Source organism: Schistocerca piceifrons, chromosome 9 (genome assembly GCF_021461385.2).
Source record: "Schistocerca piceifrons isolate TAMUIC-IGC-003096 chromosome 9, iqSchPice1.1, whole genome shotgun sequence".
NCBI classification, from domain to species: domain Eukaryota; kingdom Metazoa; phylum Arthropoda; class Insecta; order Orthoptera; family Acrididae; genus Schistocerca; species Schistocerca piceifrons.
This window is the reverse complement of record NC_060146.1, coordinates 108425783-108569961: the sequence shown is the minus strand read 5'-3', so window position 1 is coordinate 108569961 and position 144179 is coordinate 108425783.

Sequence of the window (144179 nt, the reverse complement as noted above, 5' to 3'; positions counted from 1 at the left end):
AGATTGTTTGGGCCTTCAGCCTCATTTGAAATATTATTTAAGTATAAAACCTTGAGCTTCCTTCCTCTTGGAAATTTATTGTATTGTGTTTTAAATCGTGGGCTTTCAGCCTTTTAAAAATTAAAGAGGTTGTGCCCTTAAGCCATAAGATTGTGTGACATATTCAGTCCATAGTTAAGCTCGAAAATGTGCGCTGTAATGCTTGCGCAACTAAATAAAGTTATATGTGTTCGAGTGTAACTGGCAGCAGATCATTTTTTGACTCCTTTCCACAATTCTAACTACTTGTTCTGGCCTGCGGATTTAACCAGGAGTTTCATCTCTAAGGGAGGGAAGTCGCTCTGAGATTGTAACATGACGTTTCGACATGTGTAATATTTGCTTCCCGTAAAGTTTTCTTCCAAGTATAACACGTGAAAATCGTTGCATTTTCTCTCATAATCGTTCTTGGCTTCCCAAAAGATGGAAGAAAATCAGAAAACAATTTCTTGATAACGGATTTGGTTTACTGGTGGCTGATCGAATTGGGTACAACATTACGTATTTAGAAAACGTATCCAAAAATCCAACTATGTATTTACTAACTCCTCTTGCCCTCGAAACAGGCTCATAAATGTCCACAGAGACTATATCTAAGATTTTATGTGCAGTGATTGAGTGCATCTCATCTTGTGTACCTTTGTCACAAGGCTTAGTCAGTTGACAAACTTCGCATTTCTTCAAAACCTACTGAACTCTTCTCCTGATATTCGAAAAGTAAGAGTAGCTATCTATTTTGCTTGCACATTTAAGTACGCCAAAATGTCCCCAAACACAATGAGTGTGCAACATGAGCTTTTCCACGTAATCTTCTGGCATACATACATACCACTTATCTGAAGTATTAGACCTTCTGTAGAACAAAATATTATCAATTACTTTGATAAATCTTCAGAGCTGCCTTGACTCAGTTTATTCAGAATTATATACCAATGACCATCTTGTTGCTGGAGGACAGATGGGTTACTACACACGTAGAAACAATACCTACTGGATTCATGAACAAGATCCTATGTTACTTGTCCTCATCTTCCACAGTGCTAATGTTCTCCAAACCTTCAGATAGTCTAAATAAATCATCTGCAGTCTGTTTAAGTTGTCCCTTTACGTATAAACTCTGAAATTGTATTCTTGTAAAGTCAGGTCCAGCGTGATAGACGAGCGTGAAGTAGTTTCCATTGTTCCAAAGAATGTGAGAGCTTGATGACCGCAGTACACGATAGTGCGTGCTTCAAACAAGTAATAGTGGAATTTTCGAAACGCCCACACAACCACCAAAGCTATCAATTCTGTGGTTGTGTAGGAGCACTCGCAACGTGATAACACGCGACTTGCGTAAGCTATGGGACAGAACGTTGGCTCATTATTGATTTCCTTGATTTCAAACAAACAGAAACTATACCAACGCTCGTTGAATCAGTCATCAAACCAAAGTCCAAAGTCGTATCTGGATGGCGTAACAATTTTGCATCCGCAACAGCGTCTTTGATAAGTTGGAATGCAGTTTCACAGTCATTTGTCTGCCTCCATGGTTCGTTGTTTAGTAAAAGCTGGCGTAGGGACTCTGCATTCATCACCTGTTTGTTTAAAAAATACCTATAGAAGATCGTCATTCTTATGGAAGGTTTTAAGTGCTTTTTGTTTGATCGTGTTGGAAAATTCTTGATAGCACTCACCTTTGCGGAATCCGGAATTATTCCCTTATTGTCTATTAAATGCCCGAGGAAACGGATCCGTTCGAGTGAAAAATAAGATTTTTGCTTGTAAGCTGTGACGCCTGATTTACTAAATGCATTTATGATTCTGGCCAAGAGGTTAATGTGCTCTTCCCAAGAATATGTAGCAATGAGAATATCGTCGACAAAGAGCGTAAGCTGACTACACAGTTCAAGTCCTGAAACAGCATCCAATGCCTGCATGAACATATCAGAGCTAACATTTAGGCCAAATGGAAGAACCTTAAATTGATAGTTTCTCCCTGCTTGAACAAATGCTGTGTATTTCCTCGATTCAAGACTTAGCATAATCTGTCAGCAACAACGTCTGAGATCACAAGTTGAAAAGAATTTCTTGCCATGACACTTCTGTATAAGCTCATCGATATTTTCTGGATGAGTGTGGGTAGGAACTATAAACTTATTTTTCTGTCTTACGTACGAAACTGGTCGTACTTTGCCCTGTGGTTTAGGGACAACCAATAAAAGTCTACAGTACGGGCTTGCAGATGGTTCAGTCAACTTCCAATCCAATATTCGTTGCAGTTCTTCATAGGCAGATCGTAGAAGGAGCCAAGGAATAGGATAAAAACTTTGGCAATATGTACTATGTGGGTACACTTCTAAATTACACACATAGTGTTGTGTACATAGTTCTGCGTAGTCCGCGCGTACACAACTTTCCCCATAGAGAGCGCCCCGCTAAGCACAACAGTGCAGGCGCAGCGCTCGTCCATCTGCGCACTACGAGATGGCGCTGCCATAGAGACGGACCAAATTCTGCTTCCGCCGATCCTCGTATTAATATGTAACGCAGCCGATGAGATTGCTGCTAACGTAGAACCTTTTCTCCTCGCGGATCACACTCACGCAGTGATACATGAACGCGCAAGGTATTATAACGAGTGTACAGACCTCTGATTAACCAGTCTCCATTAGTGTGCATTTGTCTGTACCATTCAATAGTCAAGTTACAGTCTGCGCCTAATAAGATTATCATTGCACATAGCCATGAAGAGAAATGTATAGACACTTTGTCAAGTATCAGAGATGTGTGAGAATAAGATTAACGTACCAAGACCAAAGGAACTTCAGATTGTCAATTGTAAATAGCATCCAGAATCAAGTTAAGTAAGGTTTATGACTGTTATTATTTTAATAAATGTGTGTGAAAATTAATCAAGTTCTGTTTAAAGTTGGTCACCGTCAATCTATTACTCTAAGTGTGCAAGTGGCATTTCTATTGTCTGACCTAACGGCAGAAGATAAACACGCCACGATAAGACCGCGAGACATATTGCTGAGACTCGCCTACTTCGTTAGAGCCACAAGTCAAATAATCTGATGATGTGTGTACCGAAGGTCTTACAGTACGCACACCACATATAGCCTTTCAGTATACCCGGTTTTTCACTAAAGACATCGATATTCTGCTGCAATAGGCCTGCCAACTGTTTTCGCTGCCGATCGTCCAAACAGTTAGATTTAGACGTCTTTTGAGATATAACATCGGTTAATATACATACTTGATAAACCTCTTCTGCATTTCATCTCCGATTCTTCTCGAAACACTTTGCAAGCTTAATTGTTGAACCCTGACAATTTATTCTGTGGCTACAGTCTTCTCTGATCGGCTCCACGCACACACATTCTCATCATCAGTCTTAACAGAGGCACAGCAAGCAGAGAAGTCCAATTTTACGTCCTTCTCCCGAATACTCTCAGTACCCAAATTACAGTTCCCTATTAATTGCCGGCCGAGGTGGCCGAGCGGTTCTAGGCGCTACTGTCTGGAACCGCGCGACCGCTACGGTCGCAGGTTCGAAACCTGATTCGGAAATGGATGTGAGTGACGTCCTTAGGTTAGTTAGGTTTAAGTAGTTCTAAGTTCTATGGGACTGATGACCTAAGAAGTTAAGTTCCATAGTGCTCAGAACCATTTTTGAACCCTATTAATTTATTTTCCCCGAATGCTCTCAGTACCCAAACTTCAGTTCCCTATTCATTTATTTATCACTAGGAACGTGCATTAAGTCGCTGCATTTCCTATTGTTAATTCAATAAGAGTCTGTACCTTTACCTTCTGAGGCCTGGTACCGATTGCACCTACAACTTCACAATTACTCACAGGAAAGACTGGTAGATTCCGGTGTTGTGTCAAGCTCTCAAACAGGGCTGCAGAGATTGCATTCACATTTACACCTGTACCAAGAATTACTTTAGTGTTATGGCCATAGACTTCTGCATATATCGCCGGGTTAGGAATGGTCATACGCTTGGCTGTACAATGCTGGACATCATGCGTAAAAGTTCACCTACTAGTCTCTGGCTGCTTGCACATTACACGATTTCGCCCGTACGAGAAAAAACCGTAAGGGGAAACTTTCGTAGTCGACTGTTGAAGAGCATGAGACCTTTCACATTTTTCTGCTGCCATTGATTCTTGTGCGGAGGCTAATAGATTGCACTTTAGCAGACATCGATTGTTGAATTGCGGTTAACGTCTGCACCGCTTGGGATTTACCAACAAATAGACCTTTAATGGTAAACTCCTCAGTCCTAGCTGTCAGTGGAAGGGACTTCCTCAACTGACTGAATATTGTCCGTTGTAGTCTGTTCCCGTTTCATTCTCGGCTGGGCGCGAGTCCCGACCATAAATCACTAAACAAAAATCTTCACAAGACCCACGTAGTTTCAAAATACACACATAAAATAAGTACTTGAAATTTTTAAAAAATATATAGCTATAACTAATAGAAATAGGAAAACTCTATAGAAAAGGACAGTATTAGATTCCAAACGGGTGTACTTGTTGTTGCTTGCCTGCAGCCTGCACATTCAGATGATGTTTTGAGATGAACCATACAACATCAGTCTGCCCGCACCTCTATCCCCGTTGTGATCTCGAACAAGTGCAGGGCCCGCAACACAAAAACAAACGTTATAGTACACTTCTTATTAATATCATACGTACATGGATATAATACAAAATCCTAACAAGTTCCCTAACTTTGCAAGCTGTCCTGTCAATTGGTCGTCACTCTGAAAGGAAACTGTTACGCAAAAGCAAAAATTATTAATTTATTGAATTGCTCTTTGACCTTTGTCTTTGACAAAGATACGACATATACTGCATTAAAAAACTCTCTTCTGAATTTTATTTTTGCCTAGATGCACACATTATAAAATTTTTACTTGTCTAATACAAACAATCTGTGAAAAAATTTGACTATAGATGAACGTGTCTTTGTGGTGTCACCGCCAGACACCACACTTGCTAGGTGGTAGCCTTTAAATCGACCGCGGTCTGTTACTATACGTCGGACCCGCGTGTCGCCACTATCAGTGATTGCAGACCGAGCGCCGCCACACGGCAGGTCTAGTCTAGAGAGACTTCCTAGCACTCGCCCCAGTTGTACAGCCGACTTTGCTAGCTGCGGTTCACTGTATACAAACGCTCTCAATTGCAGAGACGACAGTTTAGAATAGCTTTCAGCTACGTCATATTCAGTTACTAGCAAGGCGCCTTATTCAGTTACTACGAATATATTCTGAACAGATAATATTGTGAATCATGTACCGTCAAGAGCGACGTTCATCATTAATGGATTAAAGTTAAGTATCACACTAAGTACGTCCGCTTTCTGAATTGCAATTCCTTGTCATGTTCCAGACCTCACGTCAGTATAGTTCTTGCCTCCTCACGCCAGCATGAGTGAGCTAAAACGCGTGCATTTCGGCCTCCACTGGTAACACGGTGTTGGCTCTTCTGCCAACACAACAGTTTTCTTCTTGGCTGTTGTAAAGACAGAACGAGTTAGGTACAGGATGAGTTGGCCGTCGGAGGTTTTTACTTCTCCGGTTCTCAGAAAACGCCGAGCAAAGTCGGAGAACTGCTAAAAGTCTGCGATGAAGATGCCGTCTCCCTTAGCAGCTACAATTTTCACAGTCGCCGTAAGATTTTCTTTTCTGGAAAAACTTTCAGAATTATAAGGTTGAACAACAGTTGCAGTATGGTATCTTCTGGCTAACAAACTAGTCGCTTAGGAAACGTCTTGAACATACAAGCGGACGGCGAAATATTGCGCGTCGTTCGGACCGTGATAGTAGCATATTCACCCAGTACTGCCGGCCACTTTGGCCGAGCGGTTCTAGGCGCTTCAGCCCGGAACCAGGCTGCTGCTACGGTCGCAGGTTCGAATCCTGCCTAGGGCATGGATGTGTGTGATGTCCTTAGCTTAGTTAGGTTTAAGTAGTTCTAAGTCTGGAGGACTGATGACCTCAGATGTTAAGTCCCGTAGTGCTTAGAGTCATTTGAACCATCACCCAGTATTGTTAATTCGCGAAGAAATCACTATTCACTGTTTTTATGAAGGTCTGAGGATCCAGCATCGAATAAAGGTTCGTAAAGATATTTACCTTCTTTTTTTTCACAAATTCAATTTTTATTCTTGATAATCGCGGTTACATGTTGACCTTTGCGCTTCACATTACTTTTATATGCAAAACTTATCTGACCTCAGAAAGGCTCAAAGTCCAATCGACATTTCTTATATCCAACAATTACAAGGAAATATAGGTGCTTCTCTTTTTTTTTTTTTTTTTTTTTCAGCGAAGAACGTTGTCAGCGCAAAGAGCGTTGTATCAAATTACGGTTCGCATCATCGCTGGTACTTGCAGCCGGAATATGACAATCATATTACAATATGTATGGACATTACATTATGGCAGAAACGTGGAGTATTGAAAGCCTTGTTGAACATGAAACGACGGTAAAATTAAACTAAATCGAGTAAACCTCTGATTTGACGTTTGGAAGTGAGTGCAATGATATCACGCACCCCTCGCTACCCATAAACAGTTACGACGTGACCCAAAATTTACATGTTAGATTTGCCGAATACATATTTGCTCAAGTTGACTGTAACACCGTGGTCAGAAAAGACTTGTAATAAAGATTTCAAGGTATCATTGCTCTCATCCCAGATCTTTTCGGATATGAGAATATCATCGACATAAGTGGTAAGCTTATTTTTTAAATACTGATGAATACTGCAGACGAACAATTTAATCCAAAATGAAGTTTACGGAACTGATAGCGTATGGCAAAACAGAGAAAGGCGGTTTATTTGCGGCAATGAGGGTGCAGTTCAATCTGCTAGAAACTATATTTTAAATCAAGGGAGGAGAAAACTGTGACGCTATGAAATTTCTGAAGAATTTCTTCCAAGGTTTGCGGTTTATCGGTTTCCCGAATAATAATGTTGTTAATTTGTCTCGAATCGAGAACAAGCATCAGTTAACCATCTTTTTTCCGCACAATATGGAGCGGGTTGTTAGAATGGGTGGCTGCCGGCTCAATAACACCCTGTTGAAGCACGGCATTAATTTCTTCTTTAATTTTCTGACGATAAACAAAAGGAATGTTGTAGTTTCGTTCAAGAAACTTGAAATTCATAAATAAAACCACGAATAGTGCCAGGTACATTATCAAAAACGTGAGTATTAGTTGGTAAAATTTCCCGTAATTGTTGTTTATGAAAATCAGAGGTGGCTTTGCAGTTGTCAACTGTGTTCTGAATCGTGTCGAAGATGTCAATCACAGTGTCGTCATCGTTGTGCTCGCAGTTCAGGTCACCAGAATCAAAATGTGTAGTGTACCAGTCGATATTTCTATTTGTTTCTAATTGAAGAAAGTAAATGCAGACGGTTGATATCTTGTTCCTCGATAGATAGCCTCTGATCAAAATTGAAAGATATCATATCATCGTCGTTTTGCAACGAAATACAAGAATTATTAAAATCCAGCACTGCTTTATGTCTGTTTAAGAAATCTATGCCCAGAATGACTGCAGTTGTTAATAGTGGTACGATAAGAAAGTTGGCAATAATGTATGACCTTGAGTAGAAAATTGTAAATGAGATTTAACATCAATGCTTTTTCCATGTACAGCACCACTTCTTTTGATTTTATTAAGAGGTAACATCGGACAGAAATCATCAGAATTACAGTAACGGGAGAACCAGAAACCAGAACTGCCTTTAATACGTGATTGCCTACTTGAATGGTAATAACAGGATGATAAAAAATGCTTCAGTGGCTGTTCAGTTTCACGTAACAGTGAGCCCCTGATCTCTTCTAGGCGGATCATATGCTCTATAATCTGTGCACAGTGCGATGTACCCTGCGTTGGCGCATCGTCCGCATCATCTGACGCCTGGTCCGCTAGTCATTGTTGCGTAGCGTCTGCACCGTTCTGTACGTCGGCATCTGAACAGTGCGCTGGGGTTCTGAATGATTCTGATAATCTTGACGCCGATGAAAACGTGAACCTGGTTCATTTAAGCATAAAGATAGGTTGTTATCAAAGTGCCCATATTCCAGAAATCATGATTAAAATTCTACTTCCCTGCTTATTCCCATTGTGACCCTGAAAATGCTGGGCATTGCCATAAGAGTTTTGCTTGTATGGCTGTTCTCTGTAATTGCAAAAAGTGTCCTTGTGTATAAAATTATTACTAGAATCATTTTCCGAAAATGATCGCTGCTGTGACAGCTGTTGCGGCAAAGACTGATTTATGTGCTGTCCGGAATTAATATGTTGCTGACTAGACTTGAAAATTGTGATTTTACTGTTGGTAGTTATTAGAAACACGTCGGTTCTGCTGAAAATGTCACTTCTGATTACCATTAAAATTCTGGTTGTTGTTGTCAAAATTCTTGTTACGTCTTTCATTCTTAAAATAGTCACTCTTATTGTGATTGAGAAACGTACCAAAATGACCACCGTTGTGATAGTAGTGAAAACTGTGATTGTTGTTAGAAAAGTTATTATTATTCTCTGCTGAGGAAACGACTGATTAGTCCCAAGTAATTGTAAAACGTCACGAAAAGCATGTATGTTAGACGCCTGTTGACCTGCTCTTAACGCAAGTTTCAAATTTCCTGGAAGTTTTGAAATACAAAGGTGGATCAACCTGTGGTGTCACCGCCAGACACCACACTTGCTAGGTGGTAGCCTTTAAATCGGCCGCGGTCCGTTAGTATACGTCGGACCTGCGTGTCGCCACTGTCAGTGATTGCAGGCCGAGCGCCGCCACACGGCAGGTCTAGAGAGACGTCCTAGCACTCGCCCCAGTTGTACAGACGACTTTGCTAGCGATGGTTCACTGACAAATAACGCTCTCATTTTCCGAGACGATATTTAGCATAGCCTTCAGCTACGTCATTTGCTACGACCTAGCAAGGCGCCATTATCAACTGCTATTTATCTTGTGATGCATGTACTGTCAGACCGATGTTCACCAATTATGGATTAAAGTTAAGTATTCTACCAGTTACCTCCTGTTTTGCTAGTCTTATTTCTCTGACCTGTTCCAGACCTCTGCGTGTAATTAAACGCGTGCATTTCGGCCTCCTCTAGCAACACGGTGTTGGCTCTTCTGCCAACACAGCACAAACTTGACGGCCTGAATGGCTGCAGAAATGCTGGTTTTGTTGTACCATGTATTCAAAGTATTGTGTTGACGTTTCAAAATTCGAGTTGTTGAAGCTGAGCCAATTCATCAGTTTATCTTTTACAGCACGCTGTGTCGTCTCAGAACAGTACACTGCGAGGAAAGCGCTTTGAAATTCTTCAACTTAAAGACATTGGCATGCAATAGGTTGCATTCTCGTTGACTGTTCCCCTTTCGAAAGGTAAAATAATTTCTAATTTATGAGAGACAGGCCAATTTGGCGGCAAGGAAAAGGTAAATTGCTAAATACAATCCAAGGGGTGCAGGACACTTTGAATTTTGTTCTTAAATTATCAAAAGAATGTTGTCGACTGATAAAAGTGTCACGTGATTGCAAAAAGTTTCTTTCTCTGTTCGGTTGAGTAAGCTGAGGTTGCGAACAATGTTCTGTATTCTGATCGATACAACTCGTGGCAAAGTTGTGTGAGCACTCCTGATAAATAGTGTTGTGTACATACAGGGTGTTTCAGAAATGACCGGTATATTTGAAACGGCAATAAAAACTAAACGAGCAGCGATAGAAATACACCGTTTGTTGCAATATGCTTGGGACAACAGTACATTTTCAGGCAGACAAACTTTCGAAATTACAGTAGTCACAATTTTCAACAACAGATGGCGCTGCGGTCTGGGAAACTCTATAGTACGATATTTTCCACATATCCACCATGCGTAGCAATAACATGGCGTAGTCTCTGAATGAAATTACCCGAAACCTTTGACAACGTGTCTGGCGGAATGGCTTCACATGCAGATGAGATGTACTGCTTCAGCTGTTCAATTGTTTCTGGATTCTGGCGGTACACCTGGTCTTTCAAGTGTCCCCACAGAAAGAAGTCACCGGGGTTCATGTCTGGCGAATAGGGAGGACAATCCACGCCGCCTCCTGTATGTTTCGGATAGCCCAAAGCAATCACACGATCATCGAAATATTCATTCAGGAAATTAAAGACGTCGGCCGTGCGATGTGGCCGGGCACCATCTTGCATAAACCACGAGGTGTTCGCAGTGTCGTCTAAGGCACTTTGTACCGCCACAAATTCACGAAGAATGTCCAGATAGCGTGATGCAGTAATCGTTTCGGATCTGAAAAATAGGCCAATGATTCCTTTGGAAGAAATGGCGGCCCAGACCAGTACTTTTTGAGGATGCAGGGACGATGGGACTGCAACATGGGGCTTTTCGGTTCCCCATATGCGCCAGTTCTGTTTATTCACGAAGCCGTCCAGGTAAAAATAAGCTTCGTCAGTAAACCAAATGCTGCCCACATGCATATCGCCGTCATCAATCCTGTGCACTATATCGTTAGCGAATGTCGCTCGTGCAGCAATGGTAGCGGCGCTGAGGGGTTGCCGCGTTTGAATTTTGTATGGATAGAGGTGTAAACTCTGGCGCATGAGACGACACGTGGACGTTGGCGTCATTTGGACCGCAGCTGCAACACGGCGAACGGAAACCCGAGGCCGCTGTTGGATCACCTGCTGCACTAGCTGCGCGTTGCCTCTGTGGTTGCCGTACGCGGTCGCCCTACCTTTCCAGGACGTTCATCCGTCACGTTCCCAGTCCGTTGAAATTGTTCAAACAGATCCTTTATTGTATCGCTTTTCGGTCCTTTGGTTACATTAAACCTCCGTTGAAAACTTCGTCTTGTTGCAACAACACTGTGTTCTAGGCGGTGGAATTCCAACACCAGAAAAATCCTCTGTTCTAAGGAATAAACCATGTTGTCTACAGCACACTTGCACGTTGTGAACAGCACACGCTTACAGCAGAAAGACGACGTACAGAATGGCGCACCCACAGACTGCGTTGTCTTCTATATCTTTCACATCACTTGCAGCGCCATCTGTTGTTGAAAATTGTAACTACTGTAATTTCGAAATTTTGTCTGCCTGAAAATGTACTGTTGTCCCAAGCATATTGCAACAAACGGTGTATTTCTACCGCTGCTCGTTTAGTTTTTATTGCCGTTTCAAATATACCGGTCATTTTTGAAACACCCTGTAGTTCCGCGTAGTCAGCGCGCACATAATTTTCCCACTAGAGCGCGCCCCGCTAAGCACAACAGCGCAGGCACAGCGCTCGTCCGTCTCTGCACTACGAGATGGCGCTGTCTTAGAGACGAACCAAATTCTGCTTCCGCCGATCTGCATATTAATATGTAACGCAGCCAATGAGGTTGCTGCTAACGTAGAACCTTTTCTCCTCGCGGATCACACTCGCGCAGTGATACCTGAACGGTCGAGGTATTATAACGAGTGTACAGACCTCCAGTTAGTCAGTCTGCATTAGTCTGCACCAGTCTGCATTAGTCTGCATTTGTCTGTATCAGTCTATAGCCAAGTTTCAGTCTGCGCCTATTCCAGTACATAGCCATGAAGATAAATGTTTAGACACTTTTCTCAAGCATCAGAGATATGTGAGAATAAGATTAACGTACCAATACCAAGGGAACTTCAGATTGTCAATTGTAAATAGCATCCAGAACCAAGTTAAGTAATTTTATGCTTGTTATTATTTTAATAAATGTGTGTGAAAGTTAATCAAGTTCTGCTTAAAGTTGGTCACCATCAATCTGCTACTCTAAGCGTACAAGCTTCCTGTCTGATCATATTGCATCCATTCATGTCCATTGTGCGTTCCGATGGACTTGGACAGTCCCAGCAGGACAATGCGGCACCCCACACGTTCAGAATTGCTACAGAGTGGCTCCAGGAAAACTCTTCTGAGTTTCAATACTTCCGATGGTCACCAAACCCCCAGACATGAACATTATTGAGCATATCTGGTATGCATCGCAACGTGCTGTTCAGGAGGAATACCGAGCGATGTGGCGCAGTGGTTAGACACTGGACTCGCATTCGGGAGGACGACGGTTCAATCCCGCGTCCGGCCATCCTGATTTAGGTTTTCCGTGATTTCCCTAAACCACTCCAGGCAAATGCCGGGATGGTTCCTCTGAAAGGGCACGGCCGACTTCCTTCCCCATCCTTCCCTAATCCGATGAAACCGATGACCACGCTGTCTGGTCTCCTTCCCCAAAACAACCAACCAACCAATCAGGAGGAATCTCTGTCTCCTCTTACGGATTTGGATAGGTGTCATGTATAATTTTGGTATGTTAATTTTTGGTATCTGAATCGATTGTGAGCGAGCAGCGATGTTGTAAGCTGTATCGCAGAAGTTAAGATAACTTCTTTGAGTAGCGCGAGGGCACAGTGAGGGCAGACTGTTTAGCTCTGGTAGCGATGGGGGTCGAAATTCTACTGTTTTTGAGTTAAACTGATAATTTTAAGCAGTGTTAGTGAGGAACCTATGGCAATTTTATGATTCAGATTAAAAGTTATATTTTGTTCAATTAACATTATTACGAAACTGATTTGTGAGGGAAGAAATCTAATAGAATGTAAGGTAAATACAATAATGATGTTATTTTTTTTCAGTGTTACTGTGCCATCGAACGAATTTGGTTAATGTACTGAAAGTTGACAGATTTGAGAGATAGGAAAGTTTATCGTTAAGATGTTGGGAAGTTAATTAAATTTAAAATTTACCTTGGGCACTTTTTCTCAATATACAAAGAAAACAGAGTGTTGTCAATTATTTGCATATTTCATTTTCTTACCAACCTTCCTCTTACAGTTCTTTTTAATGGATGATCCCACCCAATATATTCGATTTGCAATTACCAGAGAACTCATTGCAACTCTGGAATGTCTCTGCAGATACAGTAATTTGAATAGCGGCACACAAGACAGAGCAGTACGGTATCGCGTTATCCAGATTTGCGCAGATTAGAGGTAAGGATTTTGATTATTTTATTAATTCAGTCAAGTTCAATTTACATTATTCAGAGACAGTTTTTTGTGATCAAATTTTGCAAAGCCAGTTGCTCCAAATTTCATGTCCAAGTCAATTATTCAGGCAGTTTATTATGTTCAAAATTCTTTCAATCTGATTTTAACTTTTACTGTATGAGAGACTTTTGATTATGACAATTTATTACATTTATAGTACAGCTTTGCTTTCACAATACGACAGTTAATTTATCATCACAGCTCTGGCTTACAACCAGAAACAGAGTAAGTACTTCAGCTATATTTTAATTTATTCAGATAACTTTCATTTTTATTGTTATTTATTTAGATAACTTTCAGTTGGGGATGTCCTTATACAGTACGGGCGACGTAGGAGTTTTTGAGAAATCGTCAGAAATTATACACTGCTCTGTCTTACTTTAGTTAATATTGTACTTTAGTACAACCCCTATTTTGCTAATACTGCCTTTCATTTTTGACATTATTGTCTTCGACAGTGTCTCTTACATTTGTGATTTTGTGATTTGTTTTATATTTATCTATTATCATGCTGCGTAGTACATTCATCGGCAAATCACACATCCGCAAAAATCTGATTTGCAAAATGCAATCGATAGCAACAATATCTTGGCTGATCATACTGTTGATACTAATACTAACCATATTTCTGACACAATAATCCAAGATGCTGTGTCTTTGCAACCGGATAGTCAAGTCACGAACATTGTAGACACTCTTGATACTGACAGAACTCTGCATTCCGGTAATAATTCTGATATCTCATGTTCTGATATTTTATGTTCTGAGGCAAGTAATATCACACACAGAATTATGAAAGCTTCTCAAGCCTGGCCAAAATCCGACACCCAACCTTCACGAAATTTTTCCGACAGAACTGTCACACAACAGCATCATATGACTTCAGACAATATGAATTTCTGGCAGCAAGCTCTCTTCGACCATTTGCTTCAGTTCTTAGGTGAAATGCAAAAGCAAAATAATGAGCACTTTGAGGAAATATCCACTCGTATTGCTGAGCAACTCAAAGATAACAACACACTTTACGAAACGTTTTGATGAACAATCCACTCGTTTTGATGAACAGTCCTCTCGTTTCGACACCCATCTTGACGAACTTAAAAACAGCAACGATACCCTTACAAAGCAATTTGGAGAACTTAACGATAAATGTTCTAAAAATCGTGAATCTCTTACAGAACGTTTTCATGCGCAGGCTACTCATTTGGAAGAGCTTAATCACAAATTCGAAGAGCATAAAAATTCTTTAGATGAGCTTCGTGACAATCAGAAAGCACTCTCTGGTGAATTAAAGACAGTCACAAATCTTTAACAGATCTCGTAAATGATATTTCAACAGATGTTACCAGTGTCACATCTCGTATAAACGAACTAACTACAGTTCATGACAACTTAATCAGCTTGTGTCAGAGGGAGAAGCAGCCGTTGATGAACAACTCAATACTACTTCAGAAACTCAGCGGCAAGACAAAGCCCTGCTTACTGCCAAAATTAGAAAGTCAGTACCCTGTGAAATTGTTGATACTCTGCAAAAGAAAACGCCTAGCCATGCTGTACAGTTACAGTCACTTAAAGATGACACTACGAAAATTCACGACCAATACGACAATCCGAAAGCCGAATATGATGAACACGCCGACACGTAGCACTATTAAAATTAAATCATAACAGTCACTCCGAAGGTACACAACCGGCACACTTCACTGACACAAAAGAATTTCAATCACTTGATAACTATCGCCAGGGACAGATGCAAATTAATCATCAAATCAAACAGGAACTTCACAAACTTAATGCTCGCTTGTCTGACAATAAGAGCGATACTATTTATGGTGCGCGTACTGTAAGACCTTCGGTACACCCACCATCAGATTATTTGACTTGTCGCTCTAACGAAGTAGGCGAGTGTCAGCAATATGTCTCGTGGTCTTATCGTGGCGTGTTTATCTTCTGGCGTTAGGTCAGACGATAGAAATGCCACTTGCACGCTTTGAGTACCACATTGACGGTGACCAACTTTAAACAGAACTTCATTAATTTTCACACACATTTATTAAAATAATAACAAGCATAAAAATTACTTAACTTGGTTCTGGATGCAATTTACAATTGACAATCTGAAGTTCCTTTGGTATTGGTACGTTAATCTTATTGTCATGTATATCTCTGATACTTGACAAAAGTGTTTATACAGTTTTGTGTGTGAACTGAAGGTCTTACAGTACGAACACCACAAATTGTTTCCTGGTAATGCATTATGTATGCGCAGAGTCGTGTGGAAATGACTTCAGTCGTTCCAGAACCACGCTGTCACACAGTCACGCACCCACACGTACACGTACACAACACACACACACACACACACACACACACACACACACACACACATATAGATCTACTTGTAAAAATTAAGACTTGTCAGGAAGAAGGAAGTTGTCATGATCGTGTTAGCTGAAGTAGCGAGTACTAATGTTACAAGTTCTCATACCTGCTTTAAGTTTCAAAACACATAATCAAATTACGTTGAAAACTAAGGAAACGGTTCGGCGGCGTCTGACACGGAATGTAAACCGACGTGAGACAGAGAGACAGAGAGAAGAAGAGGACGACAGGAAGTTGATGAATCCGGCAAGAGCGGGCAAGAAGCGGAGAACCGGCGCGTGACTGGGGAGACGGGAAGAGCGCTCGAGGCAAATTGACCCACATTAGCGCGAGGCGGCGGCGACTTAAGGCGGGGGGCGGGACCTCTCCCTGTCGTTATGCGAATGAATTCCCGGCCCCGAGGAACGAGCCAACAAATCGGGGGTAAATGCAAATGCTCGGGGTAATTCCGGCGCCGGAGCAGCTAACAAATCCAGTTAGCCGGCGGGGGTAGGAAGCGCAGGGATGGGTGGTTATTGGGGGGCGGGACGCAGAAGCAGGGAGAAAATGTTGTCGGTACGAGGGCATCAGCGAACAGAGGGAGAGAGACGAATGGGACGAGTAGAACAGGTGGCTGATTAGCGCGATAACGAGCCGGCGGTCCTCCGCGCTTTATAACACCGCCCGTAATAGCGGGCCGAGCTGAATCCGTGATACAGAGCAACACTTCAGCGGGGAAAAGCGTACAACAGAGGTGCTGGGCATGAAACCTTAAACACCTAAACTCTGTGAGGCGGGTGTTTCGATTAATCAAGGAAAACCCCCAGTTGGGAAACGGGGCCTAAATTAGTAGGTTACTGTCGAGTTGCAATTTACAATTTCTCTATTGATTACTTCAACCATTAAAAAGTCATTTCTTTGTCAGTTGACCAGGAACAGATCCAAAACAGCTAGTAGGCGTGAGTTGTTGTTGCTGTGGTCTTCAGTCCTGAGACTGGTTTCATGCAGCTCTCCATGATACTCTATCCTGCGCAAGCTTCTTCATCTCCCAGTACTTACTGCAACCTACATCCTTCTGAATCTGCTTAGTGTATTCATCTCTTGGTCTCCCTCTATGATTTTTACCCTCCACACTGCCCTCCAATGCCAAATTTGTGATCCCTTGATGCCTCAGAACATGTCCTACCAACCAGTCCCTTCTTCTTGTCAAGTTGTGCCACAAACTCCTCTTCTCCCCAATTCTATTCAATACCTCCTCATTAGTTATGTGATCTACCCATCTAATCTTCAGCATTCTTCTGTAGCACCACATTTCGAAAGCTTCTATTCTCTTCTCGTCCAAACTATTTGTCGTCCATGTTTCACTTCCATGCGTGGCTACACTCCATACAAATACTTTCAGAAACGACTTCCTGACACTTAAATCTATACTCGATGTTAACAAATTTCTCTTCTTCAGAAACGATTTTCTTGCATTGCCAGTCTACATTTTATATCCTCTCTACTTCGACCATCATCAGTTATTTTGCTCCCCAAATAGCAAAACTCCTTTACTACTTTGTCTCATTTCCTAATCTTATTCCCTCAGCATCATCCGACTTAACTCGACTACATTCCATTATCCTCGTTTTGCTTTTGTTGATGTTCATCTTATATCCTCCTTTCAAGACACTGACCATTCCATTCAACTGCTCTTCCAAGTCCTTTGCTGTCTCTGACAGAATTACAATGTCATCAGCGCACCTGAAAGTTTTTATCTCTTCTCCATGGATTTTAATACCTACTCCGAATTTTTCTTTTGTTTTCTTTACTGATTGCTCAATATACAGGTTGAATAACATCGGGGAGAGGCTACAACCCTGTTACTTTACAGTTAACGGCCAAGCCATTTTACTTAACACCGTCTTTCATAAAACATTTGATAGCAAATCAAAATTTTCCAAGTAATGAAATTTAAAAGTTTACCTTACCGTTAACAGCCAAGCCATTTTACTTAAAACAGACTTTGATAAAGTATTTAATAAGAAAACTAAATCTTTCCAAGTAATGAAACAAAAAAACCGCCAAATTGCATACAATTTCGCTACCGAACATGTAGGGAGCCAACTTCTTTTAAACTTTGGCGCAACAACATATTAAATTGGAAGGGCTCGCTAACAGGGAGGGAGAACTAGCATTTTCAAAGGATGCCAAATAGATTAAAACAATCAAAGTAAAGATACATTCACCTTTTACATTAACTAACAATTTTAAAGCCACGTAATTTTAAAAACGCACCAATGAAAGGCAAACTTAACCTTTTTAAACCATGGCCAAAAACAATCAGAGTAAAATACAACCATTTAACATTTTACAATAATTCCATGTCCTGCCACCAAAATGTCCTGGGATAGAAATAATTAACCCACCGGGTGTAAGGGCGGCCACAATTGTCTCCCGAAGAATGCTCAGGCTAGAAGCGGACTAACAGACCCACAACGCCTCATATTCAGCAATCACATCGACGTCACGCGAGGCCAGGGGAGGAGGAGGAATCAAATCAGGGACCATAATCCCTGCCCAAAAATACACTTCCTCCTAGGCAGTACTAATAAGAAACCAAAAGATCACTGTCTATAATTACACCGGCCGACAGGGACAAGAAATCCGAACGCAGGAGCCCACAAGGCAGAAAAAATGTAATCTAAAACAATAATCACTGCCAAAAAATACACTTCCTACCGGGCAGTACTAATCAGAAGCGGAAAATACACCGGTGACAGGGACAGGAAACCCAACGCAGGAGGCCACAAGGCAGAAAAGACGCTGGTTGCACAAACCAAAATTCTTCAGTTAACAGGTAAGCCTTTAACCAACTTAACTTGCAGTTTATCAGAGAAACAGCAGGTGATCTCCGATGCAAAGTTTCCTCACACCCGACCGTGTACACGTCGCCAGCGTACTCAACTGGACACAGTCACGCAGCCACGCGCTCTGTCACCGGAGCCCTCGTCTTCTCTGCACCCACGGCGGCGAAACACCACTCCTCAGGTTAGGCGAGTTACTAGTCCATCATTCCCGCCTCCAGACGGACAATTTGAAGACATCGTTGCCGCTCCCGCCAAGTAGTGACGGAACCACAGCCGTGGAACCCGGGTGCTCACAGCAAGAGCTTACAGCCTTGTCCAGTCAACTCGGCCCACTCGTCTCACACCGCCAGGATAGACCACGCGGCTTCTCGGGACAACAGTCAACTCCTCACCTCTACGCCACGCCGCGGTCTCATCGTACGACATTCTCTAACTCCCGATTTTAAAAACCGACCGACCGACTCGTCACCGCTAGGCAACCAACCGGCCATCCCCCCTTAGATCTTATTCCCTTGCACAAGGCTAACAGGAAGTAACGGCTCGAAGATCGGTAAGACCAGACACGCCGCCAGAGGGGAATCTCAACAGAATCGTACGCAGCATAACGATAAATATGAAAGAATCAATTCACGATGGAGTGGAAGGACTCAGGGCAATCTTAACAGCGCGATATATGTTGAGAGCCGACACACGGTTCACTCTGAAAGGCCACATTATCGTGCGAGATGTATGGGAAAGAATGAATGTGCGTCAAAGTTTGGCACAGTCCAGTACAACACGCTGATTCTAACTAATATGCAGGGTTTTCATAAAGTCAACAGAACATTTCAAAAATTCGTTTCAGATAAATACGAAGTGAAGGCGTAACAGATGTTACAGGGCGTGAAATAAAGACTCTCAACTTTTTTAACGTGTGTAGACGTTCTATTTGTCCGCCTTTCGCCACACGCCACACACCACCCTAAATAGCACATCAGAAATGACGATAAGAACAGCTGCTGCAATGCTCTGTCGCAAGTCACCGCGGTTTTGGCGCAGAGGTGGAACATGGCAGCTATCTTTGATATAACCCCACAAGAAGAGATCGCCAAGACGTGTGGCCCTGTGACTGATCATAACTCCACCAGCGCCAGGTCAGCGGCCGAAACACGACCAGTCCAGCGACATGGCAAGTCTAACTTAGCTGGTCACAGATGAGGAAATGTGCTATCAGTTTCAAGTTCTGACGTGAACCACAATTGCAGCATATCGTGGTACTTGATAGCATTGATCACATACAATTAGTGAAAACGGAGACTCATACATTCTATTGTTGCCCACGGCACAAAACACGCCAAATCTCTTGGAATCGCAGACGAGTTAAACCATTGCATTTGGATTCCCTGTCCCTAATTTGTGTGTGTTGTGACGGCTGATGTTTCCCAAAGGCTGAAAAGCAGCTGCATCACTGAAGACTAACTGTAACAAAATTAGTTGCGTCTACCCTTTACAAAGACAGACGAAGAACAGGAATATGACTCCATAATCTTTTTAGCTCTTGATTCGTTATACATATAAAGGAAGTATATACACTACTGGCCATTAAAATTGTTACACCACGAAGATGACGTGCTACAGACGCGAAATTTAACCGACAGGAAGAAGATGCTGTGATATGCAAATGATTAGCTTTTCAGAGCATTCACACAAGGTTGGCGCCGGTGGCGACACCTACAACGTGCTGACATGAGGAAAGTTTCCAACCGATTTCTCATACACAAACAGCAGTTGACTGGCGTTGTCTGGTGAAACGTTATGGTGATGCCTCGTGTAAGGAAGAGAAATGTGTACCATCACGTTTCCGACTTGTCGAATTGTAGCCTATCGCAATTGCGGTTTATCGTATCGCGACATTGCTGTTCACGTTGGTCTAGATACAATGACTGTTAGCAGAATATGGAATCGGTGGGTTCAGGAGGGTAATACGGATCCCTGTGCTGGATCCCAACGGCCTCGTATTACTAGCAGTCGAGATGACAGGCATCTTATCCGCATGGCTGTAACGGATCGTGCAGCCACGTCTCGATCCCTGAGTCAACAGATGGGGACGTTTTCAATACAATAACCATCTGCACGAACAGTTCGACGACGTTTGCAGCAGCATGGACTATCAGCTCGGAGACCATGGCTGCGGTTACCCTTGACGCTGCATCACAGACAGGATAGCCTGTGATGGTGTGCTCAAATACGAACCTGGGTGCACGAAGGGCAAAACGTCATTTTTTCGGATGAATCCAGGTTCCGTTTACAGCATCATGATGGTCGCATCAGTGACACAGAAAATGTTCGACTGCTGCCCTGGCCAGAACATTCTCCAGATCTCTCGCCAACTGAAAACGTCTGGTCAATGGTGGCCGAGCCACTGGCTCGTCACAGTATGCCAGTCAGTACTCTTGATGAACTGTGGTATCGTGTTGAAGCTGCATGGGCAGCTGTACCTGTGCACGACATCCAAACTCTATTTGACACAATGACCAGGCGTATCACGGCCGCTATTACGGCCAGAGGTGGTTGTTCTGGGTACTGATTTCTCAGCATCTATGCACCCAAATTGCGTGAAAATGTAATCATATGTCAGTTCTAGTATATTATATTTCTCCAATGAATACCCATTTATCATCTGCATTTCTTCTTGGTGTAGCAATTTTAATGGCCAGTAGTATATACATATATATATATATATATATACAAGCGCTAAGGAAGCTAGTATACGTATGTGTATTTAAATACACAGATACGTCAACAGGCAGTATCGGCACTGCGGCCGGCAATTTCTGTACAAGACAACAAGTATACGACGCATGGCGCAGTTATTAAATCGGTCAATGTTGTTACAATGGGAAGTTATGAAAATTTAAGTGCGTTTGAACGTGATGTTATAGCCGGTTCACGAGAGATGGGACACAGCATCTCCGAGGTAGCGATGAAGTGGGGATTTTCCCGTACGACCATTTCACAAGTGTACCGTGAATATAAGGTATCAGGTAAAATATCAAATCTCCGACATCACTGGGGCCGGAAAAAGATGCTGCAAGAACGGGACCAACGACGACTGAAGAGAATCTCTCAACGTGACGGAAGTGTAACCTTTCCGCAAATTGCTGCAGATTTCTGTGCTGGGCTACCACCAAGTGTCAGCGTGCGAACCATTCACCGAAATGGGCCTTCGGAGCCGAAGGCCCGCTCCTGTATCCTTGATGACTGCAAGACGCAAAGCCTTACGCCTCGCCTGGGCCCGTTAAGACTGACATTGGACTGTTGATGACTGGAAACATGTTGTCTCGTTTCAAATTGTATCGGGAGGATCGACGTGTAAGAGTATGGAGAAAACCTCACGAATCCATAGACTCTGAATGTCAGCGGGGGACTTTTCAAGCTGGTGGAGGCTCTGTAATGGTGTGGGGCGTGTTCAGTTAGAGTGATATGGGACCCTTGATACGTCTACATACGACTCTGACAGGTGACATGTACGTAGGCATCCTCTCTGATCACCTGCTTCCATTAATGTCTACTCTGCGTTCCGACGGACTTGGGTAATCTCATCAGGACGATGCGACACCCCACTCGTCAAGAATTGCTACAGAGTGACTGCAGAAACACTCTTCTGAGTTTAAACACTTCCGCTGAAACCTGACTCCCCAGACATGAACATTATTGTGCATATCTGGGATGCCTTCCAACGTGCTGCTCAGAAGAGATGTCCACCCCGTCGTACTCTTACGGATTTATCGACAGCCCTGCAGGGTTCATGGTGTCATTTTCCTCCAGCACAGCTTCAGACATAGTCGAGTCATTGCCGCGTCGTGTTGAGCCACTTCTGCGAGCTCGCGTGGCCCTACGCGATATTAGGCAGATCTCCCAGTTTCTTGAGAGTTTCTTTTTGTTTGTAATCTATTTTTTAAGCATGTCTAACGGCAGTGTAACATAATCTGCAAGCATAGATGTGTTCCACATCGCCTGATACCTACCATTAATTAGAACTCTCCGTGTTAGTCAAGCACAGCGTCAGAGTTACTTGTAAAGCAATCGAGATGTTGAGTCTAAAAAATGAAACCTGAGCGACGTATTATAACCTAACTCTTGGTATGTCCTCAGAAGCTCATGACCAGCTACATTGTAATTTCCATCTCCTTTATTTCTCAAGAAGTTGTGACTAGCATTTTCGAGGGCTTTCTCTTGCCTTCAGTGAGCCTATTAAATGTTCCAACATTAAACACTTCCCCAATTTTTGGTCCGACGAAGACTGCCTCTTTGACCTTAGCATCATCGAGGTGTGGGTATTTTGTCTTTAAACACTTGAAAGCTTATTCCTCTTGATTCATAGTTTTCACAAAATTATATGTAGAGGTGGCAATAATATTTTATAACGGGAAACTGAGGATGTGTACGCTATATTCTTTTCTCCAGACCATCATTTCTCTTTCAGGCCAGATTTCTAGCATGTAGCGTGATTTTCTGTCACGACAGACTCATTCGAAAAGGAAGCAGCAACACTTAGTATACCCAAGCTACATTCAGAGTGCTAAAGCAGTAATCTTTATATCGCCACATATCTGCCAGTGATCGACTTCGTTATGTAATTTTTCAGAAAGAAATTTTACATTTTCATATCTCTCATTAGTATGTACAGCGTGTCCTATAGTGCGTTTCCGTTTTGAGGCTAAACAGGTTTCAAGCTTAACTTAGAGGACGCAATGAAAAGTCTCCTGTCTTCGCAATTATGCTTCTTTCTCAAAGGTCTCATCAGGCCATTTACATCATTGCATGCAACAAGGTTGTTTTTAGTTTAAAAGAACGGCGTTGTATGTTTCTTATGCTCGATGTCTGTTTACAGACATTCGCACACTTTCCCAGGAGATTCTACTGCCGTAGCTTGTAACCAAGAACTATGGCCTCAGTTTTTAGTAACTCTAAGTCACGAATGAAATCATTGTGTTCTTACTGAAAAATTTTATGTGGCGTAGTGGGCTACATCGATTCTAGTGTACAGTCTTGATCTTGCTGTATTAACTCAGGCTGTTGTTTGCATTCACCCTCCACATCTTCATCAGATTCTAGGACTCAATATTCCAGAGGGACAGGAACTGGCAGACCTTCTGCATGTGGTACTGGTCTTGTAACACATGTCAAAGCTGGTATGTGATGGCCCGCTTTTTCTTTCTGGACATTTTATGTTCAAGAGGAGCCAACATACGAAAATAGCAATCACTGAGACGATTTGAAGGTTCTCGCCACGTCGTGGGAACTGCGAGACGCACTGACCTATCAGCCAACAACGTAGATTTACTGTCCGTGAACTACAATAAATATTTGGTGCAGAAGGTTTATCATCGTCTGTTTTACAATCGAAGTAAAGGTAAAAAATGTTCAAATGCGTGTAAAATCTTACGGGACTTAACGCCTATGGTCATCAGTCCCTAAGCTTACACAGTACTTAACCTAAATTATCCTAAGCACAAACACACACACCCATACCCGAAGGAGGACTCGAACCTCCGCCGAGACAAGCCGCACAGCCCATGACTGCAGCGCCCCAGACCGCTCGGCTAATCCTGCGCCGCAAGTAAAGGTAATATGCTGCCTTAATCAATGGAGTCATTTGATTGTCTGAGAAGGAAAATTACTTCATCGAAGACATGGTGCGAGTTATTCACACTGTTAACGCACTTACGTGACATATTAAATCTGAATTAATCTGAAATGTAAACAAAGTAAAATTGAGTAAAAGGTTATAGAGTATGAATATGTCTTTTGTACCTATGAAGATAAATAAGGTTAGAGCTTAATTTCCTATTAATCAGTGAAAATGTAACTTCAAACACACAGAATTTCTGAGTAAGAAGTGCAGATAGATTTTCCAAGCACTGTAAATGACGTTAGTACAAACACAATGACCTCTCTAGGAACGAAATATGGCGTACTCAGGTTGACAGTCTTTAATAATAATAATAATAATAATAATAATAATAAAATAACCAAAATCGCTACATTTCCTTCTGCCATGAGATTAATTCCTGCTTTTCTTCAACGAAACGAGAGCTAAGTAAACATTTTAAACCTCATATTCGTTCACGACATATCGCAACGATTAGGAATTCACTATTTTTAACTAGGAGAGATTTTGAGTGTAGACCGGAGAGATTAGTTTGCTTTCGAAGTCGCCGTTTCCAAGCCGGTTCTGTATACCAGTGGAGCACTGCAGACGGCGGAATTTGTTGTCATGTTTTATAAGTTGCAGGAGTTGCGAATTGTAAGGCTTTACCCTTAGTCGCTTGCGGAGGGTAATCTACACTATTCGCTGTGGGATGTTTAATATTGCACCTGGTCAACAGGTAGGATGTGCGTGTGATTCGTCAAAATTATTCCCGTCCCCCATACGGTGCAGTGACTGTTTTAGCACATCCGCGCTTTCCGAACGTTTTGCAACGCACAAGAAAGCAACCTTCGAGAAATTTGTTGTTTGACTTCACTGCACCGTTTTAAACTGTCGGTGCCTTGTGAGACTTATCACAGAAGCCTGTTTCCACGCCCACAATCGATTGGCAGCGGGCAAATTCTGGCTCACAGAATGATCTCTTTTCTTGGTTGTGACGATTTTCAGCGATGATGACGCCCGTGTCGGCGTTTTTCAAACTAACTCGCTGGCACCAAGTTAAAAAATAAATAAATAAATACAGTTCATAGTTTGCATATCATGTACTGTCTCAATTTTCAGGTCACGTTTAGCTATTTAACTACACCAAATTTTTAAATTGATTCATGGGCTTAATAATTATGCAGCACAGTGGGCTTAGGTAGCAGAGAGACACACAGACAGATATATATTTAAAGAATATATGAATGTTCGTAAGAGGTATTTTTAATTGTTATTTTCTATATTTTGTTTTGGAGCGATGGTTCAGCCACGAGGGTTTCCAAGGTTCGTTTGAAGCTTTTCTCTGTGACCTGCTAAAGGAGTCGCAACCACATATTGCAAGGATCTGCTTCACAGTTAGTGATATTGTTCTACATCTACATCTACATTTATACTCAAGTATAGGTCGAACGAGTGTTTTGTAAGCCACCTCCTTTGTTGATGGACTACATTTTCTAAGGACTCTCTCAATGAATCTGAACCTGCCACCGCGTTATCAACAATTAATTTTATATGATCATTCCACTCCAAATCGTTCCTCACGCATACTCCCAGATATTTTACAGAAGTAACTGCTACCAGTGTTTGTTCTGGTATCATATAATCATACAATAAAGGATCCTTCTTTCTATGTATTCGCAATACATTACATTTGTCTATGTTAAGGGTCAGTTGCCACTCCCTGCACCAAGTGCCTATCCGCTGCAGATCTTCCTGCATTTCGCTGCAATTTTCTAAAGCTACAACTTCTCTGTATACTACAGCAACATCCGCGAAAAGCCGAATGAAACTTCCGACACTATCTACTAGGTCAATGTGTCAGCACCGACACAAACAAGAGAGGACAGAAGTTGTGATGGCCGGTGCCAGGAATCCAAAATCATAGGTACTTTCTATTTCCAGTCGCAGAGTGCAGGCTTAGCATCGTCCTCCTATTAGTGCTGATGCCTTCGAAGACTGCGGTCAAACTGGGCCGACCTGCGATGGGCGGCTGGTGAAATCAGCGCTGACAGGGGGCTCTGAACTTACAGGAGGTGTTGCGCTATCCACTCTTTCCATTGGCGCGCGGGTCTCTGCCTTCTTAATGACGTTTCGCGGCGCTGCACTTGTCGGTTTGCAGTCGATTCCTTAGGACAGCATTTCTCCCCCCCCCCCCCCCCCTACACCGTAAATGCCGCATTGGTATCGTGTAGGAAGCTATCTTACAACTGGAAAATGAAAATGAGCGTACGGCATTGTGGGCCGGGAGTCCCCCATTCGGGGGCGTTCTGCCGCCGAGGGCAAGTGCTTATTGCATTCGACGACAAAAATGGTTCAAATGGCTCTGAGCACTATGGGACTTAACTACTGAGGTCATCAGTCCCCTAGAACTTATAACTAATTAAACCTAACTAACCTAAGGACATCACACACATCCATACCCGAGGCAGGAGCCGAACCTGCGACCGTAGCGGTCGCGCGGTTTCAGCCTGAAGCGCCTAGAAACGCTCGGCTACTCCGTCCGCCTAATTCGACGCCGCATTGGGCGACTTGCGCGCCGGAGATGGGGATGAAATGATGATGACCAGTCCCTGAGCGGAGAAAATCTCCCGTTCCAGCCGGGAATCGAACCCGCGCCCCTTGGCGTGGTAGGCGGTAACGTTACCGCTACGCTACGGAGGCGAACCTTACAACTGGAGAGGGCGGGGTAGGCAGGAAGCTGGGTGACGTGAGCAGCCGGCCGCGCCCCGAGGGCTCCGAGAGGTACGTCGGTCTGAAAACCCCCGAATGGGCGCCCACCCACTTCTTGGGCCAGTCCGACAATGACGGCGGCAGCGGCGGCGGCGGCGGCAACGACGATGGCGTCGGCTCCACGGCGGACGCCAGGACAAGCGCTGGCAAATTGAGCTGCTGCAGTGGCAAATGCGATGGGTCCATCTCCATTCGTTCCGCAGGTGGCGACGTTGAGGCGCCCGGGAGCGGCAACGCCGGCTGCAAGGTCTCGGTTGGGTGCGAATCTGGGGATAGAAAATCCGCGGAAGGATCTCGCAATCGACCATCAAGAATGTGGTTCTGATGCGTAGCGTTCCAAAAGATTGGAAAAGGGCTCAGGTCATCCCCGTTTTGAAGAAGGGGCGCCGAACAGATGTACAGAACTATAGACCTATATCTCTAACGTCGATCAGTTGTAGAATTTTGGAACACGTATTATATTCGAGTATAATGACTTATCTGCAGACTAGAAATCTACTTTGTAGGAATCAGCATGGGTTTAAAAAAAGACGATCGTGTGAAACCCAGCTCGCCCTATTCGTCCACGAGACTCGGAGGGCCATAGGCACGTGTTCCCAGGTAGATGCCGTGTTTCTTGACTTCCGCAAGGCGTTTGATACAGTTCCCCACAGTCGTTTAATGAACAAAGTAAGAGAATATGGACTATCAGACCAATTATGTGATTGGATTGATGAGTTCTTAGATTATGAAACGCAGCATGTCATTCCCAATGGAGAGAAGCCTTCGAAGTAATCGTGATGTCAGGTGTGCCGCAGGAGAGTGTCGTAGGACCGTTGCCATTCAGAATATATATGAATGACCTTGTGAATGACATCAGAAGTTCACTGAGGCTTTTCGCGGATGATGCTGTAGTATATCGAGAGGTTGTAACAATGGAAAATTGTACTGAAATGGCCGGCCGGTGTGGCTGAGCGGCTCTAGGCGCTACAGACTGGAACCGCGCAACCGCTACAGCCGCAGGTTCGAATCCTGCTTCGAGCATGGATGTGTGTTATGTCCTTATGTTAATTAGGTTTAAGTAGTTCTAGGGGACTGATGACCTAAGCAGTTAAGCCCCATAGTGCTGAGAGCCATTTGAACCATTTGTACTGAAATGCAGGAAGATCTGCTAGAATTGACGCATGGTGCAGGAAATGGCAATTGAATCTCAATGTAGACAAGTGTAATGTGCTGCGAATATGTAGAAAGATCAGTTATCATTTAACTACAATATAGCAGGTCAGCAACTGGAAGCAGTTAATTCCATAAATTGCCTGGAAGTTGCCTTAAGGAGTGATCTAAAATGGAATGACTTTATAAAATTAATCGTCAGTAAAGCAGATGCCAGACTGAGATTCATTGGAAGAATCTTGAGGAAATGCAGTCCGAAAACAAAGGAAGTAGGTTTCATTACACTTTTTCGCCCACTACTTTAATACTGCTCACTGGTGTGGGATCCGTACCAGATAGGGTTGATAGAAGAGATAGAGAAGGTCCACCGGAGAGCAGCGTGCTTCGTTACTGGATCATTTAGTAATCGCGTTACGGAGATGATAGATAGACTGCAGTGGAAGTCTGTGCTAGAGAGACGCTCAGTAGCTCGGTACGGGCTTTTGTTGAAGTTTCGAGAACATACCTTCACCGAGGATTCAGGCAGTATATTGCTCCTACGTATATTTCGCGAAGAGAAACAGAGACATACGGACAATCTTTCTTTCCACGAACAATACGAGACTGGAATAGAAGGGAGAACCGATAGAAGTACTCAAGGTACCCTCCGCCAAACACCGTCAGGTGGCTTGCGGAGAATAGATGTAGATGTAGATGTGGAGCAGCATCTCAGCACAACGTTGAATTAAATACATGCAATGGCCCAAACTTCGAAGAATAGTTCCTCTCTCCCGGAACCTGGTGTGACCAAAAGCTCTGAAAAGAACAGAATCGCTAGACGCAAAGCGATACTTGCGGAGCGTGGGAGGCCCTGTACTCATAGAAGCTCCATAGGCAACGGACAGTCGCGGGGCTGCGAGTGATTCAGTGCGAGGAAGAGCAACAGGGCTTGGTCCCGTATGTGGAAGGCACGTAGCTTGCTGATCTGTTGTTTGAACGTCGCACAAACCGTTCGTCTTCTCCGTTCAACAGAGGATGAAACGAAACTCTGGTAAGGTGAGAGGAACCGTGCCTGCACAAAACTGTTTAGTCCTGAGCCGTAAACTGTGGTCCGTTGTCTGTAACCAACACTTCACGCAAATTTACCAAGCAAAAGATAGATGACAAAGCCGGAATGGTACGACGCGACGTAATCGAGTTATCCGGCACTGCAAACGTATATTTGCTAAGTCCACACCAATAAACCGACGAGTGTTTGAAAAGGAAACAGAGAAGTTAATATGCACTCGTTATCGCGGCGGTTAAGACTTTGGTGAAGCTGAAAACGTTTACTGCGGGGCCCATAGAGTTTCAGTACAAGCGCGACACTGTGTCGTAATCTGTTCAATTTGGGTGTCAATGCCCAGCCAAGTGCAGCGCCGACGTGTTAACTATTTTCTGCTTACAATTCCCCAATGTACACTACTGTCCATTAAAATTGCTACACCACGAAGATGACGTGCTACAGACGCGAAATTTAACCGACAGGGAGAAGAATCTGTGATATGCGAATGATTAGCTTTTCTGAGCATTCACACAAGGTTGCGCCGGTGGCGACACCTACATCGTGCTGACATGAGGAAAGTTAACCGATTTCTCAAACACAAACAGCAGTTGACCGGCGTTGTCTGGTGAAACGTTGTTGTGATGCCTCGTGTAAGGAGGAGAAATGCGTTCCATCACGTTTCCGACTTTTATAAAGGACGGATTGTACCCTATCGTGATTGCGGTTTATCGTATCGCGACATTGCTGCTCGCGTTGGTCGAGATCCACTGACTGTTAGCAGAATGTGGAATCGGTGGGTTCAGGAAGGTGATACGGAACACCGTACTGGATCCCAACGGCCTCGTATCACTAGCAGTCGAGATGACAGGCGTCGTATCCCATGGCTGTAACGGATCGTGCAGCCACGTCTCGATCCCTGAGTCAACAGATGGGGACGTTTGCAGAACAACAACCATCTGCACGAAGAGTTCGACGACGTTTGCAATAGCATGGACTATAACCTCGGAGACCATGGCTGCGGTTACGCTTCACGCTACAACACTGACACGAGCGCCAGCGATGGTAGGGGAGTAGTAGCAGAGGGGTTTTTTGGGCGCACGGCAGCAAGGTCTTCAGCGCCCGTTCAGTAACATAGTGAGACGGGTGTCAAGAAAAAAACTCAGAACATTTACATAAAACGGAACATAAAACACGGGGAACAATCATTGAAAAATATGTGCTCACCCACACCGAAGCGTGTGATGAAGCAGAGCGTCAGCAGTAAAACATGGACAACACAGGAAGAAAATGGTAGAGGGTGCTAAAACAATGTAGCAGATGGAAGTGGCTGGCTGACCGCAAGGAGAAAAGGAAGGAGTCAGCCACTCTGCAGTACACTACTAAAAGTTTAGGCCAGAGTCCAGACACATCACAAAACTTAAAAACCCTAGACACACACGTCTCATCGTTAGCTAAAACACAAGGCAGATCCCCATCAACTTGTGCTTCTGCCCTTGCATCACAGTATAAAATGCAGTCTGTTAAAATGTGTCGGACAGAGATGTGCACACCACAAGCATCACAAAACGGAGGATCCTCCCGCCGTAATAAATAGCTATGTGTGAGAGGACAGTGCCCGATCCGAAGACGTGTGAGGGCCACCTCTTCCCGCCTGAGCAACCGGCAGGAGGAACGCCACGGCCGAATGGTTGACTTTACCGACCGCAGTTTATTGGCCGTCACCGCCAGCCATTCGTCCTCCCACAACTCCATGCACTTCCTGTGGAGCGTAGCGATGAGTGACTGCTAGGGCATAGGACACTGGACCACATCCTGCCCTCTGCAGGCCTCCTTGGCAGCCCGATCGGCCTGTTCATTGCCCCATATCCCGACATGACCAGGCACCCAGCAGAAGGATACCTCTTTACCCCGCCGTTGGAGCAAGTACAGTTGGTCATATATCAGCTGAACCATCTCCTCAGTCGGGTATAGGTTCTGCAGTGATTGTAAGGCACTAAGAGAATCGGAGCAGAGAAGAAATCGATCGCCCCGAAAACGATGCATCTGCTCCAGTGCCTTCAGGATCGCGTGGAGCTCCGCTGCGAAAACGGTATATTCAGCAGGGAGGCGAATCCTGGTAACATGATCAGGGAACACCACAGAACAGCCAAGGAAAGTCTCCTGTTTGGAGCCATCAGTGTAAACGACAGTGAAACCGTGATGCACATCTAAAATGTTAAAAAACAGAGACTGGAATGTAAAATCTGGTGTGCCATCTTTCTTAAAATTAGTCAAATCTAAAACAAGTTTGGGTCTCCGGAGGAGCCAAGGTGGAGATCTGCTCCAACCGCGACGTAAAACATGAAGACCAACCATAGACATCGCACCGAGGCAATCCTGTGCGCGAATCCCATAGGGCTGCGTCGCACGTTGCCGGTTATGAAACAATCGTGCCAGAGGAGGCTGAGCAACGGTATGGTATGCAGGGGTGTATGGTGTGGACAAAGTTTTATACGCCTGGCGCACTGTAAGTAGCCGTCGCCGCATATGAAGTGGCGGTTCACCAGCCTCTGCACAGAGGCTTGGTATGGGGCTAGTTCGGAATGCCCTAGTGGCCAACCGAAGCCCTTCATGGTGCACAACGTCCAACAACTTTAAGTAAGAAGGCCTCTCAGACCCATACACCGTGCATCCATAATCGAGCCGAGATCGCACAAACGCCCTGTAAAACTGGAGCAGACAAGTCCTGTCAGCTCCTCATGTACTGTGGCTAAGACATTTTAAAATACTTAAAGCTTTAAGTGACCGCCGTTTCAGGTCTTTAAGATGAGGTAACCACGTGAGCTTCGAGTCAAAAATTAGCCCCAGAAATCTCACCGTGTCGTTAAAAGTGAGAATAGTGTGCCTCATCCTCAACTCATGAAAGGTTAAAATCGAACGAGAACGGTTAAAAAGAACACATACAGACTTCACGGTGGAAAACTTAAAACCACTCTTCTGCGCCCAGTCATCCAAACGCCTAATCGTAAGTTGCAACTGACGAGTTGTCGTTGCAAGGCTTGAACAAGAGCAAAACAAAGAGAAATCATCCACAAACAAAGAACACTGTACAGGACTTTTCGCTATGGACGTAATGCTATTAATAGCGATGGCAAAGAGAGTCACACTTAAAACGCTACCCTGAGGGACACCGTTCTCCTGCGCAAAGCGATCAGACAGGACATCACCAATTCCGTATCAAAAATATCGTGGCGAGAGGAAAGACTGAATAAAAAGAGGAAGACAACCACGAAAACCCCATTCGTGAAGCTGCTCCAGGATGAGACGCCTCCAAGTGGTATCGTAGGCCTTTTCGATGTCGAAAAATACACCTAGAAGGAGATGACGGCGTAGGAAAGCTTGTTGTATAGCCGCCTCCAGGAGGGCAGGGTTATCGAAGGTGGAACGAAACCTCCTGAACCCACACTGAAAGCGACTAAGGAGTTGCCAGGATTCTAACATCCAGACAAGGTGGCGGTTGACCATCAGCTCCAAGGTCTTCCCTATGCAACTAGTGAGGGCAACACTACGGTAGCTACTTGGGCTCGTGCGGTCTTTCCCAGGTTTTAAAAAAGGGATTAAAACAGCCTCACGCCACGCGTCAAGAATGTGACCCGACGCCCAAATGGCATTAAAAAGTGCGAGGAGGATTTCTTTGTTGCGCATTGTGAGGTGCCATAGCATACTGTAATGGATCCTGTCGTGACCAGGGGTTGTGTCACGAGCTCCAGACAATGCAGAATCCAACTCCCACATAGAAAATGGGCAGTTGTAAACTTCATGAGAAGTGCACTGGAAGTCCAGACGGCATCTCTCAGCAACAGCTCTATGGCGCTGGAAACCTGGATCCTGACTGGTTGTTGCAGTAACTGTGGCAAAATACTCTGCCATAGTCTGGGCAATGTCTCGCGGATCCGTGTGGAGAGTGCCGTTATTCATTACAGCAGCTACGGGGCACCTCCCTCCTCTGCCAGAAATTCTCCGGATGGTCTCCCACACAATGGAACTGTTGGTGGAACGATTAATGGTGTTCAGGAACTGTTGCCATGACCTCTTCTTGCTCTCACGAATAATGCGGCGACATCTTGCCCTCACTACCCGAAAGGCTGCAAGATTCTCAGCAGTCGGCCGACACTTGAACCGACGCAGGGCTGCAGGCCTGGTCCTCATTGCAGAGCGGCATTCGGCACTCCACCAAGGCACTGGTGGTCTCTTCCTATGGCCTGTGGACTGTGGAATGGATGCTGCAGCGGCGTGGTGGACCGTTTTGGTGATATGATCCACCCACGCCTCAACATTCGCACAGTGTTCGAACTGGGCCAACTGGCTATAAAGTGTCCAGTCGGCTCCACTGAGCACCCATCGTGGTGGTCTCCTTTCAGGGCCCACACCATCTGGCAGGTGAATCCAGATTGGGAAATGATCACTGCTGTGCAAGTCAGCGACCACTTCCCATTGAGCACTGGCGGCAAGAGCTGGAGAGCAAAGCGAGAGATCAATGGCAGAGAACGACCCAGTCGCTGTAAAGAAATGAGTACTCTGTCCTCCATTGAGCAAGTAGGCACAGGAAGACAGGAGAAGCCTCTCAACTGCTCTACCCCTGGGACAGGTATGTGCAGAGCCCCAAATCACATTGTGGGCATGAAAATCACCACAAATAATGAATGGCTGGGGGAGCTGTGTAAGAAGGTCGGTAAGGGCCGCTTCATCAAGTGCATCATGTGGGGGTAAGTAAAGCGAACATACAGTCAATGGATGACGCACGTGCACGGACACAGCGACGGCCTGTAAAGTCGTCGTAAGTGAGAGAGGCGAGGAGTGGTAGTCCGTCCTGACGAAAATACCTACGCCTCCTCCAGCTCTCTCCCACGCAGGTCGTCCTTTTTGTGGAGCGTATAGCCTCGGATCTCAGGGGAGTACGATGGATGGAAATAAGTCTCCTGGAGACACAGACAATGTGGTCTAACCTGAGATAGTAGACGAAGTTCCTCCACATGCGTCCTAAACCCTTACAAGTCCCACTGAAGTATGGGAGCCATCTATGATGGTGGTAGCACCTTCGTCCTGTCTCTCCGACGGGGCGGGGAGACCGCAGCAGGTGTAGGAGCAGGCGTGGGGCGAGATGATTGCCCCACACATACATCGTATTCCATCAACTCTGGGGAAGAGTCAGAGGAAGCCTCACGTAAAACAACATCCACATGGTCAGATGGTTTACCACGGGATTTGACCCACTGTTGCTGCTGTACAGGAGCATTCTGTGGTTTGGGGGAGCTGATGTGGGAGTGGTAATTGGCGCACTGGGCTTGGGAAGAGCCTCAGCTGTTGGAGGCGCCAGTGGCTACTGGCTCTGAAACACTGGCTGCGTTGCAAGTGCACTGACAGCTGCAGGTGTTAGTGCCAACTCTCACCACCTCAGTCTGCGTGGAGGCATCGACTTTTGGAGTAGGCTTCTGAACAAGGAATGCAAAAGATGTAACAAATGTGGGAGGTTACATCGACTTATAGATCTTCTTGGCCTCACCATATGGGATACGCTTGGATGTTTTTATTTCCTGGACTTTGCGTTCCTCTAAAAATATTCGGCAGTCCCTACTCCAGACAGGGTGGTTTCCAGAGCAATTGATACATCTAGCTGGAGACGAGCAACCAACTCCTTCATGAGCAGCCTTACACAGTTGCCACAAATCGCTTCGCCTCTACACCCTAAGGTGGTATGCCCAAAACGCTGGCATTTAAAACAGCGCATTGGAGACGGGAAATAAGGCCGCACACTAAGGCGAAGGAAGCCAGCCTTAATATGTTCGGGACGTTTCGTGCTACAGAAGGTCAGAATAAAAGAGTCGGATTTCACAAGATTGCCAACAACCCTCTTCATGATATGTTGAACATCAACGATACCTTCCGGAGCCCACTCACGTTGCAGTTCGTCTTTGGGAATGTCGACTAGATCGCCGCAAGTCACAACATCTTAGCTATAATTCAAGGTGCTGTGCAGTTCTCTGTCTATGGCATACTCCCCAAGGCAATTAGCAGCTTGCAGGTTAGTGGCTTGCTTGGAAGTGGAAGTTTCCACGAGCAAGGTCCCATTACGCAAATGCTTCTCTGATTTTAAGGAGCCACAGATGCCCTCCAAACCCTTTTGTATATAGAAGGACGAAACCTTCTCAAAACTACCCTCCTTCCGTTTTACAATGAGAAACACGTGCTGATTACCAGAATGCATTCTCTTACCGACGACTGGACTTGTCAAAGAAGTGCAGGAGTCAGGGGGACTGACTGCAGGAGCCCTCTTAAGAGACTGGGTGTGAGAACCTTCCAGCGGCCCACCCTTTCCGCTGGGAGGAAGAAAAGAGGATTTCGAAGGATCCATCTCGGTCCCACGAGCAGCTACGGAACTAGAAGTCCTCCTAGACAGAGCCCCGCGTGCCTAGGTAAGCCTTATACAACTGAGGTGCGGCAGGTTCCCCAGAGGTTGCCCGATAACGACTGTTCCACCTCAACAGCCATGCATCTCATCAGCGCGCAGCACACCTTGAGATTGAGGTTTTTTTTATAGAGGTTTATTCCATCCTCGCGATCCGGGCGGTCAAGCCAAGATCCCCACTCTCTGAGACACACAACTTTCCACCGACGCGCCGCGCAGTGGTCGCTGAAGTAAGCTCAGAGCTTGCGGTGACAGGGGACTGGCGGCGCTTACCAGTCTCCAGCTCAGGAACCCCGGGGTTGCCAAGCCCGTACCCAGAAAATGAATGCTGAGCCCCTGGGGGCGCCTGCGATGGTGTACTCAGCGACGAACCTGGGTGCACGAATGAAAAAGCGTCATTTTTTCGGATGAATCCAAGTTCTGTTTACAGCATCATGATGGTCGTATCCGTGTTTGGTGACATCGCGTTTAACACACATTTGAAGCGTGTATTCGTCATCGCCATACTGGCGTATCCCCCGACGTGATGGTGTGGGGTGCCATTGGTTACACGTCTCGGTCACCTCTTGTTCGCATTGACGGCACTTTGAACAGTGGACGTTACATTTCAGATGTGTTACGACCCGTGGCTCTACCTTTCAATCGATCCCTGCGAAACCCTACATTTCAGCAGGAAAATGCACGACCGCATGTTGCAGGTCCTGTACGGGCCTTTTTGGATGCAGAAAATGTTCGACTGGTGCCCTGGCCAGCACATTCTCCAGATCACTCACCAACTGAAAACGTCTGGTCAGTGGTGGCCGAGCAACTGGTTGGTCACAATACTCCAGTCACTACTCTTGATGAACTGTGGTATCGTGTTGAAGCTGCATGGGCAGCTGTACCTGTACACGCCATCCACGCTCTGCTTGACTCAATGCTCAGGCGCATCAAGGCCGTTATTACGGCCAGAGGTGGTTATTCTGGGTACTGATTTCTCAGAATCTATGCACCCAAATTACGTGAAAATGTAATCATATGTCAGTTCTAGTATAATTTATCTGTCCAATGAATACCCGTTTGTCATCTGCATTTCTTCTTGGTGTAACAATTTTAATGGCCAGTAGTGTAGTTGGTGGAGCAATGACAACGCATCTTTTTGCAACACTTTTTGAATAAGCACACGCGATGGCCCAGAGTCGCTTCGCAATAAATACAAACCAAGCTGCACGGAGAGGCTATGCCGACCAGCAGGATATTGGTGCAGAAAAGAATTCTGAACGTTTTTCGCTGAACAAAGCCAAGTAGTATGGACGTAGTGCAACGAATGATTCAAGTCAGGGTCTGATTCCATGCCCTGTGTAATTTTCCTGTAGTTCAGTGGAAAAGTCCGTAAAAGTTCAGTGTCCTGCTCATCGACCCGACGAGAAACTGCGGCAGTAGCATCGAATTCGCAATCAAGACCAACAGGAGGGCGAGAAAGGGCGTCAGCATTTGGATGCTTCGGCGTGGCCAGTGCAATAGTTCGCACTGATACTCCGACAATAGCAAAGACCAACGCTGAAGCTTCTGATATGTTCCCTCAGTGTACGTTCTACCACCACAACATCATCCAAGCAATCTGAAGAGAATGGGACTTATGCGGTAAGCTGCACAAAGTATCGTTCGAATATGGCAGCCACGGAAGCGGTACCAAAGGGTAAGCGCAAAAAATTGAACCACCCTGGATGTGCGTTGACCACAAACGCTTTCTGAGACTCCTCATCTTGCGAAATGTGCAAATATGTATCGCATAAGTCAATCTGTGTAAAAGAGCGGCGGTCATCAAGTCTGTCCATTAATTCCTCAGGGCATGGCAACAGATAAGTATTAATTTTTGATTCTGGATTCACAGTGGCTTTAAAGTAACACGAAGTCTTCTAGAGGGCTTCGGTAAGATTACTAAGGGAGAAGCCCATTGCCAAGCGTGGATAGGAGCAATAACACCATTTTCTTGCAATTTTTAAGTTCATTTATCGCTAAGTGCATGAGAGATGAGACGCTCCCGAAAAGACTTAGGTTGTGCGTTGTCCTTCATTGTCAGGTGCGCCACAAAATAATTTGTTCTTCACAAAATAAATCAGGGAAATCCTCAATCAAGTGAGTATAACAGCCCTTTGGGTTGAAGGCAGAAACAGAATGTACGTTGTTCTGGAGACGAAGACTAATCAAAACAAATGAATCGAACCCAAAAGTATTTTCACTGTCTCGCGAAAGTAAAGTTGTAAATGTCACTGTTCTGGTGTGAGAATGTGGCAGGGAAACTGCATGTACCAAGCACTGGAATGTCCTGACCATTATACGCAGTATGTTGCATGCAAGGTTTTGTCAACTGCGGCGAGCCCAACTGTTCATAAGTGGCACGATTAAGCAATGTAACGGAAGCGCCAGTACCTAACTGAAGTCGCCACAGTGTCCGGCAATGATTAACTTTACAAACAGTTTGTCTGACTGTCGTTGCACAGCCCATGGATAGGGTGAGGGCACATCCTGAATTTGGTCATTACTGATACCCGTAACCGGCTTGGAAAACAGTACATTCACTGAGTGAGAAGGTGCTCCACGCTTACGAAAGCGAACGTGGGCAGAGTTCATTTTTTCTTGCAAGCACACAGACTGTACGTGACCTGGTATTCCACAAGCAAAGCAAGGGCAATATTGTTTCTCATGCGTTGAAAAGCAGCGTTGACATGATTTCGCAGCAGACACACCTGTTGACCCCTGTTTAATCTGGCCACTGTTCGGTAGGCTACTTGCGTGCAGCGGTCGGTCTCAAGGCGGTACCTGTTTGTCACTTTGTGTTACACTGAAGACGGGAGCTACCTCTAAGTTTTCCACAGTACTATAACACGAATCTTGATGTTCCATTACTTGTAACAGTTGTTTCAAAGTATCAGAATGCTTAAGAATTTGTTCACGAACCTGGCACATTGTATGCAGTTGCATCACAAATCATTCCGTCACTATAGTACTTTCGACAACGACAATGAAAACGACACTGTCGTGTCAAACCCTGAAGCTGAGTTACAGACGGTATGTCTGTTCTGGCTTTTTCCTCAGTCGAAAGAACTCGTAACGAGCTGCAGCAACCTCTGATCCTCCTAATAATTAGTGAGTGTGGAAACTAAATCTTCAAAGACTATAAACTTTGGCCTAGTAATAGGAAATAACTTCTGAGCGAGGCGGTAAACTCCTGTGCCGTCCGCTGACAAGACACAAGAAAGTTTCACAGTACTTTGCACTTGATGTATAAGAGGCGTTCAAAAAGAAACGAGCAGGAGGCATAATTACAGAAACCAGTACCTGTATGTTAGAAGTATTGACCCTGGCTGTTGAGACACTTGTCCACTGTGACACAAGACGATGAATGGTTGTCTCATAAAATTACCAGGTCTGTGATGTTAACCAGTTGTCTGGTCCCATGTTAGCCTACCCATTTTTCCGATGAAAGTGACGTCCTCGTGGAACCGAGTCATTCCTAACCTTGTCCTCCCAAACGTCCGACTTTTTTACATTGGCCTCAATGAGACAGACCGATGCATTTGTTACCATGAAACAGATACATTACGTCATCCGTTGGTCTCCTGCGGATACCGAAATTGGATTTAGCCCCACCATCATTTGCCTTTTCTCACCAGGACGACGGAAGCAGCAATCTCCGGTGAGATTCTCCTGCGTCCTGATTCAACCTTATTTCCCAGAACGAAGACCGATACAGTTATGTGGCTTATTATTCATTACGTGGCGGGGAGCGCGTATAACTCGGAACACTTGGACACTGGTGCCTTTTACCAGTAACGTTTATGGTTACGGCCCACTGGACATGGCAATGAATGCCATGCTGTCATATTGTGAATATGCTGTACCTCGTATTTAATAGAATCTCTTTTCTTTTCGAATGTTTCATCGCAGTTACCTCGCTTTTGGTAAAACTGACAAAACATAAATAAAAAAGTGTTGAGTTAACCCGTCTTCACGGTATTTTCGTCATGGACTCTTTTTGGTGTATTACTACACAGTTTATTTCGTTTTTGAGGTCGTGTTTTGTCTTTTTTATTAATAAAAGAATAAACAAAAACTGTTGCACGAAATGGCTGAAAACGAATTTTTTTTTCTTTTGCAAGTGGCGAAAGCTATGTAGCATTAATTCAGATTTTGTTTTCTATTTTCCTTTTTTTGAGTAGCAAGATGTGAGAGAGAGTACATAAATAATAAAAGAAGTAAAAATAAAAAAATGGCAGTGCCATGTGAGGGACCATCACAGTGACAAGCAGTGGCGGAGCATCGTGGGCAGGCAGCAGGATTTGACCCCTGTCCACCTTGTCTCCACCCGGCCTGAAGCTGACAGAGTGCGTTTTTTCCTGTCGCTCCCAATGCATCCGGTTATATTATAAATCGCAAACTAAGCCTTCCGTCTAGAGAAAAAATTCCAATTTGATTGTAAAGAATATGTACGCGCAAATGTATATGTACTACATTATCACACATTATACATTGAAGCGCCAAAGAAACTGGTATAGGCACACGTATTCAAATACAGAGATATGTAAACAGGCAAAATACGGGGTTGCGTTCATCAACGCCTTCATAAGACAACAAGTGTCTGGCGCACTTGGTAGATCGGTTACTGCTGTTACAATGGCAGATTATGAAGATATAAGTGAGTTTGAATGTGGTGTTATAGTCGGCTTACGAGCTATCGGACACAGCATCTCCGAGGCAGCGATGAAGTGGGGATTTTCCCGTACGATCATTTCACGAGTTTACGGTGAATACCAGGAATCCGAAAAAAAAACAGCAAATCTCCGAAATCACCGCGGCCAGAATAAGATGCTTCAAGAACTGTACCAACGACCACTGAAGAGAATCGTTCAACGTGACAGAAGTACAACCCTTCTGCAAATTGCTGCAGATTTCAATTGTAGGGCGTCGACAAGTGCGAGCGTGCGAACCATTCAATGAAACATCATCGATAGAGCTTTAGGAGCCGAAGTCCCACTCGTGTACCCTTGATGCTAGTATGCCTCGCCTGAGCCCGTCAACACCGACGCTGGACTGTTGATGACTGGAAACAAGTTGTCTGGTTGGACGACTTTCGTTTCAAATTGAATCGAGCGGATGGACCTGTACAGGTATGGAGACAACCTCATGCATCCATGGACCCTCCCTGTCAGCAGGGGGCTGTTCAAGCTGGTGGAGGTTGTGTAATGGTGTGGGACGTGTGCAGTTGGAGTGATATGGGACGCCTGATACGTCCAGATACGACTCAGACAGGTGACACGTACGTAAATATCCTGCCTGATCGCCTGCACCCATTCATGTCCATTGTGCATTCCGACGGACTTGGGCAATCCCAGCAGGACAATGCCAGACCCCAAACGTCCAGAATTGCTACAGAGTGACTCCAGGAAGACTCTTCTGAGTTTAAACAGTTCCGCTGAGCACGAAACCCCCAGATATGAACATTGTTGCGCATATCTGGGATGCCTTGCAACGTGCTGTTCGGAAGAGATCTCCAGCCCCTCGTATGCTTCCGGATTTATGGACAGGCCTGCAGGACTCATGGTGTCAACTCCCTCCAGCGTTAACTTCAGACATTAGTCATGTCAATGCTACGACGTGCTGCGGTACTCCTGCGTGCTCGATGGGACTCTACACAACATTAGGCAGATGTACCAGTTTCTTTCCCCCCATGAACCATGGACATTGCCGTTGGTGCGGAGGCTTGCGTGCCTCAGCGATGCAAAAGCCGTACCCTAGGTCCAACCACAACGGAGGGGTATACGTTGAGAGGGCAGACAAACGTGTCGTTTCTGAAAAGGGGCAGCAGCCTTTTCAGTAGTTTCAAGAGATGATTGACGGATCTTATCTTGTAACCTCAACCAAAACGGCCTTGCTGTGCTCGTACTGCGAGCGGCTGAAAGCAGGGGTAAACCACAACCATAATTTTTCCCGAGGGCATGCAGCTTTAAAAGAGGTAAACTACAGCTGTAATTGTTCCCGAGGACGTGCAGCTTTACTGTATGGTTAAATGGTGATGGCGTACTCTCGGGTAAAATATTCCGGAGGTAAAATAGTCCCCCATCGGATCTCCGGGTAGTGACTACTCAGGATGACGTCGTTATCAGCAGAAACAAAACTGGCGTTCTACCGATCGGAGCTTGGAATGTCAGATCCCTTAATCGGGCTGGTACGTTAAACAATTTAAAAAGGGAAATAGATAGGTTAAAGTTAGATATAGTGGGAATTAGTGAAGCTCGGTGGCAGGAGGAACAAGACTTCTGGTCAGGTGAATACAGGATTATCAATACAAAATCAAATAAGGGTAATGCAGGAGTAGGTTTTATAACAATGAATAAAAAATAGGAACGCGGTAAGCTACTACGAACGGCACAGTGAAAGCATTATTTATCGCAGCCAAGATAGACATGAAGACCACGCCTACCACAGTTGTACAAGTTTATATGCCAGTTAGCTCCACGGATGATGAAGAGATTGAAGAAATGTATGATGCGATAAGAGAAATTATTCGGATAGTTAAGGGAGACGAAAACTTAATAGTTATGGGGGACTCGAATTCGATAGTAGGAAAAGGAAGACAAGGAAAAGTAGTAGCTGAATATGAACTGGGGGAAAGGAATGAAAGAGGAAGCCACCTGGTAGAATTTTCCACAGAGCGTAGCTTAGTCATAGCCGGCACTTAGGTTAAGAATCATGAAACTAGGTTGTATACGTGGAAGAGGCGCGGAGACACTGCAAGGTTTTAGGCAGATTATAATATGGTAAGACAGAGATTTTGGAACCAGGTTTTAAATTGTATGACATTCCCAGGGACAGATGTGGACGCTGACCACAATTTATTGATTATGAATTGTAGACTAAATGGTAGGACTTTAAGGAAAGGGGACCTGGATAAACTGAAAGAACCAGAGAGAGCATTAGGGAACGATTGACAAGAACAGGAGAAAGAGGCACAGTAGAAGAAGAACGGTAGCTTTAAGAGATGAGATAATGAAGGCAGCAGAGGATCGAGAAGGTACGAGGAATAGTAGAAATACATTGGGTAGGAGAAGAGATATTTAATTGTCGAAAGGAAAAAGCAAAAAAATTCAGTAAATTAAGCGGCTGAAAAGGAACACAAATGTCTTAAAATTAGATCGACAGGAAGTGCTAAATGGCTAAGCAGGGATGGCTAGACGACAAACGTAAGGATGCAGAAGGATATATCACAAGGGGTGAGATAGATACTGACTACAACAAAATTAAAGAGACCTTTGGAGAAAAGAGAACCACCCGTATGAATAGCGAGAGCTCAGATGAGAAACCAGTCCTACGCAAAGGAGGGACAGCTGAAAGGTGGAAGTAGTGTATAGAGGGTCTATGCAAGGGCAATGTACTTGAGGGCAATATTATGGAAATGGAAGAGGACGTAGATGAAGATGAAATGGGAGATACGATACTGTGTGAAGAATTTGACAGAGCATTGAAAGACCTAAGTCGAAATAAGCTCCCGGGAGTAGACAACATTCCATTAGAACTACTGCTAGCTTTGGGAGAGCCAGCCATTACAAAACTGTTCCATCTGGTGAGCAAGATGTGTGAGACAGGCGAAATACCCTCAGACTTCCAGAAGAATATAATAATTCAAATCTCAAAGAAAGCAGGTGGTGACAGGTGTGAAAATTATCTAACTATAAGTTTAATGCGTCAAGGTTGCAGACTATAACACGACTGCTTTACAGATGAATGGAAAAAGTGGTAGAAGCCGACATCGGCGAAGATTCCGTAGAAATGTGGGAACATACGAGGCAGTACTGACCCTACGACTTATGTTTTAAGATAGGTTAAGGAAAGTCAAACCTACTTTTGTAGCATTTTAGACTTAGAAAAAGCTTTTGACGATGTTGACTGGAATATTCTCTTCCAAATTCTGAAGGTGTCGGGGTAAAATACAGAGAGCGATAGGCTGTCTACAATTTGTACAGAAACGAGATGGCAGTTAAATGACTCGTGGGACATGAAAGGGAAGCAGTGGTTGAGAAGGAAATGAGACAGGGTCGTAGCCTATCTCCGATGTTATTCAATCTGTATATTGAGCAAGCAGTAAAGGAAGCAGTAAAGGAAACAAAAGAAAAATTTGGAATTAAAGTCCAGTGAGAAGAAATAAAAAGCTTTGGTGTTTGTCAGTGACACTATAATTCTGTCAGAGACAGCAAAGGACTTGTAAGAGCAATTAAACGGAATTGACAGTGTCGTAAAAGGAGGTTATAAGATGAACATCAACAAAAGCAAAACGAGGATAATTGAATATAGTCGAATTAAATCAGGTGATGCTGAGGGAATTGGATTAGGAAATGAAACACTGAAAGCAGTAAATGAGTTTTGCTATTTGGGGAGCAAAATAACTGATGAGTGTCGATTTAGGAAGGATATAAAACATAGACCGCTATGGCAAGGAAAGCGTTCATGACGAAAGAAATGTGTAAGTTCGAGTATAGACTTAAGTGTCAGGAAGTATTTTCTGAGAGTATTTGTATGGAGTGTAGCCATGTACGGAAGTGATACGTGGACGATAAACAATTTAGATAAGAAGAGAATAGAAAGTTTCGAAAGTGGTGCTACAGAAGAATGCTGAAGATTAGATGAGTAGATCACGTAACTAATGAGGAGGTACTGAATAGAATTGGGGAGAAGAGGAATTTGTGGCACAACTTGACTAGAAGAGGGGATCGGTTGGTAGGAAACGCTCTGAGGCATCAAGGAATCACCAGTTTAGTTTTGGAGGGCAGAGTGGAGGGTAAAAATCGTAGAGGAAGATCAAGAGATCAATACAATAATCAGATTCAGAATGGTGGCAGGTTGTAGTGGTCATTCGGAGATGAAGAGGCTAGCACAGAATAGACGCAGCATGGAGAGCTGTATCAAACCAGTCTCTGGACTGAAGACTACAATAACAACAACCAGTTTCTTTGGCTCTTCAATTCGGAACAGAACCGGAGCAAAATAAAAAACAAAACGAACAGGGAAACTAAGAAAGAAAAATCCGGAGCTAAACGGATTGGAACATACGTAGCAAGGGAAACATCTATGGTCAGGAAAATGAAATCCACTAACACCTTGCCGACGAAAACCAATATTCAACATGTTGGCGAAGAGGTCTCGCTATCGATAACCTCACCTTCTACGACATACTGAACGAAGAGTCCGAGCAACCTCATTAGGGTACTAGTCTTCCACTGTGGAAAGAAGGAAGAATCTGGGAGCAATATGATGTCCGTAGTTATAGAGCCCCTGAAGATCGAGTAAGGAACACCAATTGTGTCCTAATCCAACACCAAATAGCCATATGACCTCCACAAGTAAACGATGTAGTAATGTATCTGTATACGTACAACGATTACATAAATACGTGTCGCTAGGCCTAATACTGAAAAGTCGCTCATTCTTTGGAATCAAGTTATTTACTACCGTATACTACGAGGACGTTACGAGCATCGGTAAAGTTGGAAGACAGATGTTGAACCAAACTGCCGTGCAGGTTGTTTGAGCCAAATCTCTTTCAACGAGGTAAGGTCTGCTTCCCAATGAGTCTTTAGGAATTTCATGGTGACAAGGGTCTCCATAAAAGTCAGCCCATAAATAGCGCACCGCGAGATAGAATGTGTTTGAAGCTGTAATTTATGCAACCAACATCAATAGGGAAGGGGGGGGGGGTGAAGACTAAAGGTGCGTACACAGAGAAATAAACGGGACGTGAATGTTTGAGTTTCTGGAGTTATCTATGAAACAGTATGTCGCACGTATAGCATCTGCGTCTTCCTTCGTATATCAGCCAGGCCGATACCCCCAGAGGAACCAGGCGTCGACACCACCTTATACTCCTAAGCCGAAGATGTGCCATTTTCATAAGAAACGACCAGACGACCTTTGCTTTCGCCATCATCGAGGGAAGAGGACAAACTTGGGGTGCGTAATGCATAAGACATATGTATCCAGTATTCGGACTTTCTGGAGAGGAGTAAGAAAACGCTCTACATGTTCTAGTGTCGCTCCCTAAATTTTGTCGGGAACAGACTTTTAGTTCAGCGTCGCCATTTCGAGTGGACAATGATCATGGATGATACCGAGAGACTTATTCCGTCCCACAGCAGTAGCCCATTGAACAATCGTGTCATCAAAACCTCGCAAACTAAGAAGCCTGCATTTACCTTCTTTAAGAAGTGCACTGGAACTCCGACAGTAATAATGGATTACAGCATTCAGTCTCACCAGGAGTTCGGAGTAGAACCATCATGTCATCCGCGTATGCAAAAACAGCTATAGTCTCTCGGCAAAGGCTTAAAACTTCCAACTGGGATGCCAGCACCCGACGTAGGGGCTCAATTCACAACACAAACGAAGTCATTGAAAGCGGGCTTCCTTGCGACACTCCTCGACAGCGACGTATATTTATCGGGACCGTCAGTTGGCCATTAGCAACCATCGAAGCCGAAATATCCGTAAACAAATTTGAGAACACTCGCTGTGTGGCAACAGTAAAGCCAAGAGTCTCCAAAATCCGCAACAAATTCCTTATAGCGAAACCACAGTACTCGACTATAGGGGTAAGAATGATACAACCAGGTACCCAGCTTTGACCTTTTGCAACAATCGTCTCCATGAGAGCCGAGATCCTACTATTTATTAACAGCCCTATCAACAGTCTTATAATCAAAATTTAACAAAGTAATTTGGCGAAAGCTATCAGGGGCAGACGGTCCAGGGCGTTTCGGGATTACAATAATATTCCCCACTTTGAACTAGGTCGGCACTACTCATCCCTGTAACACACCATTGAAAAGGGACGTAAATGTAGTAACCAACAGAGGTCAAAGACGCACGTAAAATTCCTTGGGAAGTCCACCCACACCCGTGGAGGCGAACCCACAATAAGTTATTAAACTTTCTCAGGCTGAAAGGCACCTAAGAGCGTTTCATTACCTTCAAGTGCTGAATAGTGGGACGTAAAAGGCATCATTTGACGTATCAATGTCGTAGATGCCTACACAGTATTGGTGTCAGACACGCACTATATCAGCATTCACATCGCGGTACGTCCATCATTTTTCGTGCTAGAACAAATACTCGTACAAGCGCACCGGCGGTCGATCTGATGCCGAAGCAGATGATATAACGAAGTCAGTTCTTCCGCCACGAATGAGCGTGACTTAGATCGAGGTTTCTGCTGTGTTGGCAGAAGAGCCAACACCGTGTTACTAGAGGAGGCCGAAATGCACGCGTTTTAGCTCACGCAGGCTGGCGTGAGGAGGGAAGAAATATACTGACGTGAGGTCTGGAACATGACAAGGAATAGGAATTCAGAAAGCGGACGTAATTAGTTTGATACTTAACTTTAATCCATTAACGATGAACGTCGCTCTTGACGGTACGTGATTCACAATATTATCTGTTCAGATTACATTCTTGAGGAACATGGCGCCTTGCTAGGTCGTTGCAAATGACGTAGCTGAAGGCTATGCTAAACTGCAAATGAGAGCGTATGTAGACAGTGAAGTCGGCTGTAGAACTGGGGCGACTGCTAGGGAGTCTCTCTAGACTAGACCTGCCGTGTGGCGGCGCTCGGTCTGCAATCACATAGTGGCGACACGCGGGTCCGACGTATACTAACGGACCGCGGCCGATTTAAAGGCTACCACCTAGCAAGTGTGGTGTTCTGGCGGTGACACCGCAGTTTCAATCTATCCATTTGTATTCTCTTCAAGTTTCACCTTTACACGACTAACACCCGCAATTCGTAGAGGGGTGTGATCATAAATTTCACGCATGATGGAATAGTAATATTCGCTAGTTCTCCGAAAGTCTCGCGCTTTGGCAGCAGAGAAAAGTATCAAAGCTTGCCTGAGCCTCCATTTGCTAACTGTATCCACCAGTCAAGGATGGAACAGTACCTTCCAGTGAAACGTAGAGTATGCTCCCACACGGCTAGCATTACGTCATCAAGAGAGGGGCCAGCTAGGTGAGCGACGTTTAACATCGACGGAGTGTGTAACAGTTTGACCAGTCGCCGTACAATATTGAGAGTTCCAGTCACAGCGCAGTGATGCGTAAAGAAAGCAGGGATGACTTCAACGTTAAGCATACTATCCCGCAGGCAGTCTGATAAATTAAACCTATCTAATTTGCTATTAGAAGTCGCAGTAAAGTGATTTAGCTAACGTCGCGTATTTACATATCCATACGTCCTTCAGGCGTCGGGAGCGGACCAATACACGTATTTCTCGAGAGAAATGAAAGTTTGGAGATTGATCTGCAGGAGGCAACACAAAGTTAAAAGTATCGCCCGGTAGCATACCCGGAGGACTCATACGCAGCAGATAAACTAATTACTGATTATAAAAACGAGAACGATCCACTGTGCGACGAGTGCCAGATGAGGCATGTAAAATAAACAAGGTAAGATTGAAAAGTTGATAACCTATGTCCCTGCCACAATCTAACATTACCACCTCAGCAGTAGGAGTGCCTTCTCGAAAGAATAAGGCGGTCCTCTTAGAATATTCTGAAGCTATATTAAAGATCATACGAAAACCACGTAAGGAAAAACGCTTAAATAACAACTCCTGTAAGAATGCTGTATCCGCACATGAATCATAAATGAACTGATGCAGTGAAGCCAGTAGCAATGCTGATTCCAGACGACTAATGTTTAACCCTTTCAGACCTGAATTTTTTCTGGAAGAAGTAAAATGTTTCCTTACGTGGCAATACTCTAGATGATTTTTTAGTGAGTTTAGATTCAAGATTCATACAAAAATGTGTACCCATTTTCAAAACATTCTTTGTACACTTGGCTGCATTTTATGGACTAAAGTAACTAATTACGAAACATTCTCCATTGTAATAAATAGTAAAATCATTATTCCGTAATTACCATTTAAAATAACAATAACAATATTCAATTATACAGTGGAATATCGCGAACCAACCACATCCAAGTATTCTGGTGGTCAAGAGCTGCTGTGCACTGCTACATTGATTTGTTGATATTTTCACTGTGATGTCAACAGTTGGCAGCACTTGCGCTTGATGAAAAGGTTGAACATTCACAAATGTGTACCTCACGTTTACATTCGGAATAAATACTTCTGTTGCATCTAAGAACAGAGAAGTTAGTGTGCACATTTGTAACCACAGGGTCTGAAAGGGTTAAGAGAAGGAACGTGTAGGCTTAGGTTCAAATGGTTCAAATGGCTCTGAGCACTATGGGACTTAACATCTGGGGTTATCAGTCCCTTAGAGCTTAGAACTGCTTAAACCAAAATAACCTAAAGACATCACAAACATTCATGCCCGAGGCTGGATTCGAACCTGCGACCGCAGCGACCACGGTTCCAGACTGAAGCGCCTAGAACCACTCGGCTACACCGACCTGCTGTAGGCTTAGGTCATTGACCACAGTTTCACTGGCACGCTGAGCGTCAAGGTCCATTACGGAGTCCACAGACGAATCAGACATTGGGGGACAAGAACCCCTGTTATTGGAATCTTTTTTCTTAGACTTGTTTCGTGCCGCCGCACGGTCAGGTTGTATACGCTGTTTCTGTCGGCTACAAGGCATGACGGCGTCTGCTGACGGAGGTGTGGGAGGGGTCATTGGCACAGCTTCCTGCCCCTCTGAACATGTGACATGTAATGTAGCTCCGTTCACTAAGGCGGTGCATTCTGTGTAACTATCAGTGCAACAGGTGGTACTTTGTCACTATTATTGTTCTCCTCTTGAGTTACTGTAAGCGGCAAATTCAGGAAACCGTCGACGGCTCAGACGAAGGAGTAGGAGGGCATTGTCAGGTCTCAGACTGTAACGAGGGACACAAAGACGAAGGAGACACTCCGCTCCCTTTCCACGCGGAGGCAGCTCGGAAGGAGCCACTTCGCGAGCAGGAGGGGTGCTGGAGATAACTTTTTCGCCACTCAGCGTACCACGAACGGGAGGTATCGTATCATCGAGAGAAGGAGTGGACGAAATCGATGGTGAGGAGGTTGGGGCAGAAGAAGGCACAGCGAAATCCTCACCCTCTACATGGTGAGGTCACCTGTTTTTCACTGATGCAAGTTACATCCTGAAAGCAATAGGCTTCTGATCCTGTAGCGGAGGTAAAGGCGGATATCCATTTACACGATTATGGGAGCCTCCTTTTCGGTCATTAAGATCCTAAGTAGGCCCGACTTCGGGAGTGGAAGCAACAAGATCAGCAAGCATTAATTTGTGACACTGCACTAGTTACGGCTTAAATACGAACACCATCCGGGGGCTATTGCACTGAATGTGTCCAGTTTAATTATTTAGGAATAAGGTGCACTCTTGGCACATGACGCGAACGCGGTAACCACACACTTGTAAATGTGATGGAATACTGCGTTTGATATGCATTTACACGGAATGAAGATCAGTATAATACTGTAATTTGTGTTGATTAGACCAACGCTCACGACGGACGTTTCTCACTTTATCAGAAGGAGTCAATATGTCCTTTAGAAAGTTGTCGTCTTGCTGACGTTTGAAAGTGAATATTCGTACAGTCTGTTTCATAATGCGAGTGACACCACACTAACGGAATTAGCTCGCTGCTTGTACAACACTTGAGAACAGTAATCTTTCGACGTGAAGGCGATCCATAAATTTCACGTGAAACACGTACTCGGCTGCATCAAAATAAGCGCTGTGGACGTGATCAAAGTTCACATGAATTGTATTGACAAGCCAGATGTGAATTTCTAGAGACCCGGGCTGCGCGTGTCACTCTGTTTTAATCGAAAGTAAAACTCACGGTGCCTTTTGGTGGGATACACGTGGAAACCACAGTAGCCATAGCGGAGCGGCCGACGCCGCTGCACGTAGACGAACACGAACAGGCAGTAAGGCGGAGCGGAGGCGCTATAACTCACTCGGCACACAGGACAACACTAACGAGGAAAAGCACACAAGCGACGCTGCGGCCACTGAGATAAACAAGAACCTTCCCGCTTGGCGCTCGAAGCGGAAATATCACCTGTGGACACCTTGATCGGCGGCGACCATACAAAGCACACAAGCATACTGTTGTTGTTGTGGTTGTGGTCTTCAGCCTGAGACTGGTTTGATGCAGCCCTCCGTGCTACTCTATCCTGTGCAAGCTTCTTCATCTCCCAGTACCTACTGCAGCCTACATCCTTCTGAATCTGCTTAGTGTATTCATCTCTTGGTCTCCCTCCACGATTTTTGCCCTCCACGCTACCCTCCAATACTAAATTGGTGATCCCTCGATGTCTCAGTACATGTCCTACCAACCGATTCCTTCTTCTAGTCAAGTTGTGACACAAACTCCTCCCCAATTCTATTCAATACCTCCTCATTAGTTATGTGATCTATCCATCTAATCTTCAGCATTCTTCTGTACCACCACATTTCGAAAACTTCTATTCTCTTCTTGTCTAAACTATTTATCGTCCACGTTTCACTTCCATACATGGCTACACTCCATACAAATACTTTCAGAAACGACTTCCTGACAATTAAATCTATACTCAATGTTAACAAAGTTTTCTTCTTCAGAAACGCTTTCCTTACCATTGCCAGTCTACATTTCATATCCTCTCTACTTCGACCATCATCAGTTATTTTGCTCCCGAAATAGCAAAACTCCTTTACTACTTTAAGTGTCTCATTTACTAATCTAATTCCCTCAGCATCACCCGACTTAATTCGACTACATTCCATTATCCTCGTTTTGAATTGTTGATGTTCATCTTATACCCTCCTTTCAAGACACTGTCCATTCCGTTCAACTGCTCTTCCAAGTCCTTTGCTGTCTCTGACAGAATTACAATGTCATCGGCGAACCTCAAAGTTTTTATTTCTTCCCCATGGATTTTAATACCTACTCCGTTCTTTTGTTTCACAAGCATACTACAGTTTTCAAACTCAATTTTTTTCCAAAACATTTGAGAGTTGCATCTTTCTGTTTTTCTACATTGAAGTGCTAGTCGTGTCTTGTCCTCGGAGTCATGAAATAAACGACCACCACGTCCTCCTAGTGGAAACATCCACCATGCCGTCGTCTATCAGGCGGCAGATGTTGTCTGATATTTATCTCCTTAGTCGATCTTCCATAGTTGATTATGTGGTAACGATAGCTAGGATGCCGCGGCGTAGGTGCAAGCTCGTATGTTGGCACTACGACACAGACGACAGCGCCCTCTAGCCGGCGCTGTGCAGCTCTACGACCGCCGCTCCAAATTATACCCCTTTGGTTTCGGGGAGACGACCTAGCAACATTGTTTCTATTTCACAGTGGGCGAGCCACTACAGATTTTGCCAGTATAACTTGTTTGATGAACAGCTTCCGTTTATTCTCAATCTGGGGAACTACGACCACAACCATAGACGGAAACATAAAAGACCAAAAGACATACTTGTAAGGACCTAACATCTATGGCCAAGCGCACGCAAACACAGCGGTACAGGTGAGCCCCTGTTAATCAGAAGCTATTACTGGATATCCAGCTGGAATACACTGCCGAATAACTGGTACCACACAGGGAAGCCGTACCGTACACTGCATGCAGACAAGCTCCACACATCCTCCACACAGTGAGATGATCTATAGCCGATCTCCCTCTACTATATAACGATCTTGATTGTTCCAGGAATGTAGCGGCTGCAGCAACTGGGATACGTGGCCATCGCTTGCCACGGAAATGATGCATGATACCCATACTAACAAATTCAACCTTGCATGAACTATCGCAGCTAGTAAGCCACTACTGCTCTTACTAACCATCCCACTGTCGCAGAGGTTTCTTGCCACGTCACGAGCCTTGGCACTTTTCTCTCTCTGCTCTTCAAATCGCTACCCTCACTCGCATTTCATCCACTATCTTTCACATGATGGACCGTGTTAATGCCTAGTCCTACCCAGACGCACGGATAAAATCACAGTCCAGCATACTGTGATCCACTTACTACATAACTAACATGTTGACGGAGGTGACAGTAGAACTTTTGGTTTGGTCACCACGTTGGTGCGGGCGTGGAGGGGCCCCATCTCTTATTTCGCACCTACATGCTCATCTCAGCCAAAGATAAGTATTATCAGTTGTATATGTTCATACACCAGTAAAAGAGCTATAACCTATACGCAGTACCGAAGCATTTCACCTTTTCCTGCTCCTACTCACTCCCTACATTCGGCCTACCCTTCAGTTTACAGGAGCACACCCATGCGCCACATTCCAGGCGGGATACAAAAGATTATGCCTCTCTTAAGGCGGTGGTTCGATTCTGGAGACTCACACGGGCGCTTCATGGACGACGAAAGACCAAAACTCAAGCCGGCCGGAGTGGACGAGCGGTTCTAGGCGTTACGGTCTGGAGCCGCGCGACCGCTACGGTCGCAGGTTCGAATCCTGCCTCGAGCATGGATGTGTGTGATCTCCTTAGGTTAGTTAGGTTTAAGTAGTTCTAAGTTCTAGGGGACTGATGACCTCAGCAGTTAAGTCCCATTGTGCTAAGAGCCATTTGAACCATTTTTGAACCAAAACTCATTTACTAGTTCGTAACTACGAGAAATGGCACCATCTTTTTCCATTCGTTCCACAGAACACAAAACTCCCCAGTTACCGTTTTTAGTTTCGTCTATTCTTCACTCCAGCCCTAGTGGTATAACTGCCGTCCGATTTCCGAACGGAAACTAACATCACTCGCGACCTGGAGCATTGTCTCAGCGTACAATGAGCGCAGTAAGCTCACATCTATACGGACGAAACCAAATCAGAGGCGGGCGTGGGATACGCCTTCTTTTGCCTGTCTAGTGGCGCCTGCCAAGTGTTTGCTCTTCCGCCCGAATCTTCTATCTACACGGCGGTCCTACTGGCCGTCAGGGAAGCTGTTCGTAATGGTACCCGGACCTCCATGTTCGTCCTGATACTTAAGGACGCTCAAAGTGTCTTGCAGAAATTGCAGCATCCCGCGCTTGATAAACAGAGGACATCATGGCATTCTTCATAATGAAACTGTTAGCTGTCTTGCGAAGAGGAGTACTGCAGAAGTCCAGTTACGTCCAACGCCGATGCCCTATACGGATCTCACATCGATGACACGGAAGGCTTCTTATCACGCTTGGAACTGCGAATGGCATGTCCCTCAGCACTCTAAAGGCGGGGCACCTGGCTGCCATACAGCCGAACGTCTCTCCACGACCACGGTTCGTCTCGGAGCGGCTTCGTAGACGTCATGCGGCTTCTGTCATTCGCATGGGGCTGAGACACTTCTGTTAGTCCGCGCACGTATATCGGTTGAAGATTATCACGCCTGGACACTGTTATGAAGACACAATGGCAGCAGCAGATCTTAACCACATCATATTGGTATGTTCCAAGTATACGACTGCACCATCAGACTTGTATAAGGTATTGGTTGCGAAAGGCTACCCCCTCCCTGCCACGTTCTTGTTTTACTTCACCGTTTTGAGAAATATAACTTGCTCACAGACTATTTGAAAGCCAACGGCATCCAAATTTAATTTATAAGTTGCCGAGGTTTATTTTCAAATGGCGTCACCCCGGTTCATAATCGGCTGCATAATTTTGTGTTTTAATTTCCGGGCCGGCCGGTGTGGCCGTGCGGTTCTAGGCGCTTCAGTCTGGAACCGCGTGACCGCTACGGTCGCAGGTTCGAATCCTGCCTCGGGCGTGGATGTGTGTGATGTCCTTAGGTTAGTTAGGTTTAAGTAGTTCTAAGTTCTAGGCGACTGAAGACCTCAGAAGTTAAGTCGCATAGTGCTCAGAGCCATTTGAACCATTTTAATTTCCGTACAGACCTCTATTTGTACATTACATTTTATTTATTACCGTCTTCTGCGTTTTATGTCACTATTCTGCTGGCACTATTACACACACCATTGACTGTATTGTGTTTGTCATTTTGGGCTTTTCCTTTAAGTACGTCTGTCTGTATACTACACCTCTCACATTGTTGTATGATGTAATTTGTAATTTTGTTCCTTAGCTATTGTTGTACTTATTCTATGATGTATGATGTTTCCAGAATGAGATTTACACTCTGTGTATGCGCTGATATGAAATTTCCTGGCATATTAAAACTGTGTGCCGGAGCGAGAATCGAACTCGACACCTTTGCCTTTCGCGGGCAAGGCAAAGGTCCAGAGTTCGATTCTCGCTCCGGCACACAGTTTTAATATGCCAGGAAGTTTCATTTAACGTGAACTGAGGGCCGTTGTCCGACACTGTTACTTCAGGTAAACCTTCTAGACAAAATGGATAACAACACCTGAATTGTGCTACAGGAAGCTGTCGAGTTCTTAGGCGCAGCAAAAGGGAACTTGCTATACGAGTCAACCACAATCAACCAACGAGTATTACAAAAAGGTCCCGCATACCCTATGTGCACACGTTCCCATGGCGGTTGCGACTTTGTCCTAGTAGAGAATTTTTGTGGCGCAGCGGACTGGTTCTTCGCATATTCGTGACACTGTGGTGTCATCCTATTTGGGTGTCCATACCCTGCCAAGTACAGTGTTGACGCACGAACTATTTCGTACGAACAATCCCCTAGTGTCCTTGGTGAAGTAACTGCAACACTTCTTTTTTCAAAGCTTTAGGGATCAACACACGTGGCTGTCCACTGTCATTTTGAACAGGAATTACAGCTTTCTGTACAGCGAGGCTATGCCGACCGTCGACGTATCGGCGCACTAGGGGGTCCTGTGTGCTATGCAAGCAACGAGGCCAAGATGTGCGAATGTATGTTAGCAAAATGTTCAAATCTGAATCTGCTTTCGTGGCCTGTGGAATTTTCTTATAATTTATAGGAAGACACTGAAGCAATTCAGAATCCTGAGCATCGATGTGACAATACGATGCAGCAGAAGTGTCACAAGTCTGTATCAGGGCCAATCGGAAGACGTGAAAGCGCGTCCGCATTACCATATCTGCGCGGGCTGGCCGCGCGGTTTGTGCGCCATGACACGGATTGCGCGGCCCCTCCGGCGGAGGTTCGAGTCCTCCCTCGGGCATAGGTGTCTGTGTTTTCTTAGCATTAGTTAGTTTACGTTAGTTTAAGTAATGTGTAGGTCTAGCAGTGTAACCTCAGAAGTTTGGTCCCTGAGGAATTCATTCACATTTGAACATTTTAACATTACCATGTTCAGCTGTTGGACGATACAAAATCTCGCACTGGTATTGAGACAACAACAAAGCCCATCGTTGCAATTTTTGCACAGTTCGTACAGGAAACGGTTTCGTCGGATGAAACAAGGACTGCAAAGTCTTCTGATCCGTTACTAAGTAGAATTTTCTGCCATACAAATAGTGGTGGGATTTGGTGACACCCTACACTGTAGTCAAAGCCTCTTTTTCAGTTTCTGAATAGTTACACTGAGCTTTGGATAACACTTGTGATGCAAAAGCAATAGGCCTGTCTTTATCAACAATTCTGTGCGAAACCTTTGCACTGATTCCGTAGGAGGAAGCGTCAATTTGCAATACAACTGGCTTGTCAAGATCAAAGTGAACTAAGCATCGAGCTTTGAGCAATGTACGAGTATCTTTAAGTGTTTGAAAAGCTACTTGGCACTCATCTGTCGAAACTAAGGGGACATTCTTTCTACGGAAGCGATGCAACGGGGCTGCTGTTTGTGCAGCATTCGTTATGAAGCGAATGTAATAGTTCATATTTCCTAAAACCAATTCTGTGATATGGCTAACAAATGCGACTGAAGAGGATGTACACCTTGTCTGTTTATGAAATGACCGAAATACTGCAACTCAGGTTTAAAGAAAATCACCGTTGTCCATTCTACACTTCAGTCCTGCTTCAGATAACACACGAAACAAAGCACATAAATTTGCAATATGTTATGCAGGTGTACGACTGTGTCGTCCAAATAGTTTCAACAGTTTGGCACTTGTGCAGTCAGCTGTTCCAAATACCGTTGGAAAATGGTGGCTGCAGAAGCACTGCCAAAAGGCAAACGCAATATTTAAACAAGCCCAAATGAGTATTTACGACACACACATTTGAGATTATTCGTCGAGCGGTGTTTGAAGACACACGTCACGCAAATCAATTTTTGAGAAACAGCGTCCAGCGCCTAATTTGTCCATGAGATCCTCTGGGCGTGGCAATGGTTAAGTATCAATTACAGTTTTTGGGTTGATTGTAGACTTGAAGTCAACACAAAGGCGTATGCGACCTGAATGTTCGGGAGCAAAACCAGTGGAGTTGCCCATTGACTCACTGATTAGCAAAAACGACAAGAAACTGTTAAGGGAAAGCGAGCGCCCCTGCAAAGTAAATGCAAAGAGAGAATCAAACGAAAGGTTCGTGGCCGTCAGGCAGCGTATACATAGGGAAATCCTCATCTCCAAGTGTGGGGTCTTGCACACTCGTCTCTTGTAGGGTGCCTAGAGGATGCTGCGTTCTCGGAATGCTATAAACGATTCAAGCAAATAACATTAGTAGTTTCATTTCAATGAAATATCAATGGTGTCGCCAGCGATTGGCGACATGCACCATAAATCCGACTCCGTGGCTATATATAATGTTTACGCGAGTTTGACACACAGTTTGTGGATCACCTATTAACTGCTATAGCAGCACTCTCTGCTAGGTCATGCTAATACTCTGCGAATACTGTCCACTGATGTCCAGCCGAGGCTGGCAGCAGCGGGGAGCAGCGCAATTCACTTCCGCTAGATGCCGCTCCTATCGTGGTGACATCCTGGTCAGCGCGCTATTGGCCGACGTTTCACCGCCTTCTCTTCTCTTGCGTTCTTCGTCTTCGTTCAGGCGCTTGTTCTTATGCCAGAACAAAGAGCATATGCAGTCTTGATGTAATGGTGCTGTATAGGGCTGCGTATAATTCTGCTCCTTCATTGTGACCACTGCCGCCGGCTGTCTGGTGTTTGTCCCACTGCTTATATGCTTATTTCGTAATTTTGTGGTATTCTGCTTGATTGCGATTATGTTTGTTTTGTACTTTATAACAGTTGTTGGCTGTATGGTCCTTGTAACACAAAGCCAAAATAAAGAATTTAAAAAAGGTCCTACTCGTACCCTACACCCACTGCCAATATGAATCAAATCGTTGAGGCGAAGTAGGTATGGTTCCTTGCCACAGCCTGGGGCATTGTTTCCAGAATAAAAATTCGTCCTGGAGCGTGTTGTGTGCTGTAAGAGTTTGAGAGGCAAGGAGAGTCTGAAGATAAGTTGTATAGCTCAGTCGATTCCTGGCACGGTAGTTCAGTGTGTCCAGTCATGGGACTGGCTACGACATGTACTAAGATAAACCGAACTGAGGGAAGTTCTCATCGACGGAATTTGGAAGATGTCATAAGACATCTGCACAGAAACACTGACTAAGAAACAGATCGAAAGAAAGAAGAGACAAAAACAGGTGACCGCGAAAGGCAAAATGTAGTCACTGGTTCGAACGAAGGCTCTCCGAATTTTTGTAACCAAATCACTCCTGCAAGCGCAACTCATCTTTCGTTGTTCGCGCTGGTGCAGTTCGTTGGGCATCTCTTCAACGCCGCCTAAACAAACCTGCAAAGCACTGAGCAGCTCATCTCTGAATATTTTCTATGTTCTCTGTCATTTCAAGTAATTGAACACGAACAAGAATGATGGTTCAAATGACTCTGAGCACTATGGGACTTAACTTCTGAGGTCATCAGTCCCCTAGAACTTAGAACTACTTAAACCTAACTAACCTAAGGACATCACACACATCCATGCCCGAGGCAGGATTCGAACCTACGACCGTAGCAGTCACGCGGTTCCAAGCTGAAGCGCTTAGAACCGCACGGCCACACCGGCCGGCGAACAAGAATGAACCAGTGCAGATGGTGCACATGTGGAATAATTTACACTAGTTCGAGAAAGTTGCAGCTCTTTTCAAAATTTTCGACAAATGCATTGACCTTTGAGAAGGTCAAGGCGTACTTTTTTTTCCAATCCATTTCCAGTCGCAGCTTTTACCCTGTCTCTAAAGTACTCGTTGTCGACAGGATCTCAGTAGCCATAAAATACACTGAGGTAGACGAAAGTCGTAGGATATCTTCTAATGTCGTGTCGGACCACCTCTTGCCCGCCATAGTGCAATTCCTAGAGACAGCATGGACTCAACAAGTGTCTTACACAAATATTGCGTCACAATGATTCTATAGCCGCCCACAATTGCGAATGTATTGCTGTTGCAGGATGTTGCCCACGAACTGACCTCTCAGTTACGTCCCACAAATGCTCGTTGGGTATCATGTAGAGCGATCTACGTCGCCAAATCATTCACTTGAACCGTCCGGAACGTTCTTCAAGCCAGTTGCTAGGAATTGTGCCCTGGTGACATGACATTCTTGTTTGGAAGAATGAAGTCCATGAATGGCTGAAGATGGTCCCCAAATAGGCGAACTTCATCATTGTCAGTCAATGGTCGGTTCAGTTGGAGCAGACTACCTAGTCTAATACATGTAAACACAGCCCATACTGAACGGATTTGTGAACGAAATGGCATTCGTCACCTGTAAGTGCTCCGTTTCACCCCCAGTCCAACGGAGAAACAGAACGCTACATACACAGTTTCAGATGGCCAAGCCTCGCACCATCCACACACGGGAACAGGCGCTGCAACTCTTTCTCGCCTCCTATCGCTCCCATCCACGATCTAACAACCTACCACAACAAAGGTCAAAAATTAATTTTGATTGTAGTGTTGCTCACGCTGCTAAATATTGCATTTTCTGACAACAACAAAGTTATATTATGTGGCAGGTGTCATTAGAGCACAGTTAATAAAGTCATTTCTTGAAATAATGGATAAACTAGGCACTCATCTTTTCGTGTTTCCCACGGTGGTCTCGTTGTGAATTCATGGCTCAATCGTCGATAATCTAGGTAGTGATGATTCCAAGCTCGGATGCAAAGAGGCCTAGGTGTCATTCTGCGATATTCAAAATTTTTATAGATGTGTTTCATAAACCATTCTTGAAGATTAAACTTTTGCAAGTTAGGACAATGGTGATGTAAAAAAGTAATCAGCACTCCGAATTTAAGTTACACTTCTTTTTTATTACTTTTGTTGCAGTATCACGTAACTCGTTCCAAAACATCACTTCACAATATAAAACATACTTGAAAATATCTTCGTCACTGTTAAAGTTCACATTTCATAAACTGACTATAATTTGTGTCGTTTTAACATGACGACCAAAGCTGGACTCTCCAATAACCGCTTACCCGCCCAAAAATCAGAGTTACAAGTACGTCAAAGATCATAGTGACAAAAGAAAGACTACACATAAGAATAATATCATTGCAATATATACATATCGATGTATCGAAGTACCTCTACATTAATGAAATCAAATCTGAATGTTGTCACAGAAATATACTAACTATTTTACAGGAATACAGTAGAATATGGCTAGTATCGAGAGGTTGGGGTGAGGTGGCGTAATGGTTACGTAATTCAAGTGCCATTACAACGAGACGGACCATCACCGGCGGAACTTCTGCGTGGCCGTCGCTATCGGACGCTGCTACACTTCCTCCACACACCGCAGCATCCGGAGCCGCCAGTGGTCCGCAAGTATCGCATTGGCGCCGCGCGATCTTCTTCTTTTCAGGGTTTATGGCAACCGGAGGCGCTGGGAAAAAGGCGTCATGTAGGAACGCATTGGCTTTTACATGTACTTGATTGCACGTCCCGATGGTTTGCAGTGCCTCCACCGGAACCAAATTCGCACATGTCATTTTCCCCGTCATTCTGCTGCTTTTCTTCTCCTACATTCACGGCCTCACGGGACCGCGCGGCCTTCGCAGCCGTCCATGGTGCCACCAGGGCACCGCAGGAGGAGCGGATGGGCGATGCACCCTCGTCCCCACCGTCCTCGCTGACCCGATGGACCTGGAGCCGCCATCGCCGTCGCCATCGCTTCACGACACGTCCTGAGGCCTGGACGTGTGCCCTGGCAGCAGTTTTCCGGAGGATGTTCCTGTTGCCAAGCAAGATGGCGAGCTACGGTCGGGAGTACGCCGTCCTCCAGTCCAGTCAAGGCTCCCAGCTCATCTCTGCGTACAACGTCCTGCCACCCCCCCCCCCCTTGTTGTTCACATCCTACCTACACAAGAAAGGTGTCATATTTCGCGGTGGAGGAATGTGCTGACGTAAGCTGTCGCCAGCACATCGGACGACAAAGATGCAGCATGAAAATCGATAGTATATGCTCGATTTAGCGTGTCGATCAGGAGAGAGGCCAATGGCAAACTCGCAAGCAATGAGCCGCCAAAGCCCTCTCGAACGCAAGCATTTAGATCGCGGCCGCTGACCGCAAGGGGTTGAGTCTCATTCAGTCGCAGTCTCACTCAGCCTCAGTCACGAGTGTAGTCTCTCTGTCAGTAGCTCAGCCACTGGCTCAGGAACTCGCGTCCTAGTTTGGCATCTGTCACTCATTGCTTAGCGGGACTTGTACTTCACCAGAAGTGAGGTTCAAATGGTTCAAAAGGCTCTGAGCACTATGGGTCTTAACATCTGAGATCATCAGAACTTAGAACTATTTAAACCTAACTAAGGACATCACACAGATCCATGGCCGAGGCAGGATTCGAACCTGCGGCCGTAGCGGTCGCGCGGTTCCAGACTGAAGCGGCTAGAACCACTCGGCCACACCGGCCGGCTCAGAAGTGAGGCTATGTGGACTATTAATGAGGAGCTTGTATCACTACACATAGATTGTTAAAGTTTCTTTTTTTAAATTTCTAAGGGTCCAAATTGCTGAGGTCATTGGTTCCTAGACTTACAGGCTACTTAAACTAACTTATGCTACGAACAACACACACACCCATGACCGAGGGGGGACTCTAACGTCCGACGGGAGTGGCCACCTTAAGTTAAGTAGCTTCCTGTTTATGTAAGTAAAGAACCCTGTTAATAGATGTATGAAGTTGTGTTGTAGAAAGAGGATACCGGATACCAAACAAGATCCTCTCCCTTGATTCCGTGGTACAAGACTCTACTGTGTCAAAGTGGACCAACACACACCATTACGGAGTGACCACCAGCTCGCAGTGCCTTGTTGACATTCGGGATCTGCGCCACGCTCCAGCTCTACCATCAACTCTTACCAACTGAAATCAGGACGCATCTGCCCAAGCCGCGGTTTCCCAGTCTTCTTGGCTCCAACCGATATGATCACGAGCCCGGGAGAGACACTGCAGGTGATGTCGTGTTTCTAGCTACGGCACTCGCGTCGGTCGTCTGCTTCCATAACCCAGTAACGCCAGATTTCGCCGCACTCTTCTAAAGGATACATTCGTAGTACGTCCCGCATTGATTTCTTCGGTTACTTGTCTTTTAGCACTGACAACTCTGCTCTGAGTTGTTAAGGCCGTCGGTAACTGCGTTGTCCGTGGGAACAGGTAATTCTTGAAATTGAATTCTCAGCACACTCTTGCTACTGTGGATCTCGGAATATTGAATTCCCCAATGCTTTGCTAAATGTAATGTCTCATACGTCTAGCTCCAACTACCATTCCGCGTTCATAGTGTGTTAATTTTCGTCGTGTGGGCATAATCAAGTAGTTTTCAATGCACTGACCTTTTATACCCTGCGTACGAGATATTACCGCCATTTCCACATTTGCATATCGCGATACCATGGCTTTCCTTAGCTCAGTGTATAGCAACGACCGGTACTCTGTAAAATGAAATAAAGCCGATTGATTAAGATCCGCAACGCGCGCAGTTGTAGTTTTACGTGCCTTCCCGGCCAAGTGGGCGAATTACGGTGCCGGCCGTTGCGCTATCGCGCAGGTTGGGCGAGTACTTAACAAGTTGTGCGGCAAGTTGTGGCATTAACGTCGACGGCCAGTACCCGTAAAGTGCAGACTCTGTTAATGCATCGCCGGCTGGAGGCCGTTTAGGGCTCTGCTGGAACTTGCTACAGCACGCATGGAAGGGCACGCCCACGCCCACCACCGAGGTTCCAGACCCGCGTCATTAACAGCCCACTGTATGGCAGAGCCTAGTTCTACAGGCGGAGGCGTAACAGTACAGCCATAAGAAACACACCCGGTAGCGCTAATGACTAACAAACATTAGCCCCTCTTTTAACCGTGAAATACCGCAGACCTCTCGGAAGACAAAATGTTCCTCTTAGTTGGAAAGTTGCGCAGATCACACCCATGTACAATAAGGAAGACGCAAAGTGATTCGTAAAACTTTTGCCCAATGTCATCGATGACTATCTCATGTAAAATCCTAGAGCTTATTCTTAGCACAATCGTAATGAGATATTCCAAACAAAATTTGCTTCTTCGCGAGAACCAGTCAAACGAAATCCAACTTGTGCTTATCTCAGAAGACGTAATGGAACCATGGATCTGGGCAGTCACGGGAATGAAGTATGCCTTGACTTCGGAGAAGCACTGGACTGGGTACCAACGCTGCGAAAGTATAAATAAATGTAAATGTCGTGTGGTTAGGGCCTCCCGTCGGGTAGACGGTTCGCCGGGTGCAAGTCTTTCGAGTTGACGCCACTTCGGCGACTTGCGCGTCGATGGGGATGAAATGATGACGATTAGGACAACACAAGACCCAGTTCCTGAGCGGAGAAAAATCTCCGACCCAGCCGGGAATCGAACCCGGGCCTTAGGATTGCCGTTCTGTCGCGCTGACCTCTCAGCTACTTGGAACGGACTGCGGAAGTCTGATATGGGGCATCCAAAGAAATTTATGAAACGACTGATGATTTGTTTTTAGGGACATTATTCCATACTGTCTTCAACAGTGAGTTGTCAACAGATGTAGAGATAAGTTCAGGAAGACCCAGCAAAGTGTGTTTCTATCCTTGCTGATAATTCATTTCAGTGACGTGACACATAAAATTAATAGTAACCACAGATTTATTTCCATATAATATATTTTCTGTAATGGAGTAATATCTGAAACAAAGGCTAGACTGTGAAGTCCAGTGGTGTTAGTAACATACAGCGTGTGTATACATGCTTGCCTAATATTGTCTCCGCAGTGGAATTCTTATGCCTATAAATAATTAAGATGACCGTGCCATTGACAACCTACACCTAGGGGTTTCCATTAAACAAAGTAACGTGTTGTGGTTTTACTTTAGTTTGGTACACCGAACCAGTCATCCCTGTTGGGATCTACTAGACTGAATGACAACGTGAATACCGTATATTATGTATTCTCAAAGAACATGCAGAGTGCAAAAAATTGTTCTAAATATGAAGTGCACAATGTCGACTTCTACCGTACGCGTAATTTTAGGATTAGCAGACACTCTTTAGACTGCGCCCATCTCACGTTAGAGTGACATCAAATTGGCTAATACTGTTTAGCCGTGAGAAACAGAGGGCCCTCACCCTGACTGACACCTTTACAAAACGCTCACTGGACAAGCAAATAGAACTCATCACATTTACTGTGAATGCTCCCCTATCCGCCGAACCGAAGTGTGTACTTTGCCTGCTGAATTACGGAAAGAAGTTGTACTGTCCGAAGATCTGCTCGCTGGGGGCTTTAGCCGCTGTACAGTTGACGTACATGCCGTACCTACAATTCTCTCCCTACACTGTGGACATAGTACAACGACTGCAAACTCCTAGGACTGAAATTACCTCCGTACAAGACAGACCACGAGTCAAGATTACTGTTTGCTCACTAGACAGGAACAGAAATTCGGCTCGGGTATTCTCGTGTAAAGAAGCACTTCACCATGCGTCAGACTCCACAGAGAGCTAAAGAATCGTAACTCGAAGGAAGCAGAATAACAACTCTGTCACGGGGAAGCTATTTCACGCGCTTGTATCAAAAGCAACACTTCTCAACATCTAACAGCCAGATGCTCCACTGGAGCTCTCCCCAGCGAAGTCTCTAGCTCGATTCCTGGAGGGAACTGTCTTCCATCGTTCATGGCAGTGAAGTGCTCTCGATCGATCCACAGATGGAATCCTTTGGTCTCGTCATATTCTGCTCGCGTCTGTATTTTTTTATTTATTCCCAAACTATAGACCTGTTACCTGATGTTTAAAACAGGTCGTACATCTTACAATTTTCGTTTTTCATCTTTTTAAAGTTTTCATTCCTTTTGTTTTATCTACAACATTTACAAAGAATGATACTTTTCAAAATAACAATAATTTAAGGTTGAAATATAAATAAAATTTTGTTGTTTTTTAAGAAGAATATAAAAAGAAGATAGGACAGATGAGAGATTTGTTAGTACCATCACCGAGTGTGACTGACGGTGAATACCTCGCAATGCTTTCTTCGAGCCGTTGACCGCCAGTCACACACACACACACACACACACACACACACAAATGGTTATTAGTAGAGAAATAATGTTGCTTATCCTATTTGTTACTAATCCTCCTGTATACGCAGTGTCTACATTTGCACTCAGGCGACGAATCCCAGAGATCTTTACAAAAACATTACTTCCCACTGCATGGGTCATTAATGAGAAAATTCCTCATGGGTCATCTGGCCCCACAATTCCTTCACACTATATGAATGGCCTGTCATCTTCTCCCTCCCCTGATGCTCTTTCTCCAGTTACACTACTCCGAAATTATTTTCTTTCCACCTGAAAGCAACCTCCCTCCCAATCTATATGTGCCCTGCTCCCCACCGTTCATCACCTCCATTATCTGCTCTGTCTCAGGGCAGTAAAAGTCGGCCCCTGCTTATCACAATACTGTATTACAGAAATTGTAAATACGTGGTGCCAAGCAGTATCGGCCAATGGTATGATTAACAATCCGATTGTGCATCGTAAACAGTGATCTAATACCACAATATTAATACGTGAGCACGAAAATTGAAGTACCGAATTTTATATTAATTATACAAGGAGGCGAACGAAACGTACCTAATTCGAAAGGTACTTTTCATAGATGTGCACAAAGGAAAAAACCATGTGTGTACGTAGCCGTTAAGAGTGATAAAAGGAAATACACATTCATAACCCTGATGATATCTTCTCTACCACGCATAAAAGTCTCCAATATGTGCTCTAATGCTGTATTGATTGATAAATTTAAATGTGCACTGAAGGTGATTCGACATGATCCTGACAGTTACAATTACGGTTTGATAAATTTACAGCGCAGATTTGGTAATGTAACGTGTTTCGCGTCAGAAGTTACTGTATGTGATGCAGCGGCATTATGTTGTCATAGCCGGCCGGAGTGGCCGAGCGGTTCTAGGCGCTACAGTCTGGAACCGCGCGACCGCTACGGTCGCAGGTTCGAATCCTGCCTCGGGCATGGATGTGTGTGATGTCCTTAGGTTAGTTAGGTTTAAGTAGTTCTAATTTCTAGGGGACTGATGACCTCAGCAGTTAAATCCCATAGTGCTCAGAGCCATTTTTTATGTTGTCATAAGGTAGAAGTTAACTTCTCAGCGTTAACACAAAATTTATTTTTCAACACACTTCGTCAAGTATGCACTTCAAATGATCCAAAAATTCAAGATAAATCAAAGAATTAGAATTACTGATATTCGTAGCTACAATGCAGCATTTGCTGCAGTGGCCTCTCAGGCCAAAATTTCGCACACATTTTTATGTGGAGCGCAACACTTTAAGAACACGACATTTTGTATTATAGGTCAGATGCAATGACTTCTACGTATGGTATTTTAGGGTGTTATGCGCAATTACGTTTTTATGACGTCGACACTGCTCTTCGCTATAGACAAGAAACGATCAACTCAGTCGTAAATCCATGAATTAGAACGCGAAAGTACTTTTGTCCGTTCTTTCACTACGATGAAAAAGTATTGTGCAAGATTGGAAAAGTGAAAACAGGGGTATTGTTTTGGTTATTATAATTAATAAAACTTTAGACCTCCATCGAGAAATTATGCAGTTAAAGCTGATGTGGTAATTACTTTTACCACAGCTGATGATGAGCCACCAATCGAAAAAAATGTTTCTTAACTTTCCAGACACAGTGTTGCTACATGGTTCAAATGGCTCTAAGCACTATGGTACTTAACATCTAAGGTCGTCAGTACCATAGAGCTTAGAACTACTTAAACCTAACTAACCTAAGGACATCACACACATCCATGCTCGAGGCAGGATTCGAACCTGTGACTGTAGCGGTCGCGCGGTTCCTGACTGAAGCGCCTAGAACCGCTCGGCCACACTGGCTAGCTTACATCATTCACAAAAATTAATTTTGTATTGGATTGTTGATATATACGTGTACAACTGGTCGAGTTCCCGCCACAGGCGAACTACTAAATATGAAAGTACGAGACTATTAAAGCCATGGTGCCAAAATCTTGCTACCTTACAGCAATAACAGGGTGATTCACAGTTCCTGCCGCGCGGGATTAGCCGAGCGGTCTAAGGCGCTGCAGTCATGGACTGTGTGGCTGGTCCCGGCGGAGGTTCGAATCCTCCCTCGAGCGTTGATGTCTGTGTTTGTCCTTAGGATAATTTAGGTTAAGTAGTGTGTAAGCTTAGAGGCTGATGACCTTAGCAGTTAAGTCCCATAAGATTTCACACGAATTTGAACATTTTTTTCACAGTTCCTATTACAGCATCTGGGGGGAGCCGTTTAAACTGCCGACTGAACGTATAAAGACTCCTACAGTATTATCAGTTCTGAAGAAACCAGATGGTACTACCACAAGACACTGGAGATGCACAGCACAGAATCTACTTCCTTATGATGACCACAATCAGGACAACCAATTTACATCACCCTTCGCAGATACCTGATGACAAATATGAAAGCGGATGTGTCACTATCCGCTTTGTTCGCGAGGAAGGTGCACTGGCAACACACAAAATGAAAAATATAAAGGCTCCGGGACCTGATGGCATCCACGCCGAAACCATTCAAGAAGCAACTCCACTTATCGTACCATATCTGACAGACTTACTGAATAATACTCTACTAGAAGGACGAATAGCGAATACATGGAAGACGGCAAATGCAGTTATAATCAAGAAAGAGGAGGACAAAGACCCGACTGACCCTAAGACATACAGAACAATATGTCTCATTAACATTCTGGCAAAGCTCCAGGAGAGATTGCAGAGCGACAGACTACAGTAGCACCGGCAGCTCTTCGGCCTTAGTCCACATCAGTTTGCTTATTGTTGACATAAATCCGTCGATGACGCAGTAAATAGGGCCACAGAAATGTCACACACCATACATGACAAATACATAGTAGCAATCGTAACTGACATATACTCCTGGAAATTGAAATAAGAACACCGTGAATTCATTGTCCCAGGAAGGGGAAACTTTATTGACACATTCCTGGGGTCAGATACATCACATGATCACACTGACAGAACCACAGGCACATAGACACAGGCAACAGAGCATGCACAATGTCGGCACTAGTACAGTGTATATCCACCTTTCGCAGCAATGCAGGCTCCTATTCTCCCATGGAGACGATCGTAGAGATGCTGGATGTAGTCCTGTGGAACGGCTTGCCATGCCATTTCCACCTGGCGCCTCAGTTGGACCAGCGTTCGTGCTGGACGTGCAGACCGCGTGAGACGACGCTTCATCCAGTCCCAAACATTCTCAATGGGGGACAGATCCGGAGATCTTGCTGGCCAGGGTAGTTGACTTACACCTTCTAGAGCACGTTGGGTGGCACGGGATACATGCGGACGTGCATTGTCCTGTTGGAACAGGTCTAGGAATGGTAGAACGATGGGTTCGATGACGGTTTGGATGTACCGTGCACTATTCAGTGTCCCCTCGACGATCACCAGTGGTGTACGGCCAGTGTAGGAGATCGCTCCCCACACCATGATGCCGGGTGTTGGCCCTGTATGCCTCGGTCGTATGCAGTCCTGATTGTGGCGCTCACCTGCACGGCGCCAAACACGCATACGACCATCATTGGCACCAAGGCAGAAGCGACTCTCATCGCTGAAGACGACACGTCTCCATTCGTCCCTCCATTCACGCCTGTCGCGACACCACTGGAGGCGGGCTGCACGATGTTGGGGCGTGAGCGGAAGACGGCCTAACGGTGTGCGGGACCGTAGCCCAGCTTCATGGAGACGGTTGCGAATGGTCCTCGCCGATACCCCAGGAGCAACAGTGTCCCTAATTTGCTGGGAAGTGGCGGTGCGGTCCCCTACGGCACTGCGTAGGATCCTACGGTCTTGGCGTGCATCCGTGCGTCGCTGCGGTCCGGTCCCAGGTCGATGGGCACGTGCACCTTCCGCCGACCACTGGCGACAACATCGATGTACTGTGGAGACCTCACGCCCCACGTGTTGAGCAATTCGGCGGTACGTCCACCCGGCCTCCCGCATGCCCACTATACGCCCTCGCTCAAAGTCCGTCAACTGCACATACGGTTCACGTCCACGCTGTCGCGGCATGCTACCAGTGTTAAAGACTGCGATGGAGCTCCGTATGCCACGGCAAACTGGCTGACACTGACGGCAGCGGTGCACAAATGCTGCGCAGCTAGCGCCATTCGACGGCCAACACCGCGGTTCCTGGTGTGTTCACTGTGCCGTGCGTGTGATCATTGCTTGTACAGCCCTCTCGCAGTGTCCGGAGCAAGTATGGTGGGTCTGACACACCGGTGTCAATGTGTTCTTTTTTTCCATTTCCAGGAGTGTAGCTGGTGCTTTCGACAACCTGTGGTGGCCAGGGCTGTTTGCAAGACTTGTAGAGATGAATGTTCCACTGGCTCTATACAACAGTCTTAGAGATTCTTGTAAATGAAGAGGGTAACAAAGGGTTGTCCACAAGGATCCATACGTGGCCGATTTTTTGGGACATAGCCATGGAACCACTAGTGAATGCACTAGGAGACAACGACATGGCTAATGGGGTGATTGCTTACGCTGATGACCTTATGGTAATGGTATCTGCAAACTCCAGATCTCAATTAGAGAGACGCAGCTCGTCGCGTTCATCATGAACAACAAACTCAAAATAGTAACAAGCAAATCTATTTACCAACTTCTAAAAGGCACGCTGAGAAGAAGTCCATTTATAAAGCTAAACGACACTTCTATAAAAAGGAAAGCTGTGACAAGATACCTTGGCAATTATGTTGATGAACATTATATTTTAACGAAAATGCGAGACTGATAACTAACAAAGCGACGAAACTGATGCATAAACCTACAAGATACAGACTACCCCTTCATACAATGAGGACATACAAGGGTTATTCGGAAAGTAAGGAACGATCAGTCCCGAAATGGAGACCACAGTGGAAATCCAATGACGTTTTGCACGGGCGTGGTGGGCAGTGTCTCTAGTATGCCCGTCGTTCCTTTTAGTTCTGAACGCACAGGGAGCACATAAAGATATCTAGAACATTAGTGTCTCCCGCCAAGTACGAGGGTGCTGGTGAGAAATTTCGCCTGAAGCTATGCAGCCAACATTACATAACTGTCGTGCGGTTTCTTCTTCAAGACAATTCTCAGTCGCATTCTGCAGGGGCAATGAAGATGCTCCTGCATCGTTTTCATTTGGAAATGTTCGATTATGCGCAATACAGCCCGTAATTGTCTACTTCTGAGTTTCATTTATGCTCAAATGAACTGCTGCCTATGAAGAGAAAAATTTGACACAGACAACGAGCTGTAGGCCAGCGTAGAGAATTGGTGGAAAGCACTGGCGGCTGCCTTCTATAACGATGGTATTGGAAAGTTGATACAACGCTATGACAAACGTCTAAGTCAGTTAGGCGACTATGGAGATAAGTAGCTAGGAGCTGTAACTAACTGCTGTAAATAAAACAGTTTTGATTTTCACTGTGGTTTCCATTTCGCAACCTATCGTTCCTTACTTTCCGAATAGCCCTCGTATTACACAGCACTCTTAGAGTTGAGAACTTGCTTTGACGCTAATGCTTGGACACATCGATTATGCTTAGGTACGTATAAGACTATTGTTGGGCGCGGCAAGAGGAGGCTTTCGGCACGACCTCGATTGAAACACTGTGCGTGGTACTAGAAGTTTTCCCTACAGACATTACAATTCGCCACAGAACATCTGCATACTGACTGAAGAGGGGAAGACGCGAAACAATAAGAGAAATAACTGGACAAGACATAATCGACAGACGGAAAATAAACAAATGGAGAATTGATACATGGCAGATAGAATGGAACACAACTGATAAGGGAAGAAGAGTCTACTCTTTCTTCCCCAATATAAGACACCGGATGAATCTGAAATACATAAATCCAACACGCGGGACTGTGCACTATCTGACGGGCCATGGCCCGTATCCTGTACATCTCCACAGGTTTGGCCCTAAAACACTTGTGCCTGTGGTGAGAATGGTACAATTGAACACACAGTGCTCATTTGCGGTGCCCTAGGACATATAAGACCGTGTTCAGGAAACTCGGACACATATGACAATTAATGCACATGCAACATGACTGGAACTCTATAAACAACATCGTAGATGAAGTATCGCTATCACAATATATAACATACAAACAGGAGAGACGATACGCTAAAATAAGACGGACTTAACTTCGGACAGATCAGGAGAACACAGTAAACAACATAGACACAGGCACAGATGCGGAATCGGATGGTACATCACACACAGGAAGTGAAGACGAGACAAAGCAACATACCAAAAGCGACTGAAGGATCTAATACACTACGTCAAATTAATCTGAAAAAGAAACTCTCTGTGCAGCTGTTTGTTACATAATTTCATAGTATGTGACTGTGGTGTGCGTACTGTAAGACCTTCTGAACACACACCATCAGATTATTTGACTTGTCGCTCTAACGAAGTAGGCGAGTGTCAGCAATGTGTCTCATGGTCTAATCATGGCGTGTTTATCTTCTGCCATTAGGTCAGACGATAGAAATGCCACTTGCACGCTTAGAGTAGCAGATTGACAGTGGCCAAATTTAAACAGAACTTGATTAATTTTCACACACACTTATTAAAATAATAACAAGCATAAAAATTACTTAACTTGGTTCTGGATCCTATTTACAATCGACAATCTGAAGTTCCTTTGGTATTGGTACGTTAATCTTATTCTCACATTATCTCTGATGCTTGACAAAAGTGTCTAAACATTTATCTTCATGGCTATGGGCAGGAATATGGTAATCTTATTAGGCGCAGACTGAAACTTCACTATAGACTGGTATAGACAAATGTAGAACTCGTACAGACTGGTACAGACTAATGCAGAGTGGTACAGACTGGCGCAGACAAATGCAGACTGACTAATCAGAGGTCTGTACACTCGGTAGAATACCTCGCGCGTTCATGTATCACTGCGCGAGTGTGATCCGTGAGGAGAAAAGGTTCTACGTTAGCAGCATTCTCATTGGCTGCGTTACATATTAATGCGCGGATCGGCAGAAGTAGAATTTGGTCCGTCTCTATGGCAGCACCATCTCGTAGTGCGGAGACGGACGAGTGCTGCTCCTGCGCTGTTGTGCTTAGCGGGGCGTGCTCTAGTGGGAAAGTTGTGTACGCGCTGACTACGCGGAACTATGTACACAACAGTAACACTACCTGAAGATATGATGTATTCTTATTTCGCTGTATCAGGTGTGACTGGCTCGAAGATTTACCGGGCCCTCGCACCTGACGCAGCTAACTGTGACATTTTGAATCAACCCCCAATCTCCACTGTCACCTTAAGTTCGGAACCACGTTATAACGTAACTAATCAGTACATTAAAATAAGTATTACTACTGTCAAGACAACATATGTAATAGACGTAATCATCACATGGAAGGTATAAAAGGAAGAACTGTCACATCATATCTAAGTCAAATTTCCATCTCTTGTTTCTTTCATTAAATACATTTTTAATTTGGAATCAAAATACATCAATTACCTAGTATGTACCTTAATATTATCATTATCTAAATTAGCAACAAGTTTAAACAAAATTGTTTATTTGTGTTTGTACTTAATTATTTCTTTGTTAGTTTTTTTTAATTTATCATTTTGTCAAATTTTCAAAAAAATGTACTACTAATAATACTCAATTTGTAAGATAGAACATTTAAAATCACACCATATACGACGTGCTATGTAATAACAGGCAACAGGTCTTTACTTCGGAAATAAATAAAAAAGAAATGAATAAGTAATTTCCTATCACAGGCTTATAGGAGTTGTACAGGGGACTCAGATAAATTTTTCTGATAAGCAACCTACGTCTGGAAATGTAGCGTTTGGATGTAAAATGATTTTGAAGATCGTATCACTTCCGATTTATGGTTGTGCCCTCTGTGGAGCAATGGCCTCTGACTTGTGCGCTCGGCAGGAGTTGCTCCACATGATGGCCCTGGTGTTTGTTGCACGAGGTGTATCTGTGACGCATGCCCTCATGCACACCACACTCAAATCCATGGAGCACCATAGTACACCCTTCTCGTTGCAAGCGTACCAGTTACTCGAATCCACAGGCGTACTCGGACATCAATCGTACCTCATGGGCAGAGGTGATCAGCTGACTGTTTGGATAAACACCTTATGTAGCTCCACCATCAAATACTGCATGGTGAAAGGTCCCGAGTTAGAGTCTCGGTCCGGCACACAGTTTAATCTGCCGCTGCAGAGTGAAAATCTCATTCTGGAAACATCCCTCAGGCTGTGGCTAAGCCATGTCTCCGCAATATCCTTTCTTTCAGGAGTGCTAGTTCTGCAAGTTTCGCAGGAGAGCTTCTGTAAAGTTTGGAAGGTAGGAGACGAGGTACTGTCAGAAATAAAGCTGTGAGGACGGGGCGTGAGTCGTTCTTGGGTAGCTCAGTTGGTAGAACACTTGCCCGCGAAAGGCAAAGGTCCAGAGTTCGAGTCTCGGTCCGGCACACAGTTTTAATCTGGCAGGAAGTTTCACCGCATGGTGAAGTGGGAGATTCGAAAGTGATTTGGTCTTCAGATATGCTTTATGTTCTAACGGTACATTATGGACTGGGATTCCTTGTCAAAAAGTCCGCTCTCCAATCCCTAAAGCGCTGTAACACTAACTGTAAAACACTATATATGCAAACCTTTAGAACCAGATCAGCCTACGTAATGATCCGCCGTCAAGACCTTAACTTGATCTCAAGCCATGTGCATGACCTTGGGACAAAGAATAATGATGCCATACATTAGTTTATAATTATACACGAAGTCCCAAAAATCACAGTCAACATTTATTATGTTGTGTGGCAAGGCAAACTGATCAGGAACTCATATCCGAAAACTCACACTTTGGTCGCTGGAGAGTGTAAAGGTCTGACAACGAACGGTTGTGACGGTGTGTTCCAATGCGCTTTAGTGTCTGATTACGGAGGGTGTGGACCCTTTTAGCTAACAGTGCGTTGCAGATGGAAGACCTGAAACGTAATAGCATTCCTATACAAGCGCTACATTCCGCAACACAGACCTTGTGCGCATTCTGCTGCGGACCATCTGTGGTCTGCCAGTGTAGTAACATTGTCGGCAGAAGTGTGACGTGTACGATTACACAGTTGCAGAAATGACCGGCACTGTGCATGCACACATCAACGAGGATTGCAATGGAAGAGCCGCTGCAAGACTGCAAGCGGAACGTTTCCCGCACAGACGTACCCCACATCATTCCATGTTCACAGCCATCGAGAGACGCCTCAGAGATGCCGGAAAGTTGCACGTAGGTATTTTCTGCCTGTGTTCGTTGTACGGTCAAATAGTAGCACTTTGTGCTTAGTACTTGCGAATACTATCCCCAATCCACTGTTTGGTAGATGCCATAACGTGATGCAGGTCGCTACACTCGGCTCAAACCATATTGTTGGAGGAGGACAAACTGACAATGTTTGAAGAGGACCCTGCCAGCAACAGCCGGCACATGGGACAGGCACTGCACACGGGTGAACGTGCCATGTGGTGTGTTGTCCATGAACACCACCTACATCTATACTATTTGCTGAAAGTTCAGGCATGCGGAGGGAGGGTTAGCCACGACAGGTACAACTTGTGCAGTGTGTTACAACAACGCATGCTCCATCCACAATTTCCGAGCTTGGTGCTATCACAGATGAATGCACGTTTACTAGAGACGGCGCATTAAACGTGATACAATAGCTCCCTACTTAGCAATCATATACAACCGCTCGCTCACCGATAGATCTGTACCTACATATTGGAAAATTGCGCAGGTCTCAACAGTGTTTAAGAAGGGTAGTAGGAGTAATCCATCGAACTACAAACCTGTATCATTGACGTCGGTTTGCAGTAGGGTTTTGGAGCATATACTGTATTCAAACACTACGAATCACCTCCAAGGGAACTATCTATTGACACGCAATCAGCATGGTTCCAGGAAACATCGTTCTTGTGCAACGCAGCTAGCTCTTTATTCGCACGAAGTAATGGCCGCTATCGACAGGGGATCTCAAGTTGTTTCCGTATTTATGGATTTCCGGAAAGCTTTTGACACCGTTCCTCACAAGCGACTTCTAATCAAGCTGCGGGCCTGTGGGGTATCGTCTCGGATGTGCGACTGGGTTCGTGATTTCCTGTCAGGAAGGTTGCAGATCGTAGTAATAGACGGCAAATCATCGAGTAAAACTGAAGTGATATCAGGTGTTCTCCTAGGGAAGCGTCCTGGGACCTCTGCAGTTCCTGATCTATATAAATGACCTGGGTGACAATCTGAGCAGTCCTCTTAGGTTGTTCGCAGATGATGCTCTAATTTACCGTCTAGTAAGGTCATCCGAAGACCAGTATCAGTTGCAAGGCGGTTTAGAAAAGATTGCTGTATGGTGTGGCAGGTGGCAGTTGACGCTAAATAACGAAAAGTGTGAGGTGATCCACATAGTTCCAAAGGAAATCCGTTGGAATTCGATTACTCGATAAATAGTACAATTCTCAAGGCTGTCAATTCAACTAAGTACCTGGGTGTTAAAATTACGAACAACTTCAGTTGGAAAGACCACATAGATAACATTGTGGGGAATGCGAGCCAAAGGTTGCGTTTCATTGGCAGGACACTTAGAAGACGCAACAAGTCCACTAAAGAGACAGCTTACACTACACTCGTTCGTCCCCTGTTAGAATATTGCTTCGCAGTGTGGGATCCTTACCAGGTGGGATTGACGGAGGACATCGAAAGGGTGCAAAAAAAGGCAGCTCGTTTTGTATTATCACGTAATAGGGGAGAGAGTGTGGCAGATATGATACGCGAGTTGGGATGGAAGTCATTAAAGCAAAGACGTTTTTCGTCGCGGCGAGATCTACACTCCTGGAAATGGAAAAAAGAACACATTGACACCGGTGTGTCAGACCCACCATACTTGCTCCGGACACTGCGAGAGGGCTGTACAAGCAATGATCACACGCACGGCACAGCGGACACACCAGGAACCGCGGTGTTGGCCGCCGAATGGCGCTAGCTGCGCAGCATTTGTGCACCGCCGCCGTCAGTGTCAGCCAGTTTGCCGTGGCATACGGAGCTCCATCGCAGTCTTTAACACTGGTAGCATGCCGCGACAGCGTGGACGTGAACCGTATGTGCAGTTGACGGACTTTGAGCGAGGGCGTATAGTGGGCATGCGGGAGGCCGGGTGGACGTACCGCCGAATTGCTCAACACGTGGGGCGTGAGGTCTCCACAGTACATCGATGTTGTCGCCAGTGGTCGGCGGAAGGTGCACGTGCCCGTCGACCTGGGACCGGACCGCAGCGACGCACGGATGCACGCCAAGACCGTAGGATCCCACGCAGTGCCGTAGGGGACCGCACCGCCACTTCCCAGCAAATTAGGGACACTGTTGCTCCTGGGGTATCGGCGAGGACCATTCGCAACCGTCTCCATGAAGCTGGGCTACGGTCCCGCACACCGTTAGGCCGTCTTCCGCTCACGCCCCAACATCGTGCAGCCCGCCTCCAGTGGTGTCGCGACAGGCGTGAATGGAGGGACGAATGGAGACGTGTCGTCTTCAGCGATGAGAGTCGCTTCTGCCTTGGTGCCAATGATGGTCGTATGCGTGTTTGGCGCCGTGCAGGTGAGCGCCACAATCAGGACTGCATACGACCGAGGCACACAGGGCCAACACCCGGCATCATGATGTGGGGAGCGATCTCCTACACTGGCCGTACACCACTGGTGATCGTCGAGGGGACACTGAATAGTGCACGGTACATCCAAACCGTCATCGAACCCATCGTTCTACCATTCCTAGACCGGCAAGGGAACTTGCTGTTCCAACAGGACAATGCACGTCCGCATGTATCCCGTGCCACCCAACATGCTCTAGAAGGTGTAAGTCAACTACCCTGGCCAGCAAGATCTCCGGATCTGTCCCCCATTGAGCATGTTTGGGACTGGATGAAGCGTCGTCTCACGCGGTCTGCACGTCCAGCACGAACGCTGGTCCAACTGAGGCGCCAGGTGGAAATGGCATGGCAAGCCGTTCCACAGGACTACATCCAGCATCTCTACGATCGTCTCCATGGGAGAATAGCAGCCTGCATTGCTGCGAAAGGTGGATATACACTGTACTAGTGCCGACATTATGCATGCTCTGTTGCCTGTGTCTATGTGCCTGTGGTTCTGTCAGTGTGATCATGTGATGTATCTGACCCCAGGAATGTGTCAATAAAGTTTCCCCTTCCTGGGACAATGAATTCACGGTGTTCTTATTTCAGTTTCCAGGAGTGTATTTACGAAATTTCAGTCACCAACTTTCTCTTCCGAATGCGAAAATATTTTTTTGAGTCCAACCTACATAGGTAGGAATGATCATTAAAATAAAATAAGAGAAATCAGAGCTCGAACAGAGAGGTTTAGGTGTTCGTTTTTCCCGCGCGCTGTTCGGGAGTGGAATGGTAGAGAGATAGTATGATTGTGGTTCGATGAACCCTCTGCCAAGCACTTAAATGTGAATTGAAGAGTAGTCATGTAGATGTAGATGTAGAGCCGAATCACCTCAGCGTCGCACATCTCAATCGATGGATTGCAGGAGTGAACCAGTTCCTCGGCTAGCACACTCGTAAGATCTGACACCTTTTCTCTGTGGTGTATGCCACTACTGAAACGTCAGTGTAGCACCTTAGTGCTCGAGTCGACGGATCGACTGAAATACTTTAAAGACAAACACAGTATCCGCTCCATTGCCTATGTACGATAGTCTCTGCATAGACGTAGGATGTTCAGAGTTCAAAGTACTTCTTAGACAAACTTTTGTCTATGAAGGCGTTGACTTCTTGTCTCACAGTGGAAAAAAGTATTAACAGTTACAGCGATAACTTTTGAAATATTTATTGGTTTACTTTTTTTCAATCTGTATCGTACCCATCTGACCCTTATAACAGCGCCATACTTGCCGAATTCCGGTAAGCAGAAAAGAAAATCTAAGTAGTCTTTTGCTCACAGCTCTTGCGTAGTAAACATGGTTGCGCCACTCGCCATTTAGTGGGGCGTCTGGTTGATTAAAAATTGTGTTTACATTTAACGTAATGCAGACAGTGCGAAGTGCTTCTCACGATGGGTTTATTGGCGTCATGTGGAACGCACACCCATCTCAGACTTCGACGCTTTCCAGCGCCCAAGCCGTGAGTTCTCGTACATGGGTTCCCTCTTCAAAAAACAGATTAGTGTGCCTTCCCACAAAACATACTAAGCATTTTCCGTGTTTTTTGGACTCTCCGTATACGAGGCAGTGAAATGAAAACGAGACAGATTGGAAAAAAGTAAATAACTTATTTTTTATTTCAAAAGTAATAGCAATAACTGATGATACATTCTTCCCACTGTGGGACAAGTCGGTCAGAGCCTTCATGGGTAAACGTTTGCGGTTCGCTACGCCACCACGATTATATACAGGCGTCCGCCACTTCACCTGAAGCAAATCGATGGCCACGAATATCTCTCTTCAGCTTTCCAAAAACATAGAAATACCATGGAGAGAGAGCAACCACATAATGCCAAGGCTGTTTCGAACACGTTGGAGAAGTTTCGCTTGGAAGGCCTTACACACTATTCAAACAGTCCCAATCTCTTCCCATACGATTTACATATTTTGCAGCCATGAAGAAAGACATTTATGTCCGTCGAGTTGCTTCGGACGTAAATGTTTATGGCTGGGTAGAGTGATGGTTCCATAGGCAAACATTTGTCTACAGTGGCGTTGACCTTCTTGTCTGACAGTGGAAAAAATGTATTAACAGTTATAGCGATAACTTTTAAAATATTTATTAGTTTACTTACATCTTTCCATCTGTTTCGTGCCCATCTGACTGTATTTTTCACCAACGTCATATTTACTGAATTCCAGTAAGCAGAAGAGAAAAGCCAGATATCCATTTGCTTAGTGCTCTTGTGAAGTAAACTTGGTTGCGGCACTATATACTTTGTGGGGCGTCTGGTTGATTAAAAAGTGCATTTCTGTAATGGTTTTGTTTCTCCTCTCCTAATTTATTCCACTCAAACAGCAAGAGCCTGAAAATTACAGACCTAAGCAGCCGAAATGTCGTCGTAACGAGTTACCTTCAGTTTTAATTCCACTTTCTGACATTCCGGCTCTTCTAAGCGGAAATCGCTTTTAGTTAGTGATGTGAGGCGATGAGGAAACGGCTACTGAAATTATATGATCAGAGTTTCCATTAAAAGTTTGTATAGTCACGGTTTCCACTGTTACCACTCACAAAACAGGAAAACCTCTTAAAAATAATGATCTTTCTTCAGCACCTGGGATTGTTTATTCGAAAGCCTATAAAAGATTGCAGTTTATGCTATGCCTGGATATTGGCTGTGTTAAACCAGCAATAGTTTTGTTGGCCTAGAAAGTGGGAAGTTTAATGCCACACAGCTTCTAGATAAAAGCGGACTCAAAAACTCGCGAAACATAAACGTGTGATGCAAAATCTCTATTTAGTCAATCACATTTTCCTTATATTCACACGAAAGTTCTTAGGTATGAAACGAGTGTGGTGTCACCGCCAGACACCACACTTGCTAGGTGGTAGCCTTTAAATCGGCCGCGGTCCGTTAGTATACGTCGGACCCGCGTTTCGCCACTATCAGTGATTGCAGACCGAGCACCGCCACACGGCAGGTCTAGAGACTTCCTAGCACTCGCCCCAGTTGTACAACCGACTTTGCTAGCGATGGTTCACTGACAAAATACGCTCTCATTTGCCGAGACGATAGTTAGCGTAGCCTTCAGCTACGTCATTTGCTACGACCTAGCAAGGCGCCATTACCAGTTACTATTGCTATTATGAATAATGTACCGTCAAGAGCGACGTTCACCATTTATGGATTAAAGTTAAGTATTCCACCAGCTACGTCCGTTTTTCTAAATTCTAATTTCCTTGTCCTGTTCCAGACCTCACGCCAGCCTGCGTGAGCTAAAACACGTGCCTTTCGGCCTCCTCTAGTAAGACGATGTTGGCTCTCCTGCCAACCAAAACAACGAGAATGAAATACGACCACACTGTCACCTACGTCTAATTAATTGTTCTTTCCTCATACAGCAATGAGGCTCGTAGCTTCCGCGACTAAATTGAGCGAACCCGATGCAATAACCTGATTCAGACTGTTCTAACAGGTCGCTTTTGTCCTCTCGCTGTGCCCTAAAAATCACTCTCGCAAGTTTAAATATGAAATATCTCTCCCAATTTACATCTGCATCTACCTGCTTCACTGCAATTCACAGTCAAGCACCTGGCACAGGATTCATCGAACCACCTTCAAGATATTTCTATACGGTTCCACTCTCGAACATCTTTCTCTGCGAACTCTGATTTCTCTTAATTTATCACGATGACCATTTCTCCCTATGTAGGTGGGCACCAACAGAATATTTTCGCAATCGGAGAAGAAAGTTGATGGTTGAAATTTCACGAGAAGATCCTCACACACACACAAAAAAAAAAATCGTTTGTTTTAATGATTGCCACCCCAATACATATATCATATCCGTGCCAGTCTCTCCTCTATTTCGCGATAATACAAAACGAGTTGCCTTTGTTTGAACCTTTTTGATGTCCTCCGTCACTCCCGTCTGATACAGGTCCCACACAGCAAAATGGTTCAAATGGCTCTGAGCACTATGGGACTTAACATCTGTGGTCATCAGTCCCCTAGAACTTAGAACTAGTTAAACCTAACTAACCCAAGGACATCACACAACACACAGTCATCCTGAGGCAGAGAATCGAACCCGGGAACACGGGCGTGGGAAGCAAGAACGCTACCGCACGATCACGAGCTGCGGACACCGACACAGCACAGCAAGAGAAGAGGAGAGGCAAGTGTGGTGTAAGTAGTCTCTTTAGTAGACCTGCTGTATTTCTTTAAGAATTCTGCTAGTTAATCGCAGTCTTTGGTTTGTTTTCCACACAACATTACCTATGTGATCATTCCAATTTGAGTTATTAATAACTGTAATCCCTAAGCATTTACTTAAATTTACGGCCTTTAGACTGGTGTGATTTAAAGCATAAACGAAATTTACTTGATTTGTTTTAGTGCCACTTTTTGCAGCTTATATATATCGTGTCTAACTGATGTTTGCACTTGGTTTAGTCATCTGACGTGTTTACAAGACAGCAAGAGGCAGCATCATCTGCAAACAACTAAGAGGGCTGCTCAGATTGTCTGCTATGTCATTTATGTAGACAGGGAACAGCAATGGGCCATAGCACTTCCTCAGGCAATTCCACATATAACTTCTGGTTTACTCGATGACTTTCCGTTAGTTATTACGAACTGTGACCTTTCTGACAGAAACTCTAGCATCCAGTCTCACAATTTAGGTGACACTCCATAGGCATGCTATTTCATTAGATGCCTCTAGTGAGGAACGATGTCAAAATCCTTTTGGAAATCCAAAAATATGGAATCAGTGGGATTATATTTTCATTCAATTTTTTTTCTAAAATACATCATTGTTTGTATAACATATGTTTTAAGTTTGATTTCACTATTCTTCTAGCTTCTATAACATTCGGAAACACCGATTTATATGGAAATTACCAGGTGGTCATATTGAAAGTGCAGCTACTGAGAGACGTTTAATGTGGGCTGCAATTATCGCACGGCAGCGGAACTTCGTAGATATGCTAATGCGTTAATTGGGTACCGATTTATGGTGGAAAGAAATCAGTTCCAAAATTGGCCACCAAGTGCAAATATAGCGGTGTACCTTTTTTTATGACGGTATGACAACCACACTGCCATTCGAAAAGTCATAACTTGAAAGAACGGCATGGCTATCGGGAAGAGAGACAATGCGCTGTTAGTGAGACTGAGGCAATCACAGTGTTGAATTGAGAGAATCTACATCTACATGGTTACTCTGCAATTCACACTTAAGTGCTGGCAGAGGGTTCATCGAACCATTTTCATTCTACTTCTCTAACATTCCACTCTCGAATGGCGCGTGGGAAAAAGGAACACCTAAATCTTTCCGTTCGAGCTCTGATTTCTCTTATTTTATTATGATGATCATTTCTCCCTTCGTAGGTGGGTGTCAACAAAATATTTATGCATTCGGAAGAGATAGTTAGTGATTGAAATTTCGTAAATAGATCTCGCCGCAAAGAAAACTGCATTTGTTTCAGTGACTGCCACCCCAACTCGCGTATCATATCAGTAACACTCTCACCCCTATTGCTTGATAACACGAAACGGATGCCGCTCTTTGCACTTTTCCGATATCCTCCGTCAATCCTACCTGGTAAGGATCCCATTCCGCGCAGCAGTATTTCACCAGAGGACGGACAAGTCTCTTTAGTGGGTTTGTCGCCTCTTCTAATTGTTCACCCAACAAAGCGCAGTCTTTGTTTCGCCTTCTCCACAATATTATCTATGTGGTCTTTCCAATTTAAGTTGCTCGTGATTGAAATTCCTAGGTATTTAGTCGAATTGACAGTCCTTATATTTGCATGATTTATCGCATACCCAAAATCTATCGGTACACACACCATCAGATTATTTGACCTGTCGCTCTAACGAAGTAGGCGAGTGTCAGCAATATGTCTCGTGGTCTTATCGAGGCGTGTTTATCTTCTGCCGTTAGGTCAGACGATAGAAACGCCACTTGCACGCTTAGAGTAGCAGATTGACGGTGACCAACTTTAAACAGAACTTGATCAATTTTCACACACATTTATTAAAATCATAAACCTTACTTAACTTGATTCTGGATGCTGTTTACAATTGACAATCTGTAGTTCCCTTGGTCTTGGTATGTTAATCTTATTCTCACATATCTCTGATGCTTGACAAAGTGTCTATTCATTTCTCTTCATGGCTATGTACAGGAATGTGATAATCTTATTAGTCGCAGACTGAAACCTGACTACAGACTAATGCAGACTGGCTAATCAGAGTTTTCTTTTCCTTTATTGATTTTCAATTCCCCCCGAATGGGGCGGGCTGGCAGCAGCTTAGTACACTGCTCTACAGTCTACAGACTTTTAATCTAACGGAGGTCTGTACACTCGTTATAATACCTCTCGCGTTCATGTATCACTGCACGAGTGTGATCTGTGAGGAGAAAAGGTTCTACTTTAGCAGCAATCTCATTTTTCTTTTTTTTTTTTTTTTTACTTTATTGTGATTTTAACACCTGAACAATCAGGTTGGCTGGCAGTGGCATACAACTCCGCTCTTCAGCCAGAGGATACACAAAGAGAAGAAACACTGATAAGACACATAAGTTACAGAACGGTGGGCAATAAAACAGTAGACACATAAAGACAAACACGGAGCCGTTCACACTCGACGATAATCCACACTGCAAACTGTTGATACGATGCACAAACACTGAAGAAGACGATGGCACTGGTGAACGATGGAGTGTGACGGTGAAACACAGAACACTAAACATGACGGCACACACGAAACACTGATGGCAGTGATCTCCGGCGCGCGAATGTCCACTGAGCGTGTGCGAGTCCGGGGACCTGCCAAGAGGGGGACAGGGGTGAAGTGGGGGAAAGGGGAGAAAAAGGATGCCAATGGCTGAGGAGACGGGGGCAGGAGGCGAGGGACAGGGGTGGGGAGGCCCATGCGAGGAGGGGGGAGAAAGGGAGGAGGGAGGGAAAAGGGAGAGAAGGGAGGGAGGGTGCCCAGAGGAGCAAGCACAGGAGGAGGGCGGGAGGATCAAAGTTGGTAGGAGGGGTAGATGGAAGGGAGGAGGGCATCATCAGGGAGGGAGAGCTGGCGGAAGCCTCCTTGGGAGAGGGTAAGGAGGGTGGAAAGATGGAGACCGGGTGGGACGAGCGAATACAGGCGCGGCAGCGGGCGGGGGTGGGAGAGGATTGGGGAGACGAGTGGGTGAGGATTGAGCTTGTGGGAGGTGTACAGGATCTGTATCCTTTCAAGGAAAAGGAGGAGGTGGGGGAAGGGGATGAGATCGTACAGGATCCGCGTGGGGGAGGGGAGATGGATGAGGGGAGATGGATGCGATAGGCGAGTCAGAGAGCATGACGTTCAAGGATTTGGAGGGATTTATAAAAGGTAGGGGGGTGGAGATCCAAGCCAGATGGGCATAACAAAGGATAGGGAGGATGAGGGATTTATAGGGGTGGAGGATGGTGGAGGGGTCCAGACCCCATGTACGGCCAGAGAGGAGCTTGAGGAGACCGAGTCGGAAGCGTGCCTTGGCTAGGATTGTCCGGAAGTGGGGAGTCCAGGAGAGGTGGCGGTCGAGGGTGACGCCAAGGTACTTAAGGGTGGGAGTGAGGGCGATAGGACGGCCATAGATGGTGATATAGAAATCAAGGAGACGGATGGAAGGGGTGGTTTTGCCTACAATGATCGCCTGGGTTGGAGGGATTGACCTTGGGCAACCACTGGTTGCACCAAGCGGTGAACCAGTCTAGATGGGATTGGAGAAGGTGTTGGGAGCGCTGTAGGGTGGGGGCAAGGGCAAGGAAGGCGGTGTCATCGGCAAACTGGAGAAGGTGGACGGGTGGTGACGGCGGCGGCATGTCCGCCGTGTACAAAAGGTACAGAAGGGGGAAGAGGACGGAGCCCTGGGGCACACCGGCGGAGGGGAAAAAGGTGTAGGAATCTGAGTTATGGATGGTGACATAGGAAGGACGGTGGGAGAGAAAGGAGCCGATCAGACAGACGTAGTTAATAGGAAGGGCGATGGCTTGGAGCTTGAAGAGGAGACCGGAATGCCATATGCGGTCATAAGCACGTTCGAGGTCCAGGGAGAGGAAGATTGCGGAGCGACGGGAATTAAGCTGTTCAGAAAGGAGATGAGTGAGGTGAAGGAGAAGGTCGTCGGAAGAGAAGGACGGTCGAAAGCCACACTGGGTAACAGGAAGGAGGCGGTGCTGGCAGAGATGCTGGTGGATGCGTTGGGTGAGGATAGATTCCAGGACCTTGCTGAAGACCGAGGTAAGGCTGATGGGACGGTAGGAGGAGACAGCGGACGGTGGTTTGCTAGGTTTAGGGGACATGAGGATATGGAAGGTTTTCCGCAGGTCGGGGTAGTAACTGGTGGACAAGACTACATTGTAGAGCCTGGCCAGGGTGGAGAGGAAAGAGACAGGAGCTTCACGAAGGTGACGGTAGGTGACACAATCGTGACCAGGAGCGGTGTTGCGTTTTGTGCAGAGTGTATCAATGAGATCCTGTGTAGTGATAGGGGCATTGAGTTCCGTGTGTGCAATGTTGTCCAAGTACTGGAAACCAGGAGCGAGGGGAAGGACAGAGGTGTCAGTTTGATCACGGATATCCGGGAAGAGGGAGTAATCGAACTGGGGATCATCAGGGATGTAAAATACATCGGAGAGGTAGGAGGCATAGTGATTGGCCTTACTAATGGTGTCAGGGAAAGGGTGATCATTATGGAGAAGAGGATAATAGGGGGAGGGTTTAGTTCCGGTAAGGCGACGGAAGGCCGACCAGAACATGGACGAGTTGATTGGGAGGGTAGCATTTAAACGGGTGCATGTCTGTCGCCAGTCCCGGCGTTTCTTAGCCGCGAGCAAATTACGAATGTGTCGCTGGAGTTGCCGGTGGCATCGTAGTGTGTCCGGGTCACGCGTGCGGAGGAAGGCGCGGTATAGACGACGGGATTCACGGAGGAGGAGGACGGCCTGTGGGGGTAAGGTAGGATGGTGGGGGTGGACGGCGACAGTAGGGACGTGGGCCTCCACGGCCTCAGACAAGGTCTGCTGGGGAAAGGAGGCGGCATAGGTAACATTTTCAGGGTGGTAGTAAGTGAAGGGGTGGCTATCGACCTGGGTGGAAAGGGTATCCTGGTAGGCATTCTAGTTGGCACGGGAATAGTCATGGACGTACTTGGGAGGAGGGTCATTACGAGGGTCGGGGCGGGGGCGACGACCGTCTGAAACAGTGAGGAGGACAGGGAGATGGTCGCTACCAATAGGCTGCAGGACATCCACCGTTATGCAGCCAAGGAAGTTGGGGGAGGAGGATTACATCAGGAGTTGAGTTGGATTCGGGACAGGTGTGCTGGGGGATGGGGATGAGGTCGCCTTGAAAGGAGGAGAGGAACCGATGCCACCGCCATAACTGGGCAGCGGAACGACTATGGATGTTGAGGACGGCGGCGATCACGTAGGAGGAGAAGGTGCGGTCGATGTGGGAGAGAAAGTCGAAAGGAAGAGGGGCGTTGGGGTGGACATAGATGGTGGCGCAGGTAATGGTAAGGCCAGGGAAGAAGAGACTAAGGATCAGGTGTTCGGTGGGGTCGGGAAGGAGAGGTTGAAGCCGAACGGGGATCTGGCAGTGGTGACCAATGGCAACTCCGCCACCCGCAATTGGGAGGGGATTATCGGAGCGGTGGAGGAGATGGGGTGAGGTGTGGATGGAGTGGTGGGGTTGGAGGAAGGTTTCATTGAGGAGGAAGGCATCCACGCGGTGGGTGGCAAGGGTATGCAGGAAGAGGTTCTTGTTGGCAGGAAGGGAGCGGATATTGTTAAAAAGGATATGTTTCTGTCGCGCCATGACAGGGATTTAGATGAGGGTGTCAAGATGGGAGAAGGTTAAATGGGCATGGTTGTGGGAGTAGGTGGCGTACATTTTGAGTTGGAAAATGGAACTGGCGGCGAGGGAGATCTGTTGGAGGGTGTGGGGGTGCTGAATGGGATGGACATTCTGAAGGACGATGGTGATGAACCTAACGATGTCCTCAGCGGGGGGGGGGGGGGGGTTAGCCAGGACGGGTGGGGGTGTCCAGAGGACGAACAGGGATAGTGAGTTCAGGAGTGGTCGGAGGGGGTCGGGCTTTACACTTTTGGGAGTAGGTGGGATGGGGGAGATTGCAGGTATTGCAGGAGGGAGGGGATTGAAGGTTAGGACACTGCCAGAGGAAGTGCGCTTGCCTACAATGCGGGGAGGTGGGGGCCTCGCGGCACTCAGCTGTTGGGTGTGCGTTATAGCGCAGACACCTGTGGCAGCACAGGGATTGAGGAGGGGAATGGGAGGGATCGACCTTGTAGCGCTGGTTGAAGAGGAGGGCACCCTCCTTCAGGAGACAGTCAGTGGACGGGGCATCCTCGGAGAAAACCCGCATAAGGCGGGTGGGGCCGGCCGAGTTGAAAATGCGGCGGACCGCCCGCACCTCCAGCGTGGGATGTGCCTTGAGCTCTGCCAACACCTCCTCCTCCATGACCGACAGACTGAGCCGAGTGATCACGGCGGTGACGGTCGGCGGGCGACGCAGGGGTTGGGGTTGGCAGGTAGGAGACGGAGAAGGAGCAGGGGCGAGGCAGGCGTTGGGGCCAAAACGGGTGATGGTGAGGCGGGAGAGGATGTCAGTATGGAGGTTTGGGCTGGGGGAGGAGATGAAAACAGAGTCCCATCTGGGAGTGAGGAGAGAGATGGGGGCACCAGGGAAGTGTTGGCGGAGGAGGAGGGAGAGATTCCGGGCCTCGAGAAGGAAAGGATCAGGATGGGAGAGGAGGTATATGTATAAAGAGGGGGGGAGGAGGAGGAGGAGGAGGAGGAGGCGGAGGGAGCAGGGCCAGGTGGGGAGATATCCATGGCATCCTGGGGGGGGGATGGAGGACGGGGTGGGCCCTTTTTGGGAGCGGAGGAGGTGGTGGTGCCACTAGGGCGTTTAATGGCGGCAGAAGGGAGGGTGGTGATATGAGGGACGGGAGCTATAGGGAGGTGGTGGGAAGGGACAGGTCCCGGCGTGGACGCGGCAGTCGGCGCCAGAGATGGTGACGGTGAAGGCGACGGCGACGGCGGTGGCGGTGGCGGTGGCGGTAGCGGCGGTGATGGCGAAGGCGATGGGGAGAGCTGGGCATGGACAGTGGCCCGACAGGCCACCACCCTAGCTGGAGCTGCAGTGACCGGCTGGGGGAGTGGGGGGAAAGGATCAGGTCGAGAGGAGTGGGAGGAAAAAGCTGGAGATGGGGCGACAAAGAGCGAGGGCGAAGGGAGAGTGAGAAGAGGCGGGATGGAAGGAGGGGGGTGTGACTGGGCACACCATGTTATAGTGGTGGAGGCGGCGGAAGGAGAAGTATAAACTATGGCTGTGGTGGTAGTGGTGGCGGTGGTGGTGGGGGTGGACATGACGATAGGGAGAAGCAAAAACGCCAGGACGACAAACAAAGGACACAAACCGGGGACAGACGAAAAACAAAGACGGAGACGGAGGAAGTCGAAGGCGGACGAAGACGGACGAAGACCAGGGTCGGACGGCGACGGCGATGGCGACGACGGGTGGCAGGAACGCCGCAGCTGACGCTGCTGCCGCGGACGGGGCCGGGGCTGCTGCTGCTGCTGCTGCTGCTGCTGCTGCGGGCTGGCTGGCTGGCTGGCTGGCTGGCTGGCTGAACCGCTGCTGCCGCTGCAGGAGAACTGGCTGGCTGCTGCCGGCTGGACCGCCGCTGCAGGCCGGGACCGGGGCTGCAGGCCGGGACCAGGACCGGGACCGGGACTGCTGCTGCTGCTGCTGCTGGACCGCTGCAGCTCTGCTCGGCTGGCTGGTTGGCTGGCTGGCTGGCTGGCTGGCACCTGAAAACCCTAGCACTTTGATTAGTCCTGGAATGGCACAATGAAAGGGCGGTAACTTTGTGGTGTACCGCTGGAGATGGCAATCTCATTAGCTGCGTTACATATTAATACGCGGATCGGCGGAAGCAGAATTTGGTCCGTCTCTAAGACAGCGCCATCTCGTAGTGCAGAGACGGACGAGCGCTGCGCCTGTGCTGATGTGCTTAGCGGGGCGCGCTCTAGTGGGAAAGTTGTGTACGTGCTGACTACGCAGAACTGTGTACTCAAGAGTACCCATGTGGATGACCTCGCCCTTTACTTTGTTTAGTGCTAATTGCCACTTTTGGCACCATGCAGAAATTCTCTCTAGATCATTTTCTAATTGGAATTGACTGTCTGATGATTTTACCAGACGGTAAATTACATCGTCATCTGCAAACAATCCAAGGGGGCTGCTCAGATTATCACCTAGATCATTTATATAAATCAGGAACAGCAGAGGGCCTATGACCGTACCTTGCAGAACGCCAGATATCACTTCTGTTCTACTCGATAATTTACCGTCTATCACTACGAACTGTGACCCCTCTGACAGGAAATCACGAATCCGGTCACAGAACTGAGGCAATACTCCATATGCACGTAATTTGATTAATAGTCGCTTGTGAGGAACAGTATCAAAAGCCTTCTGGAAATCTAGAAATAGGGAAACGATCTGACTGAAATGTCTGAGGAAACGCCCGATGTCATTGAACAGTTTAAGAAGGTGATGATGAAATTCGAAAAAACGGGAAGCTTCGTGTAGAACTTGGAAGCAGAAGGCGACCCACCGTGGTGGATGTTACTGTCGAGATTTGCTGTTGCCGTAACTGACCATGCAGCAAGTGCCCGGGTAGCGCTACTGCTCCTGCATGCCACGAGAATTCTCCATACTGTGGTCGACAGTACGGTCTTAGACTGACCCGCGTACGGGGTCCCGACGGTGCAGCAACTGAAACCTTATGATCTGCAGCAACGTTCTGAATTTGCTCTTCCGTTTCTGGCACGGGCCGACGTCGTGTGCATTTTACACTACAAGGTGCAGTGAATACACAGAACTCCCGAATTGGGCGTATTGTAAAACTGCATGTTGTGCCCAAAGAGCCATTGCACTCTCTGTATGTGACTGTATGGTTTATATTCACAAGTACTTTCATTATCGGTCCGTTCTTCTTTGAAAAGAATACCCCTAGAGGGCCTGCAAGGTGTACAGTGATATCTGTGCGATATCGAGACCTCCTTCTACGGCATGTGATTTCTGGTTTGGAAGGGCGCTACTGTGAGGAAACCACTGTTTCCGTGAAAGGTGGGACAACACCTCATGTCGCTTTCTCAGTGACACATCTGTTTAATGCAACTTTCCAAGAACAGGTTAATTCCACAGGTTTTCCAGATGCATGGCCTGCAAGATTGTTGTTGTTATTGTTGTTTTTGTGGTCTTCAGTCCTGAGACTGGTTTGATGTAGCTCTCCATGCTACCCTATCCTGTGCAAGCTTCTTCATCTCCCAGTACTTACTGCAACCTACATCCTTCTAAATCTGCTTAGTGTATTCATCTCTTGGTCTCCCTCTACGATTTTTACCCTCCATGCTGCCCTCCAATGCTAAATTTGTGATCCCTTGATGCCTCAGAACATGTCCTACCAACCGGTCCCTTCTTCTTGTCAAGCTGTGCCACAAACTCCTCCCCAATCCTATTCAATACCTCCTCATTAGTTATATGATCTACCCATATAATCTTCAGCATTCTTCTGTAGCACCACATTTCGAAAGCTTCTATTCTCTTCTTGTCCAAACTATTTATCGTCCATGTTTCACTTCCATACATGGCTACACTCCATACTCCATACATGGCTACACTCCATACAAATACTTTCAGAAACGACTTCCTAACGCTTAAATCTATACTCGATATTAAAAAAATTCTCGTCTTGAGAAACGCTTTCCTTGCCATTCACAGTCTACCTTTTATATCCTCTCTACTTCGACCATCATCAGTTATTTTGCTCCCCAAATAGCAAAACTCATTTACTACTTTAAGTGTCTCACTTCCTAATCTACTCCTCTCATCATCACCCGACTTAATACGACTACATTCCATTATCCTCGTTTTGCTTTTGTTTATGTTTATATTATATCCTCCTTTCAAGACACTGTCCATTCCGTTTAGCTGCTCTTCCAAGTCCTTTGCTGTCTCTGACAGAATTACAATGTCATCGTTGAACCTCAACGTTTTTATTTCTTCTCCATGGAATTTAATACCTACACCGAATTTCGTTTTGTTTCATTTACTGCTTGCTCAATATACAGATTGAATAACATCGAGGAAAGGCTACAACCCTGTCTCACTCCCTTCCCAACCACTGCTTCCTATTGATGCCCCTCGACTCTTATAACTGCCATCTGGTTTCTGTACAAATTGCAAATAGCCTTTCGCTCCCTGTATTTTACCCCTGCCACCTTCAGAATTTGAAAGAGAGTATTCCAGTCAACATTGTCAAAAGCTTTCTCTAAGTCTACAAATGCTAGAAACGTAGGTTTGCCTTTCTTTAATCTTTCTTCTAAGATAGGTCGTAAGGTCGGTGATGTCTCACGTGTTCCAGTATTTCTACGGAATCCAAACTGATCTTCACCGAGGTCGGCTTCTACCATCTGAATCCTAGCGACTTTTGGCTGTGGGGATATGTAAAAGACCGCGTTCGCCAGGGAGACGTATACAGGGATATGTTGCTAGGATTCCACCGGAAACGCTGGTAGCAACTGTTGCTCACGTTGTTTTATGGGTGCAGCCTCTGCCGTGCTCATATGGAACGAACTGTGTAAATAGTGGTTAATAATAAAATCAATATTATGCTTTTCTTACTTGTTTGATGTTTTTCACTCATGTTCCGTTCCCAATCACTTATGTATGGAAAAATTTCTTTACGTTTTTCTTGCATTCACAGCGTCAGATCTGCACTTGGTGAACAAAGTTGGAACCAACATTTTTTCCAACATAAACCGGTCCCACATTAACGCGTTAGAATACCTACCTACTTTCGCTACCGTATGATAATCGCAGCCCACGCTGAACCTCTATGAGCTTCTACACTTTAATTGTAACCATCCCGTAATATTTTGATTAGAGTGAAACTCAGGATGAGGTACGTCTACGTAACTATGAAGCATTTTAGTTACAAATTCTTCTGGGACTGGTGGTTATTCTGTTTGATGTCCTCCCTCTTGGTACAACAGTCAACTCGGAAGTTTATTGTGCTACTGTCAGGAAATAGGAGAAACCACTTTAGCATGTTGCACACAAAAGTGCAAACGCACTTCTCTTTCTCCATGACGACACAATGCCTCACACAGCTCACAAATCTTCAATGGACAGTTCTTCCTCATCCACTCTACGGATCTCGCACCTTCTGACTTCCATCTGTGCCGGCCAATGAAAGATGTACTACGGAAGATAAAGTACGTTGATGATGGGGAGGTTATTGCTGCAGCAGGACGTTGACTCCGACGTCGCCTATTAGAGTAGTACCATGCGGGCACGCAAGCCCTCTCAGAAAGGTGGCGTAATGCTGTGAAAAATATGGCTTGGTAGCCAAAAGAGTGGAGAATGAGACGGTGTACTGGAATCCTGAATGAAATTAACCTGTTTTCAGAAATAAATATTGTGCATTACTTATCGAACGCCCCTGGTATAGGCTTTATAACGAGTCGAAATCTGTAGTTTGAAATAGAGGCAGAGGTCTATAGTCAAATTACGTTCTTTCCCTTGCGGCACAACATGCGTCCAAATACCGTCGGCCCTTCAGAATACACATTTTCGGGCGTTGGAGTACCCTGCGTGCATTTCTGATTTCGGCCCATCGGATTTCCGTATGTTTGGTCTGTGTATTGTGGATTTAAAATCGCGACCTAGAAACGACGGAGAGGCTTCGTCCCGCCGTAGCTCTCAGTGGTTCACAACCCCATACTCGAACAGTTCTTGCCGTCAAACTTCTTGCTGTGGTGCACACACATCGGTTTTTAATTGTGGTTTTTGATTCCCGGCTGACTTGGCTGCCTCATATTCGGCAGCTTAAACAGATGTGTTGGCGGCATCTTAATGCTCTGCGATGCTTGAGCCACACCAGCTGGGGCGCCCACTGATCTACCCTCTTACGGCTCTACCATGCGTTAATCCAGGTCTGGATTAAGGGAGCCTGGCTTATGGTTCAGCATCCCCATCTGCGTCGCGGGTGCTGGACCCAATCTCTCACAGCGGGATCCGCCTTGCTACTGGTGCTTTCCGGACCAGCCCTGTGGACAGCATTCTTGTGGAGGCAGGTGTCCCTCCACTGCGGTTACGGCGCCAACGTTTACTGGCCGCTTATGCTATCCATGTTTGTAGCTTGCCTGAGCATCCTAATTATCGTCTCCTGTTCCCTCAGTCAGTCGTCCGTCTTCCAGAACGTCGGCCCATGTCGGGTTGTACGATCGCGGTCCACGTCAGAGAGCTTCTCTCTGGGCTTGGGGTTTTCCCTCTTCCACCTCCTTTCCGGGCCTCTCTGTGTACACCCCTGTGATGTGTGCCCCGCTCTTGCCTTTGGCTCGAATTGGCACAGGGCCCGAAGGGCTCAGTGCCTCCGGACGCCTTCCACCGACGCCTTCTTTCCATCCTTGCCACGTATCAAGGCTCTGGCGTTGTTTACACTGATGGTTCGATGGTTGCTGGTCGTGTCGGCTATGATCTCACTCTCGGGGTCCATTACGAAGAACATTCATCGCCGGCTGGCTGCAGCGTTATCACTGCTGAGCTGGTCGCCATCTTTCGTGCCCTAGAGTATATCCACTCCTGCTCAGGTGAGTCCTTCGTTATCTGTAGCGACTCCCTGAGCGGTTAACGAGCTATCGACCAGTGTTTCCCTCGCTCTCGTCTGGTGCTAACTATCCAGGAGTTCCTCCATATTCTTGCCCATTGCGGTCGCTCTGTGGTCTTTGTGTAGACCCCAGTCCATTTTGGGATACCAGGCAATGAACATATAGACCAGCTGGCCAAACAGGCCACCAGTAAGCCATCTCTGGACGCTTGCCTCCCGGAGACTGATTTGCGAGCATTCTTAAGCTCCATAGTTCTTGGGACGCTGAATGGCGGGATCTGACCACACCCATTAAACTCCATGCTGTCAAGGAGACGACGACTGTGAGGCGGTCGTCCATGCGAGCCACTTGCAGGGGCTCAGTTGTCCTTTGTCGGCTCTGCATTGGCCACACCCGGCTGACGCATAGTTTTTTACTGAGCCGTGAGGACCCACCTCTATGTCGCTGCGGGGCAGCTTTGACGGTGGTCCACATTTTGTTGGCCTGTCCTCGTTTAGCTGTGCTCAGGCAGACATTTGCGCTGCCTGATACGCTCCCTGCCTTTTTAATAGATGACACTGCCATGGCAGTCTTAGTTTTGCTTTTTATTCGGGCAGGGGATTTTTATCACTTAATCTGAGTGTTTGTAATGCTTTTTGTTTTGAGTTTGGCCTTTGGCCTACGATTTTAGACTGAGTTTTTAGTGTGTTTCTCGGTGGTTGGCTTTTCCTTTTTTGTCTCTATGGTCGGCCAACCACTGTCACACTTTGTGTGATTTCGTTTTGTCTGATCTCTTTCTGAGTCTTTCTTGTCCTGTGTCGTCCGTTGTCATTTCCATTATTCGTTTTTATTCTGTGTGGGTGTTTTCAAGTTTTGGAAAAAGGGACCGATGACTGTAGCAGTCTGGTCCCTTTAATTCCACAAACCAACCAACCAACAACCCCATACTCACATCAGTCCACCCACCCCACATCCTCCCCACACTGAACTCAGCGTTATTGTGCGGTTCGGCCCCCAACGGACCCCCGCCCTCCAGGAACGTCTCATACCAGACGACTGTAACTCCAATGTTTGCGTGGTAGAGTAATTGTGGTGTAAGAGCACGTGGAGTCAGTGCTTGTGCACCAATCGCCAGCGTAGTGTAACCGAGGCGTAATAAGGGGAAACAGCCCGCATTCGCCGAAGCAGATGGAAAACCGCCTTAAAAACCATCCACAGGCTGGCTGGCACACCGGACCTCGACACTAATCCGCCGGGGATCGCCACGCCCTCCCGATCGGGAAGCAGCGCGTTAGACCGCGCGGCTAGCTGGGTGGGCATCGTGTGGTCTACTTAAGGTGGTTTAGGAGGCCGTCGATTCGGCTCCGACGCGAAGGAAGTGGGGCATACTGCTGCTCAACCTATAACCTTGTTTTCTGAGTGTACTGAAAAGTTTGTACAACGATAGATCAAGTGCACTAAAGAGCAAAGTGTCTATGTACTATCGTCGTAATCAATTAGAAAAATGCCGTGCTGATTCTTTTGACTTCATTCGTAATTTAGTTAATTACATTCCTTGCACAAACAGGATGGGCAACTCTGTGCCGGCCGCTGTGGCCGAGTGGTTCTAGGCGTTTCAGTCTGGGACTGCGCTGCTGCTACGGTCGCAGGTTCCAATCCTGCGTCGGGCATGGGTGTGTGTTGTCCTTAGGTTAGTTAGGTTTACGTAGTTCTAAGTATAGGGGACTGATGACCTTAGATGTTAGGTACCATAGTGCTTAGAGCCGTTTGAACCATTTAGCAACACTGTGCCTGGAAAGTTAAGAAACATTTTATCTTCTTGCGGATCACAGCTATAAACTTCAGTGTAATATATTGACATTAAAATAAGATTTCCATTGCGGAAAATATTTAATAATTATCGTTTCACAATAATTACACGCTTTAATATTGTGGATGAATCGTTTTTGACGCATCTAATTGGAAAGCAAGCGTGAGGACTACGTATAACGGGAGAGCCTGAGGATGATACTGTGTACAGAAACTGATAGCCAGTAGGCACGATAAAGAAAATAATGACTACAGACAAAAACAAATAAATTTCTCCTTATATGTTCGTCGCTCTTCCAACCGGCAGTTTACAGGGAATACGTAACGAAACGTACTTCAGCATGTAACGAATTTTGTAGAAATTGGAATCCGCAATACCGCAATACCGAAGTTTCAAACGCGGTTCTGTCTTTGAAGTGGAGCAGTAATTAATCATTATGTGTACTTGATGTCGAACGCTGAATAACGTGCACGGTTTCGTGTGTATGCTTGCTTGCTTTTCAACAATTGCATTGCCAATACAAAGATCAGCGCATAGAAACGTATGCATTGCCAATACAAAGATCAGCGCATAAATCGTCTCTAGTTCAGTACGCACATATTCCATTGACATATAGGAACTGTTGTGGGTACATTCTCGACGTCACGAAAGATAACTGTTTCTATAACACAGCACACCCACAGAAATTCGTGTAGCATTTGCGAAAAGCATTCCTTTCCTACCAAATGGCGGTTTCATTGCCCAGAAATGAAGTTAATCACTTACAAGCCTCTCCACAAAGCCAAATACTTCGATATATCAGTGTGCCTACCAAATCATACCATCAATTTCAGTTGAGTATCTGATTTGGAGCGTATTTTTACTCTCTAGAGTCTCTTTTTCACCAAAGAGTTGCCGGCCGGAGTGGCCGAGCGATTCTAGGCGCTACAGTCTGGAACCACACGACCGCTACGGTTGCAGGTTCGAATCCTGCCTCGGGAATGGATGTGTGTGATGTCCTTAGGTTAGTTAGGTTTACGTAGTTCTAAGTTCTAGGGGACTAATGACTTCAGAAGTTAAGTCACATAGTGCTCAGAGCCATTTGAACCATTTGAACCAAAGAGTTACCTCAATTAATATGTCTTTGCAATACTTTCTATTCGGATAACAAAATAGCGTAGTCCTGCCTCAAAAAAAAAAAATTATTCATTATTTTGTGTTGGTAGTTATGAAGCATATAAAATTTCACTCGCCCTTATTATACGAGTCGATTCTCACAGCGCTCCACAGATTACATGAAACAATAGCTATGATAATGTCTGTTTTTCTTCGAAACTATCGCTAATCATATCTTCTTGGGTTAACATGTGACTAACAATCTCAGCTTGATATCACCGTTTCGGCAAAATGCTTGCTTACCTTTATGCGACGTACCGATTTCCTAAGGGGAGTAATCTGTTGTACAATATGTCCCAAACGCATTAAATGAAACTATGTAATTAAGAGAAGGTACTATACTGAGCACTTAGAAATAAAAATGTCTACTAATGCCCGTAAGTGAATAAAATGTTTTTATTGATATAAACAATCAACATCTTATCTGATACTTGCAAACCTATAACTATACTCCGCTACCGACATAGCGGTGTGCGGTGTGTAGCGGAGTATACTACAGTTTCCACACCTTTCCTGTAAGGGATTTGTTTTATACAGAAAATTGTAATTTTGGTAATATTTTGGATGTCTCGTGGAAAACTAAAGCTTCAGTAGCATCTGAGTAACAGCGGACAACATCTTCGCCAAAGAGGTTACGCTACGAGAGACTGTTAGTATAATCTTTGCTTGTGAGAGGAATGAGTCTTGGAGAGAGAGAGAAAGAGTCGAGCTGTATCTTGTGATTAAGTAAGGTATGTTCAGGCCGTGCTGTGTGCCAGCAATAATTTTCTTAAATTATTTTTCATTTATGAAGAGATGTATTGTAAATCTTCGCCCAAACATTCACTCTTTTGTTAGCATTAACACGTCTCCTGTTTCTTGTATATAATGAAAATGGTTTATCAGTATGTACCACACCAGTTCCATAGTTCCTATCACCTTGTACACCAATAGAAAAGGTGCGATAGGCTATAATATCTCTGTCATAGTAAGATTCTAATCCTTCTAGTGCTTTATCACTACCTCGTACTACAGCAAGTGTTAACCATGAATTACCAGGAACAAGTTCAGTAGTGGTACATGAAAAATTAATTTTGCATCCAACAAATGTGATTGGACCAGTCAGTAGCTCCTCTTGAGAAACATTATTCGGAACAAAACTAAAGGTATCCACTGTCTTGTAGACTGGAAGTCTGCTCCTCCTGTATCTTCTGCGACGGTATGGCATGGCTGTGTGCTTCGTGCGGCTGCCTCGAGTCGACTGAGCATGCTGCTGCCTCAGAACAGGATGTACTTCCTGTCCCCCACCAGGCGCGCACAGCGCCAGCGCGCCTTATCAGTCCCGATTGCGCAACGCAGCGTTTGATTTTCCAGCAACACGGGCCTAGTAATACTAGGGCCCGTGTTGCCCGGCTGCCTCGCTCAGCGGCTAAGTCCCCTTCAAGGTCACACGCCTTACACAGCAGCATAAGGCTAAGTCACACAGGTACTGGAGCAGAGCATATGCCAAGAGCGTAGTAATTAATTTGGTCAGGGATTTAGATTTGGAGATTTTTATGGTAATGTAACAATGTGTGATTTACTGACTTTTCTTCAAAGATGGATAACATACGTGTTTGTAAGGAAGTAAAGAGAATTTGTTCAGGTCTTTTCCACTATGAATGTAAAGTGAACTTTTAATATTTCAAGTGTTTAAATACTGTTTCTTAGTGATGTAAAGTTTTGTTAATACAATTACTTTATCGTTTTTCCATCAATCAGCATTCCTCTTCTTATTTCAAGTGTTGGCTTTTCCAAAGTTTTTGCTTTCCCAAGTTTCGGAGTAACAGAACTTTAACTGACAATGATCATTGCAGTAATGAAATTTATTAGCAAATGGCTCTGAGCACTATGCGACTTAACTTCTGAGGTCATCAGTCGCCTAGAACTTAGAACTAATTAAACCTGACTAACCTAAGGACATCACACACATCCATGCCCGAGGCAGGATTCGAACCTGCGACCGTAGCGGTCGCTCGGTTCCAGGCTGTAGCGCCTAGAACCGAAATTTATTAGCAAAGAAGTTTAGTGGATGTCGCTGTAGCTTAAAGCACGCATTGCACATACTGTTGCTACTAGTATGAATTTTGTTTTAGAACCAGCAAAGCAGCAGCAGGCGCAGTTGTTTGGAGATAGCAAAAAATGGTTCAAATGGCTCTCAGCACTATGGGACTTAACATATCAGTCCCCTAGAACTTAGAACTACTTAAACCTAACTAACCTAAGCACATCACACACATCCATGCCCGAGGCAGGATTCGAACCTGCGACCGTAGCGGTCACGCTTGGAGATAGTAGCGGCACAGCATAATTTATGTCTGATGCAATTATTTCAGCAATAACATACTTTTCAGACAAGGCATTTTTTGTAGTTATTTATGTGGTGTCACCGCCAGACACCACAGTTGCTAGGTGGTAGCCTTTAAATCGGCCACGGTCCGTTAGTATACGGCGGACCCGCCTGTCGCCACTGTCAGTGATAGCAGACCGAGCGCCACCACACGGCAGGTCTAGAGAGACTTACTAGCACTCGCCCCAGTTGTACAGCCGACGTTCATAGCAAAGGTTCACTGACAACTACGCTCTCATTTGCCGAGACGATAGTTAGCATAGCCTTCAGCTACGTCATTTGCTACGACCTAGCAACGCGCCGTATTCAATTGATATTTATTATGTGAAGCATGTATCATCAGGAGAGATGTTCTACAATTGTGGATTAAAGTTAAGTATTACATCATCTACGTACTTTATTTGCAATTCTCAAGATATTGTCCTGTTCCAGACCTCACGCCAGTCAGCGTGTAATTAAACGCGTGCATTTCGGCCTCCTCTAGAAACACAGTGTTGCCTCTTCTGCCAACACTACAATTTATATTTCATATTTTTCTCACAATCATGTTGCTTGTATCGTTTATAACAGGGCACTTTTCTTAAATATAACAAAACAGACTGTACTCTCGCCATGAGCGTTGCAATACACAGTTTAATGGTCCATTCCTGATTAACTTTTGCATTGCTGATCAGTTTTCAAGAATTACTAAAGTACTTACGAACTTAAATATGAGCTTAACTGTTTCTCTAATCACAAGTTTAACTTCACATTACCACATAGACAAAATACCAGTCAATACACCTATATTTCCTTTAAGATTCTTGCAGTGAACCTGTTTACCATACAACAAAATCCATTTAGCAACTCTTACATTCACGAAACGTGCGTGGGGCAGAGTGCTACCGCTAAAGCTCCGTACGACGTTGATTTGCCTAATTTTCTTGTCATGATCATTGCGTGAGATGTGTGTGACCCTTCTTGGCTAATAAGGTCATGAAATTTCAACAGTAAATCTCTCCGTGATGCCCAACACCACTCTTGTAACTTTCCTGCCGATTAGACGATCCCGTGATGAAGCTGCGACGCTCTCTGTACAATCTTCTCTAGCTCGGCAAGGTTCGCAGGAGACCTTTTGTAAAGTTTGGAAGAAAGGAGACGAGATACTGCCAGAAGTAAAGCTGTGAGGACCGGGCGTGAGTCGTGCTTCGGTAGCTCAGATGGTAGAGCACTTGCCCGCGAAAGGCAAAGGTCTCGAGTTCGAGTCTCGGTCGGGCACACAGTTTTAATCTGCCAGGAAGTTTCATGTCAGCGCACACTCCGCTGCAGAGTGAAAATCTCATTCTGAAAAGGTAAATGAATAATTGACGAAAAGGATCTGTTCTAACGTGTCTAACTGACGCTGACAGCAGCAGACAATTATGCTGAATAATGTTTATTCATGGAAGTACATCTCCACTAAACAGAAAGTGGTCCTACGATATGCAGTTAAAATACAGACAGAAAATAATGTTATGAAATGCAATAAAGTTGCATTGAAAGCACTGCGAGAATGGTAGCACAATACCCACGCTAAATGGCCACCCAAGATGCGCGAAAAATAAGTCCATTGCACGATGATAATGCATGAAATATTCACCAGTTCCAAGTAGTTCAGAGTTCAACATAATGATTTACAAATTAACATTCGCGAGATCACGTGTAGAAACTCATATTCTGTCTTTTTTCATTTCCGGAATGCAATCGGAAAAAGAAAATGCTGTAGAGACTATTCATCGCCGTCAATCAATGAGCTACAAGACCTAATAACTCACGTCACCTCAAGCAGTCTGTTTTCTTCCAGAACAGACGTAAGAGTGTGCTCCATATTCGAGATCTAACGTAAAATTGTTAAAGTTTTATAGCGGCGGCTACTGCCCGTAAACTGTTACCTACACGATCAGATACCACCAGATATGAGAGGCAGATCTGCCTTTTCCAAGAATTCGACATAAGGTACCAAGGATCGCTTCCTTCACCGCAACACTCCAGAAGTCTTTGTCTCTGCTGGACTCCAGTTTTCTTCCGCCACTGAATGCTTCTTCACTGCCTGAAGGCCATCCCCATCAAAAATACGACGTACTTATGTTCTGTGGGAAGAATATAATAATTCCAATCCCAAAAAAAGCAAGTGTTGACAGATGTGAAAATTACCGAACTATCAGTTTAATAAGTCACAGCTGCAAAATACTAACGCGAATTCTTTACAGACGAATGGAAAAACTGGTAGAAGCCGACCTCGGGGAAGATCAGTTTGGATTCCGCAGAAATGTTGGAACACGTGAGGCAATACTGACCTTACTACTTTTCTTAGAAGAAAGATTAACGAAAGGCAAAGCTACTAGCATTTGCAGACTTAGAAAAAGCTTTTGCCAATGTTGACTAAAGGTGGCATGGGTAAAATACAGGGAGCGAAAGGCTATTTACAATTTGTACAGAAACCAGATTGCAGTTATAAGAGTCGAGGGGTACTAAAGGAAAGCAGTGGTTGGGAAGGGAGTGAGACAGGGTTGTAGCCTATCCCCGATATTATTCAATCTGTATATTGAGCAAGCAGTAAAGGAAACAAAAGAAAAGTTCGGAGTAGGTATTAAAATCCATGGAGAAGAAATAAAAACTTTAAGGTTCACTGATGACATTGTACTTCTGTCAGAGACAGCAAAGGACCTGGAAGAGTATCTGAACGGAATGGACAGTGTCTTGAAAGGAGGGTATAAGATGAACATCAACGAAAGGAAAACGAGGACAATGGAATGTAGTCGAATTAAGTCGGATGATGCTGAGGGAATTAGATTAGGAACTGAGACACTTAAAATAGTAAAGGAGTTTTGCTATTTGGGGAGCAAAATAACTGATGATGATCGAAGTAGAGAGGATATAAAATGTAGACTGGCAATGGCAAGGAAAGCGTTTCTGAAGAAGAGAAATTTTTTAACATCGAGTATTGATTTAAGTGTCAGGAAGTCGTTTCTGAAAGTATTTGTATGGAGTGTAGCCATGTATGGAAGTGAAATATGGACGATAAATAGTTTAGACAAGAAGAGAATAGAAGCTTTCGAAATGTGGTGCTAGAGAAGAATGCTGAAGATTAGATGCGTAGATCATATGACTAATGAGGAGGTACTGAATAGGATTGGGGAGAAGAGGAGTTTGTGGCACAACTTGACTAGAAGAAGGGATCGGTTGGTAGGACATGTTCTGAGGCATCAAGGGATCACCGATTTAGTACTGGAGGGCAGCGTGGAGGGTAAAATCGTAAAGGGAGACCAAGAGATGAATACACTAAGCAGATTCAGAAGGATGTAGGCTGCAGTAGGTACTGGGAGATGAAGAAGCTTGCACAGAATAGAGTAGCATGGAGAGCTGCATCAAACCAGTCTCAGGACTGAAGACCACAACAACAACAACATGTTCTGTGGACATGATTGTACTCAACTTGACCACTTTCCATTTTAAACTAACATATTGCAACACTATTCAAATAAAAGAAATGTTATAAACATTTGATCACACTCAGAATATTTACAACAAATATAAATAATAGTTTGTTCACAACAAAATCAGACAGCATTCTTGCATCAAGCATTCATATTAAATGACAATATATTGCGTTAAATATTGTCCAAACTATTTATGACTGCTTGATTTTAGCATATTTTGCCACTCTTTACACTAGTGTCAACAAGAAATTACCATTTCTTGAAGTCCCGTGATTTTGCATTTGCAATGTAATTAGTAGTTAAATAAATATCTGGCAAAAATAGTAATACACTACTGGCCATTAAAATTGCTACACTAAGAATAAATGCGCCGCACGGGATTAGTCGAGCGGTCTGGGGCGCTACAGACATGGTCTGTGCGGCTGGCCCCGGCGGAGGTTCGAGTCCTCCCTCGGGCATGGGTGTGTCTGTTTGTCCGTAGGATAATTCAGGTTAAGTAGTTTGTAAGCTTAGGGACTGCTGACCTTAGCGGTTAAGTCCCATAAGATTTCACACACATTTGAACATTTGAACAAGAGGAAATGCAGATGATAAACGGGTATTCATTGGACCAATATATCATACTAGAATTGACGTGTGATTACATTTTCACGCAATTTGGGTGCATAGATCCTGAGAAATCAGTACCCAGCAGTTTTCTAGCACGGCTATTAAACTATGGTGGGTCTCGTCCGTCCCTTATGACCTTACTCGCAACATACTTGCCTAGGGCATATTGAACGATTCCGTTGAATTTTTTCCACTCGTTTTGCACACCTTTATCCTCATTGCCGAATACTGGATTCTGACTGCTCAGATACTCTGAAGTTTATATCCTGCCACTCTTGCTAAGCAAAAGTATCTTCCTACCTTTCTTGACATTCTTTGTCAGATCCCTTGACATAGAGATGGTATCACAGCTTGAAGATCACCGATACCTTCCTCTACGCTAACAGATTTCATAAGCTCGGGTCTATTTGTTGCCAGGAGGTCTAAGACGTTACCCTCACAAGTTGGTTCTTTAACTATCTGCTCAAAGCAATTTTCGGATAAGACATCCAGAACAATGTCACACGAATACTTGTCTTTGGCACCAGTTTTGACAACATGAAACTCCCAATCTATACCTAGCAAATTTGAAGTCACCCCTATTACAATAGCATGATCAAGAAAATTATCAACGATAATGCAAACGCGAAATTCAAAGGTCCCGAGTTCGAGTTTCGGTCTGGCACACGGTTTTAAGCTGCCAGGAAGTTACATGCCTAACTATTCTTCGTTGATTTACTATTCCGCGATTTTTTCCCCCAGTATATGAAGTTTCAGCGAACATGAGGATTGAGATGAGACATCGTATCACTGCCTTGCACAATGTTACAGTTTCGACGATGGGATTAAATATTTCAGTCTTCTGTCAACCTTATGTTCTGTACCAGTACGATCAACCAGCGCTTCAAAAGATAATTTTGATGTGACTACTCACATTGCATAATACCTCAATATCTCAGGGTCTTTTTACTTCAGAATGGTAAATAATGTTCTACTTTCGAATTCATTTGACATTTGATCTCCTTATGCTTACTTTTATTTCAGATTTTGATGTCAATGAGGATACTACTTTACTTGAATCTGCGACTGTGCATTCTTTGCTTTGGTAATATCTTTGCAGATTAACCAATCAACCACGGCGACTTCTCCACTCCTTCAGAACTACTCAGTACATTCACGTCTAAGACGTATCTTGAGTTTTATCTGATGACATCTCCACTTCTTACCCCAAACGGTCAAAGTCAATGTTATTTTGATTCTACAGTCATTTGTTAGTTGCTAATTTTTGAGAGCACTTCTTCTAGAGTCACAACACCTGCTCCGTTCAGCGCAACCGCCTACCATCATGGTATAAATGGTCTGAAGATGATCACATTCTACCGAAACCGATAACCATTGCAGTTAAATATTTTATTTCTGCCAAGACGGTTGTTAATACACTTTTAATGGTTGCTGTTCTGCTTCCCAATGTTATCTGAATTTCAGGAAAGCACTTTCACGAATTGGTTTTCCAGTTGCCTGAGCGAACAACTTAAACCGCAGGTCTCATGTCGGATATCACGTGTATCGCATTTTCAGGCCCTGTTGTGATTACTCTAATTTCCTAGACTAATGCACGAAAGTTCTTCGAGTTTTCCTGGAAGCTTACTACCCTTCCGTTTCATGAAGCTAGTGTTGCTGTAAAGCATCCGATTACAGAGCGTTTCTCAAATTTCTGCATTCTTTACGGTTACTTTAAGTTTTTTGTTTAAACTAGGATTTCCTTGATGTCGTCACATGTCCAACTTGTTACACTGAAGAGCCAAAGAAACTGGTGCACCTACCTGCTATTATGTAGAGCCCCGGTGAGGAAGCAGAGCTGCCGCAACACGACATGGCTTGGAATTGACCAATGTCTGAAGCACCAATTCCTCCAACAGTATTCATGCTATGGAGCAAAGGCAGTCACGCATCAAAGCCACAATCGATATCACGGCATCTACGCAATACTGCAATGGAAAACCAACAGCTTGTGGGCACTCTGACGCAGCCCAGGTGAAGGCACCCCAAACATGGTAGTGGCCAGTCACGCACCTAAGCCGTAATCAAAGCTGCAATCGATATCACGGCATCTACGCAATACTGCAATGGAAAACCAACAGCTTGTGGGCACTCTGACGCAGCCCAGGTGAAGGCACCCCAAACATGGTAGTGGCCAGTCACGCACCTAAGCCGTAATTACTCCAACAGCATTCACGCTATGGAGCAATGGCAGGCGGGTAACCTGCACGCGCAGACGCGATCAGGCCATATCACGGCATCTACGCAATACTGCAATGGAAAACGAACAGCTTGTGGGCACTCTGACGCAGCCCAGGTGAAGGCACCCCAAACATGGTAGTGGCCAGTCACGCACCTAAGCCGTAATCAAAGCCGCAATCGATATCACGGCATCTATGCAATACTGCAATGGAAAACCAACAGCTTGTGGGCACTCTGACGCAGCCCAAGTGAAGGCACCCCAAACGTGGTAGTGGCCAGTCACGCACCTAAGCCGTAATCAAAGCCGCAATCGATATCACGGCATCTACGCAATACTGCAATGGAAAACCAACAGCTTGTGGGCACTCTGACGCAGCCCAGGTGAAGGCACCCCAAACATGGTAGTGGCCAGTCACGCACCTAAGCCGTAATTACTCCAACAGCATTCACGCTATGGAGCAATGGCAGGCGGGTAACCTGCACGCGCAGACGCGATCAGGCCATATCACGGCATCTACGCAATACTGCTATGGAAAACCAACAGCTTGTGGGCACTCTGACGCAGCCCAGGTGAAGGCACCCCAAACATGGTAGTGGCCAGTCACGCACCTAAGCCGTAATCAAAGCCGCAATCGATATCACGGCATCTACGCAATACTGCAATGGAAAACCAACAGCTTGTGGGCACTCTGACGCAGCCCAGGTGAAGGCACCCCAAACATGGTAGTGGCCAGTCACGCACCTAAGCCGTAATTACTCCAACAGCATTCACGCTATGGAGCAATGGCAGGCGGGTAACCTGCACGCGCAGACGCGATCAGGCCATATCACGGCATCTACGCAATACTGCAATGGAAAACCAACAGCTTGTGGGCACTCTGACGCAGCCCAGGTGAAGGCACCCCAAACATGGTAGTGGCCAGTCACGCACCTAAGCCGTAATCAAAGCCGCAATCGATATCACGGCATCTACGCAATACTGCAATGGAAAACCAACAGCTTGTGGGCACTCTGACGCAGCCCAGGTGAAGGCACCCCAAACATGGTAGTGGCCAGTCACGCACCTAAGCCGTAATCAAAGCCGCAATCGATATCACGGCATCTACGCAATACTGCAATGGAAAACCAACAGCTTGTGGGCACTCTGACGCAGCCCAGGTGAAGGCACCCCAAACATGGTAGTGGCCAGTCACGCACCTAAGCCGTAATTACTCCAACAGCATTCACGCTATGGAGCAATGGCAGGCGGGTAACCTGCACGCGCAGACGCGATCAGGCCATATCACGGCATCTACGCAATACTGCAATGGAAAACGAACAGCTTGTGGGCACTCTGACGCAGCCCAGGTGAAGGCACCCCAAACATGGTAGCGTTGTAAGTACAAATTTTACGATGAACTATTTTCTCTACGAACATTAGAAGTACGTGAAACAAGTGGAAATGCTGAACAGTAGTAAGCGATGAGGAACCTGAGAAAACACAGAACGTTCAAAGGCTACCCAGTTTTCTTTCTCCACATACCTCCTGCAATCCAAATAAGAAGAAGAAGAGTTATGAAGAAACTTTACTAGATATGTTTCGAGAGACGAAAGAAACTGCATCATCAATGAATGACCCTACAACACATTTTGCATTGTGGGTCTTGTACGTATGCTGAAACATGTAGACACCGAATGATCGATGCAAAAATTGAGATTTTTCAGGTAATAAGACGTTTCATGAACACGTGTCTACCAAATGAAACACGTGGTAGTTTCAGTGGTGGTGTTCGGAATTCTAGCTTCTTCACACATGCGCGAGTGTTTACTGCAACAACTATGTCTAACAATCAACCTACCGCTGAAAACAGCTCGTACACCGTCCTTACTTCGCCTTATGATTGCGACAGTGTAAACCCATACCCGACTAATTTTTCTGTGCCTTCAGATGGATCAGAAACTAACTGTGATGTCACTACACGCAACAGTGCTTAAACTCTATACCTGGGCTCATTTTCTGCCGTTTGGTCAAATTTTCAAATGTGTGTGAAATTTTATGTGTATTAACTGCTAAGGTCATCAGTCCCTAAGCTTATACACTACTTAACCTAAATTATCCTACGGACAAACACATACACCCATGCCCGAGGGAGGACTCGAACCTCCGCCGGGACCAGCTGCACAGTCCATGACTGCAGCGCCTTAAACCGCTCGGCTAATCCCGCGCGGATTTCTGCCGTGTCAGTTAGTTGCTTTGAACATATTTTATACAGATTACTGTCATCAACTGATTTTCTCGAATAATAAATAATATCAAACTAAATAAGAAAATGTGTAACTCCATACAATCTACCTTAATGCAACACCAAGCCTCTCTTCTGGTGGAATCGCCAGTCGCATATTTGTATTTTGGTAGGTGATGGTAGGTCCCAGAATTGCGACTAGCTCGTCAAATGACGGTACATTCATACGGAAATAACTGAAGAATTTCTCTGGGTAACATCTTAGCTCTTTTTGTGGCGGCGTTCGTAGCGACAAGCAATTCGCTGTAGAAACGGCTTACGAAGTCACCGCCACACTTTTAATAGCGGGCCGACCGGTCCGCTGGAACAGTGAACAGAAAGATGAAAACTCAAACACTCTGATTAAATAAAAGTCGGTACTTATCTTTATTAACGAAGATACAGCAACACAGTAGTGAACTCCGTGTCTACAGAAATCTGTCTAGTTCGAGTCGGAGCGGCTAGGTCAGCGTCGGCTGACGACAAACAACAACTCTGCTGCGATGAACACACAACGGACTAGCAAGTACACAATTCGGTGGCTAGTATACAACTGAGCGGTGAATACAGAACTGTCCTAGCGCTCTTTTTTTTTTTTTTTTCTTTATTGTAATTTGGACACCCCATACAAGGTGGGCTGGCAGCGGAACAGTGTACTCCGCTCTTCAGCCATAAGCAGTACAATAAAAAAGAAAGGGAGACAGACAAGTAACAGAATGGCGGTTTAAAAAACAGGAGATACAATAGTTAAAAAACATGATGCCGTTCACACTTGACGAAACAAACAAGAAAAACCGTCGGCACTGGGCACAAACACTGACGAGGTAGATGACACACGTGAACGAAGGAGCGTGGACGGCGAAAAACACTGAGGCACAGACACGACGGCACAGACACTAAAACGAGGGCGATGATCTCCGGCGCGCGAAAGTTCACGAGGCGTGTGCGAGTCCGGGGACCTGCCAAGAGAGGAGGAGGAGGAGGAGGAGGAGGAGGGGGAGTGGGAAAGCGAGAGGGGAGAGCAGGGACGTCACGGGCAGGGGAAAGAGGGGGGAGAGAGGAAGGGGGAGGGGAAGCCCGGAAGAAGAGGGGTGGAGGGAGGGGATGGGGGAAAAGGAAAGAGAAGGGAAGGGAAGAGAAAGGAGGGAGGGTGCCGAAGGGAAAGGGCACCAGGAGGGAGGGGGGGCAGGGTCAAAGTTGATAGGAGGGGTAGATGGAGGGGACGAGGACATCATCAGGGAGAGGGAGCTGGCGGAAACCACCTTGGGAGAGGGTAAGGAGGGTGGAGAGATGGAGACCGGGTGGGACATGGGAGTACAGGCGCGGCAGCGGGCGGGGGTGGGAGAGGATCGGGGAGACGAGCGGGTGAGGAGGATCGAGTTTACGGGAGGTGTATAGGATTCGTATCCTTTCGAGGAAGAGGAGGAGGTGGGGGAAGGGGATAAGGTCATACAGGATCCGCGTGGGGGAAGGGAGACGGATGCGATAGGCAAGGCGGAGAGCATGGCGTTCAAGGATTTGGAGGGATTTATAAAAGGAAGGGGGGGGTGGAGATCCAGGCTGGATTGGCGTAACAGAGGATAGGGCGGATGAGGGACTTATAGGTGTGGAGGATGGTGGAGGGGTCCAGACCCCACGTTCGGCCGGAAAGGAGCTTGAGGAGACGGAGTCGGGAACGTGCCTTGGCTTGGATTGTCTGGAGATGGGGAGTCCAGGAGAGGCGACGGTCGAGGGTGACGCCAAGGTACTTAAGGGTGGGGGTGAGAGCGATGGGACGGCCATAAACAGTGAGATAGAAATCAAGGAGGCGGAAGGAGGGAGTGGTTTTGCCTACAATGATCGCCTGGGTTTTGGAAGGATTGACCTTGAGCAACCACTGGTTGCACCAAGCGGTGAACCGGTCAAGATGGGATTGGAGAAGGTGTTGGGAGCGTCGCAGGGTGGGGGCAAGGGCAAGGAAGGCGGTGTCATCGGCAAACTGGAGAAGGTGGACGGGGGGTGACGGCGGCGGCATGTCCGCCGTGTACAACAAATACAGAAGGGGGGAGAGGTCGGAGCCTTGGGGCACACCGGCGGAGGGGAAGAAGGTGTAGGAATCGGTGTTATGGATGGTGACATGGGAAGGACGGCGGGAGAGAAAGGAACCGATCAGACGAACGTAGTTAATGGGAAGGGCGAAGGTTTGGAGCTTGAAGAGGAGACCGGAATGCCATACGCGGTCATATGCGCGTTCGAGGTCAAGAGAGAGGAAGATTGCGGAGCGACGGGAATTGAGCTGTTCGGAAAGGAGATGAGTGAGGTGAAGGAGAAGATCGTCGGAAGAGAAGGACGGCCGAAAGCCACACTGGGTAATGGGGAGGAGGCGGTGCTGGCGGAGATGCTGGTGGATGCGGCGGGTGAGGATAGATTCCAGGACCTTGCTGAAGACCGAGGTAAGGCTGATGGGACGGTAGGAGGAGACGGCGGACGGCGGTTTGCCAGGTTTGAGGAACATGAGGATACGGGAGGTTTTCCACAGGTCGGGGTAGTAACCGGTGGACAGGACTACATTGTAGAGCCTGGCCAGGGTGGAGAGAAAAGAGACAGGAGCTTCACGAAGGTGACGGTAGGTGACACGATCGTGACCAGGAGCGGTGTTGCGTTTGGTGCGGAGTGTAGTGATGAGATCCTGTGTGGTGATGGGGGCATTAAGGTCCGTGTGTGGAATGTTGTCCAAGTACTGGAAACCAGGAGCGAGGGGAGGGACAGAGGTGTCAGTTCGATCGCGGATATCTGGGAAGAGGGAGTAATCGAACTGGGGATCATCAGGGATGGAAAACACATCGGACAGGTAGGAGGCAAAGTGATTGGCCTTACTAAGGGCATCAGGGAAGGGGTGATCATCGTGGAGAAGAGGATAGTAGGGGGAGGGTTTAGTTCCGGTAAGGCGACGGAAGGCGGTCCAGAACTTGGACGAGTTTACAGGGAGGGTAGCATTTAAACGGGTGCATGTCTGTCGCCAGTCCCGGCGTTTCTTAGCCGCGAGCAAATTTCGAATGTGTCGCTGTAGTTGCCGGTGGCGTCGTAGGGTGTCCGGGTCAGGTGTGCGGAGGAAGGCACGGTAGAGACGACGGGATTCACGGAGGAGGAGGACGGCCTGTGGGGGTAAGGTAGGACGGTGGGGGTGGATGGCAACAGTAGGGACGTGGGCCTCCACGGCCTCAGACAAGGTCTGCTGGAGAAAGGAGGCGGCATGGGTGACATCATCGGGACGGCGGTAGGCGAGAGGGTGGCTAACGACCTGAGTGGAGAGGGTATCCCGGTAGGCATTCCAGTTCGCACGGGAATAGTCATGGATGTACTTAGGGGGAGGGTCATGACGAGGGTCGGGGCGGGGGCGACGGCCGTCTGAAACGGTGAGGAGGACAGGGAGATGGTCGCTACCAATAGGCTCCAGGACATCCACCGTAATGCGACCAAGGAGGTTGGGGGAGGAGAGAATAACATCGGGAGTGGAGTTGGATTCGGGACGGGTGTGCTGGGGGATGGGGATGAGGTCGCCTTGAAGGGAGGAGAGGAACCGATGCCACCGCCGTAACTGGGCAGCGGAGCGACTATGGATGTTGAGGTCGGCGGCGATCACATAGGAGGAGAAGGTACAGTCGATGTGGGAGAGGAAGTCGAAAGGAAGAGGGGCGTTGGGGCGGACATAGATGGTGGCACAGGTAATGGTAAGGCCGGGGAAGAAGAGACTAAGGATCAGGTGTTCGGTGGGGTCGGGAAGGAGAGGTTGGAGCCGAACGGGGATCTGGCGGTGGTGGCCAATGGCAACTCCGCCACGCGCAACTGGGAGGGGATTATCGGAGCGGTGGAGGAGATAGGGGGAGGTGTGGATGGAGTGGTGGGGTTGGAGGAAGGTTTCATTGAGGAGGAAGGCATCCACACGGTGGGTAGCAAGGGTGTGCAGGAAGAGGTTCTTGTTGGCGGGAAGGGAGCGGATATTGTTGAAAAGGATACGATGCTGTCGCGCCATGATAAGGACTTATACGAGGGTGTCAAGGCGGGAGAAGGTGAAATGGGCCTGGTTATTGGAAAAGGTGGCGTACATTTTAAGGTGGAATATGGAACGGGCGGCGAGGGAGATCTGTTGTAAGGTGTGGGGGCGCTGAAAGGGATGGACGTTTAGGAGGACAATGGTGAGGAACCTGATGATGTCCTCAGCAGTGGGGGGGGGACGAAGGGAATTGCCAGTAGGGGTGGGGGCGTCCAGGGGATGGACAGGTACGGTGAGTTCAGGAGTGGTGGGTGGGGTCAGGCTTTACACTTTTGGGAGTAGGTGGGGTGGGGGAGGCTGCATGTATTACAGGAGGGAGGGGATTGGAGGTTGGGGCACTGCCGGAGGAAGTGCGCTTGCCGACAATGCGGGCAGGTGGGGGCCTCGCGGCACTCTGCTGTTGGATGTGCATTGTAACGCAGACATCTCTGGCAGCGCAGGGATTGAGGGGGGGAACGGGAGGGGTCGACCTTGTACCGCTGATTGAAGAGGAGGGCACCCTCCTTCAGGAGACGGTCAATGGAGGGGGCGTCCTCAGAGAAAACCCGCATAAGGCGGGTGGGGCCGGTCGCGTTGAAAATGCGGCGGACCGCCCGCACCTCCAGGGTGGGATGGGCCTTCAGCTCCGCCAGCACCTCCTCCTCCGTGATCGACGGGCTAAGCCGAGTGATCACGGCGGTGAGGGTCGGCGGGCGACGCGGGGGTTGGGGTTGGCGGGTAGGAGATGGGGAGGGAGCAGGGGTGAGGGAGGCGTGAGGACCAAAACGGGTGATGGGGAGGCGGGAGAGGATGTCAGTATGGAGGGTTGGGCTGGGGGAGGAGATAAGAACAGAATCCCGTCTGGGAGTAAGGAGAGAGATGGGGGCGCCAGGGAAATGTTGGCGGAGGAGGAGGAGAGAGATTCCGGGCCTCGAGGAAGGAAGGATCGGGACGGGACAGGAGATATTTGTAGAGACCGGGTGGGGAGGAGGAGGAGGAGGAGGAGGAGTTAGCGGGGCCTGATGGGGAGACGTCCATGGCATTTTGGGGTGGGGATGGGGGGCGGGGTGGAGCCTTTTTAGGAGCAGAGGAAGTGGAGGCGCCACTAGGGCGTTTGACAGCGGCAGATGGGCGGGTGGTGACAGGAGGGACGGGAACGATGGGGAGGTGGTGGGAAGGGACAGGTCCCGGCACGGACGCAGCAGTCGGCGCCGGAGATAGTGACTGTGACGGTGCAGGCGAATGTGGCAGTGATGGTGATGGTGACGATGATGACGGTGGTGGCGGTGGCGGTGGCGGCGGTGATGGCGATGGCGATGGCGATGGCGACGGGGAGAGCTGGGCGTGGGCAGTGGCCCGACGGGCCACCACCCTAGCCGGAGCTGCAGTGACAGGCTGGGGGAGTGGGGGGAAAGGGTCAGAACGAGAGGAAGATGCGGGAGAGGGGGCGACAAAGAGCGAGGGCGAAGGGATAGAGAGGAGGGGAGGGATGGAAGGAGGGGGGTGGGACTGGGCACACCAAGTGATAGTGGTGGAGGCGGCGGAAGGGGACGTATACACGATGGCGGTGGTGGTAGTAGTGACGGTGGTGGTGGGGGCGGACATGATGACAAGAAGAAGAAAGAAAAAACACAGCACTAAAAGGACAGGACACACACTGGGAGACGACGGACGGCGACGGCGACGGCGACGGCGACGGCGACGGCGACGGCGACGGCGACGGCGACGGCGACGGCGAGAGGCAGGGACGGTGCTGCCGCAGCGAGAGGCAGGGACGCTGCTGCCGCGGACGGGGCGGCGGCGGCGGCAGCTGCTGCTGCTGCTGCTGCTGCTGCTGGCTGGACTGCTGCTGCCACCGGAGGGCTGGCTGGCTGGCTGGCTGGCTGGCTGGCTGGCTGCGGGACCACTGCTGCAGGCCGGGACCGGGAACTGCTGCTGCTGCTGCTGCTGCTGGCTGGCTGGCTGGCTGGCACCTGTAACCCCTAGCACTTCGATTAGCGCGAAAATGGCACTATCGAAGGGCGGTAACCTTGCGGTGTACCGCCGGAGATGTCCTAGCGCTCGCGACTCCAGCGCTTAAGAACCCAGAAGCCAGCGGTGGCGCGCGCAGACTTGCGGCGATTTCCTGTCTCACTGGCGCTGCTTATGCGGACGGCGTCCGGACTTTGATGCTGCCAACCTTTTGGCAGCGGGCTCGGGTGGCATTACTGGCTAGGATATAACAGTTCTTGAAATATTAAAGTGAATTTCCCTTTATTTGGTCTTTCAGACATAAGTGGGTGCATCCAATACTTCTTTTTCGTGGTTTTGTCATTTGTTGATGAGAGCACAAACCACTTGAGTCTCAAAACAGTCCATCTCTGCGCACTGGTCGTTGCACTACAAAAACTCTTCAAAATGGGCCCACTGTCAGGAAACAGTTGCTCATCGTGTGCGAGCTCTCAAAAACCAAAGCAACAGGAAAGCAAAAACACGAAATGGATGGGCGATAGTAAATCTCTCGTGTGCGCCCTCCATAAGTGCGACTACTGGGAACCTACAATTTTTGTGCTAGTTCTTGCAACGATTCCGAATAAAGAAAGTACGCCAGACTCGGTATATGTTCTTAAGTGGCCCTTGGAACTAATATGCCATATTCAACATGCGTCATCAAAGAGCAACACTGCTAGACATTGAAATTAGAACACCATAATGATAACGATCAACAAACACCAAATTCGCGAAACGTGTACTACATCTTGGCACAAGCAAATGTTTATCATTTAAGCCCAAATACCCAATGTAGATGAAGATTAAATGGGAGATATGATAATGCATGAAGAGTTTGACAGAGCACTGAAAGACCTGAGTCGAAAAAAGGTCCCCGGAGTAGACAACATTCCATTAGAACTACTGACAGCCTTGGGAGAGCCAGTCCTGACAAAACTCTATCATCTGGTGAGCAAGATGTATGAGACAGGCGAAATACCCTCAGACTTCAAGAAGAATATAATAATTCCAATCCCAAAGAAAGCAGGTGTTGACAGATGTGAAAATTACCGAACTACCAGTTTAATAAGCCACAGCTGCAAAATACTAACGCGAATTCTTTACAGACGAATGGAAGAAATGATAGAAGCCGACCTCGGGGAAGATCAGTTTGAATTCCGTAGAAATGTTGGAACACGTGAGGTAATACTGCCCCTACGACTTATCTTAGAAGAAAGATTAAGGAAAGGCCAACCTACGTTTCCAGCATTTGTAGACTTTGAGAAAGCTTTTGACAATGTTGATGGAATACTGTCTTTCAAATTCTGAAGGTGGCAGGGGTAAAATACAGGGAGCGAAAGGCTATTTACAATTTGTACAGAAACCAGATGGCAGTTATAGGAGTTGAGGGCATGAAAGGGAATCAGTGGTTGGGAATGGAGTGAGACAGGGTTGTAGACTATCCCCGATGTTATTCAATCTGTATATTGAGCAAGCAGTAAAGGAAACAAAAGAAAAGTTCGGAGTAGGTATTAAAATCCATGGAGAAGAAATAAAAACTTTGAGGTTCGCTGATGACACTGTAATTCTGTCAGAGACAGCGAAGGACTTGGGAGAGCAGTTGAACAGAATGGACAGAGTCTTGAAAGGAGGATATAAGATGAACATCAACAAAAGCAAAATGAAGATAATGGAATGTAGGCGAATTAATTCGGGTGATGCTGAGGGAATTAGATTAGAAAATGAGGCGCTTAAAGTAGTAAATGAGTTTTGCTATTTGGGGAGCAAAGTAACTGATGATGGTCGAAGTAGAGAGGATATAAAATATAGACTGTCAATGGCAAGAAAAGCGTTTCTGAAGAAGAGAAATTTGTTAATATCGAGTATAGATTTAAGTGTCAGGAAGTCGTTTCTGAAAGTATATGTATGGAGTCTAGCCATGTATGGAAGTGAAACATGGACGATAAATAGTTTGGACAAGAAGAGAATAGAAGCTTTCGAAATGTGGTGCTACAGAAGAATGCTGAAGATTAGATGGGTAGATCACATAACTAATGAGGAGGTATTGAATAGAATTGGGGAGAAGAGGAGCTTTTGGCACAACTTGACAGGATCGATTGGTAGGACATGTTCTGAGACATCGAGGGATCACCAATTTAGTATTGGAGGGCAGCGTGGAGGGTAAAAATCGAAGAGGAAGACCAAGAGATGAATACACTAAACAGATTCAGAAGGATGCAGCAGGTTCTGGGAGATGAACAATCTTGCACAGGATAGTGTAGCATGGAGAGCTACATCAAGCCAGTCTCAGGACTGAAGACCACAACAACAACACACTGTTAGAGGTGTATTGCTCCTGCGATATGTAAGCTATAAGAGAATCTGAGACCAAAGAGCAGTGTTGTATGCAGTAGGAACTGTGTAGCAGTAAGTTGTTGCTAGCGATCAGTCTGGTGTATCGTGTTGGCTGGGCCGGTCGTGGTGCAGCGATGGCGGAGCCTGAGCGTTATAGTATAAGGTAAAAGCAGCCTCGCGCATATCTAGTAATGTTATGTGAACTCCCATGTAAATCTTTTAAAAATGTCCTAATAATAATCCTTGTCATATAAAGTAATTTCTAACAAGCATTAATTTCAATTTAAAGAATTTACTAATTTCTCCAATCCATGATCATTCCGATTGTTGCAAAAGAAAAATCAGTTGTTTCGTTTCATAAACGACAAATCTATAGGCCAGCATTGCACAGAGCTGTGCCGAAAAAAGCTATTGTAAGAGCAGATAGTTGCCGACTTTATTGAGGTAAGAATTTTGGCTTTTTATTCAGAATGATCTTACAGGGCCATGACGCAGCACTGCTGTCGTCCAAAATTTACCAGGTTACTGAATTTATTTTTTTTATTACGAGGTTCAGGAATTTTTCTGTTTCGAGCTTACATTAAATGAGAAAAGAATTTTGTGGGTACATTAAATGGGAAACAAATTTTGTGTGGAGATTAAATGTGAATGAATTTCTGTAGGGAGGTTATAAATGGAAGCCAGTTTTGTTCTGAGATTACACAAAAATTAGAATCATCATATTGATATTATTTATTATAATATTATTTTGTGGGGAGGTTATACTTGGCGACAACCGGCCAGGATCGTATTTCTTCGTGACTCTCTGAGAAGTAGTCATATATCTGCTCTTATTTACTTATATGTAGTTTGCATCTGGCGCAACGCATTTACTAATTTGTCACTTTCTTTCACAGACCATCGGCAATTTGTTGCTCTTTGTTGTAACTGCATTTGCTCCATTTTTGCTTAATTTTGATTTGTGAAAAATGCCGCGAAAAACTGTTAACAGTACATCGCGATGTGCAATGAGTGAAATAGCCGATTCGAATAATTTGACAGATAATACTAGCGACACTCAGTGTCTTAATGATAATCCTCCATTTACAGGCAATCAGTGCGTACCGACCACTAGTAATGATTTTAATGCTAATGAGGAGCAAACAAATTCAATTGTGTCCTCTGTTAATTTAACGACAATTGATGACGCGGCACGTTCTGTTACAATGAACGCTGCCCAGTTTAACACACCTGATTTGCAAAATTTACACAGTGAACAGATAATTGTTTCTAACGAAGGTGAACAATGTACTCAAAATATGTCAGATTTGTTTGATTCCGATTTAGTGACCAATAGTGCACATCTGATTAGCAAACCTTTTCAAGAATCAGAGGATGACCAAATGGTTACACAAAATGTGACACATGTAGATACACCATCATACAGCATAGAAAATAGAGTCGCTAAATTTGGCTTGGATCAAATTATGGCAGTATTGCTACAGTCTAAGAAAGAACAAGACGACAATTTCAAACGACTTAATGAATCGAACAAACAGTTGAATGAAAAACAAGACAACCTTAATGAAAATTTCAAACAGTCGAATGAAAACCACGACAACCTAAATGAACAGAACAAACAACTTAGTGAACAGATTGCAGCCGTTGCCGCGCAATGTCATGATACTAAAGAACAATTACGTGAAGAAATTAAGGCTTGTGCTAGGAACAGTAGTGAAGAAATTAGATCTGTGACACAAGAATTAAGTAATACACATGCAGCCACAACTAAATTACTTAGAGACGAAATTAGTGCAGTCGCTAAACAATGCTCTGAAAACGCAACACACATACGTGACGAGTTTAAATTAATGTCAGCAGAACTTTCACGTACACTGGATGCGAAAGTAGACGCGAAATTTGACCAACAGAACAGCCAAATTGACGAACGTTTTAATGACCACCTACAAAACAGTGAAACGCGTTACCGTAAATTTATACAGGAACAGAATAAAGTAAAGCAACAAGTCACGGAAACAATTACTGCACAGAGACAGGAAGATAAGCGTAAATTGTTTACGAATCAAAAACATACGTAGACAACAATATTGCTACAGTATCAGACGAATTAATGCTATCAAACAGTTGAACTCCGAATTACATGATGAAATCTCTGATCTTAAAACAAAAACCGACACACACACAGTAGACTTTCAGACAGTGACCGACAGACTTGAACAATTAGAACTAATACAGGATCCCAATGCCATCAAAGCAGACGTTAAGAAATTAAACAAAACCACACGTAAAATACAAGAACAAATTAATACTTGCGATACTAAAAGCGATGATCAGGTAAGGGTACTGACTGAAAAATATGATGAATTGGCCGGTCGTATTGACGTTATTGAAAGTAATAATGACACCAAATCAGACGATACGTCACCAGTTTCGTCTAATCAAACACCCAAATTTCAAAATTTACAGCAGACGATCAGTGAGATAGGTTCGTCCAATAATACATTACGTAGAAAATTGTCATCTTTACAGCACGAAGTGACGGAGATGAAAAATATTTCAACCTTTTACACATCACAGCGTACGCCACTTCGCTAACATTTGTCAGACTCACACAGCCAGTATGATTTAGGTAATTTACAGAGAGTACGTGAGTTAGATTCCGAACAGTCACAGACAAACAGATTATCATACAATGCTGAACCTGTTCAGACATACAGAGACGATAATTTTGATTACAAGCACTTTCTATCCGTGAGAAAATTTAAAGTATTTAAAAATGCCAGAACACAGATTCACCCCTTGGATTGGATACAACAATTTAGCTTTGCTTTTCCACCGACTTGGCCCGTAATACACAAACTTGAATTTATTTGCAGTTTTTTGGAAGGCGAACCGGCAACTCGTATGAGACCGATCGCGAGACAATGCTATTCGGTAGAAGAATTTCAGAACGCTTTTCTGTCAGCGTATTGGTCGAAGACGACACAGCGCGGAATCAAGGATCAATTAATTAGCTTACCGAACTGTGTGAGCTCAAATTTTTCCACTGTCACGCAATTTTTTGAACACATGGTCCAACAAAACCAGTACTTAAGTGAACCATACAGTGAATCTGCACTTATTCAATTATGTATTTCTAAATTACCACGATCATTAAGAGTATCACTTTTAACAGGTCAGCAGAAAGAAAATATTTCGGCATTCAGAGATCTGTTACAGCTTTTGGAAGTTCAGCAATCAGATTATTCCTTCATAAACAAAAATTTTTCACATAATAACCAAGGTCAACAAGGCTACAGCAATTACGATCAGCCACGCTATTTCAATAGCAAAGCTAATAGACGCTTCAGGAACGACAACCACCAGAACTTTAATAACAGACAAAATTTTAATTATCAGTATCGTCAAAATTATCAGCAACAGAAACCACATTTTGGTAACAATAGAGGTTTTTCCCCACAACAGCATCAAAACCAGCCGGTTAGCATACCTAACCAAAAATGTAGTCTGCAAGGTCAACCAAGCTTTAATGTTTCGCCGCCTGCACGTATAGCATCGGCTCCGCCAAAAAGTAACGCACAGCAACAAAGAAATAACTACATACAGAGAACACACCATTTCAACTCATATCGCAATGCGCCATATAGCAATGACTATTATGACAGACGTAAAAATAACGAGCACAATTTTCAGCGTACGTTTAATAACAGTCGGTCTTACCAGCAACAAAATCATCCGCAACAACAGATTATCATGAATGAACCAGACAGTAGATATCATCCCGAACGTAATACGTCAGGAAGAAATAACAGAACAGTACAAATAGTTGAAATGCCACATCATCCTCCAGTAAATAATAGCACGTCAGATAGAATTTGACTAGATACAATACAGGTTGCATCTTCCAGCGACGCAAGCAATACCTTTGACACACAGAACCTTGTTCACGAAAATATTACTTTTGACGACATCCGAGACACTCTTTTACAGGAAAGACCAGTTATTCAAAAAACCATTTCACACCCAGTCATTGAAGTAAAGATTGGATCATCCAAATTTTCAGCAGTAATCGATTCTGGATCACCTATGTCAGTTGTAAATGAGGAAACTTTCAACGAATGTAACAAAGAGAATACCTATCCTACGTTACCATTAGGTAAAACTAAAGCAAAAGGAGCAGTATCTGGCAGAGGAGTAGATGTAAAATTACACACATTTATCATTTTGTATTGCAGGTCATACATTTCACTCAAATTTTTGGATTGTTCCCTTATTGACAACAGACGTTATTTTAGGTACGAATTTTCTGGTACAACACGGCGCAATTATTGACTTTCAAAACTCCTATTTAATGTTAAAGGATGAAAATGTAAAACTGGCTTTAGAATTTCAGCACTCTTTATCTGCAGAAGAACAAACAATTAATCGTACAGAGGTCATTTCCGCATCACGTAACATAGACTGTCATTCCACATTGTTCACAGATACGTACGTACACAACTATAATACTCCAGACGAAGCCGACTGTGACGTTATGCAAATGATTTAAGTTAAACAGAGCAGTGCAAATACAGACGACGAACGCACGCAACTACGCAAAATTCTTTTACAGCAAGCTCCAGTTTTTGACAACGTCCCTGGTACTATGTCCGGTTTTATGTATGAATTTCAAGTTAAACAGCACGATACATTAAAAGCCAAACATTGTCCTATTCCATATATTCACAGAGAACAAGTTAAGAAAGAATTGCAAGCTATGCTTGACCAAGGAATTATTGAACCGGCAGTTAGTCCGTACATAAATCCGCTCCATATTGTTAAGAAAAAGGATGGTTCATTTCGCCTCTTACTTGATTCGCGTCACATCAATGACATTATTATTAATGAAATAGATCGCCCACAAACACTAGAAGAACTTCTACAGAAATTTCATGGCACTGCTATTTATTCCACATTAGATTTGAAATCGGGATTTTGGCAAATTCAGCTCCATCCAGACTGCAGAAAGTACACGGCTTTTCTCTGTTTTGGTGACTGTTACCAGTTTTGCAAATTGCCGTTCGGTTTAACTATTTCTTCAGCAGCATTTATTCGCGGTTTGAATACTATACTCCCGACAGAACTTAAAGACAGAATCACAACGTATGTAAAGACATTCTTATTGCAGAAGCTAACTGGTCTGAACACAATCTGGTTCTTGAACAACTGTTACGAACTTTTCGTGCACAAGGACTCACAGTTAATCTTAACAAATCGCACTTTGGCAAAACTTCTATAAAATTTCTTGGACATGTAATTTCAGCAGGAGGCATTGCGCCCGACCCGGAAAAACTTCAAGCTTTACGTGACATTACTGTTCCAACGACGAAGAAACAACTACGCAGCTTTTTGGGTTTAATTAACTTTTTTCGTAAATTTATTCATTACTCTGCTTTAGACACCCCTAGATTATGTCAATTGACGGGTAAAAACACTATTTGGTCCTGGGATAGCCAAGCACATTCTGAATTTGTGAATCTGAAAGAAGCTTTGTTGAATGCACCACTTTTACCACATCCAGATCTTACTAGAAATTTTTCCATTGCCACCGACAGTTCTAACACCTCTTTAGGCGTACACATTTTTCAGGAAATTGAAGAAGATGGTTCTACAGTAATTAAAAACATCGCCTTTGCGAGTCGCATACTATCACCTGCTGAACGCAATAATTCTGTCACAGAACTTGAAACATTATGTGTTGTATGGGCATTTACGAGATTTCGGCATTTTCTTTATGGAAGACATACGACCGTTTACACAGATCATAGAGCGATACAGTGTTTACTTTCAGCAAAATTTACACACAACAGGTTAAGCAGATGGAAACTTTATTTACAGGAATTTAATTTTACAATTGTTCACATTCCCGGTACACAAAATATTGTAGCAGACGCACTATCCCGTTCTCTCAGCAACAATCAGCAAGACATCGCAACCAACTTCTGCAAAGCAAATTTCAGCGTCATGTATATTCAACAAGTTGCATTTGAAACTTTCATTTCGTCGTCATTACGAGACGTAGCACAAGAGCAGAGTAAAGACAACGTATGGAAAGAAATTAAACACCTTTGGCAAGATAGGAATAATGTTACCATTAGAAACCATTACCCTGTACGCAATAATATTCTGTTTCGCCGCTCTCACCTGCACAGTAACAATTGGTTATTATGTATTCCTGGCGAGCTTGTTAACAAATTAATTTGGTATACTCATTAAGTTACGCACATTACGGTGCCAGAAAATGTTTTCTTATACTGAGACAGAACTGTTATTTTGCCAACATGGAGAAACGTATTCGACGAGTTTTAGCGTCATGTAAAATCTGCCACAAAGCTAAGTCAGACACGACTTCACATATTCCTCCGTTACATCCCATTGTACGTGTTAAATTGAGACACATCGCCGCTGTAGACATTTTTGGTCCGATTCCCAGAACTAATAGAGGTTTTTGTGACATCTTTGTCGCTGTTGAACTCACTTCAAAATTTGTTACCTTCACTCCATTAAGCAAAGCTACTGCTAAACCTGTTTCGAAAGCATTTGTAAAACATTTTCTATTTCATGTAGGACATGTATTGAAAGTAATTTCCGACAATGGACCACAGTTTCGATCTGCTATATGGACACGTATGTTACGAGCTAGAACCACTTCTCCAATTTATTTATCCAAGTATCACGCTTCTTCGAACCCTTGTGAACGACTAATGAAAGAAATTGGTAAACTGTGTAGAATATACTGCCATAAAAAACATATTGATAGGGATGCACACATACTGTCATTCCAGGATGTAATTAACTCGATACCAAATGAATCTACTATGCTGTCTCCGACTGTTGTAATGAAAAATGTTGAACAACCTAACAAAATTAAAGAATTAGTATCATTTCCTACATCTCGTCGACTACGACACCATGAAATAATTGACATTGTGCTGAACAACATCAAACGTGCCGCGTAGCGCCGGAGAAGACAGCAAAAACAGGTTTGTACACGCCGTGACTCTCACATTGGACAGAAGATATTAGTACGTACACACTATCTATCCAACAGAGGAAAGAATAGATGCAGTAAATTTGAGCTTCTATATGCAGGTCCATATTGAATTCACAGCATTCCTCACCCCAATGTAGTACACGTCGAAATTTTGAGAACCAGAAAAAGCGAAGGCTATCACCACGTCTCCAATATTAAACCCTTTATTGAGTGAACATACTTTATGATTTATCACACTGTAATGCCATTTCCTGATTTTTATGTGACCAATGACGCAATTATATTTATGTGACTACTTACTGATGATTATCATATTTTTTCTTGGCAAGTGCCCGGCAAGGTAAGGTTTGTAGGTCCCATTTCTTGTCGTTACACATCAGACCGTGCACATTTTTCCAGGCAAACTTACATATTTTATGACCACTTAAGCAATTATATTTATATGACTACTTACTGATGATTATCATATTTTTTCTTGGCAAGTGCCCAGCAAGATAAGGTTAGTAGGTCGCTTTTCTTGTCATTACACATCAGACCGTGCACATTTTTCCAGACAAACTTACATATTTTATGACCGCTTAAGCAATTATATTTATATGACTACTTACTGATGATTATCATATTTTTTCTTGGCAAGTGCCCGGCAAGGTAAGGTTAGCAGGTCGCTTTTCTTGTCGTTACACATAAGACTGTGCACATTTTTCCAGATAAACTTACATATTTTATGACCAATTATGCAATTCTATCTAGTGACATATTAATTTTATCAAATTCTTTCTCCACTAAAGTCTTCAACTCTCGCCTCTATCAACTACACAACATACAAGCTGAACACAAAGAAAGTCATTTCTTGTCGTTATGTATCAGACTGTGCACATTTTCCCTTTTTTCATGTATGTATGATTGTTTTCCTGTTTGTTTGTATGCACTATGAAATGTTTAAGATGTAACAAACACCAGTTGACTTTGACATTTTGCCTTTTGATATCTCAACATCGCGACTATTTTACATTTTTGCACCTGAACACTCTCTATGTTTTTGACATAATACGTTTTCTGTCATGCTACGCTGTGTGCTTAATTATATCACTAGAAACCAGTTTTTATTTAATGGGTATATGATTTAAATGCAAGATATTAATCCATATTCATCATTTTCAGAAAGCAATAACGTGTAAAAGAAATAAATTAAACAAACCACAGTGGATTACTATGAAATGGTAATTTCACCTTCGGAATGAACGAAAGAAGATGCAATATCTCGTCACGAAGAGTAAATGGATCAGAATTAACAAACACTAACAAGAATATACTATACACATCGTATGATAGCAGTCTTAACTAATTATTTTTCTTTCAGAATACGAGGCGATTGATGCAGGCTGTCAGACAGAACTACACATCATATGTTTAGTGATGAAATATGCTAGAAATAAGAAACTCTATACTATGAATAGTTGTATGAAGTAAATGGTAATATGAATAATGAATAATGAAGTGTCTTTTTTTGCAGATGATAATGAATGGTGATGAATAGTTATATGAAGAATATGCTAATATGAAGAATGAAGTTTTTCTTTGCAGGTGATGATAGTAATGAAGTTATGGTGATATGAATAATGAAGTTTTTCTTTTCAGATGAGAGAAGTTTATATATATACTATTAGTTAAGAGATGCTATGTAGTTATTTAAGTATTTGTTGCAGTTCGTTTTGACAGTATGTCGCAGGGTATAATGACTCTATGTCTTGGAAAGGACAGCTAGAGTACACGTTTCATTACCTGTTAATTCGAAGTTCACTACTTTTCAGCATAATATGCGTTTCTTCTTTCAGCTTAATAATCCATTTTGTATTTTTTCTAGGAGAAGCTATTCATGAAATTAATGTGCTATAAGCAGTTAGTTATTAAACCTGTTCTAGTACTTGCATTTTTTTTACCCATTTGTGTGTGTCATACATGAATGTGATCACATATACTCCACTTGTTTTATAACCTTGCTACAGCTGACTCATGACGAATGACGTTACTAATCGTTATTTGCAGTAATAAGTCAAAAGCAAATATTTTCATGCCCCAGCAATTAATTATCGATCCCAACGCAATGCATTGCTAACACAAAAAAAAGTATTACCAGTCCCAAATATTGCTACCAGTTTACGAGAGTTCTGAGTAATACTGAATGATGTTTTCTAATCACAGACATTGAGTAATAGTTATAGTGTGTTACATTTTAAATATGTCCTATGTCACTTGAATGATGAGTTCAGAGTAACACTGAATGATGTTTTGTAATAATGCATAAATACTATGCCAATAATTTCTGTAAATAATATTTTTGTTATACTCTATAAATGCTATGCCATTAATTAACTTTTGTTTTGAATGATGACTGCTGATGGTTAGTAACTGGCCTATGAGTGCCAATAATTATTTTAAATATGTCGTATGTCACTTGAATGATGAAAATGTTTTGTAATATTCAATACTTGCTATATGTTTAGTAACTGGCCAATGAATGCCACTGTTTCTTATATTTTAAATTTGTATTATGTCACTTACATGCTATTATATATGAATACCAGTAGCTTTATGCTACACTCATTAGCTCCTGTTTTGAATGATAACTTCTGATGGTTTGTAACTGGCCAATGAGTGCCAATAATTATTTTAAATATGTCGTATGGCACTTGAATGTTGAAAAATGTTTCATAATATTCAATACTTGCTATATGTTTAGTAACTGGCCAATGAATGCCACTGTTTCTTATATTTTAAATTTGTATTATGTCACTTACATGCTATTATATATGAATACCAGTAGCTTGATGCTACACTCATTAGCTCCTGTTTTGAATGATGACTTCTGATGGTTTGTAACTGGCCAATGAGTGCCAATGATTACTATAACTAGATGAATTATGTAAATGGTATGCCATTAATTAACTCTTGCTTTGAATGATCACTTTTGCATAATGCATAAAATGGCTTCTAACTGGCCAGTGAGTGCCAATGTTCACTGTAATCAGATGACTTATGAATAATGTTCTGTAATACTTCATACATAGTACAGACATGTTTAGTAACTAGGCAATGAGTGCCACCAATTACTCTAATCGGTTGATAGACTAGTGTGATTCTCAATGATGACTAGCATAAGACTTAATGTCCTTCACCTTCTGACCTAATTACCAGAAATTACTGCAATATCCGTCTGTCCTGTCCATCCTTATGATCATGGAGCACCATATTTGGTTTTTGCACTAATTCTACGTTGGTGAAAGAGTGTGGTGTTGACACATCATGGTGTCCACCACCTTGAACAATGGAGATGTTATTATGGTTCCACTGTTTGGTGTACCTAATGTACTACCAAATGATAACATTGAATATTAATACGACATTTCAGTGTCTTGGCTACACTGATTAATACTTCATGGAAGAGAACTTCAGATTGTCTCACTTGGTGTTGTGCTTCTGTAGAAAGATATGGACTTTCAGTGCAGCTATGTGCAACCTACTGTGCTACAACCATGATGCAATCCTTCCCATTCCTTTCCTAGTTCTTGTAAAAATGCTAAAGACTTCTGCAGTGCACGTGCACTTTATTTCACTCCATGATATGTTACGTAAAAATGCTAAAGACTTCTACAGTGCGTGTGCGCTTTATTTCACTACTTGATATGTTTATTAGTTGTAAAAATGCTAAAGAGTTTTACAGCACGTGTGCACTTTATGTCATTTGTTAATATATTTTGTATTCATTGCCCATACATTTTGTCTTTCTGTACTTATCAATAGTGTATATACTCTGTGACTGTAGACATAGTTAATTAAGTAGATTATAGAAAATTTTGTTACTCATAGCAAGTCCAATTGACTCACCATCGCTGTCAAATTTTTGCCTCCCCAGTGGAGGGTTATGTAAGAGGTGTATTGCTCCTGCGATATGTAAGCTATAAGAGAATCTGAGACCAAAGAGCAGTGTTGTATGCAGTAGGAACTGTGTAGCAGTAAGTTGTTGCTAGCGATCAGTCTGGTGTATCGTGTTGGCTGGGCCGGTCGTGGTGCAGCGATGGCGGAGCCTGAGCGTTATAGTATAAGGTAAAAGCAGCCTCGCGCATATCTAGTAATGTTATGTGAACTCCCATGTAAATCTTTTAAAAATGTCCTAATAATAATCCTTGTCATATAAAGTAATTTCTAACAAGCATTAATTTCAATTTAAAGAATTTACTAATTTCTCCAATCCATGATCATTCCGATTGTTGCAAAAGAAAAATCAGTTGTTTCGTTTCATAAACGACAAATCTATAGGCCAGCATTGCACAGAGCTGTGCCGAAAAAAGCTATTGTAAGAGCAGATAGTTGCCGACTTTATTGAGGTAAGAATTTTGGCTTTTTATTCAGAATGATCTTACAGGGCCATGACGCAGCACTGCTGTCGTCCAAAATTTACCAGGTTACTGAATTTTTTTTTTTTTTATTACGAGGTTTAGGAATTTTTCTGTTTCGAGCTTACATTAAATGAGAAAAGAATTTTGTGGGTACATTAAATGGGAAACAAATTTTGTGTGAAGGTTAAATGTGAATGAATTTTTGTAGGGAGGTTATAAATGGAAACCAGTTTTGTTCTGAGGTTACACAAAAATTAGAATCATCATATTCATATTATTTATTATAATATTATTTTTGTGGGGAGGTTACAACACCCAATCTAGACAGGAGTAACAACATCCACATTTCGTGTATAAGGAAAGATAATATAGTTAGTCACTCGTACGACATCTGTATTTGGATGTCACCGGGAATATCGTGTCATGATATATGTGAGATGGAGAATCGGCAAACAGGCGATGCCGCAATTCGACATTGCCACGAAAGTGTCGTTTCCTGATGGGGTTTCTCGTTCCACAGCGTTTGTGCTCGCATGGTTGGGTACCTTGGCTGACCTTCGAATATCGAAGTGTGGGCGAGTTTGTCTGGAGCTCCACCGACTGTCAGCACGGCAAGAATGGTTGCAGCATCCCGTGGACGCCGTAGCACAGTGGTGAACCCCACGACAATAGAGAACACAAGAGTGGCGCCACGCCGTCCCTTTAGACGAGTCCGTGTTCCTATGAGAACGATTGACATGGACACACACAGTTATCTACAGGAAGTTTTGTAGCCCACTAACCTCTGCACTGCAGGATGAAACAAACAAGCCACAGTTGTTATGCTTGCTGTAGACGTGATACTGTTTATAGTTATGATAAAGAAGGTGACACTTAAAACATTGCCCTGAAGGACACCATGTTCCTGCTTAAAACGATCCAACAGTGTGTTACCAACTCGGAACCTAAAAAACCTGTTATACAGGAAAGACTGTATGAAGATGGGGAGGTGGATACGAAAGCCCTATTGGTGGAGGTGCCCTAGAATATTGTGTCTCCAAGTCCTACCAGTATCAAGGAATATACCTTAACAGTGATGTTTACGTAGAAAAGCGTGCTACGCAGCCACATCTAGCAGGGTCAGGTTGTCGACAGTACATCGAAATCTCTTGAATCCTCACTGAGATCGACAAAGGACCTGCCTGGTCTCTAACATCCAGACCAGACGATAGTTAACCATTCGTTCCATGATCTTTCCTGTACAGCGCAATAAGGCTACGCTCTGGTAACTACTGGGACACGTGTTGTTCTTCCCTGTTTGCTGACAGGTGTGAAAATCGCCTCTTTTCACGAGTTGGGAAGGTGACCTGTCTGCCATATCAAATTAAAACATTTGAAAAGAGTTTCCATTGAAACAGCTGCCAAATGTCGAAGCCTGCTGTACCTGATTTGTACGTGGCTGGGTGCAGAATCACAGGCCTCAGACCGTACAGAATCCTGTTCCAACATGGCGAATGTGCAGTTGTAAGTATCCAAACTGTTGGATGTGAAGTTCAACCAGGCTCTGCAGTCCCACGATAGCAGCAGAACACTGCATCCTGGTTGGCAGTGGCCGTAGACATTGCAATATGCTCTACCATCATCTGTGCAATATCCCCTGACAGTATTTAGAGACACCCATGTATCAGCACTACTCATGTGAGTAAACCAGTGTGTTTACCGGGAATTCTCCAAATGGCTCCCATACTTTTTCAGAACAAGAGTGATGGTTGATAGAGTCCAGGAACGCTTGCATTGTTCTTTTCTTGCTCTCCACAATCAAAGGTCTTTTTCTGGTTCTTATGACTCGAAAGACATCGAGGTTGTCTGCTGGTAAGCAGCATTTAAACTGTCATAGAACCTCACGCCTGACCCAATTTGCTGAGCGCTTCTCATTGGTCCACTAAGGTACAGGTCGCATCCCAACATGACGTGAGGACTTTTGGATGGATAAATCAACAGCATGGTGTATCAGTCGTGCGATGTGGTCCACTCATTCCTGGTCGCTGCCTCAGTGTTTAAATAAAGCCAGCTGGTTGAGTTATCTCCATTTAACTCTGTTGACCATCCATGTTGGAATGTTCCTTTCCAGTGGCAATCCATCCAGAAGGTGGTCCCTAGAATGAAGGTCATCAGTTCTTTTCCACTCAGCGGAGACTGTGAGAGATGGAAAGCAAATAGAGAGGTCGATGGCTTATAGTGATGCAGCAGCTGAGAAATGAGTGGGATAACCTGTGTTGAGGATACATGACCCCTGAAACTCCCTGAGCCTCTCCAAAACCCGACGTGTAGGGCAACTTGAGTTAGAGCCCCATGGTACACTATGGCCATAGGGGCACCCAGTAGGAGAAAATGGCAGTAGAGTAGTTCAACGTAGTATGCGAGGGACAGAATCTACTACGTCCTGTCGAGGTAAATACCTTCAGCAGAGAATGATCTTCTGAGCCACTGGAACGTCTATGGTCAGTAACCAAGGAGTGGGTAGAGGAGTGATGTGCATTATTTCGACAGACACAGCGCCTCCTCCCTTGGCTCTTTCCCCAACCAGGTCATCCATGTGGCCGATGGTAAACCCCTGCAGCATAGGGGTGTCTGTATCTTTAAAATATATTTCCTTTAAACACAAAATAGGAGTTGTGCCTGTGCTAGGAGTTTCAGTCCCACAACCTGAGCCATGACCCCGTTCATGTTCCAGTATAGTATGGGAGCCAATTATCATTGCACTTTCAGCCCGTCTGCAACAAGGAGGGAGTTTGCAGTGGGTGGAGGTTCATTCTTGGTTATGGATGGTTGCCCTTTGTAGAATTGTCATTCCATCAGCTCTGAAGCAGAAGTAGTAGAACCATGAGATCAAATGACGTCCACCTCGGCTGACAGTTTACTGCTTGTTTTCATCTCTGTTGGAAGTTTTTCATTTGCGCAATTGGCCTGGGGAGGCTTTGTATAGACTACCACACCAGTGGTAGGGGCAGTGTTGGGTTTGTTACCAGACATGGAGATTCTGAAACTATGCAAACGTGGCAACTTTGGCCTTGCTGTTGTTCTCAGTGGGCTCTGAAACAACTGCAGTTTTACATAGGCATTGATCAATGCAGTTAGTAGCACTAGCAGCCTCCATTTGTGTAAAGGCACCAGCCGTTGGAATAGCCTTTTTAAAGGCTGAAGCGAAAGATGTAGTGAATGTGTGAATGGCCTAAAATATTTTTAGGCCTCGCCATATGGGACACATCTCCATTTTTCCAGCTCCTTAATCTTTCGTTCTTCAAGGAAGATACTGCAGTCCCTACACCAGACAGTGCGTTTCCCACAGCAGTCGACGTACTTTTGAGGAGCCAATAATTGCTTCCCCCTTACAACCGAGAGTACCTATAGCGATGGCCTTTAAAACAGTGCATTGGGCAGGGGACATAAGCCCACTGACTTAGATGAAGGAAACCTGCCTTGACGTGTTCCACAGGTTTTGTGCTGTTAATAGCAATTGTAAATTAGTATGTTTTGACCAGGTCGCTATCCAACCTTTACACTTCATTTTACACTTCAACAAGGCCTCCTTAGGCCTACTCAGCTTTCGGTTCCTCTTTGGGAACATCTACTAGATCTGTACTTGAGACAACACCTTTGCTGTAGTTCAAGCTGTTGTGGAGTTCGGTTTCATTGGCACATTCCATGACGCTTTTAGCTGTCTCTAGACGCTTCAGCCAACAGTGTTCCATTTCAGAATCCTTGACCTACGCCAGCAATGCCGTCTGAACGTTTTTGGATACAGAAAGGGGAAATTTTCTCGAAGATTGGTCCACTGGTGTAGATGCCTCATTTACTGGATGCACTAAGGGTAACCCCTCACCAGTTCGTTACAAGGTGTGGCATTCAGTGAAAGACATTCTGCGAGCCTGATCAAAAGGCCTCCCCAGTTCATCTTACAAACAGGTTCAAGGCGCTGTCTGATACAGATCCTGGGTCAAATGCAGTCGATTGTCCTCTTTTAGGGGAGTCTCTCAGCCTGCAGCATCCAGGCGGTGACAGAGGGTAGTTCGGACTTTCAATATTAGACGCACAGTGGAGTCCCTTAGGGACATGGCTGCCTAGGTGGGGAAGAAATCCAGTGTGCATTCTTTGAGCATATCGAGGGCAGCCGTCCCAGATGTGGAATGGGTCCTTCCAGATGAACACAGTGTTCTACCAATTGCAGGTATTGGCTCATGGCGGTACGAATGATACGCGTCGCTTTGAGTCAGAAGGGATTCTCTCTGGTTTCATGTTGCTAGCTGAATTGGTAAAGGCTACTATTATTGCTTGCGAGATGAAGGCGGAGTTCACCTTCTGTAGCATCATCGACAGGACCTGTTGTGTCGGCAGCCGGGCCGACACCGTGAAGCTGAGGTGGCTGAAAATGCACGCGAGACTAACGCAGACGGACGTGAAGTACTGGAACAGGATACGTAATTAATGTTAGGAAGAAAAGTACGGAGCAGGTTTAATACTTAACTTTAATTAATCCTTGTGGTACATCTATCTTCAGATACACAGGAGACTTTAAGTACAATCACTGTATGGCTAATGGCGCCTTGCTAGTTCGTAGCCATTAACTTAGCTGATGGCTATTCTGTCTCTCTCGGCTAATGAGAGAGAAAGGCTTCGTACAACTGGGCGGTAGCTAGGTTCTCGTACAACTGGGCGGTAGCTAGGTTCTCGTACAACTGGGGTCGAGTGCTCTCTCGTATCACGAGACCTGCCTTGGTGGTGGCGCTAGGTCTGCGATCACAGTGGCGACACGCGGGTCCGACATGTACTACATGGACCGCGGCCGATTTAAGCTACCACCTAGCAAGTGTGGTGTCTGGCGGTGACACCACAGGACCGACTTTTGGTACGCAGCCAAGTGGGATGTCTGAGTGTCTTAGAAATAATTTTAGTAGCAATGGAGAGATTTCTACCAAGAAATTAATAACAGATGGGGCTGACCCCCATGTTACACAAAACAGGTCAGAACACTGATGCAAAATTTAAAAGAACGCAAAGGTTCCAGGATTGGCGAAGTTATACAGAAGCTGGAAATTTAGCACGAACTCCGAGGCGAGATGCTTTTAATGGTTTGCACAACGAGACTCTGTCTCGAAACCTGACAGAAAATCAAAAGAAATTATGGTCTTATGTGAAGTGGCAAGACACGATCAATACCTGCATTGTACGATAGCGAAGTTAATATTACCGTTGACAGTGCGGCCAAACTGGAGGCGCTAGACACAACTTTCCGAAATTCCTTCACCAAATTAGACGAAGTAAACATTCCAGAATTCGAATCAACAGCTGATGTCAACATGAGTAACTTGGATTTAGATATCAACGGTGTAGCAGAGCAGCTTAATTCACTTAATAAAAGCAAGTCCTCCAGTACAGGTTGTATATCAAGTTACATTCCTTTGAGAGCATGCTGATGTAATAGGTCCGAACCTCATAATTATATAAAACCGCTCGCTCGGCGGAAGATTCGTACTTAAAGACTGGGAAGTTGCTCAGGTCACACAAATACTCAAGAAAGAAAGTAAGAGTAATGCGATGAGTTATAGTCCAATATCACTGACGGCGATTTGAATTAAGATTTAAGTACATACATTGTATTCAAACATTAAAATTACCTCGAGAAAAATGACCTATTGACACACAGTCAGCAAGGATTCAAATAATATCGTTCGTGTGAGAAACAACTACCTCTTTATTGTCACAAAGTAATAATTGATATCGACAGAGGATCTTAAATCTATATAAACAAGACCATAAATTTTCGTTTATTCGGAAACATGTTTCTATGAAAGTTCTTGACCGACCGTTTTGAAATTTTGACACGACGTTGCATCATTCTAATATAGGCGCATTTTTAGGTGCCTATTTCGTTAATATACATAACTTTTAGAGATTTTTTAACTTTTCTCTATTGTTGAATTTATAAGAAATGTCGATTATATATATTAGAAATAGGTATATAAAACAACACATATTCCAACGCAATGTCGTGTGAAAATTTCAATGGATTCGGCCAAACAACTTCGGAAATTTGCCATTAGGACCATTTTCATTTTCTCTCTAAGTACAAACGTAGATGTTCGTTTCTTCAAAATCTCAAATTTCCGAAAGCTCTTCATGAATTGCTTTGAAATTTTAACAAAACGTTCCATTTGAACACTCGAGTGTTTTTGTGTACCTACCGGAACAGTACCTGGTGTACATGTAATAAAAAGGAGAAACGTTATAAAAATGTAAATCTTGGTTTGTCCAAAATCGTTAATGATGGGAAGTTTTTCATCAACTGCTTCGAAATTTTAGCACAACGTTGAATTTTAATTTATCGAAAATGTTATATGTGAAAGTTTGTTGGCAAACAGGAAAGTTCTATTTGTAGGTTATTGGTTATGATGAGAAATGAGAAGACTACAAGTGAATCCGAATTTGAAGTAACAATAAACAGCGCTCAAGGTCAGTGAGCCGTGCATCGATTCGTGCTACACCTTGTGTTTAGATTGCATTGGTTTTCCTTTTCTTCCCCTGACATGTTTGTTTGATATGTTGCCTGTCATTAAGTGGCTGCTTGGTTGTCTTTTCCCTCGGCTATCGATATCTGCGGCTTGCTTACGGGAAACCGCTATGGAGGAAATGAGATCTTTGACCGGTGGTAACTTCGTGTGGTGGCGCGGAAGTTGGGGCGTGGCCTCATGGAGTCTGGTGGACACGGGAGGGCAGTATGGCTCGCCAGCGCGGACCACGCGTGGTAGGTTGTACCGAGTCGCCACGTGATGTATGTCGGTTGCGTGTAACGAGCGGGTCGAGTTGACGGAAGAGCTCCCCGCGGGTTGTTTGTATACAGAATCGCCCCACGAGTAGTTGCTGTTCATTTCACCTTGTCGGGACGTTAACAAGCTTCTTTAAGTCCTCCGTTTGAACACTGGAGTTTAAAAAGAAGACACCTAACATCAAGGAGCGGTCACTACCCGCCAACGTTGCAGAGAAGACGTGAACTCCGGTGACAGAGCGTGCTGTCGCGAGACCATGGCGTGTTGGGTACACTGGCGACGCGTGCGCGATCGGATGTGTGGATCCTTGTCATCGGAGGTCGTGTACTGCCTGTTCGAGCTTAATTGCAAGTTAATTTAGTGGAAGATTTAATCATTAAGTAATAAGTTTGTGTAACCAGTGTGTCTTCTGCCTTGTGGCCTCCGACGGTCGGGTTTCCTGTCCCCGGCACCAGTGTAATTGAAGACAGTGATCTTTCCTCCTCCTCTCGTTACTGCCCGATGGGAGGTGTAGTTCTGGCAGTTCAATTGTTTCGCTTCTTGTTGGTTGATCATGTGGTCGCTCATTCAAGGCTGAGTGGTGTAATGTTTCCTTGCATGAGGTTAGCTCTAATTCTGTCAGCAAGTTAAGCCATCTTATTACAACTTTTCGTTGGCTAAAAGTCGGTGCAGTGACCAGCCTGAGAGGGGCAATTGTGTTTACGGGCGTACTTAAATTGGTCAGTATTCTGACTAGCCTGAGCATCCCTGAGTGGGTGATTTGTGGCCGCCTTACACGGGTCCGTCATATCTGTTATGTTCTAATGATATTCCAGGACACTTTTGTTTACAAACTTTTTTAAATTCCTCCATTCCTTTATTGCCATTAATCGTGTGTTTGCTGAGACCTTTGATTTTTTTTAATGGCGGTGTTGGTAGCTTCACTACCTCACCGTACTTTATTAAAAAAGTTCTGTATTTACTTTAGTAGCCTGTTTACAAATGTTCTTTAAATTTTTTAAACTGTTGTATTGCTATAAATTACTTGATTGCCGTGAGCGGGGTGTTTTGAAAGGTTGTTTATTGCAGTACTGCTAGCTTCTGTGTTTTCTTTTAAAGAAATTTTTTAAATGTGGTATTGCTATATATTACTTGAAAGGCTATATATTACTTGAAAGGCTGTTATTGCCGTACTGTTGGCTTCTGTTTTTTCTTTTTTCTTTTTTTTTAATTTATACTGTTGGATTGCTATAAATGACTTGATTGCCGTTCTTAAAAGAAATTTTTAAACTGTTGCGTTGCTGTAAATTACTTGATGGCCGTTAGCGGCGTGTTTTGAATGGTTGTTTATTGCAGTACTGTTACTTCTATTTTTTTAAAAAAAAGAAATTTTTTAAAAATTGTTGTTTTGTTTTAAATTATTTGATTGCCGTTAGCGGCGTGTTTAAAAGGCTGCTTATTGCCGTACTGCTAGTTTCTGTAAGATATGAATAAACTCGACAGTAAACTACTAGAAATTTGGCCCCGCTTCCCAACTTGTGATGTGGCTTGTAGTAACCGTAACCACAATGTGTGTCAGTCAGTGAGAGGGAGAAAAAGGAAATGGACAGAGGGGTTGGAGGAAATGGACATAGACAACCAGAAGGTGGACATGAGCAAGGAGAGGGGGCAGGTGGAGACAGACAGGGGGGAGGAAAAGATGGACAGGGAAAGAGTTGAGAGAAAGAGGCGGCGGGAGGAGATGGAGAGAGATAGGGGAGAAGAGAAGGTGGACAGAGAGAGTGGGAGGAGGAGATGGGCAGAGATTGGGGTAAGGAGGAGGAGATGGAAAGGTGGAGGGCGAAAAAGAGATAGGGGAGTGAAGGAGATTAGAACGTAAGTCCAATTTCCATACATATTAGCAACATGTGATTCGTGTTTTCTTTCTTTTCCATTCAAGCAGAATGACCCACAGCGAAGAGTGGCCGGATACAGCTAGTTGATTCTACATTTTTGTGGTTCCAGAACGCTTTTGACATCGTCCCTCAAAAGCCGAGTTTAGTCAAATAGCGTCCCTACGGAGTATCGTCTCAGATGGGCAACTGGATTCGTAATTTCTTGTTGGAAAGATCGCAGTTCGTGATAATGAAGGAAAAATCGAATAAACCGGAAGCGATATCTGGCGCTCCGCTAGGTAGTGATATAGTCCCTCTGCTGTTCTTAATCTATATGGATACTGCTGACAATCTGAGCAACCTTGTTAGACAGTTTACTTAGAGTGCTGTCAATTACCATCTAGTAAATTCATTGGAAGATGATAGACGGCATGCTCAATGATAGGGTGTTCCAAATAAGTATGGACACTGACTACAGCTCCATCAAAAAATGGCTTACCACAAGAATCAGTGCTCGCACCACTGCTGTTTAGCCTCTACATTGCAGACCTGCCAGAAACACAATCAAGGAAGTTCGGGTACGCTGACGATTGGGCCCTCGCTACAAGATGTAGCACAACTGAAGCATCTGAGGATATCCTAACGAAAGACCTGACGATAATGGGTGAATATTTCCGTAAGTGGACACTTCAACCAAATACTTCGAAAACAGAGGTTAGTTGCTTCCATGTCAACAACAAACTCGCTGGAAAGGATCTTAACATTCGATTTCAAAACACCGTTTTCAGGCATAATAAAACTCTGAAGTACTTGGGCATGACGCTGGACAGAACACTATCTTTTAAAGAGCACCTAACAAAGACAGGAAACAACATTATTCAAAAGCTCTGTGGTACTACCTGAGGAGCAACGGCCGCCACTCTCCGCACCTCTGCTTTAGCAATTGTATTCTCGGCTGCCGAATACTGTGCTCCGATTTGGCTGAACAGCCCACATGCAAAAAAGGTGGATGTCCAGTTGCATAACACTCTAAGGATTATTTCTGGAGTAATTAAACCCACTCCAGCGCAGTGGCTCCCAATATTAAGCCACATCCCGCCGCCACACCTGCGACGTACTGACACCCTTGTACGTGAATACAAAAACAACATGGGAAACCGAAGCCTGCCAATCCACCAAGACATTGAGGCTGCAAACACTAATAGGCTTCGATCTAGGAACCCGCCAACAAGAACAGCAAGGAACTGTGTACAAGAAGGTTTCAGTATCACAAACGCATGGTCTGAAAAATGGAACGCATGGCAAAATCATAACATGCCTTGCATCACACAAAAACCACCTGGTTTCGACCTACCACGCAAAATGTGGTCCACTCTAAATAGGATTAGAACTCGTCGTGGAAGATGTGCTTACTCCCTGTATAAATGGGGTAAAATACTATCTATCCCCTCAGTGTGACTGCGGAGAAAGTCAGACCATCAGCCACATTGTTGAAGAGTGTTCCAGAAGAGCCTATAATGGGACCCCGACGACTTCCTGCTCGCAACTCCAGAGTCGATAGATTATAGACTTCATGTTTGTTTGTAATCCTTAAACTTTGTTATATTAGTAAAGTTTGTTTGCAATTATTAACGTTTGTTATACTGGTGATTTGTCTGTTTCTTTCTTATGTGTCTGTATTGCCATACGATAAATAAATAAATAATTGGAAGATAAAAACCATTTAAACAAGAGATCTGCATGGTGCGAAAAGTGGTAAATGAACTAAACAATAAAAGTGCGACATCATCAACACGCGTACGAAAAGGAATCCGCTAAATTTCAGTTGCAATTTAAATCACATAAATGTAAAGGCTGTCCTCTGAACTAAACACTTAGGAATAAAAATTACGAAGAACTCAAATTCGATCACATTGATAATGTTGTGGTGAAGGCCACCTAGACGATGCAACTGGTCTACTAAAAAGACTGCCCACACTACGCCTGTCCGTCGCCTGCTACAGTACTGTAGCGCAGTACGATATCCCTACTGGATTGGATTGATGAAAGCCATCGAGAAAGTTGAAACGCGGGCAGCTCGTTTTGTATTATCTAGAAATAAGAGACAGAGTGTCACGCGTATGACATGCCAGTTGAGGTGACAGTCATTAAAACAAACTAGTTCTTTTCAATAAATTTCAATCTCTGACTTTCCCCTTCTTATGGGAAAATATTTTAATTGCGCCCACCAACGTAGGGAGACACGATCATCATAATAGTGGGTTGGTGCATGAGATGGTATCGTTTTTGTTTTACATTTTGGTGTTCCTGTTACTATGGGTTTATTGATTGTTAGTTTTTATTTGGAGTTTAGTGTTGCTATTAGAGTTTACCTAGTGTCATTTTCGCATTGGAGAAAGTAACTGGAGCTCTGGACGCTAGGAAATGGAGGAATCGGAACATTAAACATATTTTTCTGTTTGAGTTCAGTAGAGTAGTGGCAGCTAGAAACACTTGCGCCATGCAAGGCAATGATACCATTGGACAGAGCACGGCAACAGGATGGTTTTCTCATTTAAGTAGGAACGTTTTGATATCTGTGACCTTCCACGTTCAGGAAGACCTTCGAGGCTTGTTGAAGATCATTTAAACGCTTTAATCCACAATGATCAACGTCAGCAAGCTCGAAAACTGGCATGTGTGATGAATTGTGATCATTCCACCATCGTGCGACATTTTCATGGAATGTAGAAGGTTAAAAAATCGAGTTTATGGGAACCGCATGCTCTAACCCAAAATCAGAAAAATCAGCAATCAGTCATACATGCACCTCTGATTGTTCGTCATCAGTTGGCTCATGAACAGCACCTACCATTCATATCCTGCATCGTTGCTGGTGACAAGACGGGGGTGTCTTTAAGCTGATATAAAGAAAGGAAAGGAATCTTTGAGTCAGAACAAAGCAACAACTTCTCGTACAAAGACCTGCGTCCATGCACAAAACATGTTGTGCATTGGTGGAAGAGCGACGGTTTAGTGTACTACCAATTGCTTCCCCGAGGTGTAACCCTCACGGCTGCCACTTGCTGTGAGCAACTGAGACGTCTTGCAGACGCAGTCCGCTAACAACGACCAGGAAGACTGCGTGAAGTGATTCAGGAATTGAGTATGGAAGCCATTCCGCACCTACCTTACTTACCTGATCTTGCACCCTGAGCTTCTCCCCTTTTCCGCTGTCGAACCATCTGCAAAGAATTTCCTTTCCGGATGAAAATGCGCTCCTAACACGGCTCGACGATTTCATCATCTCAAAACCACGTACTTACTACAGTCGCGGAATCGAAAAGTTATTCCAGCGTTTGGCGACTGTTGTCAGTAGTGAAGGAGAACAGTCAGGAACACGACAGCCCAGTGTGTTTTTAATAGCAAAGATAACATCCAGTTATTAGCCAACAGTGGGGTACACAAAATCACCTGTCGTGATTGTGACAAATTTTACATTGGTCAGTCAGGCAGAGACATATCAACTAGACTGGCTGAACATGAACACAGCTGGAGGTTGCAGAATTCAGACTCTGCATTTGCTGAGCATGTGCTGAGTGAGGGTCGCAACTACCAGCCAGTGTCCCATGTACTTAGCAAACAAAAGCCATAAACTCAACCTGCTGGAAGCCCTGGAAATTAACAAACATCTTGCTCACAGTCTAGATCTAATTCTAAATGACCAGACACAGCTCAACACTTCCCCTCTCCTAAACTTTATATAATCATCTCTGTTGTTGATTACTTCCCACACTGTCTGTTCCTACATATTCCATTTTCCTGTATTCATTGAGTTGTTTTGTTTTGTTGAAGTTGTCTTTGTATTCCACATAGACTGTAGTTTCAATAGTTAAGGCTTTCTTTTAACTGGTACTTGTATTACTGTCCATGTTTAACACCCCTTGTAGTTGTCTCATCAAATACTGTTCATATTTTACTTTGCTCATTTATTTAATGAAAACTGTTACACAGCCACTGTTTTGATTTTAATGTTAATGTTAAAATGCAGTACTACCACACTCTCAAAGATTGCAATTACTGTAGGTTCCCTCAGACACCTCCTCCATTTTCCTGCATTTATTTATTTCTGTTTATCTTATTGATATCGCTTAAGTTCCTTATGTATTCTGTAGTTACACTGATAATTGTCTCTTCCTTTAATTGGTTTGTGTATCACTCTCCATGTTTCACACCTCCTGATGTAGCCTTGTCTAGTACTAATTTTATTTTATTTTATTAGTTTTGTTTATTAATAGAAACTGTTCTGTAGGCATGCTATTCGTATTTTGTGCTAAAGGTTTCACTGTCTACTCCATTGTTATTTATGTACTGTTCAATCATTGACTTTTTCATTGCATTACCACCACACTGTATGTTTCAACTTCAGTCTAGATGTGTTACTTCTCTTCCCATGTTGTTTGCAAACATTGTAACTTCTTTGGTGATAATACTCAGTAAATGTCTGAAGATGGGCTTGTAAGCCGAAAACCGGTTATCAATAAAAGTAATATTGCAGAATAAAAGCAAACTGGTGCTTTCCATGTATTAGTGAAGGATAATATACTGTTAATGACTAAAGTCTCTGTCTGTTACGTGCAACTTTTGCGTTTATTAAACTTAAGGGAAAAAACTACGAACTTATGTACCAACAACATAAATTAAGAGAAATCAGAACTCGCACGGAAAGATTTGAGTGTTCGTTTTCCCAGTAATAAAGGAAACAAAAGAAAACTTCAGAGAAGGTATTCAAATCCATGAAGAAGAAATAAAAACTTCGAGGTTCGCCTACGACATTGTAATTCTGTCAGAGACAGCAAAGGACTTGGAAGAGCAGTTGAACGGAATGTACAGTGTCTTGAAAGGAGGGTATAAGATGAACATCAACAAAAGTAAGACGAGGATAATGGAATGTAGTCGAATTAAGTCGGGTGATGCTGAGGGAATTAGATTAGGAAATGAGACACTTAAAGTAGTAAAGGAGTTTTGCTATTTTGGGAGCAAAATAACTGATGACATCTTGGGTTTTCGGGTGTTCTGCTGGATATCAGCGTCGTACTTGCACGATATTTCGGTCACGTAGCTCGTGACCTTCATCAGGTGCGACCTGAGACTGCTCCTCGATTGGACCTGGTCCAATATTTATGCCTATGGCCTTCCCCCTCCACAAACGGCTGCAGGCGCTTCCTCTGTGGTCCGCGCCCATTCCCTGCGACCTGCTGGAGCGTTGCTGCTCCGTTTTCCGTTCGCTGCGGTTCTAGGTGTTCCCACTGCGGTCCGCGCCCACCAAACCCGCTCCTGGGGATTTCACCTACGGTCTGGGGTACCAAGCGTTACCCCTGCGGTCCGCGCCCGCTCACCACGACCTGTTGGAGCGTTGCCGCTCCGTTTATCGTCCGCTGCGGCTCTGGATGTTCCCTCTGCGGTCCGCGCCCACCAGTCCCACTTCTGGGTGCTTCATCTTCGGTCTGGTGCGCCTGGCAGTCCGTCAGGGTCTCGTTTTCCATCTCCATGTCTCTGGTTCTTCTGTTTGTGTAATGTTGCAGCTGGCCCCGTTGCTCCTTTAACAATTCCAGAGCCGGATCCCAGGCTCTGCTTAGCTGGTGCCCTGTGTCACGGTTCATAAGATCGTCAGCCATGTTTTCTATCGATTCTCTTATAACACTGTCCCTAAATCTGGGTGTTTGTGCTAGAATCTTGGTATACTTCATGGCATGATCTAGTTCTAGACAGTGTTCAGCAATGGCTGACTTAGTCACCTGTCTTAATCTAGTGTGCCTCTAATGTTCTTTGCACCTGATCTCCACAGTTCTTGTCGTCTGGCCAATGTAGCACATGCCACATTGACAAGGTATATTGTAAATCCGTGGTTTTCGTAACCCCAGGTCGTCTTTGACACTCCCCAGCAGTCCCCCAATCTTGTTGGATGGACAGAGAACACACTTGATATTGTGTTTACGGAGGATCCTACTGATTGTGGCAGAAATAGAGCCAGCATAGGGCAGATATGCCACCTTCTTTGCTTCATCTTGGTCTTCTTCAGGAACCTGTGGTATAGTGGCTTGTTGGAGTGCCCTCTCAATTTGTCTGTCCATGTATCCATTCTTGGAGAAAACTGTCTTGAGACGTTCTATCTCTATAGGTAGATTCTCTTGGTCTGACAGGGCACGTGCTCTGTGGACCAAAGTCTTCAGAACCCCATTCTTCTGTGCAGAGTGGTGACAGCTGCTGGCCTGCAGATATAAATCAGTGTGTGTTGGTTGTCGGTACACACTGTGGCCAATTGATCCATCTGCTTTCCTCTGGACTAGTACATCCAGAAATGACAGCTGGCCATTCTTCTCCAGTTCCATGGTGAACTTGATATTAGGGTGGCATGAGTTAAGATGTTCAAGAAACTCATTGAGCCTGTCCATCCCATGTGGACAGATCACGAAGGTGTCATCCACATACCTAAAGAAGCCTAAAAATTCCTGTCTCCAATGCCCTCTCCTCAAAACTCTCCATAAACATGTTGGCAACCACAGGGATTGAAGAGTTACATCAAAATAACTGATGATGGTCGAAGTAGAGAGGATATAAAATGTAGACTGGCAATGGCAAGGAAAGCGTTTCTGAAGAAGAAAAATTTTTTAACATTGAGTATAGATTTAAATGTCAGGAAGTCGTTTCTGAAAGTATTTGTATGGAGTGTAGCCATGTATGGAAGTGAAACATGGACGATAAATGTCTTAGACAAGAAGAGAATAGAAGCTTTCGAAATGTGGTGCTACAGAAGAGTGCTGAAGATTAGATGGGTAGATCACATAACTAATGAAGAGGTATTAAATAGAATTGGGGAGAAGTGGAGCTTGTGGCACAAGTTGACTAGAAGAAGGGATCGGTTGGTAGGACATGTTCTGAGACATCTAGGGATCACCAATTTACTATTGGAGGGCCACGTGGAGGGTAAAAATCGTAGAGGGAGACCAAGAGATGAATACAATAAGCAGATTCAGAAGGATGTAGGTTGCAGTAGGTACTGGGAGATGAAGAAGCTTGCACAGAATAGAGTAGCATGGAGAGCTGCATCAAACCAGTCTCAGGACTGAGGACCACAACAACAACATTTCCCAGGGTGCTGTGCGACTTTTGACGCCTGGCTCACCGGAGTGGACATGACGCCGTTGACCAGGTAACACCAATGGCAAGGCGGGTTTCCCTACCACGTCGCCAGGAGATCTGTTGGTAAAGCGGCCCTGTTGCCACGCGGTGGATAAACAGTGCCACGTGGTGGTGCGCATTACAGGCACCAACGTTCACTAGCTCTCGCTGTAAAGTGATACACTATGTTATCAAGGGTACGTTTTTCATATCAGGTGCATTGTGCTGCCACCTACTGCCAGGTAGTCCATATCAGCTACCCCAGTAGTCATTAGACATCGTGAAGGAGCAGAATGAAGCACTCCGCGGAACTCATGAACTTCGAACGTGGTCAGATGATGGGTGTCACTTGTGTCATACGTCTGTATGCGAGATTTACACACTCCTAAACATCCGTAGGCCCACTGTTTCCGATGTGACAGTGAGGTGGAAACGTGAAGGGACACGTACAGCAAAAAAGCGTACAGGCCGACGTCGTCTGTTGACTGACAGAGACCGCCGACTGTTGAAGAGGGTCGTAGTGTGTAATATGCAGACATCTATCAAGGCCATCACACAGGAATTCCAAACTGCATCAGGATCCACTGCAAGTACTATCACAATTAGGTGGAAGGTGAGAAAACTTGGATTTCATCTTCGAGCAGATGCTCATAAGCCACTCATCACGCCGGTAAATGCTCAACGACGCTTCGCTTGGTGTAAGGAGCGGAAACCTTGAAAGTTGTGTGGAGTGACGAATCGCGGTACACAGTTTGGCGATACGATGGCAGGGCGTATGTAGGTGTGGATATGGCGAATGCCCTGTGAACGTCATCTGCCAGAGTGTGTAGTGCCAACTGCAAAATTCGGAGGTGGTGGTGTTATGATGCGGCCGTGTTTTTCATGGAGGGGGCTTGCACCCCTTGTTGTTTTGCGTGGCACTCTCACAGCACAGGCCTACATTGATGTTTTAAACACCTTCTTGCTTTCCATTGTTGAAGAGGAATTCGGGGATGGCGATTGCATCTTTCATGACGATCGAGCGTCTGTTCATAATACACGGCCTGTGTCGGAGTGGTAACACAACGATTACATTCCTGTAATGGACTGGCCTGCACAGAGTCCTAACTTGAATCCTGTAGCACACCTTTGGGATAGTTTGGAACACCGACTTCGAGCCAGGCCTCACTGACCGAGACCGATACCTCTCCTTAGTGCAGAACTCCGTGAAGAATGGGCTGCCATTTCCGAATAAGCCTCCCAGCACCTGACTGAACGTATCCTTGCCAGAGTGGAAGCTGTCATCAAGGGGGGGCTTTCTAGCATTATCGATGGAGGGCGCCACGAACTTGTAAGTCATTTCCAGCCAGGTGACCGGATACTTTTGATCACGTAGTGTATTTTCTGGGTTTGAGGTGTTCTAAAGTCTACAGGTATTGTGAACGAGTGTTACGTGTTGGCGCTGCATTTGTAATAACAGTGCAG